We start from the raw sequence: 144,179 nt of genomic DNA on the forward strand, positions 1-144,179 counted from the left end.
GTGCCAACTTATAACTAAATCTGAGGGGGGTGCGATGGGGAGGTTCCCTTGTTAGGATAATTTAGGTTAAGTAGTGTGTAAGCTTAGGTTCGAATGGCTCTGAGCACTATGGGACTTAACTTCTGAGGTCATCAGTCCCCTAACTAACCTAAGGACATCACACACATCCATGCCCGAGGCAGAATTCGAACCTGCGACCGTAGCGGTAGCGCGGTTCCAGACTGTAGCGCCTAGAACCTCTCGGCCACCACGGCCCGCTGTAAGCTTAGGGACTGATGGCCTTAGCAGTTAAGTCGCATAAGATTTCACACACTTTTTTTTTTTTTTTTTTGTAATTCGTGCCACAGAGACAAACTGTTTATCGATTGTGCTATCCGGACGTCTTGCGACGCCTGCGAGATAATGTGAGAGGAAAACGGCCTGAAATGAGGCGAGACAGTTCATGGCTCTTGCATCACGATGACGCACCCGCGTATACATCGCTGTTGGTGCGTGATTATTGCACAAAAAAAGCGAAATCACTGTGCTGCCTCATCCTCTGTAGTCTCAAACACGATCCTGCGGTCTCTTCTTATTTCCAAAGTTCAAAATCCCGTTGAATAGACGAAGATTTGCAACGACAGACGAGATAAAAGAAAATTCTCGGACGGCGCTTTATACGATCCGGCAGGAGGCGTACCAAGACTGCTTCCGCAAGTGGAAACGGTGTTGGGAGTGACGTGTCAGTTGTTTAGGAGAGTATTTAGGAGGAGACCATGCACATTAGCTAAAAGGTAATGGTAGAAAAGCGTTGTGGAATTTTCTGAACAGACCTCGTATAGTTACGTTGTTGAAGTGGTTTCCGGAGCAAACCACATGCTATTAAAATTGAGCCCTTACTTGTATAACATACTGTTACTAAACTTCTGCACTTTTCTCTTGCGCAATATTATCTTCGTTAGTCACCAAATTTGATTGCCAGTGGAAAAACAGCATTTTTCTTTGTTTAACAAGACTGCAGATTGCAGCACTACATTGACACCGTTTCTGCAGAAGACCTATCAATGCGACCATTGCTGTCACATGAAAAATCCAGTAAAGAAGGTGGAAGTGATAATGGGTCAATGATAATATTAACCCGGAAACGGTAGTCCTGGAATTACAAAAGAAGTTACATTCATCACATTTATTTAGGTTAGACGTAGATGTTACCTGTTTTAACCTTCACAGCTCATTTTTATACAGCAGTAACCTTTCATCATGTGCGTGCGATAATTATACGGTTTTCGTTTCTTATCGCTTCACAGTTACCACATTTTCCTTTCAAGTTCATTTCGTTGTTGCATTGCTCTTGTGGTCATCGCATAGTGGTGACCTCAGTTCCAACTTGTTGCTGATTGTTCGTGCCCTCTCTATCGCATTTACGCCAACCAAATTATAAAATAAAACAAAAGATAGTTCCATATTTATCACTGCTGTCGGAAGTGTAGTTTAAGAAACTCATCCGTATTAACATAGATACGTAAACTGTCTGCATACAATACATAGAAACTTGTAATACCGGCTGAACAGCAGCTCTGGCGGTTTTTCCCCGATCCATTAAGGGACACTGTAAAATGAAAACGAAACACTTCCGCTTCGATACGACTTGTGCATCATGCATGTATATGACGGATAGCCACCAGTCGAGCTCCTATTGAAACGTTATTTCAGAGCAATGGAACTGACAATTAAATATGAGCAGATTGTGAGGGTACTGGTGTGTAGTATCTGTAAGTGGTTGTTCTTTGGAGGGCGACAATGCCCAGTGGCGCAGAGAGTCGCAAGTAGAGGCAGTTGTTGAGAGGCTGTGGAAGGTGTGGGCTGCGTGAGCCAAAGGCGGTTGCGTAGCGAAGGCTTTATCTCAATGTTTAATAGTAGTGTCACACAGTTTGAATAATTGTGTGTTTGTGTTTGTGCAGTGTAATAAAGGAAATAAATTAAATTTTACCAGTTCTTAATGCGTCTCCATCAGTTAGTACCACACCATTGCATTTAACAATGAACGAAGTCTCGATATACACGGTCAACTACAAAATCATTAATTAACCCATATAATCTCCAAGACGAAGGGAGCTTATAAGATGTTGACACGGCTATCAAGATTAGAGAAACGTATGCATCCTGGAACATATGTAACTCACATTCATGATGTACATAACCTGAAGGGAAAATTTCATTTTGTCACCACTGCGATGGCTTAAACGTCAGAACTTCAAAACTGATGTGACGCAGTACATCGCTCACCTTCCGCATTCTACACACTGTCAACGTGCTCACTGATACTAAATGCGCCGGCCGTGTGTCTGACTAGCAGTCATTCCTAGCCACGTGATGCTGCTGTCTCCTCGACCGGTTTATATCGATAGTAGGTCGGTGGTCATAATATTCTGGCTGATCAGTGTATATTGATAACTAATAATACAATGTAACCAATAAAAAAGTTTGCAGCTTCTCACCAGTTTAACACAACATTGTGTACATCCCACTTCTGAAGATGAATTTCGAAGTTGACTGTACACCGTGTAGAAAAATGTTCAAATGTGTGTGAAATCTTATGGGACTTAACCGCCAAGGTCATCAGTCCCTAAGCTTACACTCTACTTAACCTAAATCATCCTAAGGACAAACACACACACCCCCATGCCCGAGGGAGACCTCGAACCTCCGCCGGGACCAGCAGCACAGTCCATGACTGCAGCGCCCCAGACTGCTCGGCTAATCCCGCGCGGCATACACCGTGTAGTTCTGCGTCGATAATGACGACGTTGTTGAATCAACGGCTGTTCATTTCTAGAGGGTAACATAGCAGAATATTTACGTGCATCACGCAAATGGCGGTGACTTCATCTTAACCAAAAGTAACAGAGCGGGACTATTGTAATAGGACGCGTTGTCGATGTCTCTTCACGTAACAGCGGAGTTTAGGAGTGTGATGGTAGTTCTAGTCCTCCTCGAGTATGAGCATCTTTTACACCACTCGCACAGTGTTAGCGACGGATACATTTCTACCTAGGCTCATCACATTCTTTCTTCCACACTCGCCTGGCCGACTCTTGAAATACCAGTAGCAATTCTGCAGCTGGGATTCCGCAGTTAGTAACTTCTTCATCGAGGGTGAACTTTTTAGTCGAAACATTTACCATATATTTCTTTAAAGCCACAAAATTTCTTCGTTCAGCAGAAACTTGACCTGTTGATGGCTGTTCAATTATTGGAGTAGTTTCCATACGTTATTACTGAAGTAAGTTTCTGCGTAAATCAATTTATGGCGGTGCAAGAACATGGCGTTGCACTCCTAATTGCGATGGGGTGTAGACAACTGTTCAGCCAACTTTTTATAGTAAAACATGTCAGTTAGGTCTCAAAAACTATTCGATGAGATCCATTTTATTGTAAACTGCGCTCCTTTAGCAAGAAATTAGTCCTGAGATACTGACTGGATTCGTTCAGATTAACCGTGTTGCGGGCACAGTGGCACCAAGTAAACTCAGAGTTCTTGTGAATGCGGCGTAATTCTGAATTTGGAGCCAAAGCAAAGAGCAGGCAGGCGGTAGCAGTAGGTGACTACGAAAGCGCGCTATAACACTAATCCGACCACCTAGTCTCCTACACAGTTAACTCCCTTCTCCTCATTTCCGACAGTCAAACAAATTACGTGCGACGAATGCCCAAACGTACTTCAGACTATTTATGTCATGTTTTTCAGTGCATACCGTTCACCTATGCGTATTGTACTCACTAACTGTGTCCAAGAACTAGACGTAAAAATTTAACATAATTTGGAAAGTAGTGGCCGGCCGCTGTGGCCGAGCCGTTATAGGCGCTTCAGACCGGAACCACGCGGCTGCTACGGTCGCAGGTTCGAATCCTGCCTCGAGCATGGATGTATGTGATCTCCTTAGGTTAGTTAGGTTTACGTAGTTCTAAGTCTAGGGGACTAGTTTCCTCAGATGTTAAGTCCCATTGTGCTTAGAGCCATTTGAAGCCATTTTGGAAAATAGTGGAATGGAAAATTATGAATAAAGGCCAAAATTAACCCGTACACGAGAAATTATATACACTGAAATGAGCACTGCTCGCTTCGAATGAGGACATGACTAAAAGATACTGTAGTAGAATAGACGCATACGGGAGTAATATACTCCCAAAAAGACACCATTCTTCAGTTGTCTCCTAAACTTCTTGGTTCAAACTATTTCAGTTGCCTATGAGATGTGGATGAGCTTCAAGCACCTCACCGTAATCATGACTCGTCACTGTCACGCATTTGTAACACCTGTGGTAATATGGTTCATTTCCCATTAATTGTTTTTGAGTGGTGGTGTTGTTTCTCAAATGAGTAACTCCGATTTCAACGTATTTTCTGATTACGTGTGATGGATACAGTTTATACAAAACGTGACTAAGCATTAGTTTCTTCAATAGAAATTAAGACTGTTTAGGAAATATTCTCACATTCTTAAGTAGCCGTGGCGCTAGATCGATTGCATAGAACTTGATTGATCAAGTGCTTAAAACCACTGGAAACGTTTTTAGATTAGAAAAGCCGTTGCAAATTCCTCCCATTATTAATATCCAATGGGGCGCCAAAGAAATTGTTACAAGTATGCGCATTCAAATACAGATGTATGTAAACAGGCAGAACAAGGCACTGCGATCGGCAAAGCCTATATATGACAACAAGTGTCTGGCGCAGTTTTTAGACCGGTGACTGCAGCAACAATGGCAGGTTATCAAGATTTAAGTGAATCTGAACGTGGTGTTACAGTCGGCGCACGAGCAATAGGAACTTCCAAGGTAGCGATGAAGTGGGATTTTCGCGTACGACCATTTCACGAATGTACCGTGAATACCATGAATCCGATAAAACATCAAATCTCTGACCTCGCTGCAGCCGGAAAAAGATCCTGCAAGAACGGGACCAATGACGACTGAAGAGAAGCGTTCAACGTGACAGGACTGCAACCCTTCCACAAACTGCTGCAGATTTCAATGCTGGGCCATCAACAAGTGCCAAGGTGCGAACCATTCAAGGTGTGAACCATTCAACATTGAACTGTTGATAACTGGAAATATGTTGCCTGGTCTCGTTTCAAATTGTATCGAGCGGATGGATGTGTACGGGTATGGAGACAACCTCTTGAATCCATGGACCCTGCATGTCAACAGGGAACCGTTCGAACTGGTGGAGGCTCTGTAATCGTGTGGAGCGTGTGTAGTTGGAGTGATATGGGACCTCTGATATGTGTAGACAGGAATCTGACAGGTGACACGTACGTAAGCACCCTGTCTGATCACCTGCAACCATTCATGTCCGTTGTGCATTCCGACGGACTTGGGCAATTTCAGCAGCACAACGCTACATCCCACGCGTCCATAATTCCTACAGCGTAAATCCAGGAACACTCTCGTCAGTTTAAAAACTTCCGCTGGCCACTAAACCCCCCGGACATGAATATTATTGAACGTATTTGGGATGCCTTGCAAGGTGCTGTTCAGAAATATCCAGCCCTCACACTGCCACGGATCTATGGACAGCGTTGCAGGATTCATTGTGTCAATTCCCTCCAGCACTACTTCAGACATTAGTCGAGTCCATGCCATGTCGTGTTGCGGCACTTCTGCGTGCTCACGGGGGCCCTATATGATATTAGGCAGGTGTACCAGTTTCTTTGGCTCTTCAGTGGATTATGAAGGATATGAAATACTACTGGCTGCAGCTCACTAAGATGTCCGTTCCTACAATGAATCATGCCTGTAGAAAATCCATTATCGTATTAATATACTTTCGTTCAGCTTTTTCGCGTACTTCACTATCGTCCGAAATAATGTAATTCGTCGTGTCTCAAACGATGGCTGTTGTAGCTATTCTGCGTCAATAAATTCAGGATGAACGAATAACCGGAATTTATTTCCCTGCCAAAACAGCATGTTCGAACATGTTTAAGTGCATTACACAACCATACACTAAACAAAATGAATAATTTGCGGACCGAAAAGGTGATCTTTGTCGACTCTCAATGAGATTTTTCTGTTGTCTGTCAATAGTAAATGCAAATACAATGGAGAGTTGTTTGGAGTTAAAATGTAATACTTTCTCCTGAAACGATTAGAGTAGGGCGCCGTAAGTAGGCTGTTTAGGTTTTTATGTTGGTAACGTCATGTAGCTCTCTGTATGATAATCACTGACTGTGCTTTTGTGCAGTCTGTGGCTGGTTTGCATTGTTGGAATTTGCTATTGTAGTGTTGGGCAGTTGGATGTGAACAGCGCGTAGCGTTGCGCAGTTGGAGGTGAGCCGCCAACAGTGGTGGATGTGGGGAGTGAGATAGCGGAGTTTTGAGAGCGGATGTCTGGACGTGTGTCCATCAGAAAGAGTAAATTTGTAAGACTGGATGTCATGAACTGGTGTATATATTATGACTTTTGAACATTATTAAGGTAAATACATTGTTTGTTCTCTATCAAAATCTTTCATTTGCTAACTATGCCCATCAGTAGTTGGTGCCTTCAGTAGTTAGAATCTTTTATTTAGCTGGCAGTTTTGGCGCTCGCTGTATTGCAGTAGTTTCGAGTAACGAAGATTTATGTAAGTGATTCATGAAAGTTATAGGTTATTGTTAGTCAGGGCCATTCTTTTGTAGGGATTGTTGAAAGTCAGATTGCGTTGCGCTAAAAATATTGTGTGCCAGTTTAGTGTTGATCAGAATAAGTAAAGAGAGAAATGTCTGAGTACGTTCAGTTCTGTTCAGCTGTTTGAAAATCAAATAACGTAAGGGGTTTATCAGCACAGTCATTCACTAATTTTTCTAAGGGGACGTTTCAGTTCTAATACGTCAGCTGTTGTCTCAAAAGTTCAACGGTTTTGACTGTAGTTTTTATTTTATTTGTGATTAAGAAATATTTTCCCCTATGTTCATACATGGGATTCTACACTTTGTATTTACCATGTAACGTAGCGCTTGAAATATTAATCTCATCGGCAAAACAATAATATGTAAAATCACAGATTTGTTGAAAAACCAACTGTCGTGAAGATAAACTTCGGAAGGAAATCAGATAAACTACTTAGTCGGACCATTGGAAGTGATATTGCATACGAAGGTGCTTCTCAATTTAGAAATATTTTGCAATAATGACAAATGAAGTAATTGCTGCTAAAAAAAGTCCCACTAACTATGGGTGCAGGTAAATTTTACTACACAGTAATTTACTAATATCTGTTATTTCCTACGCTAGCTTTCTTTAATCTGTAATACTATACAAATGCAACTCATTGTTTAACGTTGCTACAGAAAATCTCGAAAAGCATATGATTGATTTACATGTAGATTGAAGGTGGATGGGGGAAAAAGGGTAGGAAAGGAAAGAAGCTATTGACGTCAGCTGCATCGAGACTTAACGCTAAACCAGTGGCGAAGAGTGAAAATGTTTGGCGTATTGGGACGCGAACCCAGCGTATCCTGCTTATCAGGCGATTGACTTAAGAACTGCGCCACTCGTACATAGTATTTATTGTAACTCCGCGGAATATATCACATGGCTTCTCGACTTACACACGTTCCAACCCATTGCACCGAGTGAGGTGGCGCAGTGGTTAGCACACTGGACTCGCATTCGGGAGGACGACGGTTCAATCCCGTCTCCGACCATCCTGATTTAGGTTTTCCGTTATTTCTCTAAATCGTTTCAGGCGAATGCCGAGATGGTTCCTTTGAAAGGGCACGGCCGATTTCCTTCCCAATCCTTCCCTAACCCGAGCTTGCGCTCCGTCTCTAATGACCTCGTTGTCGACGGGACGTTAAACACTAACCACCACCACCACCAACCCATTGCAGTGCATGGCCTCCAAGTTCGCTACTGTGAGATTCCCGCAATAGATCACACATAATTGTGGATCTGCACTGAGAAAGTGAATTCGGTGCCTAACAAGGCGAATCAGTTATACAAATGTGTGGCAGCTGTTCTTTCGGGCATGCCCGAAAGAACGATCACCACGTGGAATCCGCACGTGTGATACACTACTGGGCATTAAAATTGCTACACCAAGAAAAAATGCAGCTGATAAACGGGTATTCATTGGACAAATATATTATACTACAACTGACATGTGATTACATTTTCACGCAATTTGGGTGCATAGATCCTGAGAAATCAGTACCCAGAACAACCACCTCTGGCCGTAATAACGCCCTTGATACGCCTGGGCATTGAGTCAAACAGAGCTTGGATGGCGTGTACAGGTACAGCTGCCCATGCAGCGTCAACACGATACCACAGTTCACCACGAGTAGTGACTGGCGTATTGTGACGAGCCAGTTGCTCAGCCACCATTGACCAGACGTTTTCAATTGGTGAGAGATCTGGAGAATGTACTGGCCAGGGCAGCAGTCGAACATTATCTGTATCCAGAAAGGCCCGTACAGGACCTGCAACATGCGGTCGTGCATTATCCTTCTGAAATGTGGGGTTTCGAATGATCGAATGAAGAGTAGAGCCACGGGTCGTAAAACATCTGAAATGTAACGTCCACTGTTCAAAGTGCTGTCAATGCGAACAAGAGGTGACTGAGACGTGTAACCAATGGCACCCCATACCATCACGCCGGGTGATACGCCAATATGGCGATGACGAATACACGCTTCCAATGTGCCTTCACCACAATGTCGCCAAACACGGATGCGACCATCATGATGCTGTAAACAGAACCTGGATTCATCCAAAAAAATGACGTTTTGCCATTCGTGCACCCAGGTTCGTCGTTGAGTACACCATCGCAGGCGCTCCTGTCTGTGATGCAGCGTCAAGGGTAACCGCAGCCATGGTCTCCGATGCTGCTGCAAACGTCGTCGAACTGTTCGTGCAGATGGTTGTTGTCTTGCAAAAGTCCCCATCTGTTGACAGATGGATCGAGACGTGGCTGCACGATCCGTTACAACCATGCGGATAAGATGACTGTCATCTCGACTGCTAGTAATACGACGCCGTTGGGATCTAGCACGGCGTTCCGTATTACCCTCCTGAACCCACCGATTCCATATTCTGCTAATAGTCATTGGATCTCGACCAACGAGAGAAGCGATGTCGCGATACAATTAACCCCAATCGCGATAGGCTACAATCCGACCTTTACCAAATTCGAAACAATGTTGATACGCATTTCTTCTCCTTACACGAGGCATCACAACAACGTTTCGCCAGGGAACGCCTGTCAACTGCTGTTTGTGTATGAGAAATCGGTTGGAAACTTTCCTCATGTCAGCATGTTGTAGGTGTCGCCACCGGAGCCAACCTTGTGTGAATGCTCTGAAAAGTTAATCATTTTCATATGACAGCATCTGTTTCCTGTCGGTTAAATTTCGCTTCTGTAGCACGTCATCTTCGTGGGGTAGCAATTTTAATGGCCAGTAGTGTACATCATGCCGACCGGGGTGGCCTAGCGGTTCTAGGCGCTACAGTCTGGAACCGCGCGACCGCCACTGTCGCAGATTCGAATCCTGCCTCGGGCATGGATGTGTGTGATGTTCTTAGGTTAGTTAGGTTTAAGTAGTTCTAACTTCTAGGGGACTGATGACATCGGAAGTTAAGTCTCATAGTGCTCAGAGCCATTTGAACCATTTGATACATCATGTGTAAATTGAAGGTGGAGGGGGAGGAATGAAAGGAAAGGGAAGGAACTATTGATGTCAGCTGAATGGCGACATCACGCGAAACCAGTGGTGACCAGCAAAACTGTGTGTCGGACTGGGATTCGAATATGTTCCATAGTACAGACACCACTTTTTCATGTAACTGATTCGCCTCGATGTGCAACGAATCCACGTTGTTCAGTGCAGATGCAAAATTATGTGTGACCTCCAGCGGGAATCTCACAGTAGCGAGCATGAAGGACGTGGACCAGGCCTGAAGATAGGTGTCGCTTGGTGGGACTGTGGATAGATCGAGAGGCGTGCCGACACAGCCGGCGCAGTTGCGATAAATACTGTGTCCGGGTGGCGCAGTGTTTAACGCAAAGCAGATCTCGGGTTCGAATCCACGTACGGCACACATTTTCACCCGTCACCGCTGGTGCCGCGTGAAGTCCCGATGCAGCAGACATCAATAATCCTTTACCTTTCCTTTCCTTTCCTTTCTGCCCCTCTATCTTCAGTTTACAGGTGCTGTATCACAGCTGCGGATACCACGTGGTGTCTGTGCTGTCGGACATGTTCGGAAGAACAGCTCCACGCATTATATAACTGATTGACTTACTTTACTTTTTGTACATGATGCTCTAATAGCAATTCAGACATAGGCTACATATTCTTTGAATGTATTCAATATGTAAGTACACATATAATATATAAAGAGGAAACGTTTGTTGTTGGCAAAATTCTAGGATAGTTCTTGACGGATTTGCTTCAAATTTTTACACGACACTGGTTCGAAATGGCTCAAATGGCTCTGAGCACTATGGGACTTAACATCTGAGGTCTTCAGTCCCCTACAACTTAGAACTACTTAAACCTAACCTAACCTAAGGACATCACACACATCCATGCCCGAGGCAGGATTCGAACCTGCGACCGTAGCGTACACGACACTCTAATAAACATTTGGACAGAAATAGGCTACATATTATAGAGGAGGGATACGTTGCTAGTGACAGTCTCGAAAACTATGTGATCGAACTGCTTCAAATTGTTACACGATACCCTAATACGCAGTCAGACAGACATAGGATATATAAGTATAATGCACAGGTTTTTCATGAAAACCTACTGCGAGACAATAAAATGCTGTGCTGTGGAATTGTATGGTTTGGTTATCTTTCACGCAGTCAGTTTTAACCACTGTAACAGGCATTTAAACCGTTAGACAAATTGTTACGCTCAGATACATCCTTCATCCTTACATATAATTTCAAACAAAAAACGTATACACAACAATATGATGATTTTCTTTCTTCCTCGCCAACGGTTTTACACAAAACAGGGAAGCAGTACTTATGGCTTATCGGCTTTGTATTAGAATACTTCCACGGAATTTTAATCGTCTGAAACTTTGTAATCGTACCCATTCGCAGTTTTACACTAAGTAAAATTATATCATTGAAACTACTATCCTCACAGATCTAGCAGCTGGAGAAGTCTCTGTCTCATTGTGTACCAATGACCCCAGCCGATTTACCTATTCATTTTAAGCAACTTCAATTCGCAATTAAGGTTTCGTCTGCAATAACAATAAACACGTCTCAATGTCAGAGAGAGAGAGGAAGAGAGTGGAGAAGAAGAGACGGACAGAGAGGGAGTGAAGAAATGGGCATAGAGAGGGAGAGGAAGGAAATGGACAGAGAAATGGGGAAGAGGAGATGGAGAGAGAAAGGAGGAGAAGGAGATGGACAGAGATAGGGGTAAGGAGGTGATGCACAGAGAGGATGAGGAGATGGACAAAGAAAGGGGGAGAAGAGGGAAGGAGTTTAGGGTGTATATCCAATTCCCATACATATTTAGCAATTGCAAAGCATTGCCTGGTTCCGTAGTATGATATTAATTACAGTTTATGCTCAGGAACAAGAACATACTGAAAATACATACACTCGCTAGAATGAAATTTCACTGTACAGTGGGGTGTGTGCTGATCTCAAACTCCCTGGCACATTAAAACTGTATCCAGGACAGGGCTCGAATCTGAGATCTTTGCCTTTCACTAGCGCGTTTTGCCAACTAAGCTACCCAACAACGACTAATGATCTGCCATCACAGCTCACGTTAGGAAGTAGGAAATGAGATACTGGCGACGCTAAAGATGTGTGGGAGGGTCATGAGTCGTGCTCAGTCGGTAGGGCACTCGCCCGTGAAAGACAAAGGTCAGAGGTTGGAGTCCCAGTCCGGCATACAGTTTTAATCTGCCAGGAAGATTCAAATTACATTTACGTTTGTATCAGGACGTTCGTACTACAGAAACATTTAACAAAGAAATACAGTATTTAATAAGATAATCAAATGCTGCTCAACATTGCACCAAGTCTCAATTATTACTGCACTTGAAATGCGTTACGCAGTGCGGAACACTTATTACACTGCGCCTGTGAAGTGTAATTATAGTAATCAGTCATTACTATATGCAAATTTTATAATGTGCAATTAATGATCTTTCATATAACATGGTACAACTGGACTGATCCGATAAAACCGAAAATCTGCATACGAAATGACAAAGATTATGACCAAATACGTTTTTATTCACAATCTGTCAAAGACATTTAATTTTTAATTTAATCTGATTCACTCATTCCGAGGGACCATGAACGTTAGCGAAAACTGCTTGGTTATGGTACGTGTCACTACATAATACCCAGGAATATGACAGCAAACCTAAAAAAAATTAGAAAGGGGGGCAATAATTTTTTTTAGAAAGGATAAATATATTTACAGTTGAACACACAACAAATAATTTGTTGAAGTTTAAGGTTACTGTACAAGTAAAAGGAGTGTGCCACAGATAAGCCTTTCAACCTAGAGTTGGAAATCTTGGGTTTCTCACTCAAGTTTCTGTTCTGAGATCTGCCAGAAACGTTGAAAATGAAGCCAACTGAATAGTGCATACGTTTCTATACTATGATCTAAGAAGTGTTTTCCGAGTGCAAATCTTTTCTCTACCCAGCGTTCACTGTGAGAATGTGCTGTTTAAATGAATTCAATTTTTTTTTTTTTTTTTTTTTTTTTTTTTTTTTTTTTTTTTGTAAACTTGTAACGAATATATACGCGGAAACGTTTGGTGTTAATAACGTTGCTCGCTGGAGAACTGAATTGTAAATATTGACACATTAATTGTGCTGGATGTTGCTGATGAAACTGTTTCTTTGTGTGTGAGGAACGTTCCCTAGAAAGTTTGACCGTACCTTTTTGTAACACCCTGTATAGTGTCGCCAGTATCTACTGAGATAGCCTCTGAAGAAAACTATTTCATTAAAGACCTGGCTAAAGTATCCTGCTTCATCCTGACAAGGAACGTTGCAGTGGGGTGTATGGTAGAGGATGTTGCTGCAATAATTTAATCATCAAGACCTGCTCTGTTGCACCTCTACTCCTCTGAACTCTCTATGTCACCTGATTAACGTTCGTCCTAACAAAAGATTTGCATTCAGGTGTCTCCAGATGTTATGTCTCCGTTATAATGAGTGTTAAATACTGTATTCCACATTTTGAATGTGGTAGTATGGACCAAATAATACAAAAAGATCAAGTAAAGTTACCTTAAGAGCTATGAACACTTGTTCATCAAATTATTTTGCATTATACGAGGTGTAACGAAAAGGACTTCAAACCTCTGAAAATTGGGCAGACTGATTCATATGACGAAATAGTCAGTTGCACAGAAGAAATTTACTTTCTTAATAGTTTTCCGGCACTTCATGCCCCTCTTGAGAAGGCGAGAAGAGGCACTAAGTGCCTAAAACCGGTTAAGAAATTAAATTCCTTTCATGCAACTGTTTGCTGATTATTTCGATATATACAACTACAGTTGCTGAAGATGATTTACGGGCTTAGGCTCAGTGTCGTTGTGAGGGAAGATAAACCAACTTTTGACTCACGTGGTACGCTAGTACAGAATCGCACCACCAAAAGCGCTACTAGCAGTTGCAACAACGATGGCTGCCTTTACCTATCCCGAGTGTGGTCGCTGTGTGTTTTGGTTTTATGAGTCAAATTCTGCGACACCGTGAGACATAATTTTCATACAGAGTGTGATAAATGTTCTCGACCTACTATCTATGAGCGGCATGAGTGTTTTATTGAAACTGGATGTTTGGTAAGACAATAAATCCTCAGGTCATCACCGTGCATCTGATGACATTGTAGAGCAAGTGAGACAATGTTTTGTAAAAAGTCCTGTAAAATATATCAGTGTTCTTCTCGAGAGATTGGCATTCCGTAAATGACTGGTATATGTTAAGCAAACGGTTGCATCTCAAACTATAGAAGTTTACAATGGTGCAAGAACTGTAAGAGTCTGTAGGATTGCTCATAAGGACTTTTGTGTGGAAATGTTATGTCAGTTGGATTGAAGTAAAAATTTCATTGAAAATATTAGCTATAAAGGTGAGTTGACTTTTCAGTTAAATAGTAAAATTAGTAAGTACAACTGTAAGATCTGGGCCAATGAAAATCCACGGAGCTCCCAAGAATATGTGACAGCCCAAAACTGAATGTGTTTTGTTCATTCAACAAGAGCGAAGATTACAGATCTTTATTTTTTCAAGAGAAAAATATCAACGGAATAGTGTATGTATACGCTTGAAAACTTTTTAATACTCCAGATTGAAGTTGATGACGAATGACACAGTGTACATGTCACACAAGATTGCATACTGCCACAGTACCTCTTTGATATCTGGGATTTCCTAAATGTCCGCCCTCCAGGAAAATGGATGGGCCGAGGTGCGCCAATAACATGGTTCCCACGTTCATCGGACATGATTCTTCAGACGTTTTCTTTTGGGGATTCATCAAGGATATCATATTTGTTCCACCCTTACCGGCTTCTCGACCAGAGCTCAGAGCTATAGTCTACTTCGAAATTTGACAAGTCATCCCTCACACGATGCAGTATGTTTGACAAAGAAACGACTCCAGATGGGATATGTGCCACATAATCAGTGGAAATGACACTGATCCTGCTTAAGTATAAGGTAAAAGACTTGATGTATTTTTATAAAAATTGACACCAAAACCAGGTCTGTAAGTCAAATGAATAAATCAGTAAGCGTTCTCAAATTTGTAACGTTCAAAAATGGTTCAAATGGCTCTGAGCACTATGGGACTTACCTACTGTGGTCATCAGTCCCCTAGAACTTAGAACTACTTAAACCTAACTAACCGAAGGACATCACACACATCCATGCCCGAGGCAGGATTCGAACCTGCGACCGTAGCAGTCGCGCGGTTCCGGACTGCGCGCCTAGAACCGCTAGACCACCGCGGCCGGCATTTGTAACGTCCTTTTTGGTCCATACGATAGTTTTCCTTTCGCAGTTAACAGCATAATGGGAACTTTCTATTGCATACAGGTTGCAATAGAACTATTGCATGCAGGCTCTGAGCTATCAAGAGCCACCTTAACAGGGCTCTTCTGTGGGTCCTCAATTTGGGGAAAAATGGCTCCACTGGGGTCAACTGCCAAGCAACAACTTGTTGATGATAGAGGTCATCGTCTATTGTAATGAGTTGTAACAGCGGATAAATGGGCCACAGTGGAGCAGTGGTACCATCCAGAATCACCTCCACATGAAGATTTACAAAAGTCACTGCCCTACTCGTGCGTCAACGTTCACAGCATGGGCAGGGCACAGATGCTCACAAAGTTGCAGGCACTGCTGCGGAGAGTTTTGGAATTTAATCGAGGACTTCGATGCGAATTCTGGTAATAAGGAATTCCCCACCACCACCTCTCCTCCAGTTCTCAGGCAGATATTGGTGGTACAAATTTCCTCCGCCAGCAGAATTTCAAACAGCTTATCTTCCAATTGCATATCACTGCCCCGATGTGCATGAGTGACCCCAACTATGGAGGCCAGTTATTAAACTTATGATTCGGTAATACAAAATCCTTTTGGAAAAAGCGATGCTCCGTCGAAGGAGACCAGCTATCGACGTATTACGAGCTTTTGTTTCAAACACAATCGCAGTCCATTTACATTTGTATCTACAATTCGCAATTAAAAGTTCGACAGGAGCTGTTAGAACCAGTTTCAGACTATTCCTGTACCGTTTCACTTTCGAATAGCAAGTGGGAAAAATGAGCACCTAAATCTTTCTGTACAGGCTCTAATCTCTTATTTTAGTGCAACGGTTATTTCTTTCTTTGGAGATGGCACTCAATAAAGCATTTTCGTATTCGGTGGCTCGGAATAGAAATTTTGGGACTGAAATTTCGTGGAAAGATCTCGCTGCAACGAAAAACGCGTATCTTATCCGTGACACCTTCTCCTCTATTTCTCGATAGTACGAACTTGACATTATCGATGTACTTAGTGAGTCCTACCTGGTGATGCGATCCCACACTGCGCAGCAATACTCCAGGAGATGACGGAACGAGAGTAGTGTACGCAGTCTCTTTAGTAGATTTGTTGCATCTTCTTTCTGTCAATACAACTAAGTCTTTGGTTCGCATTTTCTGTTTAATGGTTCCAGATTAAGTTGTTTGTAATTGTAATCCCAATGTGTTCAGTTGATTCGAGAACATTTAAAGTTGTGTGATTTATAGAGTAACCGAAATCTAACTGATTCTTTTAGTACTCATGTGGATGACCTTACGCTTTTTATTGCTAAGTGTGAAGTGTCGCTTTTCACACCACGAATCTGGCTTGTCTACGTAATTTGAATTCGTCTTTATTTGCTGATGCCTTTACTAGATGATAAGCGACAGTATCATATGCAGACAATCTGACAGGATTGCGCAGATTGTCTCCAAAATGGTTTACATAGATTAAGAACACCAGAGGGCCTGTCACATTTCCGTGGGAAACATCATATATCACTTGCGTTTCACTAAATGACCTTTCATCTATTACTACGAAATGTGACTTTTCTGACAAGAAATCACGAATCCAGTCGCACAATTGAATCGATACACCATAAGTACCCACTTTGATTAGAAACAACTTGTTAGGACGGTGTTAGAAGACTCTTGGAAATCTACAAATATGGAATCAACTTGAACTCCTCTCTCGGTAGCATTCATTATTTCATGTGAATGAAGAGCCAGTTCTGTTTCACAAGAGCGATATTTGCTGAATAGACGATGGTTATGTGTCAAAAGATCGTTTCCTTCAATTACACAACACAATCATCATTAGTTTCGGACTGGATCAGCCATCATCCAAATGACATTGGTCATGCACAGCATCTGGTGAACAGATCGTTCATGACATGCGTTACCATAGTAAACGCATCTAATGAACGTTTGCTTCACCAAATGATCAAGAATGAGTCAGTTTACAGCCTGTGCACGCAATACGTATTTTTACGTACCACTAGATGCTGATAATTTCTAGTAACTTTATCACGGAACTCTTCCATTTGGTCCGTGTTTGCACAGAAAAATAACAATACGGGAAGTGTGAGTCCGCCTTTATTCAGAACACTTTGTTATTTGCTTACTTATTTATCCCCCAAACTAGTTTCGGCGACAAATATCTCTATCATCAGTGCAGAAAGTAGCATAGTTATACAAACACAGTAACACATTGTTACATTTTTACTATTCTATTTTTGAAGTGTAGTTTTGTGTGGATACTTTCATATACCTTATTTATTGTATGTTATGGCATATTTTCAAGAATTGTTATATCAAGGCGGAGTCACAAGTCCCGTATTGTTGATAACTTCTAGATTAATAAATATCTCAAATGATAAAAGTTAGTGACGTAAGTGAATATCCTTCACTCGCTCTAGAGATACGTAGTCTTCGCTGTTCTGACGGCACTCTGACACACCTCCGCTGCCAGCCTCTCGCGACCGGCTCGTTACGGCACAGGTAGGCTACCTCGCCTGACTAGCGTTAGAGGGCGCTCCTAATGGCGAGACGGACCCACAGTGAGTAAGATGCGCTGACGTCACTTCTCGGGACTCTTCCGGTTTCCTGCCGCACTGGGAGATTCCACGATTTAAAACACCACTAATCTTAGAGTCATACGCTTAGCCCCTGAAAGGTCAGCTAAAAGCGTTTTAAAAAATACCGAAGCATAGTATTGAAATGCGAACGGTTCCAATGTACACTAATGGCCATTAAAATTGCTACAGCAAGAAAAAATGCAGATGATAAACGGGTATTCATTGGACAAATATATTTTACTAGAACTGACATGTCATTACATTTTCACGCAGTTTGGGTGGATAGATCCTGAGAAATCAGTAGCCAGAACAACCACCTCTGGCCGTAATAACAGCCTTGATACGCCTGGGCATTGAATCAAACATAGCTTGGCTGGGCTGTACAGGTACAGCTGCCCATGCAGCTTCAACACGATACCACAGTTCATCAAGAGTAGTGACTGGCGTATTGTGACGAGCCAGTTGCTCAGCCATCATTGACCAGACGTTTTCAATTTGTAAGAGATCTGGGGAATGTGCTGGCAAGGGTAGCAGTCGAAGATTTTCTGTATCCAGAAAGGCCCGTACAGGACCTGCAACATGCGGTCGTGCATTATCCTGGTGAAATGTAGCGTTTCGGAGGGATCGAATGAAGGGTTGAGCCACGGGTTGTAATACATCTGAAATGTAACGTCCACTGTTCAAAGTGCCGTCAGTGCGAATGAGAGGTGACCGAGACGTGTAACGAATGGCACCCCATACCATCACGCCGGGTGATACGCCAGTACGGCGATGACGAATATACGCTTCCGATGTGCGTTCACTGCGATTTCGCCAAACACGGATGCGACCATCATGGTGCTGTAAACAGAACCTGGATTCATCCGAAAAAAATGACGTTTTGCCATTCGTGCACCCAGGTTCGTCGTTGAGTACACCATCGCAGGCGCTCCTGTCTGTGATGCAGTTTCAAGGGTAACCGCAGCCATGGTCTCCGAGCTGATAGTCCATGCTGCTCCAAACGTAGTCGAACTGTTCGTGCAGATGGTTGTTGTCCTGCAAACGTCCCCATCTGTTGACTCAGGGATCGAGACGTGGCTGTACGATCCGTTACAGCCATGCGGATAAGATGCCTGTCATCTCGACCGCTAGTGATACGAGGCCATTGGGATCCAGCACGGCGTTCCGTACTACCCTCCTGAACCCACCGATTCCATATTCTGCTAACAGTCACTGCATCTCGACCAACGCGAGCAGCAATGTCGCGATACGATAAACCGCAATCTCGATAGGATACAATCCGACCTTTATCAAAGTCGGAAACGTGATGGTACGCATTTCTCCTCCTTACACGACGCGTCACAACAACATTTCACCAGGCAACACCGGTCAACTGCTGTTTGTGTATGAGAAAAATGGTTCAAATGGCTCTGAGCACTATGGGACTTAACATCTGTGGTCATCAGTCCCCTAGAACTTAGAACTACTTAAACCTAACTAACCTAAGGACATCACACACATCCATGCCCGAGGCAGGATTCGAACCTGCGACCGTAGCAGCCGCGCGGTTCCGGACTGCGCGCCTAGAACCGCTAGACCACCGCGGCCGGCTTGTGTATGAGATATCGGTTGGAATCTTTCCTCATGTCAGCACGTTGTATGTGTCACCACCGGCGCCAACCTTGTGTGAATGCTCTGAAAAGCTAATCATTTGCATATCACAGCATCTTCTTCCCGTCGGTTAAATTTCGTGTCTGTAGCACGTGATCTTCGTGGTGTAGCAATTTTAATGGCCAGTAGTGTAACAACAGTTTAAGTAACTTGAGCTGATTTCTTGCAACAGAACGTTCGTGACAGCTCGTATCATAGACTATTCGGTGTCAACTGGTTACTTTATAAATACCCATGCCTAACGTTTGAGTCATATTTTCGTGACTTCCTCTAGTAAGTTGCTTTTTGTTTCGCCAAGCATTTTAAACCTGGGCAAACCCAAAGGGAGATTAACCCTTTTCTCATACGACAGTATCTAATATTTTCTAAAACGTAGTACTGAGCAATCAGTAGTTACGACAAATACTTAGAAACAAAGTGTCATTTACGGAGGGTCATCAACTGCTTGATGAACAGCGTGACATAGTATTTTTTGCACAAATCTAGCCTATATATACATTTTACTAGACTATTAGAAGGGAACACGGTAACAGGTTAACGCCAGCCATGACGGCAGTGTTGGCTGCCTTTGCACACGACGTCTTGTAGTTATCCTAACAGCGCAGCCAGATACCTGTTAGCTCCGTGACAGCTGTAGATATTTATGTCATTTGGTTGGCGTCTCATTCACATAATATCTGAAAATACGAAGCATTACAAGAAAATAAGTTATGTCTCCGGACTGGAGACATCTAGACGCCAGGGATGCAGAGTCCTGCCATCGCACATTAGTTTGCTCGCTGACATCCAACTCGGGGAGCAAGACGGCTTCAGTATCTTTTGAACCTATACACTGACTGGATGGAAACATCTGTTACTCGCAAATGCCATTTTATGTTCTGAGACAATAAAAAGTCATCTTCTTGTGAGCATTACAATAGCGCTAACGTTATTTCTTTACTCTTGATATAACTGGTAATGGAAATTTATGTTAGAGTTTGTTACTTCTTATTGGTTTCCCTGAATAGACTAGCCACACGCAAACGAAAAACCCTAATTGCAGTACGCTATCTCTTTCTAAGTAAATAGTAACGATTACCAACAGGATTACAATAACTTTGATTCTGTGTTTTATTTTGTTAATAATAAAGCTTCACTTTTCGAACTCATTGCGCATTCTGGTAATAGCCCGTCAATCCACAAGTTTTCGAGGACGGATTAAGAAAAAACAGAGAAAAGTTAACATATTGGTTTTAATGCTTCAGTTCTCCTACATAGTCTAACCCCTCGTAATAGCCTAATAGCCCCCTCACTTAGTACAACGCACAGAACGTCCAAACAACTGTGTGAAACCGTCAGAAAAGTCATTCTTTGAGACGTTGTTCGACTCGTGCGTCACATTGTCTTGAATGCCGGTTACGTTTACAAGACGTCGACCCTTGATGTGAATTTCTGTGCTTTGTTGTTTTGACGTATGTTTCCACTGATAACACCTAGTCGCATCACCGGTGATGATTTTCTCCAGGAACGTGTTGTCCGCATTTTGCACTCCGACCAACTAGAGGCAGGCGTCCACGCGTTGTTATTCTTGTTCTGGAGTTAAGGTGTACGGGACAAACTTTGCACACTCTTTTCTCTTCTTCAAAACGTTAAGGAGGATGTCTTGAACACTTGATTTAAAGATGTGACACATCGTCGACACACCACTGCAGCGTGTCCAGTACTCAACACAGCCTGGTCACAGGTGACTGGTCGAATGCACATCTTATGCCGCTTACAGCCCTGGAATATACTCAATCTCAGAACTTTTCGAATGAACTGTGTAATGTCTAAATGAAAGAATAGAATGTGTTTAGTTTTATTCTTTTCCCTCATTTCCTCTAATGTGATAATTTTTCCATCTCTACACAGCTACCACACAGGGCATTCTCTACAAGGTGCAGAATGTATTCTCTGCAAAGAGTGTGGTACTTTGAGACATCTAGACATTACAAGTGCCTGCCGGACAGGGTAGCAGTGTTTCTCTGGGTTGCGTTTTCAGCTGCACATCGTCCTTAGGACAATGTCCAGATTAACCTGAACGACTGTTTCACTCCGTACCGAAATTTTAGCCTGCCCGAAAGTTGTACCTACTTCGAGAGTGAAAGTGCTTTGTGGAAACAGTCCCCTTAACTAATGCTAAGCCATTTCTGCGTGTTATCCTTTATTCCAGGAGTGGTAGCCCAATAAATTACGCTGGAGAATTTCTGTGAAGTTTGCCACAGTAGTAGGGAGCTATTGGCAAATGTGAGGCGGTGAGGGTGTGTCATGCCTGTATAGCTCAATTGATGGGAGCATTGCATGCGAAAGACAAGGTTCTGGATTCGAGTCCCTGTAAGGCACTGTGCTATACTCTCCCAGCACAGTAGGAGCACATGTGTGGTACACGGTTAGTCGACACCATCTTTATCTCACTCCTCTAATAAGTGCTGTTGACGTTTTGTGGATTCACATTAAAATCGCTTCGAGTGAGATTCCTCAGGAAAATACCCGTCCTCTCTTTATTCTATGCCACATTATTCAGAGAATCCGATTGCAACTTAGAGGGCACGGAGGTTGCCAGTCGCACTGAATTTTTCAAGTAAGATATAATTTCCAGAATGAGATTTTCACTCTGCAGCGGAGTGTGCGCTGATATGAAACTTCCTGGCAGATTAAAACTGTGTGCCGGACCGAGACTCGAACTCGGGACCTTTGTCTTTCGAGGGCAAGTGCTCTACCAACTGAGCTACCCAAGCACGACTCACGCCCCGTCCTCACAGCTTTACTTCTGCCAGTACCTCTTCTCCTACCTCCCAAACTTTACAGGTATTGGCAGAAGCAGAGCTGTGAGGGCGGGGCGTGAGTCGTGCTTGGGTAGCTCAGTTGGTAGAGCACTTGCCCGCGAAAGGCAAAGGTCCCGAGTTCGAGTCTCGGTCCGGCACACAGTTTTAATCTGCCAGGAAGTTTCAAGATATAATTTACTGTTCTGCAATCCTAATCATTTGTACATTGCCACGTGCGACGTGCCTAATCTGTAACACTGCAGTCAGATGTATCCTTCTTGGTGTTGCGTCAGTGTTACTTCGCCTGGAATTATTCCCGATACTAGCGCAATGGATAAATATTTTTCCGATTCCACGTGTAAATAAATGCACTGGTGCGTGGTTGAAGATATCGTCAGGTTAAGTGGGAAAAGCATATTTATTATAGAACTTCGCTGGAGAGAGAACTCGAATATCAAAGTCCTCAGAGAATGTCGCAGATGAAGAATCCACTTCTAAGCAAACATCTTGAAATCTACTTTCGTAATATTAGTGGCTCTAAGCACTGTGGGACTTAACATCTGAGGTCCTCAGTCCCCTAGACTTAGAACTACTTAAACCAAACTAACCTACGGACATCACACAGATCCATACCCGAGGCAGGATTCGAACCTGCGACCGTAGAAGCAGCGCAGTTCCGGACGGAAGCGCCTAGAACCGCTCTAATATTAGTGTCACGCAGATCTATCACCTGCTTCATCTACCACTGAGTGTCTACGTGATTACACCGTTTCATAACCATGCAAACTGTTACACCCAACCGTCCGAGGTGGCCGAGCTGTTCTAGGCGCTACAGTCTGGAACCGCGCGACCGCTACGGTCACAGGTTCGAGTCCTACCTCGGGCATGGATGTGTTTGACGTCCTTAGTTTAGTTAGGTTAAAGCAGTTCTAAGTTCTAGGGGACTGACGACGCCAGATGTTAGTCCCATAGTGCTCAGAGCCATTTGAACCATTTTTTGCATATTCCCGTACAGGGAAGTCATTTTAATTGAAGGGCGCTTGGCCGGTGTCGGCGTATAAATACGATATTGCAAAGCTTGTGCTGTTCAGAATTACGACGCGATGTTCTAAAAAAATGTTCAAATGTGTGTGAAATGTTATAGAACTTAACTGCTAAGGTCATCAGTCCCTAAGCCTACACACTACTTAACCTAAATTATCTTAAGGACAAACACACCCACCCATGCCCGAGGGTGGACTCGAACCTTCGCTGGGATCAGCCGCTCAGTCCATGACTGCAGCGCCTCGGACCGCTCGGCTAATCCCGCGCCGCGCGTGATGTTCTTTCGAACATGCCTGCATATCCGAAGGAACATTGCGACTTGATTCTGAAGAACGCAGACATTGCAATATCGCATCGCATCGCAACTGTGAGTACTGTCTAAATCGTACTGCGTTTCCTTACGACAAGACCGTAAATATCATCGTCAGCGAGTAGGTTTGAAGGTGCTGTTAACCGCATCTGATACACCTTTAGCGTATATCTCGAACACTACGCTTCGTCATGTCACACTTGTTACTTCTTTCGTTTCTGTCGGACTTTAGTAACCTATATCTATCTTATCTACCTGACACTTCGTCCGGAAAATACTGCTATGCCGATGACCTGGCTTTAGCCGTAAAACACCAGAAAATGAAGACAACAGAAGAGATTCTAGCCAAAGACCTGTCTGCATTAAATAATTACTTCAAAATCTGGAGACTACAACCCAGTGTGAGTGAAACAGAAGTGTGTTGCCTCCATCTAAATAACCGGTTGGCGAACATAAAACTGGATGTAAGTTTCAGAGGCAGACGTCTTCGTCATAATTGGAACCCAAAATATCTTGGTGTCATCCTTGATCGTACACTATGCTTCAAACAACACCTTCTTAACTTTGCTCAAAAGTTGAGGACTCGAAACAACATCCTCCATAAGCTATGCGGAACTAGCTGGGGATCTTGAGCAACCACCCCGCGATCTTCAGCTCTGGGCTTGGTGTACTCGAGTGCTGAGTATTGTGCACCATTTTGGACGAACAGTCATCGTACAAGGCTTGTTGATACCCAGCTGAATACGACAATGCGCATAATATCTGGCGCAATCAGATCTACTCCAGTTTATTGGCTTCCACTGTTAACCGGTTTAATGCCTCCTGATCTACGCAGATGTGCTGCCCTTATGAGAGAATTCCACAAGATCTCCAGGAATTCTAACCTACCCGTGCATAACGACCTGCCACTTGTAAATCGTAAGAGACTGAAATCACGCCATCCAACTCTGTGCGATGCTGCTGACATGGTTGTTAATGATTTCAAACCTCTCGAAGCATGGAAAGGTCGGTGGGAAGCAGTGACAGATGTGCACCTGCATAACATCTTCTCAGGTGCTAAACTTCCAAGTGGATTCGACCTACCACGCAAGACCTGGACTACCCTCAACAGAATCCGTACCGGCAATGGCCGATGCAGGGATGCTCTAAGTGAAAGAAGCTGCCTAATCCAGCCTGTGACTGCGGGGGTCCACACCAGACTGTCCACCACATTGTCAGTGAATGCAGGATTCGAGCCTGACACGGCGCCAAAGAGGACTTCCTGCTAGCAATTCCAGATGCAGTGCGCTGGATTGAAGGACTGGATATTCAGTTGTAAAGACAAACTTAAGTTTCTTGTGTCAATATGTACATATGTATATGTAATTTAATTTCATGATACGAGGGCTATCCGCAAAGTACATTACGTTTTGGAATTAAAAATAAATAAAGTATTGACATTTTTTTTATCATATACAGATGAAAGCCACACTTAAATACTACTTTTCTTCATAGTTGGCATTTAAATTAAGGCACTTATCGTAGCGATGGACGAGCTTGGAAATTCCTTCGTCGTAAAAATCGACCGCCTGCGCCTTCAACCACGTGGTTACCTCTTCTTGAAGCTGTGCGTCGTCATCAAAACGCTGCATAGCCAACCACTTCTTCATTGCTGGGAATAAGTGGAAGTCGCTCGGTGCCAGGTCGGGACTGTAGGGCGGATGAGGAAACAACTCCCACTTAAAAGATTCGAGAACTTCACGAGTGGCATTTGCCGTGTGGGCCCGGGCGTTGTCGTGAATCAGCAAGATCTTTGAGCCCAACTTTCCCCTGCGCTTGTTTTGTATTGCTCTTCTGAGGTTGTGCAGAGTTTGGCAATACCTTTGAGAGTTTATTGTAGTGCCTCTTTCCAGGAAATCCACAAAACACACACCTTTTGTGTCCCAAAAGACAGTCATTACGTGGTTGAAGGCGCAGGGGGCCGAATTTTACAACGAAGGAATTTCCAAGCTCGTCCATCGCTACGATAAGTGCCTTGATTTAAATGGCAACTATGTAGAAAATTAGTATTTAAGTGTGGCTTTCACCTGTATATAATAGAAAAAATTTCCAATACTTTACTTATTTTTGATTCCAAAACGTAATGTACTTTGTGGATAGTCCTCGTATGTCTGTATTAGCCATACGCTATTAGCCATACGATAAAAAAAAAAAAAAAAATGTTGGACTTCTTCTGGTGTGACATTGCCGGGTACTATCGGTGTGTGTCTCATAAGTCAAACATTTCCGAATGAAGATAACGCCGCACTGACGTCTCGTCTATTGCTCTTAGTCTTGAGTCACCCACGTACGCGTTTTGGAAGTCCCTGACTCGATCGGTACCTCCCATTCATAGATTGCACTCAGTGCGACCGGTCACGTTGCGGGTTCGGGATTCCCCTAGACCACAGACACTCCGGCAGCCGAACGGCCGTATGGGGGCGGAAGGGCACGAGCAGCGGAGTGGGGGGAGAAGCTTTGATATGCGGGATGGGGGCTGATCTCGCCGGCGTGCGTCACTGCGGTTTCGCGGGAGCTCGGCGTGCCCGTGCTGTGCTGTGGGCTGGCCTTGCAGGCAGGCAGAGTGACGTCGCGCGGCTGACTGGTGGTGGGGGGTCCGTGACGAGCTGGCCCGCCCCCCGGGCTCTTCTCGGCGGCAACGCGGGACAACACAGTCGCAGCCAGGGACAGTATAATACGGGACGCCGACCGACAGCGGCCGCAGTCTAGCTACACAGACGGGTGCGATTCCACTGGGTTCTGCACCTTCCCTGTCGACAGAAGGCCGCTGCACTTGCTGACCATTCTGCGCTTGCTGGTTGCTTTTGCACAGAAACAGGTAACGCCAGTTTTCGTTTTGAGGAATATTTCTTTATTACTCCACCATTTCTAAACTTTGACTCCCTCTGGGTTGGCACTAGACGCTCGCTAAATTTGAAGTGCGACATCTACATACATACTCCTCAATCCACCATAAGGTGCGTGGAGGAGGGTATCTCGTACCACAACTAGCAACTTCTCTTCCTGTTCCACTCCCAAACACAACGAGGGAAAAAATGACTGCGTATATGCCTCTGTACGAGCCCTAATCTCTCTTATCTTTGTGGTCTTTCCGCGAAATATAACTTGGCGGCAGTAAATTTGTACTGCAGTCACCCTCAAATGCTGGTTCTCTAAATTTCCTCCGTAGCGAGTAACGAAAAGAACGCCTCCTATCCTCCAGAGACTCCCACCCGAGTTCCTGAAGCATTTCCGTAACACTCGCGTGATGATCAAACCTACCAGTAACAAATCTAGCTTCCCGCCTCTGAATTGCTTCTATGTCCTCCCTCAATCCGACCTGATAGGGATCCCAAACGCTCGAGCAGTACTCAAGAATAGGACGTATTAGTGTTTTATAAGCGGTCTCCTTTGCAGATGAACCACATCTTCTCAAAATTCTACCAATGAACCGAAGACGACTATCCGCCTTCCCCACAACTGCCATTACATGCTTGTCCCACTTCATATCGCTCTGCAATGTTACGCCCAAATATTTAATCGACGTGAACTGTGTCAAGCGCTACACTACTGATGGAGTATTCAAACATTACAGGATTCTTCTTCCTATTCATCTGCATTATTTTACATTTATCTATATTTAGAGTTAGCTGCCATTCTTTACACCAATCACAAATCCTGTCCAAGTCATCTTGTATCCTGCTACAGTCAGTCAACGACGACACCTTCCTGTACGCCACAGCATCATCAGCAAACAGCCGCTCATTGCTATCCACCCTATCCAAAAGATTATGTAGATAGAAAACAACAGCTGACTTATCACACTTCCCTGGGGCACTCCAGATGATACCCTCACCTCCGATGAACACTCGCCATCGAGTACAACGTACTGGGTTCTATTACTTAACACGTCTTCGAGCCATTCGCATATTTGCGAACCAATCCCATATGCTCGTACCTTCGTTAAGAGTCTGCAGTGGGGCACATGGCCAAACGCTTTCCGGAAGGCAAGGAATATGGCATCCTTCATCCACGATTCGCAAGATATCGTGTGAAAAAAGGGTGAGTTGCGTTTCGCAGAAGCGATGCTTTCTAAAGTTGTGCTGATGCATGCACAGCATCTACTCTGTCTCAAGGAAATTCATTATATTCGAACTGAGAATATGTTCGAGAATCCTGAAACAAAAATGTTAAGGATATTGGTCTGTAATTTTGAGGATCCGTCCTTCTACACTTCTTATATACAGGCGTCATCTGTGCTTTTTTCCAGTCGCTCGGGACTTCACGTTGGGCAAGAGATTCGCGATAAACGCAAGCTAAGTAAGGAGCCATTACAGTAGAGTACTCTCTGTAAAATCGAACTGGAATCCCATTGATTCCATCATGTTATTAGTTTACATAATTTTTTTTATTAAGCCCTAACAGCTAGTTCTGAGGGAATGGTCATTCTCGCACTTCATCCTCCTAAACTATATCGTGGCTGTTTAGGTGGGGAGTGTTTTGATCTAAGGATGCTTAAGATACCGGTAGAGTTCAGGCCTGAACTACCACTACCAACCGCAGCAAACAATTGCGCTGTAACCACTACCAAATGTTTTGTTCTCTAATTTGCTTTGCGTTTTGGGTTCTTTATTCCGTTTCTCTCTCTCTCTCTCTGATTTTGAATTGAGTGAAGAGACTAATCCTGGTGCGTAAAGGGATTCGAATGAGACTTTCAACGCATAATAAATCAGTGAGCTTTTTGACCGTTATGTCACTTTTGCTTTCGTGGAAGCACAGAACGCGACCTAGGATGGCAGCCCTTCGACAGGAAGGCGGTGCTGATTCCCCCGCACCTCTCCACTCCCCTCGGGTAACCAAAGTTCTGGTTTGTTTACGGTCGCGGTCGACTGCCACTATATACTGTCCGCATAACAACTCGGACATCACATAGTACGCGTGGCATGGTCGTCAATGGGAACGATCTTCGAACAAGTATGCACAAAGCACGAGTACATTGTTTTGGCTCAACAGTTAACTTGTTTACGTGTTTTGCAGGTACTTGCTCAGAGATCGTGGTCATTTCTGTTTTACACAAGATGATGATCACATTCACTTGCACACTTGAGAATGGCCACTCCCTTGAAACTACAAAGCAGAGTTTTATTAAAGTAATCTGTGTTACTGTATTGCTAATCTGGTTCATAGCACCCGCTCTCAGTTGCAGGGTGACTAGCTAACGTCGCCCAGGAGCAACAAAAACTTAAATTTCATTGTCAAACTATCGACCGAATATAAAAATTAAAAGCGCTGTCGAAATCTACTCGTGGGTTTAATTTTACGTAAAAAGTTTAATACAGTAAGACATACGTTTACAACCTGTTTACAAGTCCCGAGACACTTACGGCGCTTAGAAAATACCCAGACTATATTCATTCAATATTTGAAAATGAAAGCGTTCAGCGACCTTCAGCAACCTTGTAGGTAGCGCAGCCACAGCTATGAAGTAATCTTCGGTATTAATTTTCAGCAATATTTTGCCCTTTATTATTGGATCGCTACTGGTTTCATGACACTAAAAGTCATATCTTCTGGTGAACATCTCTCTAACGATAAATCCAGAAGGAATAAAGTTTCCTGAGGGATACACTTGTAACGTAAATTATTTTAAGATTTAAAAAAATATTAAACTGTGGCATGAGGGCATCAAAATGCTAGAACTCGTATAACTAAAACATTAGAGCGGAAAATGTCGGAACCTTTTTACCCAACATTCTCTGTCCGTCAGAACAAAACACCGCTAAAAGGCGGTATGTCATAGAATAAAACAGCCAGATTCCAATATAGTGGATCGCCCTAAACAATAATACCATAGTGATCCCTTGGTAAGGAGAAAATAAATGAAAACTATTAAGACCTAATTTTGCGCCAGAATGAAAAAAAGTGGTTGCGACAAAAAAGGAGGGATGCTCTACCTGGACCAGATGCGTCAAGTAAATAGCTGTTCGCGATTCCGTATAGATCGGAGAAGCGGTACGTGCGGTTTTCAGGTTCTGCTTTTCCCGTCGATAGCTATTTACCTGATGGATTTGGTCCAGGTAGAAAATCCCTCCATTTTGTGGCAACAACTTCTTGGCTTTTCATTCTGGCTCAAAATTACGGCTTAATAGTTTTCATTTATTTTCTCCTTACTGATGGATCCCTATGGTATGACGTGTTTGACCCATCCACTATCCTGGAGTCCGGCTGTTTTATTCTATGACATACTGCCTTTTATGGGTTTTATTCTGACGGACGACGAATGTTGGGTAAAAAAGGTTCCGAACTTTCTCGCTAATGTTTGTGTCATGTCACCACTAAAATTTTGATACTCCTGTAAAAGTTTTTAATATTTTTTAAATTCTTTTTAAAATCTTAATTTACCATACCAGCGTATGTCTCAGGGTTGTTACTCCGTCTATATTGTTATACAGTTGGTCACGTGAAGATGTGCCTTTTAGTCCCACGGAACTAGTAGTGATCCAATAATAAAGTACTAATTACAGCTGAAGCGGTTTAGTAACACCCAAGGTAATTTAAAACCTTTTCTAATTTTTTTTTTCTCGGTTACATGCTACACATCAAATATTTAATACAATAGCTCATCTGTAATATAATCACAGCTGTCTTGTTCACGGTAGTTAGATTCCTTAAAGAATGGGACGTGGGTGGTTTATTGGTCTAAACTGACAGCGTGCTACAAATGTCACTCCTTAATGTGCCTAAACTTACTTTCTTCTAGTTTCGACCACTGCGAAATTCAGAAGGGACATTTATCATCAGATGCCACATGAAAGTATAGCTTCAATAAAATTTGTTATACTTTAGTATAAGTCACTGTTCTGCACAGTTCAACGAAGTCACAGTTAATAGAATAGTTGAAATGTTGTGTACTAGTTCTGCAGCGTAGCCGAAGATAGATTGCAAGGTGATAATTTTACAACATGGTGAAGTCCACGGATGACAATGAAATGTAGCATTACACGAGGTTGTAATATATGATGCAGCTGGTTACCAGAGTCGTGGCATTTTTTGTTTGCCTTGAGCACTGTTACAATTACTTACCCGCTAAAAACCCATATTGTCCCAATGTAGTCTGATATGTTCACTTTTAATAATTTTTAAGGCGTAGCTGTTGCGTTTCAAAATCTTCTTTCCATGCCTCATTATTTTGAAAGTTAGAATACGCGTCTTTACATGATGTCTTATTCGCCATACTAGTTACCTAGTTCTTGCCTTGCTCATGGTATCACGTGTAAAAGCTGATCGCTTTCATCGTTTTCAGTATTTCCCTTTCCTTCTCTAATTATGGATTACCATATTCAATACGTATATAAATTTTGTAGGTAGGTGTAGGACTGTCGCAATTGAGGCAGCCAGTGGAGAAACAGAAGCATGCATTAGCACACTGTGTAAAAGACAACCAAGTATCTTCTCTAATTCAGACTAGCGACACGAAGCTTCTCAAAGAACAGCTAACAAAGAACCAGTACTGGAAAGCTGCATTCCAGTGCTGAACCAACAGCTCGAGGAATAAAGCATTTCATGAACCACTTTATGGACAAGATAAACGCAAAATAGGAAAGGAAAAGATCGGGTGTTAACTAACAAAGCCATAAATCAGGAAATTAGACTGGTTTCCGCTGCGCAGGAACGAACAATCAAGAGTAACGCCATGGTAGCCAGAATCGAGAACTCAAGACTATCCAAAATCCACTCTCTGAAAAGAAGGTTGGAAAAAGATCGCTACTGATCACCGGTGTGGGAGCCGTAACAGATAGGGTTAATAGAAGAGATAGAGAAAATCCAAAGGAGAGCAGCGCGCTTAGTTAAAAGATCATTTAGTAATCGCGAAAGCGTTACGGAGATGATAAACTCCAGTGGAAGACTCTCCAAGAGAGACTCTCAGTAGCTCGGCACGGGCTTTTGTTGAAGTTTCGAGAACATACATTCACCGAGGAGTCAAGCAGTATATTGCTCCCTCCTACGTATATCTCGCGAAGAGACCATGAGGATAAAATCAGAGAGATTAGAGGCCACACAGAGGCATACTGACAATCTTTCTTTCCACGAACAGTACGAGACTAGAATAGAAGGGAGAACCGATAGAGGTACTCAAGGTACCCTCCGCTACACACCGTCAGGTGGCTTGCGGAGTATGGATGTAGATTGTAAGCAGAGGCACAGACCTGTGAAATAAATGACCCGCTGGAATTTGTCGAAATTGTCATCCGCCAGTGGCAAATAACTGATGGGATCACAAGCCAACAAAAGCTGTAGCAAACGAACATGCCAAGTTACTGTGGGACTTGAGACTTCAGACGCATCGAATGCTGGGACACCAAAAGAGTGGAGGAAAAGGAAGTGCAGCTCATTAACATTCTCATCCCAGGTCCTAGCAGAATCGACGAGACACCTCGAGAAACTTAAGATGCGAGGACTTGAAAAGCGAACTACAGTGAGACTGGCGTAAACCATTCAAAGTGGTCGCAGTGGTTCTCGGTACACTGGGAGCAGTGCAAAATCAACTTGCTGGTCAGCTGGATTAGCCCAGTGGTGCTCAAACCAGCCTTAGCGTTGAGGATCGCTTTACCTTACTGCCCAACGGTGACAGCCTAGCCACGTTCTCTTTTTTTACAGTATCTCAAAGCTGACTACTCCTTCGCGACATTGTGTTAATGAAACTTTCATGGCACAGTAGTTCATTTATGGTTCGACGGTTCTCTTCAGTTGATGGAACTAGCAAATACCCCCATTATATCTCAAACAGGAAATAAAGAAATGACGAAAAAGATTTAGAACATGTGAGGAGCCCAAATCTTGTCCCAGGCTCTTATGTCAGCAGGTTTATTTTTCGCTTTAGTAACTCCAGAGTTCATAAATGTAACAAATATTGCCAGGAAAGTCTAAGCATTTGAAAGGTGTATTAAATTGTAAGGTTCTTTCTACTTGCAAAACGTAAATGAAACTGAAATGTATCAAGTAACTTTCGTGTGTGATACTGCATACGCAAAGCTGATATTCAGAGAGGAACAGCTTTACCATCCACCAATCCAAACACCGTACCCGTTTGTGCTTCCTGTGAATCACGACATTCACGCCAAAAATAAATTTATAAACTGCCTGGCATGTCCCCTGAACTGTACACGTCTTTGGCAGATGAGGAATTTCGAAAGCAATTTCATTAAGTTCAAAAACTTAGCATAGTAATAAAGTCGCCCACAATACCAGCGAAATCAATCGAGAGGTTTTCATGGCTGTTCGCGTGTTCGGCGTGATAGATCGACAAGGGAAAAACTGGTGTCGATGAATAAATTGTCATTGCTGGCTTGTGTTCATTATTCTCCTACGCTGTCTAAGCACTGCATAACTAACTCCCTAGATTTATAATTTGCTGCTGAAATGCCTTCTTACAGGTATTTACTTTTCTGATGCAGGGTCCATTTTTTGAAAAGTCGAGGTTTTTGTATTAACCTTTTCGCACTTTGAGTCATATATATCAACGTCCATACCTTTCGTACGCTTTGGTAAATTCCCTGATTTTTCTATATGACATTTCAGATTTGCCTAAATTTGCGTATATCTGTGTACCTTCCACGTTTGTCATGACGTTTTACACGAATTTCCTGGACCATTTCAGCTTGCTATCAAATCTAAAGAGTAGATATTTATTCTTAGAGGCTGTACGACGCAATATATTAATATTCAGCAACAACTGTCATGCAAATGAACAACATTTCTGCGACTTTGTCTGGGAGATTCGAATTCGTTTCCATAAAACAGTTTGCTTCGTATTAAGTTTCATTGTTCGCCGCTCAGACTGCGCGTTTGTTTGTAATGATCCTATTACTCCGATAAAAAAGTGGGAACAGTGAATGAAACAGTGAAACTATTTGTTGTGGCTCTGCTGAGAAAGTCACGGATACTGTATTTGTGTGGAACAGGAGTTCGCAGCTCCGTTAAATTTCGCGCTGTGGCATGTTGTAAAAGAACTTCTGTGCAATAACCGCCGCTGAAAATCAGTCTGGCAGCTTATTACGGGACATCACACATTTATGGTTTTCTTATCTCTCGCATTGTACGGCACCAGTGATATAGACTGACCAATATTTATTATTTACAGGATACGGCTGTGTGCAAGTGTGTAAATTTGCGCTTTGCCGAACACGTTTCGTCCCTGTGTTCTATGAAGCATCTTCAGCGTCAGTCTGTTACCTTGGACTGCATTTTTGCTTCCTCCATTTCTGTTGCTGCTCTACTTGCAGTGCTGTAAACATTTATCAGCACAGCAAACCGCGTGTGTAAACTTCCCCACGCGTTATAGCCTTCAGTTTTTTGCCGTGTTGCCAGATGAAAAACAAATTTGGTGACTACTGGTACGAGTACTGTTACTTACTACTTCTGTGCGTCAGTACCCTAATAAGTTAATTTAACGTGCAGCACTACTTTATGAAGTTTACATGAAGTAATGCACCAGATAACAGCTGAATGATTTGGAATTAAACGTAAGAAATAAGTAAATTCAATCTTGATAATGGTAACTTGTCGAACTGGCCGCCAAGTTGATAGTTAGAATTTAAATTATTCACGCACTCACTGTCGATGAAAACATCCAAAGAGTTCTTTATATTAAACTTTCGGATTTCCCCAGTAATAGTCCTTCGACAGTAACAGTATTACCTCGCTTATCGGCACACATTGTTACTGATGTTAGTCCTAAAACGTCTCACTGTACTCTAAAGTGAAATTGCATTTAGCCTGTTCAGTTAACGCAGGATCTAAATCGGATATTATTAAAATTATAAAATTGTTTGCTTAAACTGCACAGAAGCTTCAACTACGGCCAAATATTCTTCAGAGGCATATGACCACATAACTCCCGAACTTATTTCATTTCTCGCAAAAAGGAATGAAGCGAACGTTGTCATTCGAGTCTTTTTAAAAACTTGAGTTTCCACTATTGAGAGCGATAAATCGTCCATTTACAGGAAGTTAACATCGCAATAGTGTGTGTACAGCTTCAGTTCTTTTTATAAAATACGGCTAGCAAAATCTGACTTCAGTCTTAGAGGGTTTTTTTCTTTGGACTGCGCTAACAGATATGACCTAAAAACTTTCAGCAATGTACTTCATAATGGCATGGTACAGAAAGTAATACAGTCGAATAGCGGTTTCATCTTTAAAAAAAGATTTTAATGAGTTCTAAAAGCAGTTAGCGCAGTAAAACGTTGAAGATTTGAGTCTCTGTTGAGTGCTTGCCTCGATTCAAGCTTTGGGAAATATTTTTCATCTTTTAGTAACGCTTTTTAAAAAATGGTTTTCGTTCAGGAACCTGCTCCAAGGCGCTTTTCAACTTTTAGCTGTTTATTCAATATTTAAGTGCTAGTAATTATTGTGAAATAAGTTCAAAATGTACAGTCCTAAAAACTGGTTGGCGATTTAAGTGCGACCTTCGTGCAGTGCGTCAGCGTCAGCAGAGAGAAAATAAGACAGTAGATCCGGGAAGACAGTAGATTACACTTTCTCGATCACATTTGCAGATGAGGAAAGAGTAATGTGCAGAGGAACATTTGCGGTTTTAGTTCGCGGTTGGCCTGCTACAAACAACTTTTTATTCCGAAAGTACAGCGGTTTATATTTTCCCGAACATAGTTTCCCTTGCTTGTGAGACAAATGCCGGAAGTGGTAATCCCCTACTCTTGAGGGAAAGGTGGCGCGGGCGGGAAGAGGGGGGTACTTGCCACTCCCCTTTGGAATCTGGGTACGGGGTTTTTATTCACATGCTGAGTGGGTGACCATTAATTGTTTGGAATCTGCTTTGTAGTCATCTGCAGAATTTCTTATGGCATGGCAATATCGAAATTTAACGAACTCATTTAACCTACACAAAAACGATTATTTTAGGGTATTAACCCCCATCCTCCTAGAAGGAACTTCCGCAGACGCTGATGGACACCCCCCCCCCCCCCCCCGCGTCACCATTAACTCCCACTCGGGAGCTGCGCTATGCCTTTGTTAGTTCGCTTGATAACTGCCTGCAAAGAAACGCGACAGCTAGATCACAAATAGCCTGCTCTATTCCTTGTAACGGAATAAAAATGAAAACAAGCACGTAGAACAGATAAACCATGATTTTGTACTAGTCTGGCTGATGGGTATCTTCATAAACAATCTTTCCGGAACGCAGAACTCATTTATTACATCACATTCCAGATGCTAGCAACTCGACGTGAAAGTTCACTGCATTTACGTCAGCAAAGCCGGTTATTATTTCCTTCGTAGGAAGAACGGCGTCTCCTGATTACAAACTGACGGGTTGTTTTATTGTATGGACTGTATATTTACAGATTTACAGTAATGTGACGGCTAACGTCGTGCAGCATAACGTATCTCTTGAACAAGGGTAATACCACACAGCAGTAACACCCACGGTATTTCTATGTAGCTTCGATTAAGGTAACAAATAAGGTGGTTGTACTGACATCTCCTTAAGTTACGTCAAAAGTAAATGATTTGTGCAACCGTAGCTGTCATTGTTTTCTTTGTAGGCAACTAGTTTAAATGGGCGTGTTTTGTCAGACAGTTACTTGGTATCTTGAAAACTTGGCTTTCCAAGAAATGTAAGTATGGAGTATAATTTGTAATAAATCATACATAACAAAACTTACTAGCTTCTTAATAGTGAGAGGGCACAAGCTTTAGCTCTGAACGAGAAACATTTGCAAAAGGGGTTTTATTCTTGCCATTTTTTTCACTGTGGGAAAGGTATTCACAGAAAGAAATTAATGCCTTCTGGCTGCATTTCTTCGTTCTTAATGCGTCAGCTGGCTTAAAATTGATGAAATGGCGCCGAAGGTTTTAAACCTAAAATTTCGTTAGAAGTAATTTCAGCGTGCAATGTCGCAGGCAAGCTCTCATTTTGCATAACTGCGTTGTCATAGTCCCGCACGAGGAAGATCGTACGAGTACTGTTCCGAGCAGGCTGATGAAACATGCATGCATTTCCGTGGACCAGCTCACGGGAACAGGTCGCACCTGTTGAAAAATGCATTCAACAGCCAACCCAACCTAACAAATGAACAGTTTAGACGGTTGGTGGAAGCAGATGGCATTGCCGTCTCTCTGGATAGTAGTAGACAGGTGTGTTTGTGTGTTTGTGTGTTTGTGTGTGTGTGTGTGTGTGTGTGTGTGTGTGTGTGTGTGTGTGTGTGTGTGTGTGTGTGTGTGTGTGTGTGTTTTTTGCGTGCTTTCTGTATGAATACCAACAAATAAAACTCATAGCAAAGACTGAATACAGAACTTCGTCTAATTGAACTCGGTGGGCAAAAGGTTAGGTTCTAATAAAATTTCTGTTTCTGTAATTTCGCTCTTAGTCCTTGTCCAGTACTTTGCACATAGTGTGAAATTTCCGGTCCGACAAAATCTCTTCGAACTGGACCTTTCACGAGCCGTTATTAGCGTCATGTTCACGGAACTGATTGCTGGAACTGAAGCTGAGTTGGTTAACAATACGAATATCAACGTAACATCCTAACTCACGACTTCGTTTCAAGCAGGTGTGTCTAACCCACGGGTCGCTTGTGGCCCAAAGAGAGTATCGATGCGGCCGAAGAAGTGAGAATGTGTCACACGATAAGAAAAAAGTCCATTATATTTCGTTCACGTAAAGTTATATTGAAACAGTCCTAAATATGGGATGGAATACACATCCATACTTATAGATTTGATGCAAGTATTTGAAAGTCGATTTCAGGATTTTCGAAAAATAATGAAAATTTCTGTATTTATGAGACAAGATTTACAAATGATATAGATAAGTTACCAGAATATTTTCAGTTGGAAAGCATCTAGTAGCAAGCTAACATCCAAGTAGAATCAAAATTTGACCATGTCTCTTCATTGGAATTCACGAATCATACCGGCCCAGATACAAATAGCTGTTGTTGTATAGTCATCTGTTACATATGTTATCTTTCTTTGGAAGTGCACACGTTTGTGAACAGTTATTTCCAAGAGTAAAGCACACAAAGCACAAAAAATCTAACATCTCGAATAAATAAATAAATAAAGCTGCGAACATTAAATTTTGTTTTGGTATTACTCCTTCTCTGCACATTTACACTTAAATGACACACATTTCTACCAAGAATGGAAGACTTCACGTAGACTTTGGTTGTAAAAGTCAGTCTTCTGCTTGTTCAGGAAACGTTGCACCTCTAAAATCATGCCGTCGTCATTCTGGAAACGTCTGTCACGCAATGGTTTCTTCATCGGACAAACGAGGGACAAGTCGCCTGGCGCATGTCAAAAGCGTACGGGAGAATAGGCAAAATTTCGTAGCCCACAGAAACATAATTTGTGACTGTTCCTTGAGGAATAAGTGGGGTCGTTGCCGTGAAGAGAAAACACCCCCTTATACAGCTTCCTCTCGTCGTATTTCCGTAATACGCTTATGTTATAGTTTGTCTCCCCCCCCCCCCACACACCCTTCAGAGTATAACCATTAAGCACAATAATATAGCTCCAAAAGATAATCTGCATCACTTTGCCCGATGATGGTCGGTTTTCGCCTTTTTCGGCGAAGGTGAATCCACTTGTTTCCTCTACTTGCTTTGCTCCTTGTCTCGGAGGTCAGGATCATAACGCCTATCATTCGCCCACGGTGATTAGGAGGTTAAAAGTCGTCCTCTGGATTGGCGAGACAGCTGCCGACACCGTTCGTCGGCCTTTTTGAAAGGGTGAGAGCAGTGTAGGAACCCAGCAGACGGCGACCTCCCTGACGTTCCAAACGTCGTGCATGTTTTGGAAAAGTGACTAAAATTTATTTTCCAGTTGCGCTTGGTTGTGATACATCTTTAAAGGCCTAGGGCCTCCGATTTCTAATCATGGTACTTCAGAGATGATCAACAGTTCCGTTCTTAGACACTGACACTGCAAGCATCTGCCCAACCTAACCACTGTGCCGTGCCGGTGTATTGTTGCTCTGCAATTTCAAGAATTCAACAGGATTGTTGCATCTTCCTCCTCAAATGAAGAAAGTTAATTACCGCACGATAATCAACTTTCTCAGCGGGCCCCGCCATATGTTTTGGTGCCTCTAATGGCCTGCTACGTGGGGACTTCAAAGTCTAACAAAACTTCGAAAGTGAATCTGGTGTAGAACTTGTATTACGAAGTCATAGTACTTTGGCTACCTTTGTAAGAATCAATACGACTAGCACCAGTTTCATGGAAAACCAGCTCCCTCCTTTCTTCTGAGATCCAGAAGGAAGTACATTTAGGAACCCAAGCGGCCATGAATACCTTCAAAGTCGACTTGTCTTACACATGGTTGCACTGGTTGTCTGTCTGCAAAGCCAAAACCAAACGCATTCTCACAAATGAATCTGGGACTCAGCGTTCTTAACCCTTTCAATACAAGTGGTTTATTAATTTTTGAAGTACCAGTGCCTTTCTCGCGAAATCACCGATGCTATTGCAAAACAGACATATAGTGATACACTGAGGAACATATACAAATATAGAATGAGATTTTCACTCTGCAGCGGAGTGTGCGCTGATATGAAACTTCCTGGCAGATTAAAACTGTGTGCCCGACCGAGACTCGAACTCGGGACCTTTGCCTTTCGCGGGCAAGTGCTCTACCATCTGAGCTACCGAAGCACGACTCACGCCCGGTACTCACAGCTTTACTCCTGCAAGGTTCGCAGGAGAGCTTCTGTAAAGTTTGGAAGGTAGGAGACGAGTTACTGGCAGCAGTGAAGCTGTGAGTACCGGGCGTGAGTCGTGCTTCGGTAGCTCAGATGGTAGAGCACTTGCCCGCGAAAGGCAAAGGTCCCGAGTTCGAGTCTCGGTCGGGCACACAGTTTTAATCTGCCAGGAAGTTTCATATACAAATATAGTTCATTGTAGCAGCCATTTATAGGGCCCAAACCAACAGTCGGCACAGAGACTGTGCTACATGATTGTAAGACAGACATTCACATTTTATGCTGATCATTTTGACATAATTAGCAATGAACGTTAAGTGTATCTAAAGTTATCGGAGCGTAAATTTCAGTTTGTACTGCTGCTTTTATGAGTAGTTTCTAAATGAAAGTACTGGAGCAGTATTTTTCTTATATAAATTCGTTAAAATTCAGGTATATTTTTGCTTGTTATTTAGCACTATAACTTGTAGGCATTAAAGAGCTCGTGCAAGTTTAAAGCTGTGGGATTGTGTCTAGAAAAAATGCGAATCTGTCAGATATCTCTCATGAAATGATAGTTGTTGAAAAGTGTAGGTCTCATTGGTTCCAAAGTCAAACCACTACTTTCAAACAACTGATTTTTTGCCAATTTCTTCTCCTATTCGTTATTATAATACGAAGGGCAATTTTGTGAAAAATTTTGATTAAAATTTTTAGATTGTAATGATTCATAGGGTTAAGGAAAGTATAATACTGTTACTATTCTAGAAGTTTATAAACCTAACATTTGTAGCTCTGAGGCTTTTCAGTTATATATCGTGAGGTCAAATAATTAGCAAAATTTTGACACTGAAGGAAGGTCTGTAGGCGAACAGTGCTTGTCGGAGACTGGTAGGGGGCCCTAAGAGAAAATACTGTGGAGTGTGCTGGCCCACTCGTAACTGGAATCAGTTCAGTCAAAAATCAGTAAGCAGTGATGTAAGGTTGATGTACCATGTTACATGGCAGGCAGACGGTAGACTTAAACAGAATAACTCAGAGAACGTAATTCCTTTACTTCGATCTTTCCGCTGAACCGATACTTATCAATTGTAGCTGGGCGTTTACCAGCAACAACTTGGATTAGTCGAAAGCACAGAACAAAGATGAGCTGCGCCATTGATAAGTGTTGTTCAGTCAGGGTGAGAGTGTAGCAGAAATGCTGACGAAACTGCAGTGGGAGACACTGAGAGTACATAGAAAGTGTATGTGCATTGCTAAGTCTCACTCAAAACTCGGAAGAAGAGAACTACTGCTTTCTCGTATTTCATGACAGGACCTAGCTGGTAAGTTTCAAACAACGAAGGGATGAATGGTTTCAATATACCATGCAGCCTTTGGCTCACAAACAGCGATGGTTGAAGATGTTAATGGTCTGAAAGCAAACAGATGTTTACTAGCACAACCTCCATCCTAACAAGAAAAAGGGAGAAATAATCTGCAGCCTTAGTAAGGAAGCTATCGAAAGTTACCATTTTCCTAAAGAATGGATAAAACAAGGACCGATTTTGCAGACTGTAATATAAATTCGCTACTTCCTTTCATCGTTCTTGCCTTCCCCCACTGACTGCTTACAAAAAAGCGAGATCTAACTTGTCCACTTGATATACTGTGTGGAAGTACGGTGTTTCCACTACGTGTTGCCGTCTCGCCATTAGGAGTCACCTTTGAAAACGAGCTGACTAATGGCGGTGCCATTAGATGACGCCAGCCACTCGACCGTGCCGTTCAGCGCGCCTTCCTGAACGTGGAAACTCTACATCCGGAGGCTATATGACACCACACTCACTTAAAAATGATGCCGCTGTGGTTTCCTAGCACATAAAAACAAGGTATTAAAGTTTAAAGTAACTGAAGAAAAATGTTGAGTCACGTTACAACTCACATTGAAATGTGACGTACAGAGGTTTAATTAATGCCTTGCTCCTCAAGAGCCATTACAGCTGAATAGTAAGCGCGCTTGTATTACCTTAGCAACAATAATGGTGCGATTGCGAAGTGTGGGGCACTGCACTTAAACATAATTAGCACAGTGAAAAACGTAACATTTGTCAGAAATAACGTAAAACGCACAACGAACGTGAAAAGTACACACATATGAAACGATTGTCGTCTGCCAGTTAAGAGATTCGTCAGACTTTCTCCTGTGAAGTTGCTAGCTTTAAATGTTAATGTCAGCACACAGAGTACAATATTTGAATTTCATTTTGTTGAACACAAGCTAACGTTCAGAGCTATATAACGTTTACAACACCCATTTTTTGATTGTGGTATCGCGAAAACAAGGCAAATCAAGCCGACTAAGTCTCTTTAATATATCATTGCATAAAGTCAAAAAGCAGGATTGTCAAACTACTTTCAGTAGAGTACGGTACATCAGTCGATGATTCCACTGGTACTTAGAGCAGATAAAACAAGCTCACTGCATCATTAGTTATTCATTGTAATGGCTTGTTCCGGCCGAAATAGGCCATCTCCATATCTAAGATATTGAAGGTAGTAGCTATTACCAGCATGGAGCTTGTGAAGATCGCCAAAACTCGACTACTACATTTTAGATGTGTAGATTAATTCGGCCGAAAACGAGAATTACAATAGAGGTGACCTATTGTGTGCTTCGTTCATAAAATGTCATATTTGTTAGCAATATTAGTATAAATTAAACATAATTCAATGTCTTAAATGCTGTATCACTTAGTAATTATATGGTTTACCAAGCGTGGTACTGCACCGATTACGAATCTGGACTGTCATTCTGAAGGAGAATCTTAGCTGCTCGTCTGGAAATTCAAATTAAGATTAGCCACGTTTCCTCTGAACCATCTGAGGCCGATGCCAGGTTGGTGGGTTTGAGAACGACGTGGCCGATTTACTTTAGTTTCAGTCCAATTAAAACTTGCGTCCGCCTCTAATGACATCGTCGACGATGGGACAGTAAACCCTGATCATACAATTTTCTATGTCATTGACGAAACAATGCGATCGTATTTAACACTTAAAAAAGCAGTTAAAATCGCAATAAATAATTTTAAATTCTGGCAATCGGTTTCGCTCTGTACTACCATCTTCAGGCCGAAGGCTCCACATGAAGTGAGCCGCCTCTTATCACGGAGCTGCTGTGTAGTACCGACTGGTACCACGAACAGATACTGCCAATGCGTTGGCACTACGCAGCATGAATGGCTCCACACCTGATCTGTTGTCTTCGGCCTGAAGCCCGAGGTAAAGACCAAACCTTTTACCAGGATTAAAAATAACTTATTACGATCTGCACTGTTTATTGTTGAAAGACCCTAATCTTTGCTCTTTTCCTAGGTAATTACAGTCTTCCATTTCAAATCACCAACACCAGTAATAAAAGAAATTAGACGTAAATCACATTAGTGAAATATTTGCATAAGCGTATCGAATTTCTGACTACTTGCATTCTCTCTGTTGCCACGGATAAAAGATTTCCCAGAGTTTGAAAGAAATGATCATCAGACTTTTGAGCCGAAGGTCTGATACAGCAACGTTCGTGAAATGTTGTCTTGACTCTGGTGGCGGAAATCCATTGTGAATGGATTGGTGGTGCAATCGTAAATAACCTGCTGTAAACTGTGAATCCTACCGCGCCATTTGTCATAGGTGAACTTATACTGAACAGTGACTTAAGACCAAATGACATACTACAGTGGAAGAGCTCACACCCCAAATAAAGAAAAGAAAGGGAAATGAAAGCTTAGAGTGTGTGACAGACAATTACGGCGCTAGGCTATCCCCTTAAGTTCTGAAGTCAGTTGGACAACACGTATCGTAGAGACCTATCAGCAAGTTACATTTAAAGTTTCTCCTGCTGCGGTGTGTACTGCAAGCAGAGCCTATTCAGGGCACTACCATATAGCAGTAATGTGACCCGGTTGCGCATAATGTCATCCTAATTCCAACTCTTGTGTAAAGATGATGGAATGATGAACTAATGGGAACGTGTACTTTTACGAAAAGTGAAACATCCTAATAAAAGGAGCTATTCCTGAAGATGGGCGTTAGGCCTTGGTCCAACGAATAATTATGTCTAACGTCTCACCTTAGATTGCTGTAGAAATCATGAGAAACGTGATCTATTCAGGAAGCAGTCTCAAACAAGCTCATCAATTCGAATTACGTATCCACTCAGTGGTTGGTTCGAGACGTCATTAGACCGTCGTCTAAGATCGCGGAGTCAAGCCGACGTGTTATGGAGCTTGTAGTGGGGAAGAATTCTTGTTTTATTTAGAAGTAACGCCAACAAATTCTATAATTTAAATTGTTCTTCTTTTCTGTGAAAATTGTTTTTGTGATTTATAATTTCTGTGGTTTCTCTGTACAATTCAGCGTAGTGAGCAGATTTTGCCAAGACTGCAGTGTCACAAAAACGAATTTCGTGTTTGCCTGGTCCCGGTGATTTACCTGTCTTGCCCAGGCGACACTTACTCGTGTGCTCCCATTACGAGAGCGTTAATGCTTCTCCATGTAGTTACTATGCATGGGATTTTGTACACTCATACTGGGGCAAGCGATGGGCATAAGTCCTTTGCAGTGTTCGAAAATTCACACACCTTTCATGTTGTTCTGAATACTGTATTAATGCCGTGTTTTCCATATGTGTGAAATTTTATAGATGAAAACTTTCCCTTTAGTTGGTTGTTTCTCATTTGTCGCTCTAGACCTTAAAGGGTGTACTGCATTTCCTATGTTTTTTAAGTTTTGAACATGGTAGTGTCGAAACCTAGGTCAGAAGTCTTCTTTTTTGCGACGGAGGGCTGCTATTGCTTTAATTTCACTTCCTATGTCAGTTTGGATTCCGCAGAAATGTTGGAACACTTGAGGCAATACTGACCCTAAGACTTATCTTAGAAGAAAGATTAAGGCAAGGCAAACATACATTTCTACCATTTGTAGCCTTACAGAAAGCTTTTGACAATGTTGACTGGAATACTCTTTCAAATTCTGAAGGTGGCAGAGGTAAACTACAGGGAGCGAAAGGCTATTTACAATTTGTACAGAAACCAGATGGCAGTTATAAGAGTCGAGGGACATGAAAGGGAAGCCAGTGGTTGCGAAGGGAGTGAGACAGGGTGGTAGCCTCTCCCCGATGATATTCAATCTGTATATTGAGCAAGCAGTAAAGGAAACGAAAGAAAAATTCGGAGAAGGTATTAAAATCCATGGAGAATAAATAAAAACTTTGAGGCTCGCCGATGACATTGTAATTCTGTCAGAGACAGCAAAGGACTTGGAAGAGCAGTTGAACGGAATGGACGGTGTCTTGAATGGAGGATATAAGATGAACATCAACAAAAGTAAAATGAGGATAATGGAATGTAGTCGAATTAAGTGGGGTGATGCTGAGGGAATTAGATTAAGAAATAAGCACTTAAAGTAGTAAATGAGTTTTGCTATTTGGGGAGCAAAATAACTGATGGTGGTCGAAGTAGAGAGGATATAAAATGTAGACTGGCAATGGCAAGGAAAGCGTTTCTAAAGAAGAGAAATTTGTTAACATCGAGTACAGATTCAAGTGTCAGGAAGTCGTTTCTGATAGTATTTGTATGGAGTGTAGCTATTTATGGAAGTGAAACATGGACAATAAATAGTTTGGACAAGAAGAGAATAGAAGCTTTCGAAATGTGGTGCTACAGAAGAATGCTGATGATTAGATGGGTAGATCACATAACTAATGAGGTATTGAATAGAATTGAAGAGTAGAGGAGTTTGTGGCCCAACTTGACCAGAAGAAGGGATCGGTTGGTAGGACATGTTCAGAGGCACCAAGGGATCACCAATTTAGTATTGGAGGGCAGCGTGGAGGGTAAAAATCGTAGAGGGAGACAGAGATGAATACACTAAGCAGATTCAGAATGATGTAGGCGGCAGTAGGCACTGGGAGATGAAGCAGCTTGCACAGGATAGAGTAGCATGGAGACCTGCATCAAACCAGTCCCAGGGCTGAAGACCGCAACAACGTCTTTGTCAGACTAGCCGTTTCTTATGAAGGCAGTTAATGTTAACGATCGTCCTCAAAGTACTGTGGTTTATTCTTTCAGCATTAAGGAACCCAGAGTAGTTGTCGCCTTTGCAAGTCGGATCAATCAGCAGCAGCGATAGCAGTATATTAAGCACTGTGACCAGGGATTAACAAACTGTTTTCTGTGACTCTGTGGTTTTCGCAAGATGTAATCATTACCACACTACGATGTAAAAAAGGGCCACAGATATTCAGAAGCACAAACTACTTTAAGAGGTACGAAGAAGAATTGAAATTATAAAAGTTATTGGCATTAGTGCTAAGTAAAAGTGTCAACTCTTTCTCACTACGGGTCCCATAACAGAAGTCGATGCGGCTCGGAGATATTACAGTGGTCTGATGTCACAAACCGACGGTTGCCTGACAACATACAGGGTGAAAAGAATTTAAACCGACAAACTCTGGGAGGTTGTAGGCGACATCAAAACAAATATTTTTCCCTAATGTCATTTTTTCCTATGAGGATTATTTAAACAGGTAGAGGAAGATTTCTCTGGCGGCAAATTAATTAAACCAACACTTTTCCATTTTTTATGACCAAGAGACAACACATTAACACAACCCAATTTCAATTACAGTAGATTTTAAAAAATGCCTCCATTGACACGTAAACAAAGGTTACACCGTCGGATCATGTTCTGTCTGACACGGGCAAAAACCCCAGGAGTGTTCTGAATTGTTCCTGCTGCTGCTACTATCCGGGCAACCAGTTCCTCTTCTGATGCAACAGGAGTTGCGTAAACAAGGTTGCGCATCTCTCCCCACACAAAAAAGTCCAGAGGGGACGTATCTGGGGATCGAGCAGGCCACGGTACAGGACCACCTCTGCCAATCCTCGTTTCTGGGAACAGTCGGTCCAGGAATCGACGCACACGACGACTGAAATGTGCCGGCGCCCCGTCATGTTGGAACCACGTGCTTTCTCTTGTAGGGATCGGGACGTCTTCCAGCAATTCTGGCAATGCTCTGGCTAGAAAATTGTAATAGTGCCTGCCATTTAATGGCCAAGCTAGCAGATACGGCCCAATTAAACAGTCCCCAACAATACCGACCCACACATTAAAGAAGAACCGCACTTGATGAGCGCTAGTAACTGTGGCATGTGGGTTATACTTACTCCAAACACGCGAATTGTGCATGTTGAAGACTCCATCACGCCTGAACGTTGCTTCATCGGTAAACAACACAGAGGATGGAAATGTAGGATGCATTTCACACTGTTCCAGGTACCACTGCGAAAACTGTGCTCTGGGTGGATAAACAACTGGTTCCAGGTTGTGGACACGCTGTAAGTGAAATGGACGTAATAATTGCTCTCGAAGGACTGTTCCTACATTCGTCTGATTCGTCCCCATGTTACATGCAATTGCCCAAGTGCTGATTGAAGGATCATGTTCCACATGCTGCAAGGCAGCTTCCTCAAATTGCAGCGTTCTTACCGTGCGACGGCGTCCCTGTCAAGGTAATCTGCTAAATGACCAGGTCTCACGCAGACGTTGAAACACAGCAGCAAATGTCGTAGGATGAGGGATACGGCGATTAGGATATTGTTGTTGACAAACCCGCTGTGCAGCTCGTCCGTTCTGATGTGCTACATAGAACGCACCAACCGTATCATTGTACTCACTCCAGGTGTATCGATCCATTAGTAAACTGAGACAATGCATACTACACTGGTGGAGAGCAATTGCCTACAACTGGAGATCGTAATACGCCCTCTAACAACTGGAGAGGGTAATATGCCCTCCACTGCTTTAAATAATCCTCATAGGAAAAAATGACATTAGGGAAAATATTTGTTTTGATGTCCCCTACAACCTCCCAGAGTTTGTCGGTTCAAATACTTTTCACCCTGTATAAAAAGTTCGGCTTGTTCAGTTTGTCTGAGATTGTAACTGCTATAAGTCGTTGATGCCTCTGATGTCCCCGGGATTCAAAGACGACGCATAAGGCACCACGGCATAACGTCCTTCCGAATAAATTCTGCCAATTTGCCAGTGCGAAGTGTACTCTACAGCAAAATAACCCGCCGTTTGTCCCTAGACGCTTAGCTCCACTTGCAGACTATTACCTTGTCTGGCGTAGCACTGTTAACATCCTGCAGTTTGCCTCGTCGGCTTCCACAGCCGCCTTTAGCTGCCGACCTGTGCCCGCACGTACGTGCATCATTATTATGGAGGAGGAAAGAGAGCTAGCTCTGATTCAGCCCAGCTATGAGGGAGCGGTGTTTCTCCGACGTCACAGTAGCTTTCTCCTGCCGCCTGCCTGTTTACCCGCCATATGCCAACGCCAGTGCGCGCTGCGCAGCTTCCAGTTCCCGTACTCGCTTTGGCTCGTCGTCCCAGCTGACCTTTAGCCTTACGGTAGACGGTGCATTGCTACACGCACACAAGCGTACCGTAGGCCGTGGGATTTTCCACAGGTGAGTCCCCATACTTACAGCGTTAACTTCAAGCATTTCCACTAGCGCAGTTCACACTAATTAACCAACGCCTGTCAGTAGGCAAGTTACTGTGCTTCTGTCAGTTCTTGTCAATAGTTGCGAATGTCAGGTTCCTTACTCAGCTCTTCACCAGCATATGGTAGTACATTACCGTACCGAAATAGCGTTTCGTAACTGTAGTAGTTGACTCTTCTTCATAGGAAGATACATTGACACCTGCGTGGTGTCATTAGTCACTTCTGTTCACACATCAGTGTTTAAGTGCAACGTACCTACTTAGTTGAGGTGCAAAGTACCTGGTTGTTTACAGAGTTGCTGATTTCCTGTATAACTGAGCATTTGTTGTGATCGTGTACAAGAAGAGTTCTCTAGCGCTAAATATAGACTGCGTATTACGAATATCCTGTCTGAGGCATTCTGCACTCTGTCTTTGCCCTTTGTCGGGTTAGTGGAGGCTCAAATGATGAGCGAGACACACCTCGTCTGTTCCCACCTACGTACCGACCCGACTCATAATTTTATCGCTCAAATTTTTTCTCAGTTCTGACATCCATATTGCTTTCAGTGCCTCGATTTTTCGATCCCTCCAATAATAATCAGATAAAATTTCTGACGCCACTAACTGCGGATGTAGTACCTTTTGACCGAGGAACTGACCACCTTTTTAGTCCCTTATCCTGCACCCAACCAACTCCACAGTTCTGTAAAAAAGTTATTGTATTTTGTTCACAAATCAAATGAAAAAAAAATATATCTACTAATTGGCGTTGCACCAGTCTCACACTGCGGCTTCCTTCTCATATCATGCAGAGCCTCTGAATTTATCTGATGAAAATATTCAGACCTCCAATGTCAACTGTTCTGAGAGTTCAAGCGCCCCTATAAATTTAGTTAAGTTTCGTCAGAAAAAGGAGCGTCTGAGGGTAAATGTCTCCATCGTGAGGATACCATTTGCACTGCTTGAATTCTACAGTATCTGAATTGGTCAATGGATACTTAATAACGCTTCTGATTCTCGTTTGCGCACAGCCCAGTGAGCTGACGTTACTAACTCACCAGTCAGAATTACCAAATGAAACAGTTTTCTTAGACCTCTCCAAGACAGCTCCTGCTCCTTGAGCCAAAATCGATGCTGCACTTGGCATGTCAGTGATGCGTGAACCTATTGTGCCTTCACTTTCTTAGCGAAACATAATGTGCTTACGTAAAGATGGAAAGACGATCACAGTGTGCGGAGAAGACAGAACACAGCAATAGTCAAGACGAAATAGTTAAGACTGGATAGTAATCTACATATGTCAGTGATCTGATAACCGCATTTAACAAATGTACTATGTGTTTTTGCATTGTGTTCATTGTCTAGGCAGCAGAAGAAAATTTTCTTGAAGCAGACTGGGCTGACAGTAAATTTCAAGAGAAGCGTAGCTATACAGGGTGTCCAGAAACAGTCAGACAAGCTTGTAATGGTGTCTAAGAGTAGGTCGTGTTGAGAAATCATTAAGAAAAATGTCGTTACGTTGCGCCGTTCCCTAGTTAATTACAATTGACATTAGACAGTCACGCAGTTGAGGGCGCAAATTCTAGAGGCCCGCCAGAAACGATATCGACAAACGTGTTCTTTGATGTAACAAGAGATACGGAAATTGGACATGAGACAGTAGTAAGGATGTAACCCGAGCAGTCTCCTGCGCTGTCATTTATGCTAAGAGACGAACTGACACTAACTGTATCTGGTCAGCCGCTTCTAGGCGTCTTCTGTCTTCTTTCCCTGCTGGCCAAGTTTCACAACGTCATAGGCCCACACTCAAAATTGACATTTCCATGATCCGGTTCCTTATTTGCTGACGTTCTTGCTGGTAAGTTGTTTTCAAAATTAAATAAAATGTTGGCCTGCTGTATTCACAATTACTATGCATCAACCATCCCTTGTGACCATTCTTGAGAAATAGGTAAATGACTCTGTCGTTTCTAATTCCTCCCTTAGAATTATTATTCTTAAGGGGTTTATATTCTCTTTCGGTATTGGATGCCATTAGTTCAGTCTTTGGCTTGTTCTGTCTCATTCCATACCGGTTCCAGATTGCGCAGTAGCCGTTACAAAGTGCTTTGTTTGTCCCGCTTTGCTCTGGGTTGTGCGTTACTCGTTTCTTATTTTGAAGTGAGTTAAGATATTAATTCTGGTCCATCCAGGGGTTAGAGAAAGACTGTCATTAGAAGGGATCGGCGCCCGGTGTGACGATGTCAGCTCTGCTTTCGCAGAAGCACACGACAGGTGTGTAGGGTCAGTCCAGCGCGAAAGAGAGAGAGAGAGAGAGAGAGAGAGAGAGAGAGAGAGAGAGAGAGAGAGAGAGAGAGAGGGGGGGGGGGGGGGGGGGAAGGGGGGGGGCTCGATGCCCCGAACCGCTCCTCACTCCTTTACCTGTAAAATTTCTTGTTTCTTTATGTTCGCGTACAACTCCCATGTTGTAGCGTTCGCACTGTAAAATGCGGGAAAACATATAATTCTTAGTAACCCAGGGTTCGTATATAATGAAATTAATTCACAAGTCTGGGTTAGACTTCTGTTGTAGTGCTAAATTTGTTTCAGCTACTTAAAGGTAATGTGTTTGCCTGTATTGGTTGTCTCGCTTAACTTTCTTACAACCAGTCAGTAAATCTGTGCATCACCTATCTGTAATCATACTGATCTGGATTTGTCGGCTGTTAAGTAACGGGCGTTCTCAAATGCACTGCTTGTCTAGTCGCTGCCGACCTTATCCTTGAGGACTTCAAATGGTTCAAATGGCTCTGAGCCCTATGGGACTTAACATCTGTGGTCATCAGTCCCCTAGAACTTAGAACTACTTAAACCTAACTAACCTAAGGACATCACGCACATCCATGCCCGAGGCAGGATTCGAACCTGCGACCGTAGCGGTCACGCGGTTCTAGACTGAAGCGCTAGAACCGCACGGCCACACCGGCCGGCCCTTGAGGACTCCGTGATTACCTTAACATTAGCACAGAATCGAATTTTTGTTCGAGAACTTCTTAGACCATACTTTAAGTATGGCCTAAGAAACTTTAGATCAAAAATTCAGATGTCAGTGCCAGTAGAGAAATTTAATCATTTTTGGTAAACGTAAGCAATTTTTTTGAGGTGTTTGCTTGTGAGACCACTATGGGGGAGGGGAGCTGGGAGTGTGGAAGTGAGAGATGAGATAGATTGTTCGAAATGACTTTGTACCACTGTAACAAATCATAAACCACAAACCTCATTGCAGAAAAAAACAAATATACACTCTGACAGTTGCCGTTACTATCGCTTGCCAATAGAATTGTCAAAAAGCCCTATAAAACTCTATGAAGCCCTGACACATTTCCGCATTTGTTCGTAGTATTAAATTTTAGGTATTTTAATGTAGCATTTCGGGATCTAGATGAAACGGTGACTGTCTAAAGTAAGGTATTGTTAGGAACCATGTCTGAATATTAAGGTTTGAGGATATTTTTCTGCGTCTACAACGATAAGCATCTTTAATGTCATCATATAGTGAAGCCCAGGGTTGCTTTCATTTCCATGGGCTCCAGGCCGTTTGTGACGGAAGGCGCAAGTTGGTCCAGTCACTGATATGGTTGTGGGGTTGTGGAGTTCCTTAGTGTATTCCTGTAATACAGCGAAAAGTAATTGGTAGAAAGCCCTGCATTCGAAAAGTCGGTTGTAAGTATTCTGCATGGACGATGTTCAGGGCGAGAGTAAGTTTCCTACACAGTTGGGCAATTGTCATTGTGAAATTTATGCTAAATCACAGGTTTTTGGAAAAATAATACGTATTATCCCGTCATCATTATCAGCGACGTGTTTTAATAAACTATTTATTGAACGCCACGAATAGAACTGTTCTTAGAGGTGAAAATGAGAGGTGAGGTTGTGTAAGGTGGCAACAAGCACTCATCCACATACTTTGCCGTGATCTACAAACACAATTTGATATCATGTGATACGTTGTACATCGTGTAGTGTCGGCAGACTTGCCAACACTACGCACACAAATTGAAAGAGGCGGCCACGATGCACGCGCTAACTCACGCAGGCGGGCGTTAGGTCTGAAACAGGATACGTAATGAATGCTATAAAGAAAAGTACGTAGCTGCTGGAATACTTAACTTTAATCCATCATTTGTATACAGCGTTCTTGATGATACAAGTGAGACTCTCTCTAGATAAATGCAATATAATGCTAATGGCGCCTTGCTAGGTCGTAGCCATGGACTTTGCTGAAGGCTATTCTATCTATCTCTCGGCAAATGAGAGAAAGGCTTCGTCAGTGTAGTCGCTAGCGAAGTCGTCCGTACAACTGGGGCGAGTGCTTGTCCGTATCTCGAGACCTGCCTTGTGGTGGCGCTCGGTCTGCGATCACTGACAGTGCCGACACGAGGGTCCGACATGTACTAATGGACCGCGGCCGATTTAAAGCTACCACCTAGCAAGTGTGGTGTCTGGCGGTGACACCACACATCGTATATATGTATATATAAAGGAGACTGACATTGTCACGTACGCCTTGTAAATAAAGTGCCAAGATGGACAGTCTGGGCACCTGAGCGCGACGACACAAGACAGGGGTGGCCGGCCGCTATTGTAGTAGGGCCAGAAGGATAACCGGGTAATACTCTCTAACTCTGCAAATATTGGACGCAGGTGAGAGGAACGAAGCAGCAGCACCTCGGGAACCACGCAGGCTGGTTTATTTCCAAGGATTTTTACTCAGAAGCGTACCATTGTAAGAGTATAGGGTCTTCCTCGCAAACGTTCCGCACTGGACGACAAAAGACTATAATATGGTTGGTCGGCGTTCGGAAGAATCTGTAGAGGGAGAATACTCCGTGGTTTCGGGAATATGATTCGGTTTTGGAATGAAGAGGATGGGGAGCCGAGCCTTGCTGGGAAGCCAACAGTGGAGAGACGAAGTCTTCCGTTGTGAGCGCCCGTGTGTGACGGCCGTTCAGTATCAACTTTGTTGGTACAAACAGTCTTGCTGTCTTTGCTCTCAGGAGAGTTTGCAGTTAGAACAGTTAGGCACTGTACTGTTGCGAAAATATAAGATTCAGGACTTCACCTCAGGGTTGGAAGTCGTCGTTGAGTACGTAGCGTCAAGTAATTGAGAGCACTACTTCTGCCTATACTTACGTTGAGACGTTATCTGAACTCCCTTCTTGTGGCTGGGAGTTCGTGTTTCTGGTCTGTAGAACACAGAGAGGAGAAGACAGTATTAGAGTATAGTAGTCAGAGGTCCGCCTTCTGCCGTCCTAGTGTTTGAAAGAGTTTGTGGCTGGAATTCTTCCATCGTCGCAGACGTACGAGAACCATCACTTCGACGCACTGGACGCAGTACATTTGCTGATATCGCAGATTGCTTCGGCTTATTGAGGTTGTAAAAGCTAAACATCTGTGACAAAGTTAATTTCCACTGAGGTTCCACACGATTGTAGATAATCTTGAAACAAGTGTCTTCTAGTGTTTGGTACGTAGATGTCAGTCATTCTGCGTTATTGATATTAGTTCGCGCAGTCATAAGGGGCAGAGCTGGACAATTGATTACTAATTTTAGTTAGGAAATAAAGACAATTGTACTCAAAAGGTCGATTTTAATCCATAAAATTTATATTGAATAGCAGCGTTTATCATGTAGTAGTATTAGTTGCCTTCATCATTCATGTATGTTTAAAATGTAATTTAAATGTTAAAAAAGAGCGTTAAGAGATCCTAAGATCTGCTTCAGGGGGATAGTCAGACAGGGCCATCGTTTTAGCGTTCGTTATTTTCCGTTGCGCACACTCATTTTACACCCGCCTGGAGTAGCGTCTTGAAGTTGGGATGGGGGTGATGCGGGCTAGAAATTTACATCATGCTTCGGTGAATAGGGAAAGGTCATTCACCTAGCACATGGCAACGAAAAAAAAAACGAAGATATCTGCTTAAAGCAAAAGTCTGAGAAATGGGTCGCTCGATACAGCTTTAATCATTAGAGTGGAGAATGAAAGGTAAAAAAGGAAAAATACTTCTTCCGCCAGTACGACGAGGGCCAAGATAAAAAATAGAACTGGGACGTTTAGAGTATGTGGTAATTAACTCTCCTTTGTTTTACGCACCAGACGTTACTTGTTCACTTAAATGTCGGATGCTGAGCAAGCGGATCTAAGGAGCTTCTGGTTTCTTATGTCCACAGACATGATGCTCGCTGCTTCCCTTGTGTTTCTGTTGGCGGCGGCGTCGTGCCAGGGGTACGTGGTTGGCTACGCCCACTTCAGGTCGTCCGTCGCCGTCCAGGGACGATCGGGGGTCGCGCCAGTCGCTGCTCCCACAGTTCCACCGCCAAAGGCGCCGTGGACGCCATTTTCTTCGCGGAACAGCATCGGCAGTAATAAAGCAGCGACGACAACTGGGACTGCAACTACCACCACCACGACCGCTCCTTTAAATACTATTATCGCCAGTGCTGTTACTACACCCCGAGTCTCCACTACAACGTCAGCCAAGGCAGTGACAATGAAGGCCCCACGCGCCACCGGCGAGGTGGACTCCGGGGTCGCCACGGTAGCGGCGACGCTCCGGAGGCACCTTCCAGCCAATGAGAACGCTGTGCTGTCGCCCCTGAGCATCGCGTCAGTGTTGGCAGCCCTGCAGATGGGCGCGCGTGGGAACACCGCAAGACAAATAGCTTCGTTCCTTGCCCAGGGCACGTCCTCCGACTGGATATACTGGAACAAGATGGGCGAGGCTCTCCGTGCCATCAACGCATCCAAGGTGAGTGAACTATGCCTTTAAATCCTGTCCACCCCACTGAAGAAATTCTCCCTGCCTGCTTCCCGAACCTTAAGACACGTTTGAGTCTTCAGTGTCTTGTTTCTGTTTAGTTTATAAAAGCTGTGTATCCTGGTAGAGTTAACCCCAAGCAGCCAGCTTTAGTCCACAGGGTCATTTCAAGGGGCTTCAACTGGCTGTGATGTAAACGGCCATGCTAGGACGGGTACAAAGTTTTCGGTCAGATCACCTAGGTTAAGCAGCGTTGGGCGTGGACACTACTTGGACTGATAAGGGTGACTCTCCGGGCATGCCACGTGCTGTCGACAATTTTTCCCTTTGCCTTTAGAAGGGGATACCCTTCCTGAGAAAGTTAAGATTATGGTCTATCGCTGTGATGTGAAGCCGTACATCCCACCTCCTATGCGGTGTTTTAAGTGCTTGCGTTTTGGCCACATGTCTTCTCGCTGTTCCCAGGACCCTCTCTGTGGTGACTGTGGACGTCCACTCCATGAGGGGAGTCCCCGTGTTCCCCCTCCTGTATGTGTAAATTGTCATGGTAGTCATTCTCCACGTTCACCAGATTGCCCAGTCTATAAGAAAGAAAAAAAGATACAGGAGTATAAGTCCCTTCATCGTTTAAGCTACACAGAGGCCCGTAAGAAATACGCACGATTGCACCCTGTGTCCATGACATCTAGTTACGCCTTGGTTACATCTTCATCCCTTCCTCCCCCTTCCTTACCCCCATCCCGGACCCCTCTCCTTCCCCCCTCCCCTGCGGCTCCCACACCTTCTCCTCTGGGCGCTGCTCCCCCTCCCCAGCCGGAGAAGTGTCCCACTCCTTCGGCGTCTGCCGGTCAAGGGCGCCTCTCCCGGGATGCCCCTTCCCGGCACCTTCCAGGTCAAAGGTCTGCTGCAGCGCGGCGACCGCGAGAGCCGCGGTCTATCGGCCCCCAGGTCGCCCGGTCTCTTTCTGTTCCTGATCTTGCTGCAGCTGGCTCCATTATGCCACACAGCCCTCCTCGATCTCAGCCTGAAAAGAAGAAGAAACATAAGTCCCGGGACAAAGAGCCTCTGGTGTCACCGGAGGTCCCTTCCCCGACTTCACAACCGGATTCTGACCTGTCGTTTATGGATGTCGCCCCCTCCTTGTCGGTGACGGGTGGGGACCCGGCGGTATGACTGGATTTAGCGTGTTCAGCCCTCATTTAAACCATCGTTCTGTGGTTCTCCAATGGAATTGTAATGGCTACTATCGTCACCTTCCGGAATTGAAATCCCTTCTTTCGTCCTACTCAGCAGCTTGTGTGGTTCTCCAGGAATCTCAGTTTACTGATGCTCACTCACCGACCCTCCGTGGGTTCCGTGTTTTCTGTCGAAATCGGGTCGGACCCTTGCGGGCTTCTGGTGGCGTTTGTACGTTGGTCCGTACAGACATTGCTAGCACGTGGATTCCTCTCCAAACTACATTGGAAGCGGTTGCTGTTAGGGTCCACTTAGACTCTGCAGTCACAGTATGCAATCTTTATCTCCCTCCTGACAGGACTCTTACACCTGCTGCCTTAACCACCCTTCTTCAGCAACTTCCTCCTCCCTTCCTCCTCCTTGGGGATTTTAATGCTCATCATCCTTTGTGGGGCAGTGCCTTTCCATCTAGACGAGGTCTTCTTATAGACCAATTTATTGCAGACCACGACCTGTGCCTTCTTAATGATGGCTCCCCTACTCATTTCAGTGCTGGTCATGGTACCTTTTCTGCCATTGATCTTTCTCTTTCTTCTCCCTCTCTCCTCCCTTCATTACACTGGTCGCCACACGACGACCTTTGTGATAGTGACCATTTCCCGTTGATTATCACGCTCCCTTCCCGCTCCCCGATGGACAGGTTACCTCGTTGGTCTTTCCACCGCGCCGATTGGCCTCTATATACTGCACAGGTCGAGTTTTCTCCCTCTTTGTCGGGTTGTATTGATGACGTCCTCCGTGACGTGTCTGACGCGATTGTTCGCGCTGCTAACCTTGCTGTCCCGCGCTCATCTGGACAATTTCGTCGTCGGCAAGTCCCGTGGTGGAGTACGGCCATTGCCATTGCCATCCGTGATCGCCGTCGAGCTTTGCAACACTTTAAGAGGCACCCATCTGTAGCCAGCCTTTCTACCTTTAAGCGCCTTCGCGCTAAAGCCCGTTATTTAATCAAACAGAGCAAGCGGATATGTTGGGAACGATTCGTTTCTTCCCTTGGTTCCACTGTCCCTCTGTCACGGGTATGGGCTACACTTCGCTCTCTCCAAGGTTGCCATCGGCAGTCCACCCTCCCAGGCCTTCACCTCCCAGATGGCATTTGTGCGGACCCATTAGTTCTCGCAGAACATCTTGCGACCCATTTTGCAGTGGCATCAGCGTCGGCCTCCTATCCAGCTGCTTTCCTTCATCAAAAACAGCAGGCTGAAGCTGTCACCTTATGTTTCACCACTTGTGAGTCAGAATCTTACAACGAACCTTTCACTGAATGGGAATTTCTTTCTGCTCTATCTTCTTCTCACGATACGGCCCCTGGCCCTGATTCCATTCATAACCAGCTGCTTCAACATCTCAGTGCTCCACAACGGCACCATCTTCTTCGAGTGTTTAACCGTATCTGGCTCCAGGGTGACTTCCGTTCTCAGTGGAGGGATAGCATTGTGGTTCCTGTCCTTAAGCCTGGTCAGAACTCCCTATCTGTTGACAGCTATCGGCCAATTAGTTTGACCAATGTTGGTTGTAAGTTACTTGAACGGCTGGTAGCCCGTCGGCTCACTTGGGTCCTCGAATATCGGGATCTATTGTCCCCTTACCAGTGTGGCTTTCGAGAGGGACGATCTCCAATCGATCATTTACTTCGCTTGGAATCCGCAGTTCGGCAGGCTTTTTCCCAGCGCCGCCATTTGGTTGCAGTGTTTTTTGACCTTCGCAAGGCCTATGACACGGCCTGGCGCCATCACATCTTACTAACCCTTCATCAGTGGGGTCTTCGGGACCCACTCCCGATTTTTATCCGCCAGTTCCTGATCCATCGGTCATTCAGAGTTCGAGTTGGTACTGCTTTTAGTTCTCCACGGACCCAGGAGACGGGCATCCCACAGGGTTCTGTCTTGAGTGTCCTTCTTTTCCTCATTGCTATCGATGGACTTGTGGCCTCTGTCGGTCCCTTGGTCGCCCCTGCCCTGTATGTGGATGATTTCTGCATTTGGGTTAGTTCCTCCTCGATGACATCTGCAGAACGGCAGCTCCAGGTGGCTATACGGCGTGCCTCTGCATGGACCCTCTCACACGGGTTTCAATTCTCTCCTTTAAAATCGCGGGTGGTCCACTTCTGTCGCCGTACTACGGTCCACCCTGATTCAGAGCTCTATCTCGCTGCACAAAGATTGCCTGTGGTTCCACAGTTTCGTTTCCTAGGTCTTCTTTTCGACAACAAGCTCACTTGGCTGCCCCATATCAGACTCCTGAAGGTAGGATGTTTCCGTAAACTCAATGTCCTTCGCTTCCTTGCCCACTCCTCTTGGGGTGCGGACCGTTCCCTCCTCCTCCGCCTTTATCGTGCTCTAGTTCTGTCACGTTTGGACTACGGTTGTCAAGTTTATGGTTCAGCTGCTCCTTCCACGCTGCACGTGCTGGATCCGGTCCACCATCGTGGTATCCGTTTGGCCACTGGTGCCTTCCCTACTAGCCCTGTTGATAGTCTCCTGGTTGAAGCTGGGATCCCCCCCCTTTCTGTTCGGCGGTCCCAGCTTCTGGTGTCTTATGCCCTTACTATCCGTTCTTCTCCCGCTCATCCTTCCTATTCTATCCTATTCCCAGACCATGGACGTCGCCCGCCTGACTCCCGCCCTCGGGCGGGTTTACCGGTTGGACTGCGCCTTGCGTCTCTTAACCGTGATTTTCGGCTTCCTTCTTTGTCCTGTCTTCCTCGCTCCCTCCCCTCCACCCCTCCTTGGTTAGTTCCTCGGCCTCGAATTCGGATGGATCTCCGCCGCGGTCCGAAAGATTCCATCCCCCCGGTGGTGTTCCGTTCCTTTTTCCGCCAAATTTTATGGGAGTTTCGGGATGCTGTTGTTTCTTACACTGATGGCTCTAAATCTGCTGATCATGTTGGGTATGCCTTCACGTCCTTTGTTGGAACGGAAAATCATCTACTGCCACCCTCATGTGGGGTGTTTACTGCGGAATTGATGGCAATTTCCCGGGCCCTTACCTTTATTAAACAATCCCAACACAACCGCGTTTTGTTATGTACGGACTCGATGAGTGGCCTTCTTGCTATTGACCGGTGTTTTTCGCGCCATCCCTTGGTCTCTGCCATCCATGACCATCTCGCTGATCTTCACCGTGCTGCTTGTTCCATTGACTTCCTATGGGTCCCGGGCCATGTGGATATCCCGGGTAATGAGCTCGCTGATCGTTTGGCTGGGGGAGCAGTTACTTACCCCCCGTTTTCTGTAACCCCTCCTGCAGCGGATTTACGGCTTCACATCAAATCCCACTTTGCACAGTCATGGGCCAATTCTTGGGAGGCTACTCCACTGTCTAATAAACTTCGTGTCATTAAGGTGAATCCAGGCCCATGGCGTTCTTCCTTTCGCCTCTCCCGCAAGGACTCGACCACACTGTGTCGTCTCCGCATTGGCCATACCAGGCTGACCCATGGATTCCTTTTGCGTGATGAGCCACCCCCGCTATGTGGTTGTGGAGCCTTCCAGTCAGTGGCCCACATTTTGGTTGAATGCCCCCTTCTTTTGGCTCTGCGTGCTAAGTACAGACTCCCCCACACTTTACCTTTGATGTTGGCTGACGATTCCCGGATGGTCTCTCTGGTTCTAGGTTTCCTCCGGGAGAGTGGTCTTTATTCTCAGTTTTAAAGTTTTTAATCTCCCTCTGGTGTTGGGGCAGGGCGGTGTGTGTTTGGATGTCTCCCACTGTAGGCAATGTTCAGAGATTCCCGATTCACCTCCCTGACCGGAATCCTCTTTTCTTTCCCTTTTACTCTGTTTTTACCCCTTCTTTTTAAGGCTTGGTTAGTTTTTCTATTCCCATCCGTACTTTCTGCATTATAGCAGTTGTACCTTTTAAGTCACAGGTGGTCTTGCCTATGCTGCTTCAGCATAGTGTTGGGTTCGTTCTCTTGCCAACTTCCCTCATTTGTTTTTACTATTGACAACGTGACTGCCCTTTTACGTTTCCCCTTTTATTGTTCTGACTTTTCTGAGATGTCCCGTTAGCAGAATGGAGTCGATTTGAAACAAGGGACTGATGACCTTGCTGTTTGGTCCCTTTACGGCAGAAGGGACAAGAGTGTATTATTGAGTGAGGGCACCCCCCACAGTGTTGATGATGATTGGTCTGTCCGGAATGTGACGTTAACCTCTGCGGAGGACAGAACTGTAAGCTATGGGCAGGCGCCAAGATTCACTCTGTTCCCTATCTCCGCCACACACCATTGCGGTCGTCCGCACTTAATATGCACAATTACCCGTACAACTATCATCTATCATACTTCACTAAGGAAACGTTTTTTTTTTTCAGTGAATGTATTGATAGCCAGGAAAATAACATAATGGTGGTGGACGTTTCATTGCAGCAAGTCACCGCGTAACCGGAAGGTCGCAAATTGTGACATGTCAGTGACCATGATCCTAGTCTAGGTCAGGCTTACCAACTTTTGACAGCAAAGAACACTCAATGTTCAAGCTATAGTGATAGAAAATGCTGTATAACGCTGGGTGGCACTGCAGCAACTATAAATATTAGTCACGGCTGACAACACCGCACTGTACGTCATATGGCACAAATTCACACTCCTGCATACCGTCATACTCCGATCACATTTCTGACAAAAGTCACTAATTCCAGATGAACTAAGCCTTGACCGAGGGTGTGATTCGCTGCTCAGTCCTTTAGTACCCGAACAACCAGTTCCTGTGCAGGATGGACGCACAAGTACGTGACCCCAAAATTGTAACAAGGTCGTTTTGGTCTACGTAAACAGCTTAATCTGCGCGTTCAGAAAGCCAGCACCATTCTGAGTACATCAGTCACAAAAGATGGGTGATCAATGGAATCATTCTCATTACGCAAGCTAAAGAAATTTTGAACAGTCAATAGGAAGGTTATGCAGACCCTCTTTCGGGGCGAAATAAGCATTGTCTCGGAGCACTTACTTCACTTCAGAAGAGACTTCTCCACAAGGGCGTTATCGTTAGAGCTCCGAAAAATTTCTTGCGCGGTATAGTGAATAAGTAGTTACACGTTCTCTCAAATGCGGATTTTCAGTGTTCTATCCGGGTACTATTGTTAAGAGATAAACAATGAAGGGTTTCGCTTAGCCCTTGTCCTGGGGACCATACGTATACAGATCTGGAGTACGCGCATACTGAAGCTACCCTACAGTATAGGGTCAAAATGTAAACATTACACGTTTCCTCCAGGGTGGTTCTTCAGCGTTAGGTGTGGTCTTGGGTGGATCTTACACGGTTTGTAAAATCACGTTATTCGTGAGCGGTTCCTGAGCAAACCGTGAAAAACACCGATCTTTAGGTATGTAGTTCTTGTTGTGGTCTTCAGTCCTGAGACTGGTTTGATGCAGCTCTCCATGCTACTCTATCCTGTGCAAGCTTCATCTCCCAGTACCTACTGCAGCCTACATTCTTCTGAATCTGCTTAGTGTATTCATATCTTGGTCTCCGTTTACGATTTTTACCCTCCACCCTGCCCTCCAATACTAAATTGGTGATCCCTTGATGCCTCAGAACATGTCCTACCAACCGAACCCTTCTTCTAGTCAAGTTGTGCCACATACTTCTCTTCTCCCCAATTCTATTCAATACCACCTAATTAGTTATATGATCTACCCATCTAATCTTCAGCATTCTTCTGTAGCACCACATTTCGAAAGCTTCTATTCTCTTCTTGTCCAAACTATTTATCGCCCATGTTTCACTTCCATACATGGCTACACTCCATACAAATACTTCCAGGAACGACTTCCTGACACTTAAATCAATACTCGATGTTAACAAATTTTTCTTCAGAAACGCTTTCCTTGCCATTGCCAGTCTACATTTTATATCCTCTCTACTTCGACCATCATCAGTTACTTTGCTCCCCAAATAGCAAAACTCCTTTACTACTTTAAGTGTCTCATTTCCTAATCTGATTCCCTCAGCATCACCCGACTTAATTCGACTACATTCCATTATCGTCGTTTTGCTTTTGTTGATGTTCATCTTATATCCTCCTTTCAAGACACTGTCCATTCCGTTCAAATGCTCTTCCAAGTCCTTTGCTGTCTCTGACAAAATTACAATGCCATTGGCGAACCTAAAAGTTTTTATTTCTTCTCCATGGATTTTAATACCTACTCCGAACTTTTCTTTTGTTTCCTTTACTGCTTGGTCAATATACAGATCGAATAACATCGGGGAGAGGCTACAACCCTGTCTCACTCCCTTCCCAACCACTGCTTCCCTTTCATGCCCCTCGACTCTTATAACTGCCATCTGGTTTCTGTACAAATTGTAAATAGCCTTTCGCTCCCTGTATTTTACCCCTGCCACCTTCAGAATTTGAAAGAGAGTATTCCAGTTAACGTTGTCAGAAGCTTTCTCTAAGTCTACAAATGCTAGAAACGTAGGTTTGCCTTTCCTTAATCTTTCTTCTAAGATAAGTCGTAGGGTCAGTATTGCGTAACGTGTTCCAACATTTCTACGGAATCCCAACTGATCTTCCCCGAGGTCGGCTTCTGCCAGTTTTTCCATTCGTCTGTAAAGAATTCGCGTTAGTATTTTGCAGCTGTGGCTTACTAAACTGATAGTCCTGTAATTTTCACATCTGTCATCACCTACTATCTTTGGTATTGGAATTATTATATTCTTCTTAAAGTCTGAGGGAATTTCGCCTGTCTCGTATATCTTGCTCACCAGATGCCAGAGTTTTGTCAAGACTGGCTCTGCCAAGCCTATCAGTAGTTCTAATGGAATGTTGTCTACTCCCGGGGCCTTGTTTCCACTTAGATCTTTCAGTGCTCTGTCAAACTCTTCACGCAGTATCATATCTCCCATTTCATCTTTATCTACCTTCTCTTCCATTTCCATAATATTGTCCTCAAGAACATCGCCTCTGTATAGGCCCTCTATATACTCCTTCCACCTTTCTGCTTTCCCTTCTTTGCTTACATCTAGGTTTCCATCTGAGCTCTTGATATTCATACAAGTGGTTCTATTTTCTCCAAAGGTCTCTTTAATTTTCCTGTAGGCAGTATCTGTCTTACCCCTAGTGAGATAAGCCTCTACATCCTTACATTTGTCCTCTATCCATCCCTGCTTAGCCATTTTCCCGTTCCTGTTGATCTCATTTCTGAGACGTTTGTATTCCTTTTTGCCTGCTTCATTTACTGCATTTTTGTATTTTCTCCTTTCATCAATTAAATTCAATATTTCTTCTGTTACCCATGGATTTCTACTAGCGCTCGCCTTGTTACCTACTTGATTGTCTGCTGCCTTCACTATTTCATCCCTGAAAGCTACCCATTCGTCTTCTACTGTATTTCGTTCCCCCATTCCTGTCAATTGTTCCCTTATGCTCTCCCTGAAACTCTGTACAGCCTCTGTTTCTTTCAGTTTATCCAGGTACCATCTCCTTAAATTCCCACCTTTTAGGTATGAGAAGTATGGCAGATCGTTGAAATGGTTACCATATGTACTTAAGATGATACTGTCGAGGTACTTCGAAAGTTGTTTAGATATAATTTTTACGGATATAGAGGCTCAATTTTACCGTACTTCTGCACTTAATTCCCGGTCTGAAGCATAAATGTAATTTTCACTGTCGTAGTGAACACGTGCAATGGTTATGGGGTCATCCCAAACGTTCTACGATCACCAAACTGTTTTTAGTCAGCATTTTTTTTTTCACCAATAAAACTTAAAATGCGCTCTGTCTGTGAATGGGCACCTCACGCCTATACAAATGTCCCAATGTGGCACTGCTGTGACAAAACGAGCTAAAAGTGGTCTTAACATGCCCGAAAACTTAAAACGACTGCCAAAAATTATGTACAAACGGAAGGACTGCAAATTCAGTAAAGTATTTCTAATAACGTTTTCACTCAATTGAGGGAGGTAGAACGTCAAACGGGCTGACTTGGAGCAGGAGAGGCACCACAGGACATTTTAATTTCCACTGTCTATAGTTTCACAAATTCATAAAACTTTGTCAGCATGACCAGGAATGATTCAGGAATCACACCAACAGCAGTGGACACTCGTAGCAGTAAAAGTTCAAAAACATAACAAAATATTTTTTTTGCACTTGGTATTGGCTGCATGTGTTGCTACAGGTACACTTTCCATCAGTAAGAGAGGTTCTTCGATGAAGTTTCCACAGCATACAAACCATACTTACAGGTGTATGAAACTCTAGAATTTATGGAAAAAATGATCTGTTAGATTTTTAGCTTCATGTTTAGAAAAACTCAAATTTTATAGTTAATTACCTCAATAGAACTAATGAGGAGGTATTGAATAGAATTGGGGAGAAGAGAAGTTTGTGGCACAACTTGAGTAGAAGAAGGGATCGGTTGGTAGGACATGTTCTGAGGCATCAAGGGATCACCAATTTAGTATTGGAGGGTAGCGTGGAGGGTAGAAATCGTAGAGGGAGGCCACGAGATGAATACACTAAACAGATTCAGAAGGATGTAGGTTGCAGTAGGTACTGGGAGATGAAGCAGCTTGCACAGGATAGAGTAGCATGGAGAGCTGCATCAAACCAGTCTCAGGACTGAAGACCGCAACACCACCACCTCAATTTTACCACAGTTTTTAATAGATTTGGAAAATTCTGTTTGTTTGAACTTCCACAGTTGTAAGTGTGAATCCTGAATCCTTCTAGGTCATGCTGACAGTTTTGTGAATTTATTTGTAAAAGTAGACAGTGGAAATTAAAATGTCCTGTGGTGCCTCTCCTGCTCAAAGTCGGCTCCTTTGACGTCATAATTCCCTCAAGACAAATCGTAAGCCGGTTGTTTCCATGAAAATCGATCAATAGGCAGAAGCATCCAGAAAAAATATGATGCTAACGATTTTGTGTCAAACTTGTGTGTTCTTATTTGTTGTTTGTGTCAGTGTACCTAAATGCTTCTAACTATATAATCTGTAAAAACTTTACTGATCTGTAAAATTAGCTTTACTGAAGCAGCGTAGCCTGCTACAGCACATAAAAGAAGGAAACTAGCGGAAAATGCTCCAGTCGCAGCACAAAAAGTTTTTCTTGAACGTGGAATGAGGTTTGGGGCAGCTGGTTCCTCACTTTCGCCAGTCTTTGTAACAGTATTATATTTGTCTTTTTCGTGGTACGATAGAATCATTTTTCCGCTGATTATTTGCTTCAGTAATCCAGGCTTCATTAGATGTCGACGCACACAGCGCGAGAAAGTTTTGTCTAGAACATATAGCTCTAAACCACATATGTCCAATAAGTATTTTTAGAAGCATTTTTTAATTTAATGTGACTGGTATAACGGATCTTTTACGTTGGGATAAATTTATTTTATTTTTTGTTAGATGTTTTCGTTAAATAGCTGAATAAATTATAATTAGGAATAATTTAATTAAGCAGAGTAGAAAAGATAAAATCGAAGAGATGTTCATTGGGCAGACATTGTCGTAATGTAACGTTATTGCGTTGTTCGGTTGTTAAAACAAGTCGCTTGTGTTCCGTTCTGCTGTTCGGTCGTGCGCGTATCTGAAAGGAATTAATTCGGGGACTAGAATGAACTTTCACATAATAGTTACGATTCGATGTTCCGAAAAAAGGGGTTAACGTCAGTGTTAAATTGAATTGTGGGCGACAGGATTAGTTTTGACAGATACGTGAAAACGGACGTAACGAAAGTTGTTCGCATATCATCCTTGATCGTGACTTTTTATTTAATTAACGATTGCGGGCTCATTAAAAGCTATTATCTCATGATTAGGATCAATCCCTCTTTCCTCCTAGATACTAATCATTCATTAACATTTACGTCATAAGAAAAAGGATTATTAATAAGTGATGTTAAATGACAATTACGTGTTATTCCGTTAGTGTGGAACCGAGGTAATATCTCTAAAATGACACTGATATATAATTCGTGTTAGATACTGATCTGAGATAGGAAGTAAATTGAAATTAGTGAACATTTGATACTGAGACTATAGAAGCATAAGCGCTTAACGTCTCTTCTCTAGAATGGCAAAATAGGTACGAACTTTAACTCAATAATCGACAATATGTATTGCAAAGACATTAGCATTTCATATTTATTTTGACGACGCGCTGTTAAACACAAGAACGTTGAGAGTCTGTACGAGTAATGACATTAAATCTAAAAACATAATTAATAACGGCGAACTCCGCTTTAACAGACTGTATTGCGTGTCGTCATCGGGCAATAACTGCTCAACCCTGGAGACTTGTGGTGGTGAAATTAGAAGTCGGGCATATAAAACAAACTTAAAATCCATTCTAGCTACAGTGGAGTCGGCACAGCACGACGTGGGCAGTTATACTGGTCTTCTTTCCATCGGTCCACCGATTTAAATAGTAAACATGAGCTCTGGCATAATTACAAACTGTTCAGTACCAGAACGTTCTCGGTTTCTCTAAAGCAAATTGTTGGTCTCCCTGCAGGCGGTGACGGCAAGCTTGGCGAACGCTGTCGTGCTGGACAAGGGGGTCTCTCTCAGTCCCATCTACGAGCAGACCGTGAGGAACGTCCTGAATTCGGAAGTGCTCGCCGTGGACTTCGCCGGCCACCCGACAGAGGCGACCACCTCCATCAACCAGTGGGTGTCGGACAAGACGCGCTCCAAGATCCCCAGGATGCTGGAGCAGCCCCTGGGTGCGGACACTGTGCTGGCCGTGGCCAGCGCCCTCTACTTCAACGGCGCCTGGAACGAGCAGTTCAAGGTCAACGCCACGCGCAGAGCGCGCTTCACAGTCAGCGAGACGGAGGCGTTCGAGGTCGACATGATGTTCCAGGAGTCATCCGCCCTCTTTGCCTATGACGAAGTAATCGGATGCCAGGTACGTTTCGACAAGCAATTGGATCTGGAAATAATCCTGTCCAGCACAACTCTGGTCAATCACATTAAACGCTGCTGTTTTACAATGCTTTCCTACGTTAGTTTACACTAAAACGTCATATTTTGGTCTTTACCGGAACAAGTATTGGCTTAGCTGGAGAAGTATCACATCTAGCAACATAGCTTTTCCCTGTGCGGTGGTATTTCACCACAGAGCGACGGAAATATAAAAATCTCACTGACAAGGTAACCTCCCCATCGCACCCCCCTCAGATTTAGTTATAAGTTGGCCTAGTGGATAGGCCTTGAAAAATTGAATACAGATCACTCGAGAAAACAGGAAGAAGTTGTGTGGAACTATGAAAAAATAAGCAAAATATACAAACTGAGTAGTCCATGTGCAAGATAGGCAACACAAGGATAGTGTGAGCTCAGGAGCGCCGTGGTCCCGTGGCTAGCGTGAGCAACTGCGGGACGAGAGGTCCTTGGTTCAAGTCTTCCCTGAAGTGAAAAATATTAATTTATTTTCAGACAATTATTTTGCGAAGCTGCACAGGTAAACAGAACAGTGTTGTTTACCTGATCGTGTGTAAATTATCAAAGTTCAGGCACTCACACATAATCAACATCGCTCTCCAAAATTCCAGGACATGTTCAGATATGCTTGGACATATGCAAGATTTGACGGTCTACACACGAAAAAATTGAAAACGTTAAATGTTTTGACAGACCACAGGGAAAACTGTGCGACTGTGAAACTGTTGCATTCATAGGTTGCAGTTTGACACTCTTACGTTTTCATCACTTTTTTGGGAGTGATTATCACATCCATAAGAAAACCTAAATCGGGCAAGGTAGAAGAATCTTTTTACCCCTTCGCCAGGTCTAAAAGTTAGGTGGGTCGGCAACATATTCCTGTCATGTGACACACCTGTTGTCACCAATGTCGTATAGAATACATCAGACGTGTTTTCCTGTGGAGGAATCGGTTGACCTATGATCTTGCGATCAAATGTTTTCGGTTCCCATTGGAGAGGCACGTCCTTTCGTCTACTAATCGCACTGTTTTGCGGTGCGGTGCGGTCGCAAAACGGACACTAAACTTATTACAGTGAACAGAGACGTCAACGAACGAACGGACAGATCATAACTTTGCGAAAATAAAAAAAGTAAGCTTTTCACTCGAGGGAAGACTTGAATCGAGGACCTCTCGTTCCGCAGCTGCTCATGCTAACCACGGGACCACGACGCTCCTGAGCTCACACTAACCTTGATGTTGCGTATCTTGCACATGGACTACTCAGTTTGTATATTTTGCTTATTTTTTTCATAGTTACACACAACTTCTTCCTGTTTTCTCGATTGATCTGTTTCAGTTTTTAAAGGCCTATCCACTGTGCCAGCTTATAACTAAATCTGAGGGGGGTGCGATGGGGAGGTTCCCTTGTGAGTCTTCTAACAGCAATACTCAACATGACTGGCTCAAGCTGTTATTGGTAGCTAGAAATCAGGTGCTAATTTCTCTACAAACAGCAAATCACTATAAACTTCAAAACAGTATTTACATTCCATCGCACTGTTCGTTGAGGGTATACCTATCTATAAATGAATCAAGAACTGGAATGATGAGTTGAGTGTTCTGTGGAAACATGGATTAATTCAATCCTCCCAGTTACCAATTCGTGACAAACTTGGAAAAACATGTAGCGTTAGTTATCCGCATTGCAATTGTTGATTGGTTTTAAACATTCGGCAGCAGGAATTGTAATCGTGTCGTCTTGCTAGTTACGCAGTAGTTCGTAACTACTGTTCCAGGTCTGTGAGAAATCCTCCACATGCTGGAAATGTCAGTACCAGAGCAGCAGCTTCGACTCACAGTGAGACCACGTGGTCATGGTGTGTTGAACGGCTGATAACACCGTAGCAACTCGCATTCTGCCTCCCTAAAACTTCAGATCTGTTCATATCCCGTGTCATACTATCTCCAGTCTTCAGTGCTGGATATAGCGACAGGAACGCTAAAGATAAAACTTAGGGTAGTATTGCAAATGAAATGTCATAGCTACATTATTATTCCAATTATTGTGCAGGGCGACATTTCACTCGTAGTTCTATCTAAACTGCATCTTCAGTTACCGTGTTGCTGTATTCAGCGGTACTGTGACCGTAAGAAGAGGGATATTTCTCAACAAGACCAACAAGTTAAATGTCGGACTAACGATCGTTTGCTGGGTACACACAAACGTACAACCAAAGCAGAAACTTAGGCAAACAGTCGGTATCACTAGAACGAAATAGAAACACGTAAGGTGGTTTACCACGAACCTTGTCAGCAAACCATGTTATTGATCGACTGGATATGAGGCAATATCAGATCCTTTCGAATTGTAGTTAATAAGTATACTTCGTTCTGTAAAGACAGTGCAGTGAGAAAGAAATTGCAGAGCCGATTTCTCAACTTCATGGCTCCATTAGCCTTGAGAAAGAAATTATAGAACCTATTTAACTTAACGGCATTCTTTGTAGGTCGCCACCGGTTCTCTGGCTTCCGATAAGAGTTCTCCATAACGTAATCTGCATTGTGCTGCAGAAAAGGAATTGCTACACGCCATCATATAACCGCGTAAAGTTTGAAACAGCTTGAAGTATCAAATTGACATTTTTCATGACACAATTCGTTGAAGTATCAACAGAAACAAAACAAGGATAATGGAATGCAGTCGAATTTTATCAGGTGATGCTGAGGAATTGGATTAGGAAATGAGACACTTAAAGTAGTAAATGAGCTTTGCTGTTTTGGAGACCAAAATAACTGATTATGGTTGAAGTAGAGGAGACATAAAATGTAGACTGGCAATGGCAAGGAAAGTGCTTCTGAAAAAGAGAAATTTGTTAACATCGAGTATAGAATTGTCAGGATGTCTTTTCAGAAAGAATTTGTACGGTGTGTAGCCATGTATGGAAGTGAAACATGGACGATAAATAGTTTGAGCAAGAAGAGAATAGAAGCTTTCGAAATGTGGTGCTACAGAAGAATGCTGAAGATGAGGTGGGTAGATCACATAACTAATGAGGAAGTACTGAACAGAATTGGGAGAAGAGGAATTTGTGGCACAACTTGACTAAAAGAAGGGATCGGTCAGTAGGACATGTTCTGAGGCATGAAGGGCTCGCCAGTTCAGTACTGGAGGGAAGCGTGGAGGGTAAAAATCGTAGAGGGAGACCAAGAGATGAATACACTGATTCAGAAGGACGTGGGTTGCAGTAGTTTCTCGGAGATGAAGCAGCTTGCACAGGATAGAGTATCATGAGCTGCAGCAAACTAGTCTCCAGACTGAAAACTACTACTACTGATGCCATACTGAAACCAAATTTCACAATAATTCTCCCAGCGCCACCGTGGACATGTCAAACGGTGGGAAGTTTGTCAGACCGCCTCTTACGCACGTCGCACCCCTTCTCTTGATGTCTCTGTCATGGAGATAAGATCCACGATGACCAGCGTTGAGATCACACGGGTTTATCAAGAGTGGTGGAGAAAAACTTTTCAGACACACCGGCGCTTAGAATCGACAGGAAGAGGCCTCAGGATATGTAAAGAGAGTTACAAAACGACTCCTTTCCTTGGGGCGTTAATTCTTACAAATTTAGCGGTAGGACAACTCGCAGCGCGTTTTTGAGGACGTTTTAGGCCTTCGTTAAAGACATTGTACGGCTGCATCCCCCGTTGAGCGTAATCGCACCCATTTGGAGTGCAGTTAGACTGCAGTTTTTGCTTTCGTTTACAGGTTCGAAATACTAGGGATCGTCCAATACCATTTGACGAAGTTCGAACTTGATACGAAGCAGCAAATGGTGTTCATGAATTTCAGCCCGCATCTCCACAACCTCCCGTGGCGTAATCATTGAGTGTGCAACATGACACATCTGTAAATAAAACGACAAAGGGGCCCCTAAGACAGCCACTAAGGCACAACCCTCTGTGGCGCCTACAAGTCTTCACTGTGTGTTTTAGAAATAAACCTTCACGGAGACAACCTGAGAAGTAGACTTTGGCACCTGCAAGCTGGCAACCCCTTGACACCCCTATTCCATATTCCAACATGAGGGCGCCTAGGACTGCTTCACAGGTAGTCTGTGTAAAGGCATACTTTTTAAAATTCTCAGTAGAGGTTTGTGGGTGCCACCGAGGCTTTTGCCGCACTGGGTTTCTTACAGGGACCCTTGTCGTTTTATTCATGCATGTGTTAATATCGTATCGTCGGTGATCACGTCACAGCAGGATGCGAAACAAGTGGGCTGAAAATGCACGAGTACACTTTGCTGCTCTGTATCACGTTCGAATTTCGTCGAATATTTTTCAACGATCCCTAATGTATCTAACGTGTACATGAAACCAAAAATTGCCGTCATGCTGCATTCCAAACCGATGTTATCACGCTCAATGTGTTTGGGGCCCTACAATTGCCTTAGCGAAGGTTTATAAGGGTCAAGAGGTGTCAGCAGTGTCAAAGGCTGTCAACAGTCTCGTTTCCCCCTGCGGGTCTGGAGGTTAGAATAGGCCTGAGGTATTCCTGCCTGTCGTGAGAGGCGACTAAAAGGAGTCGCTCACGTTTCAGCCTTCATGTGACGGTCCCCTGTAAGGTTTGAACTCCCGTTTTTCAAAATCTTTGGGAAGGGCGCCTTACATGGTGCATAGAGTCCATCATGCACTGAGACCTCTCGCATCCTTCGTCGATGTGGATCTACACTTCCGCTCACTCTCCAGCTGTTGGGCGAGGTCACCCACCCCACAACACATGGTCAGCCAGCCATGGTAATCTGCTCTCTTGTTTTGATCTCTTGATGTTTCTTGCGTGTCTCTGTGGTTTACTTGTCGGATTTTGTCCATTTTAATGTTTGTTGCCCTTCTGTCATTCTTTTTTTAGTTCTTGATTATTTTACTCCCAACCTTGTGGAATTATTTTAATCGGAACAAGGGACCGATGACCGAAGCAGTTTGGTCCCTCCCCCATCTTATAAACCAGCCAACCAACCGAAGTCTTGTTGCTCATCGCGGTGACAAATGTTTTCGGCCGCGAAATGTTAGAGAATAAACGCCCCAATGAAACGGTGGGTTTAGTTGACGCTCTTTGCGTAATCTCATGAGGGCTTGTCGTGGCGATTCTGAAAGTTGGGTGTTTTCTCAGCCACCCATAACCACACTGTGATTTCTACGGAGCTTGTGGCGTTTCTGACGTCTACCGCAGAGGCGTCAAGAGGACCGAAATGTGGGTAAGGAGTAGCCTGGCGACCTTCCCATTGTGCGACTGGTCGACGGTGGCACTAGGATGAGTCGTGCTGAAATTTGGTGCCAGGTTGACGTCATGAACCCTCCCCACTACTCGCATGAAGTTGAGGTGTGGCTTTATTTTCCGCTTATGTCGACATCTTTGTCTGAAGAGCCACCAAGCTAGGGTTCCACGTCAGACAGCGCCACGCTTTCGCATCATCACAGGAAGAGGTTGTAAGTACCTTTCTGCCGCGTCAACTGCTTTGGTGTAAATGCGCTGTCTCATCTTACCGAGACAAATGTAATTTCTGCCCAGTTCTCTTAGTGTTTGAACACTGCTACTTCTCGTGTGTAAGGGAGACGTAGTAACCATACGGCCAGTAATCTCAGTTCAAGAGTTGTATTCGACCTGTTGAAGAAGAAAATGTTATTGAGCGTGACATCATGCGTGTCTGTTTCATATTTTGTCAGAAATGTGTTCAAAATCGCTAAGACAGTTGCGTACAGAACTACTAAGACTAAGTCAGTCGAGTTACGTTTTCAATATATTTGAGTCATCAGTCTTCTACGTGGTTCGAGGCGACCCGACAAGAATTCTTCCCTTCTACCCATCTCTCCATCTTCAAGTAGCACTTGCAACCTACGTCCTCAATTACATGTTGGCTGTAAACGTGCACTCTCACAAATTTCTTTCTCAAGATCGATAGTTAATACTAGTAGACTTGCATTGGCCAGGAGCGCTCTGTCTGCCAGTGATGGCCTGATTTTTATGTCCCCGTCACTTCGTGGGTCATCAGATGTTATTTTGCTTCAATGGTAGCAGATTTCTTTAACCTAGGTTACTCCGTGGTCTCCTACCCTGATGATACTTCTGACGCTGATCTGATCTCATTACTGTAGATACTCAGTCAGTACACTTTGCGACCATTGTGCTGGAGTATTTTCATGATGAAGGAACGAAACTATCAAATCCAGAGTCCTGAGGGATGGTTAGAAGAGCTTCAACACCTTAAGGCGGCCATTGTGGGCCTTTAATTTCGCGTTTTGTATTTCCTGGTAGGTCAGCCTCAATTCATAAAAAAATCCCATATTTTGAAAACAATGTTTTCTTTAGCTAGTTTTCTTACTGCAACATGGAGTGCGTAAGTAGCGAGTTTACGTTAGCAGAGAGCAATCTGAAATTAGCCTCCAGAAACTACGTGAATCGTCTAAATATCGCGGAATGATTATCGTAGTTTTGGTATACTGTCGTCGAAGTCAGAGTGAAAAATGTTTTGACATGCGTTTCTGTTCAGTTTTCTTCATAGCTGTTTCTCAACAGGAGTGGATAAGCAGATATTTTCGTTGTAATATAGGCGTAATTAACAGATTGACTGTCCTACGTGAACAGCGCTTCGCAGACTTACTGTGAACTGAAAAGTGCTCTTAACTTTCGTGAGCCGTGGGAAACATGCTTCCCGCTACAATGAACTCGCTCCTAGTCCCGTGGGATTCACAGTTGCCACCTCTGTACGGTGCTACCACCTAGCGAACAGTATAGGGTACAACTTCCAATCGGAAGTTCCCGCCGTTTTTGCTGTACCTTCGCGCTGAGGCATTGTACAGCTGAGTGTTGCTCTGTATAGGAGCCTATCAATGCTGTTTGCGTGACATTTTGTGATTTTTTTTTTTTTTTTTTTCCTCAAAGCTATAGTATAATGTAAATACTTTTGATTTACCTAAAATTATGGAGGAAAACATAAAATTGGAACGAGGAGAATTCCAGTTTGAAGCAAAAGGAGCCATTTCTGCAGTAAAATGGATGGATAACCGTCCAGTCATTTTCCTGTCCTCAATTCATGACCCATGAGAAACAGCCAAAGTGAAAAGGAAAAACAAGGATGGTACTAGTACAGAGATTTCTTGTCCTGAATTTGTGGCAGAATACAACAAAATAATGGGTGGTGTCGTTTAGTTTGATCAATTACGAGAAAGGTATGCTATTCGCGTATGTTCTGTAAAATGGTGGCACAGAATATTTTATTACCTGGTAGACGTTGCTGCAGTGAACAGTTTTATCTTGTGGAAAATAAGTACAAGAGAAAGTGGACAGCATGATCAGCTGACATACAGGATCCATCTAGCCAGACAATTGATCGCTGGCTTCTCATCCCAAAAAAGGCGTGGACAAAAACCCGTCTTTCTGGCAAAAAGGGGTAAAGTATCTGAAGATTTTCGTCATGTGTCTGTAGGGGAGCATCAACCCATTTTAGGGGAAACCTACTGGACGTGCCGTCATTGTAGTACCAAAGCTGCGGAAAAGAGCACTCGCTGTGTTCGTACATATTGTCAAATACCACTTTGCATAGACCCATGTTTCAGAAAATTTCATGGCAAGTAATTGTGAACAATCATTGTAATAAGAGAAGTAAATCCATCAAATAAATATGACGTATATTGAAAAAGTTGTTTTTGTCATTTAACTCCAAGGAAGGGCAGTGGGAAGAATACTTCCCACATTGTTGTGTGAATTCACTTTCACAGTTGGAGCGAATTTAATATTCCGTATGATAAATATACCTATCTGTTAACTACTATCTGCTCTCAATTCATTAAAAAAACTGCTCAATAACTTTGCCCACGAAAGGGTTAAACCACTCATTGAGAATTAGCTTAGGAAATGATGTAAATACATTTTCAGGAAATGTTATAGTTACGCCTTCTCTGCTTCACCCCCCTTAAAATGCCTGATGACTACGAGCTTTCTTTTGCGTCTGCGTGACCACTGTGAGCAGCTCGTCTGAGGATAGCTCCAGGTGGCCTCGGACGAGCGTACCGGCGCGTGCGGCTGCGTCACGGCGAGCGCAGTCCCTCGTGACCGTGACCTTTGTCCCGCAGGTGCTGGGTCTGCCGTACAAGGACGAGGACTTCGCGCTGTTCCTGGTGCTCCCCGACAAGCCGGGTGTGTCCGGCCTCTCGCGGCTGGAGCAACAGCTGTCTCCAGCGGCGCTGATCCAGCTGCTGGACTCGGCAGACTGGAGCGAACTGCCCTTCTACGTCCCTCGCATGAAACTCGAAGCTTCCTTCAACCTCAACGATGCCCTTGTCGCCGCCGGAGTCACGGACATGTTCGACGCTTCCAAAGCAGATCTGTCTGGCATCCTCAGCCCCAATAGGTGAGCAAAGACCCATTTTCCAACTGTGTTGGCATTGCTCATTTCTGTGTACGAAATATGAAACCATCTCTGTATACGTCCAACACCAAACTGCCACAATCTGTTGTATACTGCCTGGTCATTACCTCCACTATTAAGTCTGCTGTCTTTCGTGGTTATTAAGATAGAAAGTAAAAATCTTCAAGGGTGTTACGGTGCGCCATGCCTCTTTCAATTTTGTCTTGCATAATTAACGCTCGGAACACTACTGGGCCTTTTTCAGAGTCTTCTAGAGCCTTCGGTTATCTAAACACTGCACAATGTTGAGCTAACCCGTAGCACCAGAAGATCAGTGCAGATAGGTCGAAACGCCGAATATGAAAGAAGAAATTGAACACGATGCAGCCTAACACCCTAGAAGATTTAACCATCATCTGCATTCCCTTCTATCCTGTACCGAATCTCTCTCATTGATTATCAAATGAAGAGGACAAATATAGCTCGGCACATTTTCTGCCAACCTCTCGCTTCCTGTGAACCCAAATACTATACACACATTGTACTTCGTAAAAATTTCGTGTCTTTGTATATAGTCATAACTGTTAAGGGCGTGGTCCATATCTTTCGTTGGTTCTCTCGTAAATATTATTGTAAGCTCTTGCTCGGACTTGAAAAGCTGTAATTTTGACAGTGCACTTGGGAATTGTGCGTCCTCATACATCTACGGGATCTTTTAAAGACTGTTCAAGCTCTTAATGTGTCTTGTAATCAACTGTTGATAAAATACCTGAATGCGCTGAATAGGTTAATTGGAGCACATCATTTGTATTGAGAGATAAATAGAAAGACTTGCTGGTCATAAGGACTGGTTGCAAGTATATTTATTACCAGATGTTCCTCTGCATGATGAATGTAGGAGACCTTTGCTATAACATTTTTAGAATTTCCAAACACTGTGACTAAAACTGGACTAGTCTACATCCACACGATTACTCCGCAGTTCGCACTTACATTCCTGCCAGAAGGTTCATCGATCCACTTTAACACTACTTCCCTACCTTACCACTTTCGAACAGAGTACAGGATAAAAGAACACTTCAATATTGCTTTTATTTCCGCCAATGATCACAAAAAGTTTGGTCCCCAGACTACAGGTATCGGTCAACAATGACCATCTTCAGGTCTGTTTTATACGTTGTACTAATAGAATAAACCCGTAGTGGCATCGTCACCAAATACACACAAAATCAGCTTATTATCGTCGCATGGATTTAAAATATGGTGTGAAGCAGGTCACAGTTCAGGCAGTCATAATGTGCCTACTGTTAAGAGTAACAGCTCGAACTGTAACCTAGTTTACACCACATATGCGACGATAAGAAGCTGATTTTGTGTGTGTGTGTTGTGGCGATGCCGCTATAGCTTTATTACATTAAGACACGTTACAAAACGGCTATCTAATCCTGTCACTGGCCGAAACCGGTACTCTAAGGACCAAAAGTTTTGTAATCATTGGCGGAAATAAAAAGAATTCATTATACGCTTCTTGGATCACTGTTTCAATCCACGACCATGTGGCGACTTGTGAAATTTAAATATTTCCATGAGAGCGCTGACGACACTCTTACTTTATTGCGATGATCATTTGTCTTTAGGTAGGTTAGTCAGCAGAAATGGCGGCCCAGACCAGTACTTTTTGAGGATGCAGGGACGATGGGACTGCAACATGGGGCTTTTCGGTTCCCCATATGCGCCAGTTCTGTTTATTGACGAAGCCGTCCAGGTAAAAATAAGCTTTGTCAGTAAACCAAATGCTGCCCACATGCATATCGCCGTCATCAATCCTGTGCACTATATCGTTAGCGAATGTCTCTCGTGCAGCAATGGTAGCGGCGCTGAGGGGTTGCCGCGTTTGAATTTTGTGTGGATAGAGGTGTAAACTCTGGCGCATGAGACGATACGTGGACGTTGGCGTCATTTGGACCGCAGCTGCAACACGGCGAACGGAAACCCGAGGCCGCTGTCGGATCACCTGCTGCACTAGCTGCGCGTTTCCCTCTGTGGTTGCCGTACGCGGTCGCCCTACCTTTCCAGCACGTTCATCTGTCACGTTCCCAGTCCATTGAAATTTTTGAAACAGATCCTTTATTGTATCGCTTTTCGGTCCTTTGGTTACATTAAACCTCCGTTGAAAACTTCGTCTTGTTGCACCAACACTGTGTTCTAGGCGGTGGAATTCCAACACCAGAAAAATCCTCTGTTCTAAGGAATAAACCATGTTGTCTACAGCACACTTGCACGTTGTGAACAGCACACGCTTACAGCAGAAAGACGACGTACAGAATGGCGCACCCACAGACTGCGTTGTCTTCTATATCTTTCACATCACTTGCAGCGCCATCTGTTGTTGAAAATTGTAACTACTGTAATTTCGAAAGTTTGTCCGCATGAAAATGTACTGTTGTCCCAAGCATATTGCAACAAACGGTGTATTTCTATCGCTGCTCGTTTAGTTTTTATTGCCGTTTCAAATATACCGGTCATTTTTGAAACACCCTGTATCTTCCACTTGCCCGTCACTTGAAACTTCCTTGCAGATTAAAACTGTGTGCCGGACCGAGACTCGAACTCGGGACCTCTGCCTTTCGCGGGCAAGCGCTGTACCAACTGAGCTACCCAGGCAGGACTCACGCCCCGTCCTCACAGCTTTACTTCTGCCAGTACCTCGTCTCCTACCTTCCAAACTTTACAGAAGCTCTCCTGCCCTGCGAACCTTGCAGAACTAGCGCTCCCGAAAGAAAGGATATTGCGGAGACATGGCTTTGCCACAGCCTAGGGATTGTTTCCAGAAAGGCAGAAGTCCCGAGTTCGAGTCTCGGTCCGGCACACAGTTTTAATCTGCGAGGAAGTTTCATATCAAATGGTTCAAATGGCTCTGAGCACTATGGGACTTACCTTCTGAGGTCACCAGAACTACTTAAATCTAACTAACCTAAGGACATCACACACATCCATGCCCGAGGCAGGATTCGAACCTACGACCGTAGCGGTCGCGCGCTTCCAGACTGTAGCGCCTAGAACCGCTCGGCCACCCCGACCGGCATTTCATATCAGCGCACACTCCGCTGCAGAGTGAAAATCTCATTGTGCCTGTCACTTGTTTGCTTTCTCTTCTCTGCCTACCGCTTTCAACGCTCCTCCTCGCCTTTCCCCTTGCTTGACCCTTCTCATACTCCCTCTATTCCTTCCTCTCGCCTCGACTCCTCTGACCTGCTTGTGCCGCTTTACGGTAATGTGGCAGCCTCCTCCTTCACTGTGTAACCTTCTTGCAGGACGGTGCCCCTGTACGTGAGCGACGTGGTCCACCGCGTGGTGATGGACATCACCGAGTCCGGCACGGAGGCGGCGGCCGCGACGGTGGCGACGGCGTCGCGCTCCGGCAGCAGCTACAAGTTCGTCGTGGACCGGCCCTTCCTCTTCGTGCTGCAGCACCGGCGCTCCGGCGTGCCGCTCTTCTGGGGCAGCGTCGTGCGGCCCACTCCGCGCTACCCCCTCTCCGGCACCCTCTGAGGCAGCGGCGCGCCTCACACCGACAGATCTAGGAGCGATAACCTGGCCGCGGGCGGGTCACTCAGATCCCCAGCCGCTTTCTCCGCGGCCGCCCCTCTGTTGACACGCGGCCTTCACCTAGCAACATGTACGTGAATGGTGCGAGGCCTCCGTCCTGTCAGATCTCTGCACTTATCTCAGGAGCTGTCCGCCGTAATTTGGCTGCAGATAGCTAACTCAAAATTATACTGTCTAGCTGCGAAATAAGGCGAATAACTTGACGATATAAATCTCTATAGTGTTCAAGTTCCTAATTGCATCGGTGAACAAAAACCTGAATCTAACTACTATTTTACTAGTAATCTAACCATTCTTTCCGCCTTGCAAGCATGTCACTCATCCCCTCCCCTTATCCCAGATGTCACATCATATGACTACTTCTGCTAATAAGAACAGCGAGAAAAACAACTGACCGGGGAGTGCTACACGTTATCACTCCTCACAAAAATCTTCTATTTGAACAATCCTTTGACAGCTGAACTGTCACGTCACTCTTAATCTCCAGTACAAAACATGGCTCTTGCCACGGTAGTGACAGTACTTGAGTGTAGGTCACGCATACCTTTACGTTACGCTATTTTTTTTTTTCAATTTGAAGTGATGGAACTCTTCCATTTTCCACCTGTCCATTATCAGAAAGCAACCACTTCATGTGTTCCTCATCATCGGAAGCTCAATAGTGTATTAATTTAAAAGAAATACTTACGCTCTGCAATGGAAGGTACCTGTAATGTTACCACTAGATAAAAATTTATGCTGGAATGGCAATCATACAGGAGCCCAGCCATCCCTGTAGTCTGCATTAATCTTACCGATTGAGTTATCAAAGCACCGACCCACATTCCTACTCCATACTTTCGGCGTTTTCTGTCGCCAGCAACAAGTTTTACTCTGTCACTGTATTATCGCTTATTTGCAAAGTAGTTGTGAGCAGTGCTTTTGGTACTGCAAAGCCAAAGATTTAATGTATGAATAATTTTAATGGAGTGTAAATAAATACTGACACTTCCAAATATTTATTGACTCATAATAAAACTTCATGATAAATTCTTATTTTCATTGGAGAATACATAATTATATTAATAAAATACCTTACTGCACTGAAAATAGTAACCCTTCAAACAACAAAGTACATCAAGACACCAATCAACAAAATAAAACGATTCTAAACCATGGAAGTGTTTGAAAAGGGCACAAAGCCGCCGCTTCCAAATTCGGCACAAATTAGAGACTGAATGTGCATAACAAGACGACGCAAAGCACTTCAACATTTCCAAATGGTTCAGATCGCTATCGTGTAATAAAACACACACACACACACACACACACACACACACACACACACACACACACACACACACACACACACAAAGCGATCATTTCAGCCTAATATGAACAGTTACATGTGATGTACACTGAAGAGCCAAAGAAACTGGTCCACCTACCAAATATTGTGTAGAGTCCACGTAAGCACGCAGAAGTGCCGCAACACGACGTGGCATGAACTCAGACTAATGTCTGATGTAGTGCTAAAGGGAATTTACGCCATGAATCCTGCAGGACAACCCATAAATTCATAAGAGTACGAGGGGGTGAAGATCTCTTCTGAATAGCACGTAGCAAGGCATCTAACTAATGAACATGTCTGCGGAGTTTGGTGGCCAGCGGAAGTGTTTGAACTCAGAACGTCCCTGGAGCCGCTCTGTAGCACTTCAGGACGTGTGGGGTGTCGCATTGTCCACCTGCAATTGCCCAAGTCCGTCGGAATGCACAATGAACACGAATGGATGGACGTGATCAGACAGGATGCTTACGTACGTGTCATCTGCCAGTCGTATCTAGACATATCAGAGGTCCCATATCACTCCAATTGCGTAAGCCCCACACAGTTAGAGCCTCTAGTCTCTTGCTGATCTGCAGAGTCCTTGGAGTCATTAGGTCCTCTCCATATCCGTAGACGTCTATCCGCTTGTTACAATTTGAAGCGAGACTAATCCGACCAGGCAACATGTATCCAGTCATCAACAGTCCTATATCAATGTTGACGGGCCGAGGTGAAGCGTAAAGCTTTGTGTCGTACAGTCAAATCCTTGCCTGTTAGACATGTTCGCCGCGAGATAGTCGCATGTGCGTCAGACTTCACTATGGAGGCCGGGAAAGAGAACAGAGAAAGGTAGTGCGGTTCTTGATTGCGGAAAGAGTGTCAACAAGTGAAATTCATGCCTGAATATCTGCTGTGTAAGGACGACTTTGCCTTCCGCTCCGAAAGTCCATATCGACTACATTCCGTTGAATGGTTCGCACGTTGACACTTGTTGATCGTCCAGTATTGAAATCTGCAGCAATTTGCGGAAGTGTTGGTCTTTTGTCACGTTGAACGATTCTCTTCAGTCGTCGTTGGTCCCGTTCTTACAGGGTCTTCTTCTGGCCACAGCGATGTCGGAGATTTGTTTTATCGTATTCCTGGTACTCACGGTACACTCGTGAAATGGTCGTCCTGGAAAATTCCCACTTCATCGCTAACTCGGAGAAGCAGTCCGATAGCTCGTGCGCTCACTAGAACACTAGGTTCGAACTCACTTAAATCTTGATATTCTGCTGCGGCGGCGGGGTTCTTTCCGTCCCTTTACGACGGACCTGCACCTACCTGTGAACATTGTCTCAGCAGATAATCAGTAGGAAAGCCGAGTGAAACCTACTGTACTTCGACGTGAACCAGGCTGCAATTAAAGTCGCTAATCTACGTTTCGAGAGAGAGTTTTCACACAAATAAAAGTTTGGAAATTTTGTCCTCAATTAGCATATTTTGAAACTTAGGTGAACAAGTATCACTGCCAAGCCCGTGCTAGTTTTAAGTCACTCTCAATCCCTTTCACTCACGTTAGCAAGTTTATGGTGTTGCATTTCCCGAAAAAGTAATAGCTACAAAAATACTCATCGTTTTTGATTGAGAATGCTGGCCAAATACTAAGTATGTCGGTACCAAATGCAGTCAGTTTTTAGCCAGCGACCTGCTCAATACGCCACTCAGGAATACAAGTCTTTTCTCGTCACAAAATTGACTTAAAAATTCCGAAATTTCTACACGCCCATCGGAATAATTATGCCGTCACTTTACCACACTTTTGATGTATTAAACACTGCTAGATCGGGCAACTTATCGTTTCCATCGGAACTACTACTACTACACACGTCCGAACTGTTTCATAGCAAGGCTCCGACTCTTCCCTAGAATACTATGTGATGTGTTGGCAGAAGAGCCAACACCGTGTTGCTAGAGGAGGCCGAAATACACGCGTTTAAGCTCACGCAGGCTGGCGTGAGGTCTGGAACAGTTAAGGGAATTTTTAGTAGCAAATAAAGTACGTAGTTGATGTAATACTTAACGTTAATCCACAATTGGTGTGCATCGCCCTTGACGGTACATTAATAATAAGCTCAATATAACTGGTAATGGCGCCTTGCTAGGTCGCAGCAAATGACGTAGCTGAAGGCTATGCTAACTATCGTCTCGGCAAATGAGCGTATTTGTCAGCGAACCTTTCCTAGCAAAGTCGACTGTACAACTGGGGCGAGTGCTAGGACGTCTCTCTAGACCTGCCGTGTGGCGGCGCTCGGTCTGCAATCACAGTGGCGACACGCGGGTCCGACGTATACTAACGGACCGCGGCCGATTTAAAGGCTACCACCTAGCATGTGTGGTGTCTGGCGGTGACACCACACTGTCTTCTCTACCAGCAGAGAAAGGCGTGCGAAGAATACTGCTGTACCATTGGTCAGTTTACTCAACAGCCAATAGCAAAACAACATTCTCCCGCGTCAGTCCGTGCTTTCCATCAATAACCAATCGCAAAATAGTAAACCTAACGACTACACTTTGCTGTCGTAATTATCTAATATGCTGAGGTTTTTGTTTATGCATGAAGTTATTTACTATTGTTATTTATACCTGAATTAACTTTCCCTTTACCATAAACTTACTTCACAAATCTATTCTACCAAAATCTCCTTTGTCCATATCCATACTACTTCGAAATGTTCCCAAACTAAATTCTACTACATAACTCTTTAAACAATTATCTTCATATTATCCTTAAACCACACTCACGCATCATTCATACTGCTAAAACACATTTATAACATTTTACATACACAAGACATAACACTTTATGAAAATACTAGAACAATTTATGAAAGACATTCTATTACTTTAGTGCACTGTAGTGGGCACAATCGAAACTAAATCAGTCTCCTATCCAGTATTGTCCTCTATCGGCTGATACATAAACTACGTGTGCATCCAGTCTGGCGTCACCATCTGACACTATCCAGCTCTGAGACACATCTCCCACTTAACCGCCTCCAGGGCAAGATCGTTATAAGGCGCTACGACTCACCGCCACTGTAGCAGCAGTAACTGATCCAACAACTGCACCAGACACTGTATTATATAGACGTTGCTGACCGCAGCGCCGTTTTCTGCCTTTTTACCTATCTCTGCATCTGAATACGTGTGCGTATACCAGTTCCTCTGGCGCTTCAGTGTAATTGATTTGAGCAAACTTCACTGCCAAGTATACAGGATCTTCCAGAAACTCTGCGAGAAGTTTTAAGGGATCGTAGATCAGAGTATTATGTTTGGAATGTTCTGTCAGTAATTTGCACGAACAGTTAAATATGCCCAATGCGTCAATACATACTTGTACACCTTCTCGTGCAACTCCGGAGAGCATGCGAGGATACTGTCAGATTTGGTGGAATGAATCAGTGATTCGAGGATCAGCTTAGGTCTAGTAACAAACAGTACTCTTCATATGTCCGCAAATAAAGCAATCAAGGGGCAGTCGAGTCAGAAGAACGCTTTGTGACGCAATAGGTTCTCGTAGTCCCATAATTTCTCCCCAAAACGGACAAGTAGCTGTTATCGCACATGGGCACTGTAGTGTGCAGGGGACTCACCATGTTGGAACAAGAGGCCTCTGTGCACAGTAAGCGGTAGATTGTCCAGCAGTTCCGGAAGTGTTTCCGCCCACACGTTAACGGTGAACCATTGTTCTTGCGATCTAACAGCAGCCGCACGCGGGTCGCTGTTGACCCAGACGTCGCTGCTCCTGCTTTTCAAATACCCATCATACGTAAAGGCAGCCACATAAGTAGGTATATAGGACAGTGAAATGAGACACTGTGAAAAGTATTTAAACCGACAAACTCTGGGGGGTTGTAGGGGACATAAAAACAAATATTTTTCCCTAATGTCATTTTTTCCTATAAGGAGTATTTAAACCGGTAGAGGAAGATCTCTCTGGTGGCAAATTAATTAAACCAACAAACACTTTTCCATTTTTTTTATGACCAAGAGACAACACATTAACACGACCCAATTTCAATTACTGTAGATTTTCAAAAATGCCTCCAGTGACACGTAAAGAAAGGTTACACCGTCAGATCATGTTCTGTCTGACACGGGCAAAAACCCCAGGAGTATCCTGAATTGTTCCTGCTGCTGCTACTATCTGGGCAACCAGATCCTCTTCTGATGCAACAGGTGTTGCGTAAACAAGGTTGCGCATCTCTCCCCACACAAAAAAGTCAAGAGGGGACATCTGGGGATCGGGCAGGCCATGATACAGGACCACCTCTGCCAATCCACGTTTCTGAGAACCGTCGGTCCATGAATCGACGCACACTACGACTGAAATGTGCCGGCGCCCCGTCATGCTGGAACCACATGAGTTGTCTTGTAGGGAGCGGGACGTCTTTCAGCAATTCTGGCAATGCTTTGGCGAGAAAATTGTAATAGTGCCTGCCATTTAATGGCCTAGCTAGCAGATACGGCCCAGTTAAACAGTCCCCAACAACACCGACCCACGCATTAACGAAGAACCGCACTTGATGAGCGCTAGTAACTGTGGCATGTGGGTTATCCTCACTCCAAAGATGCGAATTGTGCATGTTGAAGACTCCATCACGCCCGAACGTTGCTTCATCGGTAAACAAACACAGAGGGTGGAAGTGTAGGATGCATTTCACGCTATTCCAGGTACCACTGCGAAAACTGTGCTCTGGGTGGATAAACAACTGGTTCCAGGTTGTGGACACGCAGTAAGTGAAATAGACGTAATAATTGCTTTCGAAGGACTGTTCTTACATTCGTCTGATTCGTCCCCATGTTACGTGCAATTGCACGAGTGCTGATTGAAGGATCCCGCTCCACATGCTGCAAGACAGCTTCCTCAAATTGCAGCGTTCTTACCGTGCGTCGGCGTCCCTGTCCAGGTAATCTGCTAAATGGCCCGGTCTCACGCAGACGTTGGTACACCACAGCAAAGATCGTATGATGCGGGATACGGCGATTACGATACTGTTGTTGATAAACCCGCTGTGCAGCTCGTCCGTTGTGGTGCGCTACGTACTATGCACCAACCATATCAGTGTACTCACTCCAGGTGTATCGCTCCATTAGTAAACAGAGACTATGCACTACCACACTGGTGGACAGCAGTTGCCTACAATTGAACAGTGTAATACCCCTTCTAACAACTGAAGAGCGTAATACGGCCTCCACCGGTTTAAATAATGCTCATAGGAAAAAATGACATTAAGGAAAAATATGTTTTGATGTCCCCTACAACCTCTGAGTTCGTCGGTGTAAATCCTTTTCACCCTGTATAACGAGCGCGGTGTGGACGTTGGTTACACAGTGAGGTGTGAGTATAAAAGTGCCTTCTTTTGGAAATCTGGAAGGAACAGTGAGAAAGTTCACCGCTGCGTCCTTTGCCTCTTAGACGTGTTCGCCGTGAGATAGTCGCATGTTTGTCAGACTTCAATATGGAGGCTGAAAAAGAGAACAGAGAGAGGTAGTGCGGTTCTTGACCGCTGAAGCAGTGTCAACAAGTGTTCATGCCCGAATTCTGCTGTGTAGGGCAGACACAGTATGCTACGTGCGCAAGTGTTTTGCTTGGAATAAACGATTTCGAGAAGTACGATGCTGCTGTGCCTGTATTATTTCGAATTATGACGCAATGTTCCTTCGGACATTAAATGTATTCGAAATTGCGGATGTGGATAACTATCAGCTGTAAAATAGAATGTCAATGAAAATTTGTGCCTGATGGATGGGCAGTGATTCTTAAGTCGGAATAACACAGGCACTGCAATATCGCATTTATCCGCAGACAACGGTCAAGTGACCTTGAAATAGTCTCTCTCCCTGTACGGGAATATATTTACAGGGTGATTAGGAGGGAAGCTACGTGTTTTGACGGGTGATAGTATTACTGATTCCGAAGAAAAAACTTGATGTGGACACAAGCCATATTCCGAATGGTTTCCGAGATAGAACACTTTTAATGTACATTTCTATTTATTTTCCGTATTATTCATTGTCATTGTTTACAACGTACCGCAGTAATACAGGGGAAGTTGAGACGAACATTTTGATATGGGACGCTTCTGGTCTATCAAGTCGGAAAACTACCTCAAACTGGCCTACAGAAAGTACCTAAGCTATAGCGCACGCTCGTCGCGAGAGGTTTTCAATATTCTCGCCATCTCTCCGCACAAACTGTTAGTCCTAAACGAAAAATAAATAAGATCTTTTTTTGTAGCAAAGTTAATTTGCTTTGTGTACTGAGACACGTTCTTGTTGGGGTGCGCGGTTTTAGAGTTATTAAAGAAAAACATACAAATGTGATATTAAACGTGTTCTATCTCGGAAACAATTCGCAATAGGGCATATGTCCATATGAAGTTTTTGGGTTGAGAATCGCTAATACTATCGCATCTAAAAGCATGTACACTCAACAGCAAAAAAAGTGGGTCCCGCCTGAATTCCAACGTGTAGGCTGCACCTGAATGTGTGCAACCAACATAGCATATCTGTGTTGCACATCGTCGCAACTGTCCACAGTACAGTCGTTGTAAAATACACAATGGGTACCGCTAGAGACTACTAGAGAACACCGGTCTTTATGACAGTCCGTCCAGATGTAAAGTAGCACCACGATAGTACAGAAGAGATCAGACAGCCCTTAACATTTGTAAACTAAACTTAATTGCAATAAGTGACATTTCAAACGTTATGGGACAACTAATTGTGTCATATAAATCGTTCAGTAATCCTTAGGCACAATTAAATATTTGAGACAGTATATGGATTTACAAAGTTGTATGGCAATTGGGAACAAGTTCTTTGCTGTCTAAAAGGTTTACCCAACACATGCTGAACGTCGTTCAACGGGGAGTGGTTTCACATCTACTTTATGTAATACTAAGCAGATAAAAGAAAAAAACGTGATTAACGGCGGCAAGCACTCTACGGAAATCTCAACACTAACAGCGAATCACAAGTAATGTCATTGTTCAAATTACTCATCAACAGTTACTTGTACACACAGTTGTACTTTAAATGACATGACCAACGTCTTCGTTCTGGATCCAGATGCAAACCCCGAACGTAAAGCCATTGTTAACCAAGCAAAGCTTTGTGCCTTATCAATACTCGATCACTAGGCAGAAAGAGATGTCAAATATTGACGTTTGCACCAGTATCAGTTACCAATTCTCAATTTGAACGTAAGTAACGATAATGTTTGTACGAAACCAAGAACCCTAACATGACAATTACCTTCTTGGTAATTAACCTCGAAAGGCGTTGTATGTTGTTGCATTGTCAAGGAACAAAGGATGCACATGTTTAAAATTGAAATGCCATCATGTAATGCTGGTGACAAGGATGCGAACCCAGCACCTAATCGGATTGTTGGATAAGTACGTAAAATCAGAATGTAGATATCACAGTTTGTCAGCAGTAGTGAGGTTGGAACCATAAATGACTGAAGTTGTATTGCCTGACCGGTATTCGAACCCGGCGCCTACCGCCGTCGTTGTCTAACCAGGACAGAAGAGAAATGCCCAATGTTGGTTCACAATTAGCGAGATGTGCGCGCGTTTAACTAGAAATAAGGCGACGAAAACGTCTATGCTGACTGAGAGTCGAACGCCGCACACGTGGTTATGAACACACGTTAATAATCAGTCATATTCAGTAGTAGCTAGGAGTAGCATGTTTAGTTGCAAACCTTAAGGCCTTTCTCATCCCTAGTAACGTGTTTCCTAATATCTGCGATATCATGGTGTTAATACTTATAAACTAATCAACGTAGATGGACTCTGTCACAGTAGTTTTTGTTATTTCAAATACATCTCTCTCTTCCCCTCCATCCATGAATACACCCTCCGTTCTCCACACAATACGCAAACGATTTCATATTATATTTACTCGTTGTTAATATCTCCTTCTGTTCCATTCCCCCAAAACTTTATAAACAAATCTAGCGGTTCCCATTGAAACTACATGTTCCCTTTTAATTGCTGCTGTCTTTACTTTCTATCATTCCTCTCAAACCTACGAAACCGTATTCTTTGATCTCCCCTTCCCTATAACCCATTCCTCGTTCTGAAAACAGTCCTTCCGTATCTCTCGGTCCTAAGATAAAACGAACTGCGGCACACATCTAAGTAAGCAATACTTTGCAAGCATTTCACGCTTATATTTTGCACGTCTGCACTTCTATCTATTCCCAGATCCGTCCCTCCCTCCTTCCTGTTACCCGTCCCTTGACGTCTGCGTCTACATCTAAATGAATACTCTGCAATTCATAATTATGTGCTTGGCAGGGGGTTCTGTGGTCTGGCGGATTAATCTTGTATTGATTTGTAAAACGTTTAGGTTCACATCTCACGTCAGGAGTGGATTTTTAACACACACAAGTAACTCTCCTTCACCCCTAGTAACTCCAAGTGCAATACGCCAGTAAGTTCCGTAGTTCAATATCCGCAATAAAGATAACATCCCTTCGCTGCCGACTGCCGCAGAGCGGCATTCGTTAGAGCTGTGACAGAAGGAGAAACCCCGGGAGGCAGAGACTGTCACCAGCAAGCCGTCGTAAACTAGAAAACGTATTTCATTTAATGAACCAATGGCCATGTAAGTTCACAAGGCTCTTCCTTTATTTGAAACTGAGACGTTGAAAATTGTGGTGCTGGACTGGGATTCGAATTCGATTTCACTGTGTTCCCCAAGACTGCAAACTCTTCTAGGCCTCCTCGAAAGGCACCTATCTGGTTTCGAATCCTGATCAGCACAAAATATTCATTATTTCATTCAAAGCCCTAGTATGTGCACTCCGAACTACTAGTGAAAAGTAGTTGCATTTTCAACGTCTCTTCGTGCGTTGTCAGCTGTAACGTGTTCGTTTCAACTCACAGCCACATGATGAGCTTTTTATCACAACATTACCAGATCAAACGTTTCCTTACATCTTTTCAAGTTCAAACATTCCTCTCCATCCTACTGGCGAAAACGGATTTGGGTTTGACGGTGTGTTCGTTGTGATCACTAACGACGATATGTTGTGGATTCAACTTCTAGCCAGCAGAGTATTTTCCATCACATCATTGAAAGTACAAACGTGCCACTCCTAGCTATTATTGGAAAAGAATTTGATAGTTAAAGTGTCTTCATGACCACGTGTGCGGGGTCTGAATTCCATTCAGCACAGAACTTTTCGTCGCCTAATGTCTAGCTAAACGTGCGCACATCTCGCTACGGGTGAACCAACAATAGCTATTTATCGTCTGTTCCTGGCTAGAAAACGACGGATCTAGATGCTGGGTTCGAATCCCAGTCGGGCAAAAACAATTCTATCGTCATTTAAGGTTCCAGCATCTCGCTATTGGTGAAAACATTTGATATTTAACTTCCGATTTTACGTTCTTCGTTAACAATCCGATTAGGTGCTGCGTTCGCATCCCTGTCACAAGCTTTACATGATGGCATTTCAATTTTAAACATGAGCATACCTTGTTCCTTGTTAATGACACCATATTAAACGTCATTGTGGATAGTTCCCAGGAAGGTAACTATTATGACAGGATTCCCAGTCCAGTACAAACATTTTCGTCATTTATTTTCAGGATCTGAATTGATAACTGATACTGGTGCAAACGTCTATACTTCACGTCTCTTTATGCCTAGTGATCGGGTCTCAATAAGGCACAAACAAAGCTTAGCTTAGTTAGCAATGGCTGTAGGTGCCGGGTTTGAATCCAGGTCCAGAACGACGACGTCGGTCATGTCATTTAAAGTTTAAATTTGTGTGCACGTAGCTGTTGATGTGTTACGAGAACAATTATATTACTGGTGATTCGCTGTTAATGTTGAGATTTCCGTAGAGTGCTTGTTGCCGTTAATCGCCTTTTTTTACTGGTTCGTCCAATATCCAGTTTCCAGAGCCACTCGCCGTTGAGCGACGTTCAGCACGTGGATGGAAAACCTTTTCGAGAGCGAAAAACTTTTTTCCAATTGTCGTACTGCATTGTAACTCCATATATTGTCTCAAGCATTTAATTTTGACTGAGGATTACTGTACGATATATCTAAAATAATCCGTTTTCTCAGAACTTTTGGAATGTCACTTGTTGTAATTAAGGTTACTTTATGAGTGTTCTGGGGTGTCTCATCGCTAAGAACGTGTTTTTTCATATGTTTTGTACGACGATATTAGTTGACAGACTGACTGCCATAAAGGCCTTTGGTTTCTACTAGTCTCTTGCGGTAACCATTGTGTGTAGTCAAACGACTGTGCCCCACGGGGTTTTGGTGTTTAGAGGACCTGCAACACAGCTACGTTATGTTGGTTGTATTCGGCAGTGACCCACTTGTTTTGCTGTCAAGTGTACCTTTCCTCCTGACTCACCCTGTATAATTGATGTGAAAGACGTAGACATATCGTTGACGACATATGGAAGTTTGGGTCTGCCCGTGGGTCTTGCTCGGATAGCCAAACAGCAAGCCGACCGCTCGCGGTAAGTGGGAAATCCGGGTTCGTGTCCCAGTACAAATTTTCATTGACATTCCATTACACAGCTGATGTTATCCATCTTCGCAAGTGCTAATACATTTAATGAATTTTGAGAAGGTAGTGTCATTGAGAGACAGTAGTCTACCAGGATAGACTCATCGTGTTATTAGCGTGCTGTACTGGATGCTGCGGTCGAAAATGACAGACGGCGGATGGTGGAAGTCATTCGGCCCGTGGTCACGGTACTGTTCGCGCTATCACGACTGAGCAGCTGAAGTTCCGGCCAAATTGTGCGCAGTAGGTTTACTACCGTCTGATAGAGGAGCAGAAGTTACTAGAATAGAATGTCAACACTTCATGTTAAAGTATAGCTCTACAATTACCGCACAGTGATACGTGGAGATTCTGAAAAATTAAAAACGCGACTTTGAAGTTCAAACGGCCAGCAATGACGACATATGGCATAATTATGTTACGGGATCATGACCGTCCACATGATCACAAAGTTGTTCCGACTACGCTGCAAAAGGTTCTCTGGGAATCCCCTTAAATATAGTCCCGAAATCTTCCCCCATGCAATTTACGTATTTTTTAGCCCTGAAGAAACACATTCGAGGCCGTAGATTCGCTTTGCACGAAGAGATGCACATCTGGGTTCAATCGCATTTCCGTAGACAACAGCAAACATTTTTCAATGAAGGCATTGAGTCTACTCTCACGGTGGGACAAATTATGTGTTAAGTTATGATGATTACTTTCAAATAATAAACAGGTTACTTACTTTCCCATTCGCCTCGTTTTAATTTCACTGTCTCGTATACATGGCGTTGGAAGCCATCATTCACTCTTCAGTGTACTAATCGCTGCCCAAATGACATACAATATTGGTAATGAGCTGGTTTTAATAACTGCACTCTCTGAAGATGGTACATCTGTAAGCTGCACTCCTGCACTCCTGCAATACTCTCCAGGTACGTGACCTGGTACCATAGCACAGGCTGTAGCATCTGTACTCCTAGAAGATTCATTGGTAAATTTACGGATCACTTCACCCTAAACATCTGGTGTTCTCATGCCACGCATTCCATCAACGACATGCTGAGGACGCAAACGCCATTCTTTATAAGCATCCACGGTGTGCAGAAAAGGTGCAGCTGTGTGGTTGTGTTCTACTAGGGAACACGAAGAGCCGAGCTTCCTTTTGCCATCGCTTTGCTGTAACACGCAACCTGTAACACCTACACCTACGGGCCATCTCCACTGGCCCAGCGCGCCCTATCCTCTTCTTACCAAAGCTTTCATCTAAATGCATTCGCACTACAAGTGTGAAGTGGGTAGTTGCACCATTGTGTTGGTACCATATTGACTATCGCATGTTGAGTGGAACATATTCCAACAACTCTGACAAAATTTCTCGAAAAAGATTAGGTAATTGTTTGCGCTCAATCGCTGCGGGAAACATGAATGGACCTATAACATCCCCCTGCTTCCCGGGATTTGCGAAATTACAAGTTAACAATGACCGTGAATTACGAATTTTGACCCGTGTCGGGATACGGCATCGGAAACCTAAGTAAATAATGATTATTTCGCGGGAAACAGGAGGCGTTATAACTTGATCGTTACTGAATGAGTAATTTCATTCAATAACGAACGGTAAATGAAATAATGGAAATGATTTGGAAATAAATTTTTCCAGTGGAAATTTTGCCGAAAGAAATTATTAAGTTGTAAAAGCAATTAAAAAATCGGTCGCCAGCTCAACTGATGAGCGATAGTACTGTTAAATACGTGAATCATTGTGTTGAAAATAAAGTTTACCTGTTTGTAGCGCAGCACGTGGAACGGGGACTTTTACGTAAGTGCTGTGTCAGGCTCAGTAGTCTCATAAAATAATGTCATAACAATCTAACTACACTTAAACATTAATGGTTAACTTTCAATAAGCATTTTGATAATTATTTTGTTCATAATTTGTCAGCTAAGTGCAATGCTGACAACACAGATAATTATCTATCGAGATTTTGAATAATGGACTGTCATTCTGTCTTTAAAATTACGTACTTTGCACAGTTTAATCTACTGATAATGAAATATATTGCCAATAATTGATTAACTATGTTTTGCATGATAATAATTCATTAATTGAGCGATTATCAGGTGGAATAAGCTTTATAGTTTCATGAAATATCCTCGAATTAACTTCAGCTGAATATGCACTGAAATAAATCTTAATAATCAAATTTATTACTTCAGTCTGTTATTAAGTTACTACGGCTGGCGTAAGCGTATTAAGTGAAACAATTAACTACGATAACCAATCGTTCAAAACAGTCTGAAATTTACTCTTCACCGTCTATGCAAATAATTTGATAATTAACATATTTTCTCTTGATAATGGCGTGACACACTCGGTTCAATAATGTAAGGATCGGAAGGAACCTACTTGGTGTTATTGTCGGGTGGAATGTAACTACAACACTTCGATTATAAAGTGCTTGTTATTAATTGTTCAACTTCAGAGAAAAGCACAGTCACTGGCAAGCCTTCTCCAATTTTATCCTACGAAAATTACTTAGACCCTACTTCCCTCGTTGTCGGTAGATCGACGGAAGTCCACGGCGGCGACACAATGTGGCAGCGGGCTTTTACTGTTGCGACTTGGGCCCACAGTGCACTTCACATTTAAGCCCTCGTTTCTTCAGCACTATGCCCATTAATCCATAATAACTTGCCCGGCCATGCTTCCAGATATGCCGACCATTACTTTCCCGTCGTACTTAGATCCACACACTAGCCGTCAGATGTAACACAGCTAGGACTAGCAGCACTCGACTGCACGTCTTACTCCTAGCACGGCGTCACTGCTACTACTAGCCGCTGGCGCGCTCCCGCGCCCAGCGGCACGACAAAACAATCTCTCTGACTTAAACGTTAACTAAATATGCCCTGACTTGCCAGTGTTAAATATTACACAATTTAAAGATAGTATTTACAATACATATTTACACTAGATAATACATCGTATACAAACAGTTTCATGTGTTAAGTAAGCGAAAAAATTCATAGCACGGACTGCGTTGTAGCGTCACAGACCGACCAAATTATCGAAGCCAGCGCAAATGTTGACAGCGAAATGATCTTGGTGGCCATGAACGAAAGTGGACTGCAGATTTTCCCGTGCCCACACGTACTGATTGCGGCGGTTGAACATATGCTCTCATGTAAAGGCTGTCTCATTCGTAAAAACTAGGTGTGTTCGGAAATTCCGGTTGAATGGCATACCTTTGCAAAAACAACTAGCAGAATCGGATTCCACGTGAAAAATCGTCTCGCTTAAGAGCAATCTTCTGTAGGCGGAAGGAGTGCAAATCATCTTCATGCCACACACGCGAAGTTGTGGAATGGCTTAAAGCATTTCTCCTGCAACACGCCGCGAGGTTTTTGAGGGTGCGTTTTCCAGCAGTGCTAACGACGCCTCTTGAAGCCCTGGTGTACGCACTGTGCGTTGATAGCCGCTTACGTCAGGCCCTCGCAGCTGCAACAGAAAATGAACGCACCGGGTTTCGAAGTAGCCCTTAAATGCGCATGTGCCATTACGAGAATGTTCCTGTGGAAAACTTACCTCAAATGAACCTCTCTCTCTCTCTCTCTCTCTCTCTCTCTCTCTCGTAGGGACCTGTGGACTGCAGTAAATGTGCGTGGATCTGGCACCACACGATTCGGAAACCGCTGAACGTACAAGCGTTGATCAGCGTGAGGATTTCCATCCGCCGTCCCGTAAGCACAGTGCATGCCCGCTCTTTCCTTCAAAGAATAGCGCCCCATTACCTGTCCGAGCTGCACAGTAACAAATATAAGAATGTCCCTGTTTGATGAAAAAGAGGCAGACAGACAAACAAAAGACAAGAACAAGACGCTTCATGCAATGTGTTAAACGTATTCCTCAGAAAGACGGGACCACCCCGCCGCCCCCCACCTCCCGGAACAGCAGCGAAATTCCGGAATGGACCTACTGCACAGTCATCTATGTATATGCAGTCGCAATCTAGTATATGGTGCACGGAAAGTAGGGGAGGAGTGATTTAGCTAGGATGCGGAAATTGGGAAGCATTCTGCCATGTCGTTGGCGGGCGTTGAAGTTTTAGAGCGACTGCTAAAATTTCTAAAATTGATCACGCTATCAACTGCGGTGCGTATTACAGTACATCTTCCCATATCAATGGTGTCTTTCCCATCCTGTCCATCCGCTGTTGATTACCACATGATGATTGACTGATACCACTTGGTTGAGATGGAGAGAGCCCTGGGAGATCACTGGATATCTGTTACTTGCCACCGTGGAGCATGGGATGAAATGTAGAGATCACCGCCTCCAGTGAGTTGTCTGGAAGTGCTCTTTCTTTTTCAATAAGATAACAATAGCTCTTTTTATTTCTACTATCTCGGGAGTATTGTGAACACCACCTTCCCACAGTGGTGAACACCAGGACATTAATCATGTGATCATGATGAAGTCCTATACTCCTTGACAGATCGTAGGGGAACGATACGGGAGACCCCCACCGCCGTATTAGGCAAGGTCCTAGTGGAGGTGGTTTGCCATTGCCTTCCTCCGACCGTAATGGGGATGAATGATGATGATGAAGACGACACAACAATACAGTCATCTAGTGGAAGCTGAAAATACCTGACCCCGCCTGGAATCGAACCCTTGACCCTGTGCTTGGGAAGAGAGAACGTGACCGTGAGACCACGAGCTGCGGGCAGTAATCATGTACATGACTGCAAAATGAGGAAAGAATGCTCTTCGAAAGGAACTGCAAGGCATCCTCTACGCCATCCCTATGGCAGATTAGATTAACTGTAAAGGTTACCACCTTCGGATACGTGTTGGAAACGTTCTACAAAGCCACAAAGTCTTTCAGTTACCATATGTTGTTAAGTCTTCCAGATATTTGTCAATGAGAAACTCCGCCTCCGTGCTTTGTTTCTACCAACCTGTGTGTTGTGGGAGTTGCATAGTTTACACAATGCGGTGTTCAGCTTTCTGTGAGCGTCAATGGACCGAAAAATGTTAATGGCAGTTTAGCACCTGACACAGACGTTGAAGTCGTTGTCGAAAAACAAAGTTTATGCAATGTATTACACTGCTTATGATCGAACAAAACAGGAACCCTCTCTTGTGATAGTCTGTTGGATATAGTTTTCCTCCGGTACAATCGACTAAACTTTGTGCAGATCTGTGCTAGCGACTTTGAGCACTGCCCTCCAGCTACAATGGAACAATATGTATATATGTAATATGGTCAATGTCAATAAGCAGCTGGTATTTGTTTCTGTTACAAGGAGTGGTGTAACTAGTTAAAGGTTGGATGCATATTGTTCTGTCAAAACTACACCGACTTTTTCTCAAATCTAACAGAAATTGGCTGTATCTGTTCTCATGGAATCATGACTGTTTTTATTATTATTCTCATCATCACAAATGTGTTTCTAAACATAGGTGTTACCGAAACTCGTACATTTTGTCACACTTCATAACCTCTCATTATAAAGTAGACACCACTTGCATTATAGCTCATTGTGGAACCTTGAAATGGTAGTGTTTTTCCCGACGTGTGTGTAGATTTCATGAAACAGACTATGATCATCAAATTACTTACAAAACTGGAATTTAAGAATCTGCTGCTTTCGAAATGTTGGAAGAGCGAGATGTCGTAATATCTTATAGGAGGTGCTATTAGAAGACAGGCTCTCATGATTTGTTTCGCAAAATCCAGTGTGATACAGCAACATACATATAAAACGAGACCTGGCATAACGTACAAAACAGCAATGTCCTTTTGAATTATAGATTGTTGTTGTCGAACGTAAAATGATTGTGCATTTTTTTCCAACCTGTGAGCAAATGGCGTGAAAGGCTGCATTCTATAATGTTATTTCACATGTCTGAAATTTTTGTAATACACACGTCCACAACAGTTTATTTACAGACACTGATTTGAATGCGAGAGACGCTCTCAGGCCATGTACTTTGTCCATCAAGCAGAAAGAATTGCTTTACATAGATTTCTTTCTCCAGAGTTCAAATTCTCGCTTTTTCTTTTTTTCCCCCTCCAATGACGATTTCCAAATAATCAGGACATTCTGCGGAAAATCGGTAGTTTTAGCAGCAAAATAATGGAAGTTTTTTCCTGATTTTATGCAGGGTGGACTTGTTCCTACGGTCTGGTCATCTACATCTACATCTACATTTATACTCCGCAAGCCACCAAACGGTGTGTGGCGGAGGGCAATTCACGTGCCACTGTCATTACCTCCCTTTCCTGTTCCAGTCGCGTATGGTTCGCGGGAAGAACGACTGTCTGAAAGCCTCCGTGCGCGCTCTAATCTCTCTAATTTTACATTCGTGATCTCCTCGGGAGCTATAAGTAGGGGGAAGCAATATATTCGATACCTCATCCAGAAACGCACCCTCTCGAAACCTGGCGAGCAAGCTACACCGCGATGCAGAGCGCCTCTCTTGCAAGTCTGCCACTTGAGTTTGTTAAACATTTCCGTAACGCTATCACGGTTACCAAATAACCCTGTGACGAAACGCGCCGCTCTTCTTTGGATCTTCTCTATCTCCTCCGTCAACCCGATCTGGTACGGATCCCACACTGACGAGCAATACTCAAGTATAGATCGAACGAGTGTTTTGTAAGCCACCTCCTTTGTTGATGGACTACATTTTCTAAGGACTCTCCCAATGAATCTCAACCTGGTACCCGCCTTACCAACAATTAATTTTATATGATCATTCCACTTCAAATCGTTCCGCACGCATACTCCCAGATATTTTACAGAAGTAACTGCTACCAGTGTTTGTTCTGCTATCATATAATCATACAATAAAGGATCCATCTTTCTATGTATTCGCAATACATTACATTTGTCTATGTTGAGGGTCAGTTGCCACTCCCTGCACCAAGTACCTATCCGCTGCAGATCTTCCTGCATTTCACTACAATTTTCTAATGCTGCAACTGTATACTACAGCACCTGTATACTACAGCATCATCCGTGAAAAGCCGCATGGAACTTCCGACACTATCTACTAGGTCATTTATATATATTGTGAAAAGCAATGGCCCCATAACACTCCCCTGTGGCACGCCAGAGGTTACTTTAACGTCTGTAGAAGTCTCTCCACTGATAACAACATGCTGTGTTCTGTTTGCTAAAAACTCTTCAATCCAGCCACACAGCTGGTCTGATATTCCGTAGGCTCTTACTTTGTTTATCAGGCGACAGTGCGGAACTGTATTGAACGCCTTCCGGAAGTCAAGAAAAATAGCATCTACCTGGGAGCCTGTATGTAATATTATCTGGGTCTCATGAACAAATAAAGCGAGTTGGGTCTCACACGATCGCTGTTTCCGGAATCCATGTTGATTCCTACATGGTAGATTCTGGGTTTCCAAAAACGACATGATACTCGAGCAAAAAACATGTTCTAAAATTCTACAACAGATCGACCTCAGAGATATAGGTCTATAGTTTTGCGCATCTGCTCGACGACCCTTCTTGAAGACTGGGACTACCTGTGCTCTTTTCCAATCATTTGGAACCTTCCGTTCCTCTAGAGACTTGCGGTACACGGCTGTTACAATGGGGGCAAGTTCTTTCGCGTACTCTGTGTAGAATCGAATTGGTATCCCGTCAGGTCCAGTGGACTTTCCTCTGTTGAGTGATTCCAGTTGCTTTTCTATTCCTTGGACACTTATTTCGATGTCAGCCATTTTTTCGTTTGTGCGAGGATTTAGAGAAGGAACTGCAGTGCGGTCTTCCTCTGTGAAACAGCTTTGGAAAAAGGTGTTTAGTATTTCAGCTTTACGCGTGTCATCCTCTGTTTCAATGTCATCATCATCCCGGAGTGTCTGGATATGCTATTTCGAGCCACTTACTGATTTAACGTAAGACCAGAACTTCCGAGGATTTTCTGTCAAGTCGGTACATAGAATTTTACTTTCGAATTCACTGAACGCTTCACGCATAGCCCTCCTTACGCTAACTTTGACATCGTTTAGCTCCTGTTTGTCTGAGAGGTTTTGGCTGCGTTTAAACTTGGAGTGAAGCTCTCTTTGCTTTCGCAGTAGTTTCCGAACTTTGTTGTACCACGGTGGGTTTCTCCCGTCCCTCACAGTTTTACTCGGCACGCACCTGTCTAAAACGCATTTTACGATTGCCTTGAACTTTTTCTATGAACACTCAACGTTGTCAGTGTCGGAACAGAAATTTTCGTTTTGATCTGTTAGGTAGTCTGAAATCTGCCTTCTATTACTCTTGCTAATCAGATAAACCTTCCTCCCTTTTTTATATTCCTATTAACTTCCATATTTAGGGATGCTGCAACGGCCTTATGATCACAGATTCCCTGTTCTGCACGTACAGAGTCGAAAAGCTCTGTATTGGGCGGCGGTGCAATCTGTATTGGGCGGCGGTGCACTTTGTTGGATGTCACAAAATAATGAAATGCGAATTGCATCCTGCAGTCGAAAGTAAAAACTATGCCGATTTTGCTCACAAAACTAAAAGAAAATGGCCTGCACCTATTGTCGTGGAAAGAGGACATTTATTATCATTGCTATTGTGTTTTCTTTTTTATTAGATGCTTGATTATAAGAGATGCTTTGACGTTAAGTAAATTGTCACAGGGCAGTATTTTCCCCTCAGAGCGGGGCTACTACAGGCGTGGTGAGCGAGTTCCATAGGATGTCGCAGCTGCCCTCTGAGACAAACAGCCCGCTATCAGCATTGCCTTCTTTTATCTTTTTGTTTTGTTCTGAAGGATGCCGGCGTCGCGCACTTTGTATGTATAGCTTTTGTCGGCGTCAATAACGCTTAACACCCAAGTGCTTGTCGGGGATGCATTGTGCTGAAGACTCTGCAACCATCGGTTGGAGGCTGATCCGGTCCTTTGGTCGCTTTAGGCAGAGGTCTTCCTCTTTTCAAAGCGGAGGACGTTTGAAAAAGCGATCTTGAGAGTTCTCCAGAATTTCATTGTTGTTTCAGGGGACGAGGGGTTCCTATCTTACCGAGAAATACGTTTAACTCATTGCATGAAGCGTCTTGTTCTTGTCTTTTGCCTATCTGTGATTTCCACAGACTGGAGACAGTAGGTCAATACCACCAGAAGGATCTCTTTGTGGGCCATCAGCGACAAGACTGGACAGGCCTTTATCCCTACATACGGTGAGAAGAGAGAGGGAAGAGAGTTGGTAGAGCGGAAGTTAGACTGCCTCCGTCAGTTCATGACAGCCCATCGAGGAGAACACGGCTGCTGTTGTTGTTCCTCTGCAATCTTCTGGGGACAGTTTTTGCGGTAGTTGTGTTATTATGATGATTTTTTTCCAGTTCCCAGTACACGTGTTGGATTGTGACCCACTGATTACAAGTGCCGTTTTTTTCACACAGTTTTGGTGGGTAATTAGAGCAGTGAAACGTTTTACATCAGTTGTGGTAGTGTGTACTGACTTCGATTTTCTACACTGCAAGGTGATTGTCGAGCAGGTGTCTGTAGCGAACTCTGGCGTCAAACAGCGATAGATACAGTCTTCAGATGTATGCTTACAGGTAATACACTTACTAAATTCCTCTCTGTCCAACACCAGCAACTCATCAGTTGAACATATATCCCACAAAAAATAAAATAAAAATAATATCTTACACCCCCAGCCTTTTTCCTGCCACCTTGTAGGTGAAGGGTAGAATTTGAGTACATCTACCACTAGTTCAGAGTCGTATTGTGAAATTTTTTCTTGGCAGGATAACACTAGTTGCATGGCATAGTCAATTTTTGAGCTGTATTGCGATTTTAGGCAGATTTTGGGTAGCGCAATGCGTATAGTTGTGTAATGATCCTCAACCTTTATGAATAATTACGTAATTAGGACCGTCTCTACTTCGTTTTCCAACCACAATAAATTAAGTACGCTACCCTAACCTCCCTCTCCTGCCCTGGATAGTTTCCATGTCTGTGAGCGTGTGTATGTGGAGAGGGGGGGGGGGGGGTGGAGCGGTGCACTTGGGCTTTTCATCCAGAAGGACCAGGGGTCGAGTCCCTGAAAAGGTAACGCCACTTTAATTCCTCACCAGTTCGTGGGTGTGTGGTGGATTGGGACAACAGCACACCCCTCAGACAAAGAAATTTCCACCATAGTTCGAAATTCCCGCCAAAATTCAAAATTCTCACCAAAAATCGAAATTCCAGCCTGCAGTGTTGGTGTTGGAGGGGGAGGGGTGGAGGAGGAGGTGGGGACCCACATGCCAGCTGAGCAAAACATATGACAGTATCTGGGGGTGCGACTTAGCTTCGGAGGTCATCTGTCGCCTAGAACTTAGAGCTACGTAAACCTAACTAACCTAAGGACATCACACACATTCATGCCCGAGGCAGGATTCGAACCTGCGACTGTAGCGGTCTCTCGGTTCCAGACTGTAGCGCCTAGAACCGCATGGCCACTCCGGCCGGCGGGATTGGGGGTTGGCGTCATTAGGGATTAGGGGAATTAATTGGTCAGTTTAATTAATTTGCATATCAGTTTGATATAAAAATGTGCTCGTGCCCCCATCTCTTTACTACTCTCGAAATATCGGTAAGTTATTGCAACAGTGGCGTAGCAGTCTTGTTCTAGAATGTTTAGAGTTCCGCTCGCCTTTTCACGTTAATACGGCACTCCTGTGCTCCATACATTCTTTCTGTCATCTTCTTGTGCTTCTCTACTTTCCACTGATACTGAACTATTTTGACGTTCTCAAAATAACTAATTTTTCTACTAATTAACTTCGTGATCATGCCCATTTGGCCACACACATATCATACTCATGTCTGAGACTGACTGTAATTCATTTATGACTTCTGCTGTTACAATTTTTTTCATAAATAAAACGGTACCAACCAGACCAAAACTACAGAACACGCAGAGGCTAAATACAATTCCATTGACAGAATTATATTACCAAGATGAGTCGACAATTAAGTTACAAACTGTGACAGAGACATCAAAGCTGCATTTACCAGCCTGAAATTCATTTTACTTTTCAACATATTCCCCATACATTCTTAATCATAAATCCCGTCGCTCGGCATAGCGTTAAAAGCGTGCAGCATAGAATTATTGTGGCAGCGTTTGCAACTAACGAGTATATATGTATGAATATAGTAAAGTATATTAAAGAGACTAGCAACACACAGATTTATAATACATTCCTGCTACAGACTGAACTGGTTAAAGGCTGTAGTGTACACACAGGAAGATTTGAAAATATGCCTGTTATAGAACAAATAAGTAAGAGCGCTATCGCACATTAAGCTTAAATGCTCTAGCATCAAAGTTACTGACAGTAGCAATATATAGAAAAATGAAAATGAAATTCGAGAACGTGTAGATGATCAATTTGGTGTTAGAAAAAGTAAAGGCACCAGAGAAGCAGAGCTGACTTTGATCTTCATAATGGAAGCAAGACACTAAAAATCAGGAGACATTAATGGGACTTCTCATTCTAGAAAAAAAGTTCGACCGTATAAAATAGAGCAAAATGTCCGAAATTTGCAGGAAAATGGATGTAAGCGACAAGGAAAGTGGGGAGGGGGTAAAGCACAATATGTACGAGAACCAAGAGGGAAAGTAACAACGAAATGCTCAGATTAAAAGGACATTAGAAGAGGTGTCGTCTTTCTCTCCAGTCTTCTGTCAACACTTCAAAGAAGCAATGATAGATATATGAGAAATGTTCAGGAGCGGGATTAAAACTCAGGATGAAAAGATATCAGTGGCAAGAACTGCTAATGACATTGCAGTACTCAGTGAAACTAAGGAAGAATTCCAGACCCTGTTAAATGAATGAGCACAAATTGTCGAATGACAGTAAAACCGGCCACTGAGTGAGTCTTATTTCAGTCGATGCCACACAGGGCAACTTGCGTGCCGGTGATGAGGATGAAATGATGACGGGGACAACACAACACCCAGTCCAAGAGCGGAAATAATCTCCAACCCGGCCGGCAATCGAACCCGGGCTCGCGGAATGGGAAGCAAGCAGGTTACCACTCAGCTAAGCAGGCAGACTCCAATTTCAATGAAACGTGTGTAAATAAATTCCATTATGATGTCTTTTAATCATATTCCTCCAATTGAGGCACCTAATTCACCATTTCTACTGATTACAATCGCTGCAGTTAAGTGCATTACGTTACTTATTCAGTGTGATTATAACTTGCCACTCGTAAGTGTACTGGTTACAATTAAGAAGTGTTGTTGAAGTAAATTTGACTAGATGAATCTGTAAGTAAGTGCAAGGCTGTAAGTTCTACGACTTCTTTTGTTAGTTATCAGACCTTTTTCTAATTACTTGTTAATGCAAAAAATACCACAACTAACTGTAGGTATCTCGTATAACTGGCTGGGTAAGTCACTTTAAAGGTTTCTGGAAGGCAGGGGTGTGAAACTTCCTGGCAGATTAAAACTGTATGGCGGGCCGAGACTCGAACTTGGGTCCTTTGCCTTTCGCGGGCAAGTGCTCTACCAACTGAGCTACCAAAGCACGACTCACGCCCCGTCCTCACACCTTTACTTGCGCCAGTACCTCGGTCCAGCACACAGTTTTAATCTGCCAGGAAGTTTCATATCAGCGCACACTCCGCTGCAGAGTGAAAACCTCATTCTGGAAAGCAAGGATGTGTCGCCTACCTACAATGCCTAGTAAAACACTGCATTGTTGAAAAAATTACCCGGCTGAGGACAGCTTCACCCTTCACTTTTAATTACTGTAAATTAGCTCAGTCAAGTGTAGAGTTTAATGAATATATCAAACCACAAAGTAGCTTCCCAATACGGGGCTAACAAGTTTTTCTTCACACGCTCTTGAGAAACTATACTAAGAGCTTCATTCATGACTCTATATCAGTTGCATGAAGCCGACCTCTCAGCGGCAGCTATTGTCTTCATTTGGCTCGCAAATCACACAGTTTCCTTACGAAAACGGATGAGCGCAAAATAACTGCGTTAGGTCTGTTAGCGACCGTCGAAGAAGAGCGGAGAAAATCGCGAAAAAGATTCTGGACTCGTCGATGGCTTGAACAGCGGATAGTTGGTAGGGGAAGACTTCATGGTGCACAACGGTCTGAGATACAAACTAGTAGAAGTTATTCATCGATTCAGTTGAATTTTTAACCCATTTTCGGTTTAAATTGAATATACTTGTAGTTAAGGTATAGTGTCTAATGCCAGTTTGTGCGTGCGTAATATCTATATTTTCTGTGCTGCATTGACTACCAGCAGAATAACGCACTTCATCACACAGAATTCACGATCAGGATTCGTTTTGTAATTTCATTCGAACGAAAGAGGACATCACTTCGAAGCTGTTCACCATCACTGAAAAGGATGTTTACGCCAAGATGGAAACACGAGCCAGCCCATAAATCCAGAGACAGGTATATACAGCTCACAGAAAGTTTCATAATAGCGAAAACATCCAGGTGTGTAACTTGTTTTTACTTTAGGACACAGAGTGACCGTTACGTTAGGATTTCTGGCCACTGGGGAAACATTCCTGTCGTTGTCCTTTGCAGAAACAGTTGCTGCAAGTACGATATTTATGATAATTAAAAAAAACAGTCTTTATAGAAAATTTCATTTGATTATTTAATTGTTTATAATCAATAACATCGTCTTTTGAGATGAAACATCTACTAAATAAATAAGAAAGACCCAGGATCATTTAGAAAACAAAAGGTGGAAAAAAATTGGAAGGATACAGTCTGGAATCTGCTACCCTTGTCTCAAGAACTCAGGAGCTTCTCGGGCTATCAACAGTGATACAGTTTCGACATGGCAACAGCGACACCAAATATGGCACAAACTGTCTAAAGATTGTATCTGCAAATGTCGTTACTTGGTAAATAATATGCAAATTGTACCAGAAAGAGATGCTTTTGGTAGATCATAATTGTGGCGCAGCACTGAAGCAGCATAGCCGCGGGGTTTGAGGCGCTGTGTCACGGATTGCACGGTCCTCCCGCCGGGGGTTCGAGTCCTCCCTCGGGCATGGGCGTGTGTGTTGTTTTTAGTATAAGGAAGTTTAACTAGTGTGTAAAAAAAATGGCTCTGACCGCTATGGGATTTAACTGCCGAGGTCATCAGTCCCCTAGAACTTAGAACTACTTAAACCTAACTAACCTAAGGACATCACACACATCCATGCCCGAGGCAGGATTCGAACCTGGGGCCGTAGCGACCGCTTGGTTCCAGACTGTAGCGCCTGTAGTATGTAAGTCTAGAGACCGATGACCTCAGAAGTTTGGTCCCTTAGGTATTCTCACACATTTGAACATTTTTTTTGAAACAGCATACTTCCGTAGCACGCATGTTACAACACCAAAAGCATCAACTACAGGAAAAGCCTTTACCTACCAATATGTAGGTTCCTGTCATTTTTTTATAACAAATCTTAGCTAAAACGATGCGTTTTAGAGAGCTCCTCAGATTGTTGATGCTTTAAAACAGTTTGTATTTATACCATGTACTCAATGAGAAAGAAAACGCACCAAATACGACATTTAACGTGTATACTATGGCGGCTCCTATGTTCTGTTTGTAATGTAAAAGGAGGTTGCATTTTACTAGCCACGTTTCTACCCACGAAGCAGTAATCTGACATGCCAGGATCTATATTTAATTCTCTGCAGTGTAGTGGAACGTGGAACTCCACGCTCTGACGTCACCAGCTTCTCGTCTACGTGCGTTTTCACGTCTCGTGAGAGGATGGCTTAAGAATGAAGAGAGAAACGCGCAGCTACATTGGAACGAACCTTCTTAGCAATGACCTGAAGGGATTAAAAGAAAGAATGGGTTCCTAAATCACGATGAACTCTCATCCTCCACAGTTTCAGTCCAGTTTATCAACCAATGGGCTGCCTGACATATCTCCTGTGAACACTGAGTTATAACTTATTCTGCATACAATCGTTAAGAAATTCGATGAATAATTTGTACAGCTCTGAAAACTTCGTTAAACAGTGAACAAATACTTAGCACTGCGAAGAGCAACCACGTGTGGTGGCACTAATGGGTCAGGAAGTTTTAGCTGTTGTGTCGTGGCACCTGGGGAGGGACAGGCTTGGTGGCTGTCGTACAGCTGGCGAAAGTCTCCAGCAGGGGCCATCCTGCTGCAGGCGTCTCACAGTTGGAGCGGTGACACGCAGTGGAGTGCGCCGAGTGAAACACGCCAAGCGCGACAAACCGGATTTTCGTTACATTGGCCTCATAGCCACCGAAACTTGGAAATCAAGTTAGAAGCCCTCCCTTCCGCTTTTGTCAGATTCTGTCTTCCGCCTTTGAAAGAAAACAAGTGGGAAAACACTTCGCTACTCCGGTTCGGATTATCGAAGGTTGTTTTGAGATATCATCGAAGTGGAGCTACCTGTTTAATATGGCAAACGCGTTAAGTTATACAGTAATATCACAAACTGAATCCGCCTTGATGCAAAACACCGTGTTATTTGTTTATTTATTATCCCGAACTAGTTTCGGCGACAAATATCACCATCATCAGCGTTTTTTTTTTTTTTTTTTTTTTAAATCTAGAACATGCAGCACACACAGACAACACAACAGACCACACCACTTCAGAAAAAAGAGAGAGATGGTACACACTAACATATAATAACAAAATATCACATAGAATAAGAAACATCTTAAAAAAGCAAGGGATCCCAATAACATTCACAACAAACAATACAGTTCAGAAAAGAATAAGACCAGTCAGAAAAACCTCAGATAAATTCAGCAACGCTGGAATATATCAACTCACTTGCAACTCTTGTCAGGCCCACTACGTAGGACAAAGAAGCAGAAATTTCCGAACAAGGTACACAGAGCACATGAGAGCTCTAAGAAGTGACAGCACACATTCAACCTTTGCAGAACATCTAATGACCCAAAAACCATAACCCCACTAATATCGAAAACGATCCACGCATTCTGAGAAACAGCAACAGTCTATACCGACAACTAACAACAGAAGAAAATTACCACCTACAAACGGCTATAGTCGAAGGGAAAAATGTAATAAATGAAAACACAACACTCTGCAACAATACACTCTTTACCGCTCTGAGAGAACTGACCAAGGACGCAGAACAGAAAGCACGCACTCGCAAAAGAACCACTTGCCCATCACACACAGAGACATAAATAACGAACAGAAGTCGTCGTAATTCGCGCTACAGCTTTTCATAACCTTTCTCGCCACTTGCGATACGCCTCTCGTGAGATGGCGTAATATTCTGGATCAGAAACAAAGTGCAAATGTTTCATTTTTCTGTGTAAAAAGCAGCCACTCACCATCCAACGAACGCGAGTACACGAATAGCTAAACAACAGCTAAATACACACCAAAATAACTGGTTTCCACAAACACTACCACAACCCCAAATACATACTGCTGACATACGAAGTTCACCTTTGAGTATTTGTTTACTAACAACCGCTCACATGGTTGCAGATGACATGATGTTCGCTAAGTAAAAAGACGGCAACAGAAAAAAGAGCATAGAAAATATGTCACAAACAGCGCCAATAATAGCTTAAAACATGCCGTAGCATATAATAAATAAGGTAGTATGAAAGTATTAATATAAAACTATATTTCAAAAGCCGATTTGTAAAAATGTAATAATGTTTTACTGTGTTTGTACAACCATACGATTTTATGCGTGTTTTAGATTTTTATGAAAAAACACCGATGATTGTGATATTTGTCGCCGAAACTAGTTTGGGATAATAAATAAACAAATAACACGGTGTTTTGCATCAATGCGGACTCAGTTTGTGATATTACTGTTTTTCTATGCAAACACAGACAAAATGGAAGAGTTCCAAGATAATATTATTGCGCTAAGTTATGTTTCGTAGTCACGAATACCAACATTTGTAGTGCTAAACGACTAGTAGTCCACTTAAGTGTCAATGTGTAGCGCTACTGCTACGTATGGAGGATATTCGGCTTGGAAACCTGGAGAAAGTGGTGGATTTACCCAGCCAACAGTAAAATAAATCGCAATAACATTTATTGCCTAAACATTGGTTCACTGACTTCTTCACCGAGCGAGGTGGCGCAGTGGTTAGACACTGGACTCGCATTCGGGAGGACGACGGTTCAATCCCGCGTCCGGCCATCCTGATTTAGGTTTTCCGTGATTTCCCTAAATCTCTCCAGGCAAATGCCGGGATGGTTCCTCTGAAAGGGCACGGCCGACTTCCTTCCCCATCCTTCCCTAATCCGATGAGACCGATGACCTCGCTGTCTGGTCTGCTTCCCCAAACAACCAACCAACCAACCAACTGACTTCTTCCGGGTGAACCCGAGTCACCTACAGATTTTCGAAGGTTGCTCAGTGCTATTTTAATGTAAAGCCGTCTGCACACGGACCGTGGATTCGAACGTTTAGCATTAAGCATGCCAAGTTTCTAACGTCGAAGCATGAAAAAAGCACGTTCGGCAGTGTATCCGAAAGTGCAGAGCAGTATCTAGCACGACATATATTCTGAACGTTGACAAATGAGATGGAAGAACGCCGTCTACGTCATACGCTTCCCATATCTCTTCATTATAGAGTCGCGAGAGACCATATTGAATTTGCGTTTCTCATATGTATACATCCAGTTTCTAAGCATCGGCAAATTGAGAATCTCTCGAAAACCCGTCGTTAAGTGTATGATTTGTTGTAATATTATGACGGGAAACATCATATTGGTGATTAAAGAATTATTGTAACTTGCATTATGGAAGCACGCCGTTTCAAGGCAACAGCATACGTAGGTTCCAAAAGAAATGCAATGTTCTTGCTACAATTCGCCATAATTAAATGTCAGTTAATAAAATATCTACTGTTAAAGCTTTCAGGAGACGGTAAGATGCAAAGCATGGTCGTATAACGATCATGTTCGGCGTAGTTCAATAAGTAAAGTCGTTGAATTGTAAAGCAAGTTGGTGTTGATGTGTTGCTGCTTTACGTCTCACTGTATCCAAAAAGTCTTTTAGTAGACTTCGCTTTCCCTAATAGATTCTGATTCTTTCTTAATAGTTTGATAAAAGCAAATTCTATAATATTCTGTGTTATGTAAATATAAGTGCGCTCTTTCTGAGGAGTGAGTGTGTTCGATTGGCTTAATCTACAAGACAGCTTGCAATACTTGGAGTAAGATATTTTGCATTTTCTTAAGTTTTGTAACTCACATTCTGTAAATATTCTGCTGCTGAAAGGGACCAGTGATCAATATTTTACTGAAAAGTGAAAATGATGAAACAATTATTATCTTATGTGGAGAACTATTGTAAATTTGCATCGCAGTACTTGTTTTGTAAATAAAACTGCCTTTTCCTGCTGCTGAAAAATGAAATGAGCGTACAGCATTGTGGGCCAGGAGTCACCCATTCGGGGAATTTCTGCCGCCGATGGCAAGTACTTATTGCATTCGACGCCACATTGGACGACTTGCGTGTCGGAGATGGGGATAAAATAATGTTGAGGACAACACAAAACCCGGTCCCTGAGCGGAGAAAAATCTCCTGTCCCAGTCTGAAATCGAACCCTGGCCCCTTGGCGCGGCATTCCGCCGCGCTGACTATTCAGCTACCGGGGGGCCGGCTTCGTGCTGTTACTTAATTTATTTATCTCACACGTGTTTCGCCTTATCTTCTTATAAGGCATCATTAGTGGATCCATAAAGATACAGTTTTGTTAGTTCTAGATTATTAAACAGTTCACGTCTCGATTTTTTTTTATAAAAAAGTAATTACTTACGACTCGTGTTTCCTCACATCTGGTCTGGAGGTCGCACTACCACTTTTATTACTGCCATATAAGCACAACTTTGCGTCATGACCTTCTTCATACTGTTCACCATGTTTCTCACTCTTTTTTGTGGTGTTCTATTGTTTTTTTACCACACGATATAATTATTTCGCCGGACATTGCCTTTCACAACGTAAATATTGCGACTCCTTTACATTTTTCTCCTCTTTGATGAATTTACCTATTTGAAGCCAACCTGACGAAGTATGAAGTATATGTTCAAGACTAACTTCTATTCATAATGTTTATATCATGTGTATGTATGCGAGAGAGAGAGAGAGAGAGAGGGAGAGTCGACGAATATTTTTTATTTTTTTTAAGTTGGTAGTTAGAATTGCATGGTGTTGTACTAGCTGTTAGCGAGTGGTTGAAAACTTTGGAGACAGCTGATTTGACTTTTCGTTTCAATATTCTGTGGAGGGGTTCATGGATAAGTGAGTATAAAGATGTTGGGTGGTATTATTATTGTATTGGACAGTAATATTATATTAAACATCTTTGGGAGCGTTATTCTATTATTTTATGTCTTAGTGTAAATAATGAATTGCTTACCATGTATACATGGTCATTCAACAGGGTTTTCCTTTCTGCTTTGGTCTTCTGTATGTGGTAAATTTCTTGCGGGGTTGGGAGGTATTTTTTATTGTTGATTCTAATTATTGTCATGTCATCTTCTCTAGTGGTTGGTTTGTGAAAATTTTCTCTTAGGTGTTCTGCAAATGTGGAGTGGTTTGTCCCATATTTCCAGGCTCTCATGTCTTCTTTGTATCTGACATCAAATGTTCTACCTGTTTCTCCTATGTATCTGCCTTCATATGTGTTACACTGTAATTGATATATACCTGCTTTCTGGTATATGTCTCTGTATTTTTGTATAGAATTGTCTGTTGTGTACGCTATGTTTATTCCCTGGCTTCTGAAAATGTTGGTGATTTTATGCGAGAGTTTGTGCTTGTATGTCATTGTGTACCATCTTGAGCTTTCTTTCATCTTTTTCTGATTATCCTGTGTAGTTGTTATAGTACTGCATGTTTGTGTTTGGTTCTGTTGTGTTGTTGTCTGTGGTTTGGAGCTTTCTGCTTTTATTTTATTTTTAATTTTATTGCTTAGCTTCGTGACTGTGTTATTATTGTAACCATTATTTTGTGCTACATGCATTCTTATATGCAGTTTTTTTTGGTCGCTTTCTTTGGTGAGTGGTACTGTGTTGACTCTATAGAGCATGTGTCGAAGTGCTGCTTGCTTTTGTGAGTGTGGGTGGTTCGAGGATTGGGGAATGATAATGTCCGTTGCTGTGTGTTTACAGTAAATTTCAAACATATGCTTTTTTTATTGTTATATCCGGAAAGTCAATTTGGTTGTTCTGTTCTCTTTCAATTGTGAATTTTATATTTTTATGTATCTTGTTGATGTCAGTATGTAGTTTTGTTTTGGTTGTTAAGCATAGGATGTCATCCATATACCTGAACCAATATAATATGTTGTATTCTTTTGCTAGTATTTTGCGAAAACGATCTGTTCAATGTTGTTTACAAAAATATTTGCTAAGGTTCGTGAAACTGGGGACCCCATTGGCAATAAATTTCATTATTGAAATGGAAGTAATTTTGTGCTGTTATGAACTTTATTAATGTGCATATTTCCTTAATATGTTCCTTGGGGAGTTGACTATAAGTTTCTAGGTTCACATCTATGATTTCTGTTATTTCAGGTACTGGTATGTAGGAACACATGCTTTTTATATCAAATGAGAGGAGTATTGCTGTGTCTGGGATTTTTATATCTTTTATTTGTTGTACTAGCTGTGTAGTGTTTTTAATGGTTCTCTCTTGTTATACTTTCAAATTTTCAGACAGTAATTTTAACGTGTATCCTCCCAACTTGTAAGTGGGGTATTTTCTGAAATCCGGTATTGGCCTCACAGGAAGATTCGGTTTGTGGATTTTTGGTTGGCTTTGGAGGACCGATGCAGTGGGAATGATTTGTGTCAACTTTCTTTTGTCTGTGTTATCCAGTATGATGTCAATATTTTTCAGAATGTTTTTTACTTTTGTCTGGAATCTGTTTGTTGGGTCTGATTTTAATTTTGTAATGTTATTTTGTGAGATGAATTCTTGTGTTTTTTTAATGTATTATTCTTCGTCTATCAATACTACAGTGTTCCCCTTGTCTGCTTTTGAAATGATAACATTTTCGTTTTGAAGTTTTCTCCTAAGTTTTCTGAATGTTGCAGATTCTGTGTTTCTGTTGTTTTTGTGTTTTTCAGTTTTTATACTGGTTATTATATTCTGGATTTCTTTTTATACTAGTTCTCTAGTTAGTCCAATGTTGACACAGCTTTTTTCATTCCTATCTTCCCTTGTCAAAACACTTTCTGCTTCTATAATTAGATTTTCTAAGAAATCTTCATCTATTTCTGAATTTACATTGTATTTTAATGCTTTCTCCAGTAGCTGTCTTTCTTTACTGTTTGACTATGTGTCAGTTAGGTTCACTAATCTTGGGTAGAATTTCTATGTGTGTTTCTCTTGGCTGTGTGTAAAGGTATTATGTTGTGACTGGAGTTTTTTGAGTTGGTTGATCTTTCTCGTACGAACTGTTTCCAGTCTTTGTACAGCAGTTTTTGTGTGCTTTTCGACCTTGTTAACCAGATGGGAGAAAACTGCCATATTATTAATGGTGTGTGCGAGTTGTAAATGTGTCTTATACAACTCGTAGCACCAGGAAAAGGCAGTTTTGTTTACAATACAAGTATTTATATGCTTGCTGTATCACAGTATTTGTAATAGAACTTTTATAAGCCGATGTCCTTATGATTGGATTGCGTAGTTTCCTTTTTGGCTTGTAACATGTCCAAGTTTATTGAAGATTTTTTAATGTGTACTACAGACAGAACATAACTAGCGTAAGATCAAGGGAGCAAGTGTGTATTTTATTTGAGCTAATGTAGGAGCTTTATGCCCATTCATTTCGCATACGGTGTGATTTGCGAGCCAGATATAGCCGATAACTGCCGCTAGGGCCCGCTGCTGTCTCATAATACCAACACTGAGAAGACATACCGAATGCACAAGTTGCATCGTTGGTGAGCGTTCAGCAACTCATTGAACTCGGCGCGCTCAACGTGATGTCCAAAAGCACAGTTGGTGTCGCGACAGACTTAAGGGACTCCCGTGGTCTCCATCGGCTCGTTCCAGAGTAGTTATGAAATTACATATTCGGTTTTTTCCTCCATTTTCCTCGTATCCGCGAAAACATCTTCACGACAGTCAGACAGTCTGTAATATGCAGTCTTCAAAATGATCGATATAAATCAGAGTAATGCAACAACCCTCAAATGCCAACGTAATGTGATAATGCTGGCGTCGCTGCGAGAACAATTCGGCATAGCGTCATTGTTCCGATTTGCTACCAATTCGGTTAACCCATACACGAGATGCGTATCGAACAACGTTACGTCTGTAAACCTACCAACGGTTTTTGTATCACTGTTAAAGTACAACTATGAGTAACACTGCGGGAAAAACAAACCCGAGACAGAACCGAACAATACCGAATGCAATCTGTTTTAGAACAGTACTGAGTTTACCACTGTTGTCAACCGCAAGTACTGTTGGTGAATGGAACAGATTTGTTACCAAATAAGACACACAACACATACCGTAGACATATATACTTTTGTGCAGATATTTCCTTTCCAATAAAGATACAGAGCAAACGCGGCCCCCTTAGAACGGCAGTCCGTCACACTGACCTTTCAGCTATCGGGGCAGACTCTGCAAAGAGTCACCAAATACCACGAATCCCTTGTACCAGAATACTCAGAAAATGTTCCTAAGAAAAACACCAATTTCACCATGAATATTTGAAGCACGTTTCTTGGTTACGGAACCACAAATGATAGAAATAAGGCAAATAGTTTCTATTCGTGTTCTCTATGTCAGATGTTATGCTGCACTAATCGTATTAATGGTTAAATAAAATCCTTAAACAACACCAAAAACGGGGGGGGGGAAGCTTAAAATTCCAGTCGTTTCCACAATTACACACAAATATAACAACTTGCAATGTAATGGAACATCGTTAATCCGGTCTTTACTAACCCGAACGTCCGCTTCATCCAGATCAATTCTTTATAGTACTGTTTCCCGGTAGTAACAGCGGTAACAATCGATGGAGACAATCATTAGCTTTAAAATTCAGCCAAACCTCATACACAGATCGATAAACGGTGTCATTCAAAAAGTCAGCATTGAGTTTTGCAGTACTGTTTCTTCTACAGTATTGTGTTTCACCTCTTTATTGCGAGTGTAAAATTTCAAAGAGAAATAACGGTGCGATATCCATAGACAAAAAGTTTGATGGATAAACGAGAATTCTTGCTGGCGTTGGTGTTGAAGCTTAAACGGTGCCAGACAAAGGCGCCCGTATCATGGTTTGTTTGAGGGCGGGGGAGGGCCAGATCTGGGATATGGAATATTTTTAATATTTTGGAAGACGACTGGTGATGTACTTAGCCATAAAACGTTCCATTTCCGACCCTGTTAGAAACTTGCATAATGCTGGCTTTGAAATCATTTTCTTGCAAGATGAATGCTTGACTATATTCTTTTTTTTTCCTGGAAGCTACGGGAGGGCCTCCCCCCCCCCCCCCCCCCCCCCCCCGCCACACCGCCACACCGCCCTTGTTACCTGGTACGGATTCCCTTGAAAACAGATTGGAAGAGTAACCGATAAGAAACTGAAGGCTTTTGTTTCAAAATTATGACAGAAGGCAGTTTAGAGAGTATCAGGAAAACCAAAAAGGCTAAGAGTGGATCTCTTGATGACGAAGTTTTCGCGTGGATTAATCCAGAGAGAGAGAGAGGGGGTTAGGGGAGGGACGATGGTTTTCTGTTGACGAAATTTTCGTCGTCTCCTCGCATGAACACAATGGTGATAGTGATGAAGGATTACCTCATGAAGCTGTCCTTCAATTTAAAGACATCATGAATACAACAACGTAAAAGAAACGGTTAATTTGGAACGATAGACGGAAACAACATTTGGGAAAACTAATGCTAGTGAAACGCCTGGTTGAGCGTGCTGCACATAAATGACATGCGAATGCCGCTCAAAAGAAACGTACTGAATAATTTATTGTATCAAACTTGACTACGCCTTTTCATTTCAATATCAGGCCAGAAATTTTGTCATAATAATGTACCATTTGCAAATTTACGTGAAAATAATTAAAAGTGTTGAAACGTCTCAAATTCCCTTCTATGACTGAATTTAATTCGATTTAGCATTTTAGAAACTAACCGGAATGATACCTGACTTATTTGTAAATCAGTTTATACGCAGATAAAATAAAATGTAAAACCCTAACATGCAACTAATATAGTACAAACTGTCAGAGACATTGAGCCGAGGACTAACATGGGTTCCCGCCTGACGGGCCACACACACCTACCTTCGGATGCTACGCACTCGTAGTTTAGACTCACATGCTCGGTTCGTTAACCTGACGTGCCCTTACCAGTTTTGCGGTTCTTCATACGTTGGAATCCCGTATGTGAAATCTGATTCCACTTCAACATAAAAACACTACGCGTAACATATTGTTGAGGCCCTGCGTAACAGTGGCGGTTCATCTACATCTACATGGATGCTCTGCAAATCACATTTAAGTGTCTGGTAGAGGGTTCATCGAACCACCTTCACAATTCTCTATTATTCAAATCTCGTATCGCTGAAACAATCGGTTCTCTGTTATGCAGGTTGTTTTTTCATCTCCAAATTTATCCGACTATTAAAACCCCTCAAATAACTGGTTCCTAAAACAACCAATTTTCTGTTTTTAATTGTTATTATTTCCATTAATAGCAGTAGACACGGAACAATTGGTGAAAAATTGTAAGACCCCACAGATTTTTGCATTTTACGTTTCTAGATACCTCGAATCAAACATCAAACGAAATAGGTAAATAAAAGAAATGTTAGTTCATACACTGTTCGTTGATTTTCTCGAAAAGTAAAGAGGAATTGATCACTATACTAAATCACCAATGTTCTCCTATGATTCAAATTTTTCGAAACTCTTCTCAAAAATTATCTTGTAATTGAGGATAAACTACTGTTTCGGCATTACGAATAGTCAGCGTTAAAGGATGCAAACGGGGGTGAGAGAAATCTATCTTTCGTGATAAATTGTCAATTTCCAAGGGTCATAAATATACACTCCTGGAAGTGGAAAAAAGAACACATTGACACCGGTGTGTCAGACCCACCATACTTGCTCCGGACACTGCGAGAGGGCTGTACAAGCAATGATCACACGCACGGCACAGCGGACACACCAGGAACCGCGGTGTTGGCCGTCGAATGGCGCTAGCTGCGCAGCATTTGTGCACCGCCGCCGTCAGTGTCAGCCAGTTTGCCGTGGCATACGGAGCTCCATCGCAGTCTTTAACACTGGTAGCATGCCGCGACAGCGTGAACGTGAACCGTACGTGCAGTTGACGGACTTTGAGCGAGGGCGTATAGTGGGCATGCGGGGGGCCGGGTGGACGTACCGCCGAATTGCTCAACACGTGGGGCGTGAGGTCTCCACAGTACATCGATGTTGTCGCCAGTGGTCGGCGGAAGGTGCACGTGCCCGTCGACCTGGGACCGGACCGCAGCGACGCACGGATGCACGCCAAGACCGTAGGATCCTACGCAGTGCCGTAGGGGACCGCACCGCCACTTCCCAGCAAATTAGGGACACTGTTGCTCCTGGGGTATCGGCGAGGACCATTCGCAACCGTCTCCATGAAGCTGGGCTACGGTCCCGCACACCGTTAGGCCGTCTTCCGCTCGCCCCAACATCGTGCAGCCCGCCTCCAGTGGTGTCGCGACAGGCGTGAATGGAGGGACGAATGGAGACGTGTCGTCTTCAGCGATGAGAGTCGCTTCTGCCTTGGTGCCAATGATGGTCGTATGCGTGTTTGGCGCCGTGCAGGTGAGCGCCACAATCAGGACTGCATACGACCGAGGCACACAGGGCCAACACCCGGCATCATGGTGTGGGGAGCGATCTCCTACACTGGCCGTACACCACTGGTGATCGTCGAGGGGACACTGAATAGTGCACGGTACATCCAAACAGTCATCGAACCCATCGTTCTACCATTCCTAGACCGGCAAGGGAACTTGCTGTTCCAACAGGACAATGCACGTCCGCATGTATCCCGTGCCACCCAACGTGCTCTAGAAGGTGTAAGTCAACTACCCTGGCCAGCAAGATCTCCGGATCTGTCCCCCATTGAGCATGTTTGGGACTGGATGAAGCGTCGTCTCACGCGGTCTGCACGTCCAGCACGAACGCTGGTCCAACTGAGGCGCCAGGTGGAAATGGCATGGCAAGCCGTTCCACAGGACTACATCCAGCAGCTCTACGATCGTCTCCATGGGAGAATAGCAGCCTGCATTGCTGCGAAAGGTGGATATACACTGTACTAGTGCCGACATTGTGCATGCTCTGTTGCCTGTGTCTATGTGCCTGTGGTTCTGTCAGTGTGATCATGTGATGTATCTGACCCCAGGAATGTGTCAATAAAGTTTCCCCTTCCTGGGACAATGAATTCACGGTGTTCTTATTTCAATTTCCAGGAGTGTATAAACGTAGCGGATCAGTCCCTTTCTTTTTTATAGTGAACACTGAATTAATTATTAAGTTTGTAATTTATTACTGCTATCTTAATTTTCTTTCCCTTTTGTTATTTCATAGAAATGGCAGACAAATAAGAAGCTTTTGTGTAAACTTTGTAGTGTTATTTTTCTTTAATTATTTCGAACGAAAAACCTGTTTTATTGTCAAATATATTTATTTATCTTTAATAGTAATTGGAATGCAGCTGATTTTTTATGAAAAAACAAAAAACCTCTTTCAAAAATTCAAATAAACAATTTAGACAGTAATCAAAATAGAACGTGTGCCAGGAACTATTACTTGGCAACAGTCAAAATTTCAGTAACATTTATTGTCCAATATGTTCGTAAATACTCGTTCTGTTATGCGTTGATCTGTAATTTAACTCCTTTTACCAGAAACAATATCAATCGAAGACGATACCAATCCTTCAAAAGTCACAGAACTTCATATTAACGATACAAATTTTTCGGCTAAGAAGGACAAACCTCACCTACACGTTTTATTCTGCTCCCAAAAACCAAAGGATCCTTGCTTCTGGTTAGTAAAGGGCAACGGTACATTACTGACTCAGCACTGCTGAACCGTTTCTTATGTCTTGTATTTGTTCCGGTTTTTAGTCGGCGTCGTTATTAAAATAGCTTTGATTGCTTTTCCCAGCATTTCAAAGCAGTGCTTATTTTACGAATAAACATTACTCTTTTTTAAAACAGTTTCGTCTAAAAATCTTCGTACCACTGTTATGACAAATTAATATTCCAGTTTTTGACATGGATGTTAGTACAAAATAAAAATGTTTTTTTTAACCCAGACGAAACAAATAATGAAAAATGCTGGCTATTCAGAAGTGAAATACCGGTATTGATTTTAACCAGTCGGTTTTTCGCATCCCTACACTGCGTCCTCTAATTTAGTTGGCGTACACGTGCGCGAAAGTTATGCAAATTCACAAGTGCTCTTATCATAATTCATGGAAATTGCGCTACCGAAAACTGGTTCCCATTGCAAAGATCGTTCCCACCTCCAATGAAATAGTTGGTCGTATATAAAACACGGTGGCAGCACAGGCTGCAATAAATTTCTGCTATCTGTAACACAATTTATGCTCACTGCCACGTAGGACTTAGAAACGAAATGCGAAGATAGATTTGTATCTGCTGGTAGTAAGTTATACATTTTCTCAAAGGCACAAAATAGTGTAAAACCACATTCCCGACCAGAAGGCTATCAGCAACAATCTTTTTACAACGCTAAGATAGTATACAACTAGATAATCATCATCATCGAAGTTTCGACAGTAGTTTGAGTGATAGCTCAGTATGTGACATAAGGTTGTACATTACCTTCGTCCAAGTCTGCAAAATATTATCAAACTATACTTTATCAACACCAGATAAGCAGTTCCTATGTGACTGTACACAATATATATTGTCAACTTGGAGAAAGATAAACCTTATTACTCAGGCATGTTGAAGCTGCCATTTGACTCACCTCCTGCTGAAACGTCCCCTTTGAACAATTTTACATGACTGTGCTTAAACTGACACACAATATTTTGTTAGCGCAACGCAATCTGACTTTCAAAATTCCCTACACAAGAATGGCCCTGACTAACATTAAACTATACCTTTCACAAATCACTAAATCACTTACCTCACAATAATCTTCGTTTCTCCCACTACTGCAATACAGCAAGCACCACTACTGCCAGCTAAATAAAAGATTCAAACTATGGAAGGCACTAACTACTGATAGGGATAGTTGGCAAATGAAAGATGTTAATAGAGAACAAACAATGTATTTACCTTGATATCATCATATATAAATATAGCAGTTCATGACAAATTACAAAACTCCGCCATCTCTCTCCCCACATCCACCACTGCTGGCGGCTCACCTCCAACTGCGCAACGCTACGCGCTGTTCACATCCAGCTGCCGCTGCCCAACACTACAATGGCAGACAACAATGCAAACTAGCCACAGACTGCACACAGCACAGCCAGTGATTTTCATACAGAGGTGGCGTTACCAAAAAAAAAACCTAAACAGCCTACTTACATAGAGAAAACATAAACAGCCTACTTACATAGAGAAAACATAAACAGCCTACTTACATAGCCCCCATGCTCCCCACAAAAAATTTTTACAAATGGTGTTGGGCACTGGCCAATACAGATTTGACAAAAATTTTTCACAATTACAGTAACAAAGATATCAAATGCACACACTTATTGAAACAATGTTGGTCAAAAGCTAAAATTTTTTCACAGTCCATAAAGATAGTCCTGATCATTACACTTTCTCATTAGTAAAAGAAATTGCACATAGAAGTAGTGGATTTCCATACAGTCTTGAAGAAGTAGTGTTGTCCTTCCAACGGAAAGACAATGCTGACTCTTGACATGCAGACAAGTATTGGGTCACAACAGAGCAAACCCACTGCAGAGTCAGTCGAAGTTTTGATGAATATTGGTAGGTCATCACAGAGCAGACCCACTGTAGTCCTGGTAGAGATTACGATATTGGTGGGCCACCAGAGGCGCAGACCCACTGCAGTCCTTGTAGAAATAATGGTATTGGTGGGCCACCAGAGGTGCAGACCCACTGTAGTCCTTGTAGAGATGACCAGCAGCCATCTGTTGCGATTGTGCAGGTGCACATTCACCATCGAAGAGTCTTGCGGAGAATATAGCAAGTCCATAAACCACCACTTGTGCACTCACAAAGTTTTTGGAATTGTCCTTAGAACCAGCAATGCTGTTATCCAGTCCCTTGCTGAATGATTAACACACATGCAAACACTATCAGTCCCTACTTCTCACATATTGTCCATATACTATGACCAACAGAAACGTGTGCAGTGAAATGTAACTTACAAGTTACTTAATTTGATGAAGTGGTCTCAATTACAATATTATAATATGAGAATACAATAACAAAGGTACAAAACACATCATTAAAAACATAACAATACAGATAACATTTGTAGTAAAACAGGCGTTACAAAAGAATAGAAATAGACATATACGTCAGTGTTACAGGAATTATGACATGAGTACATACATAAAAGATCACAATAACTTTCGAAACATCAACTTCACACATGAGCATTAAACAGAACAGAATTAATAATATCTAACATCTTTACAAAGTAAATAACATATTATTAATGCCAATTATATTCGAGGATAACAGTATTCCTCATCATAGTGAATGTAGCTTAATATTAAAAGAGGAAAAAATTCTATGAAACTGTACACAGAGACAGGAAGAAAACTAATACACAAGGGTACACAAATATATAGTGGGATAACACCAATAGGAAAGGACAGGGTTCGTTTTCAGTGTAACATGTGGTACTGCAGTCCAACCTAAAACTTCATATATCTTTCCTCTTACTTCATCCTTTGTTTCCACCAAAAAAAATTCTATCTAAGCATGCTTTCTGTATTTATATGTTCACACATTTCTTACCTCAACATTTATTTCCAAGAAAATCCTACCTAAACCTGTTTTCTCAATGCATTTCTTCCAATTCATCGCAACTCATTCTCTTAGAGGCTACCCCCTCTTAAGCTAATTTAAATCTACTGAGCTCAGATGCTAAACTAAGGGACGAGGCAATGCAGCATCACATAACAAATCAACACAAACAGCAATGCAAAAAATGCAAATTGGCAAAGCTAGCAGCATAAATGAGCAAAAGTCAAATTCAATAACACTATGCCTGGCAAACAGCAGCAACTTATACCTAAACATGACATAGCGCAAGCAGAAAAAATATTACAGTAAAGACAACAATGCAGATAAGGGAAATGTATAATCAAATCTTAATGTCTATGTAATTAAAGTGGTGCACCACAAGAAGTTGTTCTACCAAAAAGTTACCAATTACTTGAAAAGAAAATTATGAATGCAGTTACTAGTTCCTTCTTATTGTTCTTTCCTTTCCAAGTGCTCCTTTTTTAAAGAATGTGGATCATAAAATAATTATTTAATAGATCTGTTGACAGAAAGTGTTCACATTAGCAAATGCATTTTATTTTATAAAAGCAATGCTGCAACACAGCTGGAAAACAGATGTCAAATGAAATAAGCAACTATGCAAACCAAAGCATAAAAATATCATTCAATAGTCATGTGACATTTCATAAGTTAGTAGAAATTCTCTCAACTCTCGTAGAAAGACGCTTGTCATAATCAGGTGTGCAGATGTAAAAATATTTCCGAGGATAATGGCCTCCCCTTTTTTTTTTGTTCTACCTGTGCCGCTGACAAGGGCTGGCAATAATGGCTTTTTCTCCAGGCGTCTGACACAGCTGGGTCCCCGCGACGCATTACGTGCAGGTGGTCACTTAACTTTCGTACGGAAATATTTACGACAGCAGTTTCTGCTACCGTGTCAGTCTCATATAAAAATATTTCACAGGTCAAGAATTAGCGTTGCAAATCTGTAGAAACAAAATCCTATAAATATAAGTGTCCAAAAAAAATATTGGTCAGCATTGTGATACAGTCACACATTTCATAACTCTTAAAGTACGTTTCTTGGTTTCCAACATCCTTTTCATAAATCAGAGTCCCTAAACACTACTCATTATTCCTTACCTCATTATACATATACATATTCGTCGACACTTCTTCAATATTTCATCGTGAGAAATACGTAGCATAATAAACATTCCTCAACAACATAATACACATCGTCGTCGTAATAATAACATCATAACACTTCAGTCAAATCTCAAAATCGTCGTAACTTTCTCCAATAATTTCTAAGCCTAAAAAAATTCTCTGCTCATTTCAATAGTGTCATCTACCTCAAACGTACTTTAAAATCATGCTCCCTTACGAAATACGTCATTCAAAGCTCTCATAGTATCACAATGATTCCGAAAAATATGAGCGTTTCTCAAAGTGCAGACAAAATACAGTTTCATAAGTGTGAAGTTACCCAACTGTGTATTGCGTAAACATGTGTCACTGATGTAGTAAAAAGAATGTTTGTTTCTCTGTCAAATAATCAGATAGCTGTGTAATTCTGTGTTAGAGAAATATGGTACCGATGTGTAAAGTTGTATAAGCAAATACCATATTAGCTAGGGTTCCTTGTGGTTGCCACACACATGGTACACAGAGTAAGCGTGTACCCCCCTGAGGATTAATGTAATTATACCCTCAGGTGTTACAGATTACAGCAATGGAATGAAATGTATCACGGAAAACTTTCTTTGTAATTCAAAAATCTTTAAAAATAAATGTTTTAAGTATAAAATTGATCACTCAAATACGTGTACTGTAGCGCTAAACTGTGCGTCTTGTAACATAATCTCTGTGGAAGTGTCGTAGTTATCGTCCTCCGAAAGCTAAGTTCTGCAGAAGTCAATGTACTTACCTCATGATAAACAAAAGTGAAATGCTTTGCGTATAGATATCATAGTTATTATGCTTATTGGCGTGATGAAGAAAGTACTGTACAGTAACGTAATGTTGTGCCACGAAAAAGGCTGTCTCATTGTTGCTATACCACAAACGTTACTACTAAAACCTGTTTTACTTTCCAGAAGAATTCAGAAAAACTGTGCAGATATAAAACAGATACACCGCAAAAGCAACATTGTAAATTGTCACTCATTAGTAGCGTCGTGATAAAATCGTGTAGCTGTCACATAAACTAATCACTCTGTCGTCTGGTATCTCACAGAAAGTACTTTAAACCCAGAATGTATTTTCAAGTAAACCAAAATGTTGCATTAAAATCTCATTAGCAGTACCAGTATGTGTCCTAAGTATGTAAGCCTTATAGTCGTTCCATAATCGTGCAACAAACAAGCAAGAATGTAAAATACAGCACTGTGTCTCCTGTTCACAATAACAATGCATTCATAATTTCTGTTTAAATAAGTTCTCTTGGTTCTTGACTGGATATTTAACTTCAAACATTGTTGCATGTTAACAGTTTCTAAGTGTGACAAATTGTACAAGTAGCGTGAAGTGAAAATTGCAAAGACTAAGTTAAAAAGCAGATTATCTGTCAATAAATGGTTTTACATGAGAAATGTGGTGTAAACGCAGAGTTTCAACTTCAACGCAATTATCATGCGGTATTCGTCGGTAAAGAATACTGGAATTTTGCTCAAGGTTAGCGTCTATGTTATTTTTCCCTGAGCCAGCCGGCGCACGCGGGTGCCTGCGGTGCGAGTCATTGTCTGCTACCTCTTTGTTGGCGCGCGCCGTTATTGGGATTTGGAGACCTAACTTCTACAAATTCACCGTGACGAGAGGGCCCTGCTCTGTTTGAATCCCGCCAGTTCTGATGCAATTCAGGTCTGTCGTTACGATCATATCGTCTGTCGTCATGTCGGTAGATTCCATAGTTTCTTTCTTGTCGGTCACATGGTGGAGAATTTCTCCTTGAATCGTAACTGCGCGCTGATCCGTTGCGTCTAAAGTTATTCTGTCTCCCTTGATAGTATTTATTTTGGTTCCCATATTGTCTGTTTCTCTTATTGTCTCTGTGATAGTCATTACCACGGAGAGGTGATCTTTCCCTGTAAGTATTATTACTCTGCCAGCGGTTGTCATATGGGTGGTGTCTGTTTTGGTCACGATTTGTGTTGTGAGAATAGCCTTGTCGTGTCAAGTTATTACTTCTTTCATCGCGGAATTGCGACGGATGTGACCTGTAATTGTTGTGTTCCTGGTTTCGCGTTCCGCGATTGTCAGTGTCAATTTCTATTTCTTGTAAAAGTCCCTGAAAAGCTTCAATGTCGTCTTTGCAACGTCCTGCTAAAATAATATGTCGTAAATGTTCAGGCAATTTGAGTAAGCAAATGCGGATGAGTTCTGAGGGGCTGTATGGGTTTGAAAGATATTGATTCTTGTGCAACATGTCTTCAAAATATTTCACAAGACTGGAGAATTCAGATTGTTCGAAATGTTTCATCATTACGATACCATGTTTTATTCGGTCTTGTGTGGCTTGAGACCAATATGCTGAGAGGAAGGCATGGTAAAATTCTCCTTCACTGTGGCAATCGTGAATGACCGATCGCATTCTTACAGCTGGTTCATTCTCTAAGTAGCCACACATAAATTCTAATCTGTGTTCTAACGACCAGTTGGGAGGAAAACAATGAGAGAATTGATGGAGCCATGCTTGTGGATGAATGTCGTTGCCAGAATTCTTAAATGTTTTGAATTTACGTGTAGTAACGAACAGCTTATAGTCAAAATCGTCATGTCGGCGAGTCGCATGTCGGTCATTGTTACTTCGTTTCGGCGGTTCCAACTCAAAATTCGGTGCACATTGCCGATTTCTTTCATAACTTCCGAAATGCCCTATGTTATTATTTTGTGGCTGTTCCGTATTTCTATGTCCCTCTTCCCTTATTGGGGCGCGAGTGTCCTCTGAAATACGTAATTCTTGTATTACCTGTGTTAGCTGATCTTGTACTTCCCGGATTTCTCTTTGGTGTTGCGTATCAATTTGATTCAGATTTTGTTTCAGTTTCCTAATTTGTTCGCTCTCTTCTGTGTTATTAAAGACTACCGGTTTTGTGTCATTCAGATTATCATCTACCTTCGTAGATAAATTATTTAGCTGATCCGAAAGTTCAACTACTTTCTCTGATAATGAACTAATTTCCTCCATGTGTCTTTCTACTGTGTCCTTTAAGTTTTCCTGAGTTTTTGCAAGTTGCATAACCGAATCGGTAGATGCAACTGAGTCAATTTTAGCTTGCAAGGTCTCATGATTTTCATGAACAATAATTTGCAGTTCTTTTATGGCTGCTTCGTGATTCTGTAATGCATTTTCATGCCGCGAAAAAATAGGTTGAAAATGCTCACAAATTTGTGTTTTTACGTCGTTACAGACTTTTTGACATTTCGATTCGATTTTATGTAACTCAGTAGTTAAATCTTCATGTGTTTGTTCAAGTGTGGTGTCTAACTTTTGAAGATTTTGTTCCATTGTGTCTAACTTTTTAAGATTTTGTTCCACTGTGTCTAACTTTTTAAGATTTTGTCCCATTTGTTTCTGATTTTGTTCAAGTGTTGTGTCTAACTTTTGTAACTTTTGTCCCATTTGTTGCATTAACTGTAATAACAATGCACTGGTGTCTGAAACATGTTCCTCAGTGCTTATCGGCAGTGAATTTGCACCGGCAACATTGACATTTTGACATGCAGAAAATGTGTCTTGACTTATTTGAGAAAACGGCGAGAACCCAAAACCTGAGTCTACAGTATTCGCAAAATTGTGTCCTGTCATTCCCGATTCCTGAGGCAAGCTGTTGCCGACCGATCGATCGATAATGCGTCCCTCTTCACTAATTGTTTCACTGTCCACGCCATTGTTTGCCGCCTGCTCCATTTCCCTATGAACAGTTACCAAATTACTACTTTGAATGTCTGTTAATTCATTACTCTGCGGCGCCATCACACTGCTTTCGTCTTCACTGTCATTTCTCAGTTTACTTTGGAGCCTAGTATTACGTTTGTCACACGCCATTATTGTCACAATATTTCACACGACAACGCAGAAAAGCACAATTTGAAGAGCAAAAATAAGAGAACACATTAACATAGCACTGAAAATAATATTTAGTTAATTGCAAGCGCAGCTGCGAAAAACTTGCTGCAAATCTACATGCATGCCACAACTGTTTTACTGTACAACAATGAAAGACTGCAACTACAAAGGAAATTCTCTCTATAATTACGCGCTAGCAATAAACAAAATCTACACTAATTACACAAACTACAAGAAAAAATCAGAAGATTCCAGTGAGGTATCCTCGGCTAAGGGTCGACATATGAAACGTCCCCTTTGAACAATTTTACATGACTGTGCTTAAACTGACACACAATATTTTGTTAGCGCAACGCAATCTGACTTTCAAAATTCCCTACACAAGAATGGCCCTGACTAACATTAAACTATACCTTTCACAAATCACTAAATCACTTACCTCACAATAATCTTCGTTTCTCCCACTACTGCAATACAGCAAGCACCACTACTGCCAGCTAAATAAAAGATTCAAACTATGGAAGGCACTAACTACTGATAGGGATAGTTGGCAAATGAAAGATGTTAATAGAGAACAAACAATGTATTTACCTTGATATCATCATATATAAATATAGCAGTTCATGACAAATTACAAAACTCCGCCATCTCTCTCCCCACATCCACCACTGCTGGCGGCTCACCTCCAACTGCGCAACGCTACGCGCTGTTCACATCCAGCTGCCGCTGCCCAACACTACAATGGCAGACAACAATGCAAACTAGCCACAGACTGCACACAGCACAGCCAGTGATTTTCATACAGAGGTGGCGTTACCAATAAAAAAAACCTAAACAGCCTACTTACATAGAGAAAACATAAACAGCCTACTTACATAGAGAAAACATAAACAGCCTACTTACACTGCCTCGACCAACACTCGACGCAGTCTCTTTCAAATAGTGATTCGTCATATAACTTACCCCCCACGAAGCTTGCATAAGTGAAATGCAAAATATTTAGAACTGCCTCCGGTAATACTATAGGAGGAGAAGTTATATTCTCTAACATGGTAAAATATTGATGTTTGTGAATGTAGACTTTCCCAGCGTGTTCAGTTGATGAAAAGCTCTAGCTTTTCCATCCGGGTGGCGGTACTATATATCTTCGCCAGAAGATGGTGAGTATGTCACTCGTCGAAACGTCGGGGTTTTATAATACTTCTACCCGGCTGAAAACCTTAAACTGTTATTCTGTATGATTTTTGCCTTTGTAAGTAATGGAAAAGAAAATAACTCTGTCATTTAAATAAAGCTTTCTTTTAACAAATAAATTATGATAAATGGAATTTTATATGGATTAAATCTGTTATTCCTTTAAGTTACGTTCAAATCCAGGTAACTGAAATAGCATCTACACTGTGTAGTTGTATGAAGACCGCTTTGAAATACGTGAAACTTCCCCTTTGTATGTAAAGAATGCCAGTGCTGGAAAACTCTTACGTTATTTGATTTTCAAACAGCTGAACAACACTGAACGTAATCAGACAGTTCTCTCTTTAATTATTCTGATCAGCACCAAACTGACACACGATATTTTTAGCGGAACGTAATCTGACTTTCAATAATCCCTACACAAGAATGGCCGTGACTAACAATAACCTGTACCTTTCATGAATCACTTACTTCACAAAAATCTTCGTTACTCGAACTACTGCAATACAGCGAGCGCCAATACAGCCAGCTAAATAAAAGATTCTAACTACTGAAAGCACTAACTACTGATAGGCATAGTTATATATCAGTTCATGACATCCAGTCTTATAAATTTCCTTTTTCTGACGGACACACGCCCAGATCGTCCGTTCATAGTTACCTCTCAAAACTCTGGCATCTCTCTCCCCACATCCACCACTGCTGGCGGCTCTCCTCCAACTGCCCAAAGCTATGTGCTGTTCACATCCAACTGCCCAACGCTTCACTAACGAATATTCCAACAAAGAGTCCAACCAGCCACAGACTGCACACAGCGCAGTCAGCGATTTTCGTACACAGCACTACGTGGCGTTACCAACATAAAAGCCTAAACAGCCTACTTACATACGTAAATAAATTTTGCAATGTGTCGCCTTTATAAAACACTGAAATTCGTATATTATTAATGAATCAAGCAGGTTATTGTTTGCAGATACTGAAATGGCGATCGGTCGAGGAAACCGACCGAGCTTCCACACTTACATAGCAGCGGTCAGCTTTTACAATTACTGAGCCCACCTCTATTTATAAAAATAACTTCAGTTTAAAGAAAGAAGCGATTCAGGGTACTCAGACAACTTGAATGAAAGTCAAGACTGATTTTACTCTGGTTTTATTAAGATAAAACAGCTCACACTTACGTCAAGGTGCGACATGAAGTAGAGCGAGAATCAAAACTGGATAGAGAATTATGAATCATCATCTTATATCCATTATATTGAAAACGATCTAGGCACGATTATGAACATTAAATAATAGTTTATTTGAGTTATTGTTACTCTTTGATGAATTATAAGGTTATCTTTGGCACTTTTCTGATACTGTAAACACTTTATATCCTTTAGTTCAAATACATAACTTCCAAAATACTGCTTAAAATAGCAAATTAGATAACGAAGCTTAAATGAGCGCCACAGCCACCAACACTTTATTCTTGGGTTACAGTAACGTCAGCCAGTCAACTTTACTAATTTGTTAACCTGGCAGTAGTGTGGCATGGAATTATTTCTCAAGTGGTGTGTGGGGTGTAGTACACTCCATGTAGTTTTTTATATATTTTCAATATTTTAACGTTGAAATTAGTTGTTTATTCAACTGTAAATTATCACTATGGTTTAAAGTTATAGTATGGTTTCAATATAGAGTGACAGCAATAAAATGAAATTTTGTTTATTAATTATCAGTTACATAACAGAAATATTGTTGTACAATATTGAAATTTAGTGCCCAAAGCTACTGTATTGAAAAAACTGAGGTTGCAATCAACAAAATATGTTTTATGGATAGACAGTGCCACAACACTCTCATTATGCAAAAAACATTTTAGTGATTCATCATCTAACTTCGCCTGACACAATTCTTTTCTCCTTTTAATAGTTACGTTTTTTTCTCAGATAATAAATAGCGATGACCTCATTTTCATCTCTTTCTTGCTCTGATATGTTGTGATAACTGACAATAGCAGTATCATCATCATCATCTGCGCCGTCAGAATCAATTGGCCCTTCATCGAATGAATCATTCGTCAAAAATGTTCAAATGTGTGTGAAATCTTATGGGACTTAACTGCTAAGGTCATCAGTCCCTAAGCTTGCACACTACTTAACCTAAATTATCCTAAGAACAAACACACACACCCATGTTCGAGAGAGGACTCGAACCTCCGTCGGGGCCAGCCGCACCGAAAGAAGCCCGTTAGCACTGATGTAATAGCGGCGCCTTGATTTGTGAAGTATGCAACCCGCAACATTTTATCCGTTGTCGCTCCGTTTCCGATCTCTATCGAACACTCGAGGTCTGGCTGCGATCAAATGCGCTGGTATCTTGCATCTTGCGCACTCGAACGCCACGCTCTCCGAGGACACTCTCGTATTGTACGTTTTCCGGCAGCTACCAACTTTTTCTAATAGGCAAACCGTTTAATGCGTGCAGCAAGTCGTTTTGAAACTCAGTTACCCGAAACATATCAACGATTATCGATTCATGGTACCATTTCAGATTTTGTTGGGGAAGCCAGCCTAAACACACCACTTTCAGCTGTAGCTAACGTTGGCAGCAACAGTAAACAACCAATACTGATCCACGGATTTGATTTCTGTCGAATAAGCTACTCGCATCAGCCGCCACACCTGGAGACGCTAATAGCTCACCCGGCAGAAGTGGTCTTTCTCTCTCTATCTCTCCCTCTAACACGGCAGTTACTCTAGCTCATAGCTAGGAATATTATTACAAGGGATACAGGGCAACCAAGAGTACAGGATGACGGCATCACCATCAAAGCGAATGGAAACTTGACAAACAACAAGCCGGAAGTCGAAAACATTTTGAATAATAATTTTTTAAATGTTGTAGAGAAAATAGGATCTAAATGTTCATTAGAAGAAGCAAGGCAGTTAATGGAAGAGGCCTTACCCACACCATCTGATAGAATTGAAATTCCACCCACCTCTCTTTCTGAAATTAGAAAGATAATAAACTCTCTCAAGAATAAAAGCTCACATGGAATTGATGGCATTTGCAGCAGGATAATAAAGCTTGTTCCCAAGAAATAAGTGGGATTCTTAGCCACATATGTAATAGCTCTCTGAAGTAGGGTATGTTCCCATATAGACTGAAGTATGCCATTGTTAAACCACTGCATAAAAAAGAGGATACGTCTGATCTCAACAACTACCGCCCAATCTCTCTTCTGACTGCCTTTTCCAAAATTCTTGAAAAAGTACTGTGGTATGAATGGGACAGTGCTCAAATGGTTTAAATCATACATAACTGGAAGAGCGCAGAAAGCTGAAATAAGCAGTTCACATAATATGCAAGAAACTGGTGATTTCCCCAACTGGGGAACAATCAAGAATGGGGTGCCGCAAGGTTCGGTCTTGGGTTCTCTGCTGTTCTTAATATATATTAATGACTTGCCATTCTATATTCACGAAGATGCAAAGCTGGTACTTTTTGCCGATGATACAAGTATAGCTATCACACCCAACAGACAAGAATTAACTGGTGAAACTGTAAACCATGTTTTTCAGAAAATCATGAAGTGTTTCTCTGCAAATGGGCTCTCATTAAACTTTGAAATAACACAGTATATACAGTTCCAGACAGTAAATGGAATGACACCACTAATAAAGATAGACTTCGATCAGAAATCGGTAGCTAAGGTAGAATATTTTTAAATTTCTAGGTGTATGCATTGATGAGGGGTTGAACTGGAAAAAACACACTGAGGATCTGCTGAAACGTTTGAGTTCAGCTACTTATGCTATTAGGGTCATTGCAAATTTTGCCTGTATACATCTGAGTAAATTAGCTTACCACGCCTATTTTCATTCTCTGCTTTCGTATGGCATCATGTTCTGGGGTAACTCATCATTGAGTATAAGAGTGTTCATTGCACAAAAGTGTGTAATCAGAATAATTGCTGGAGCTCATCCAAGATCATCCTGCAGACACTTATTTAAAGAGCTAGAGATCTTCACTGTAGCCTCACAATATATATATATATATATATATATATATATATATATATATACACTTATGAAATTTGTTATTAACAATCCGAACGAATTCAAAAGTAATAGCTGTGTACATGGCTACAACACTACGAGAAAGGATGATCTTCACTACTCAAGGTTAAATCTAACTTTGGCTCAGAAGGGGGTAAATTCTGCTGCCACAAAAGTCTCTGGTCACTCACCTAATAGCATCAAAAGTCTGACAGATAGCCATATAGCATTTAAAAGGAAATGAAAAGAATTTCTTAATGGCAACTCCTTCTACTCATTAGATGAATTTTTGGATATAGTAAGTGGGTAATTTCACCAACACTCTCCCCCCCCCCCCCCCCCCAAAAAAAAATTAAGTGTCATGTAATATTTTGTTTAATGTAATGTCTTGTATAGACACCTTTTATTAACCTGACACGTTCCACATCACTACGAAGTATCGAATTCATGATCGATGGAACAAGTACTAATCTAGTCTAATCATCAAAAGTATCCGAACACAGCTATGTAATGCGCAGTTGACTACTAGATCTCAAGATCATTGACTAGTGCATGTCACGAGAGGCGGGTGCGCCCTTACAAAAGGAAGCGGCAGCATTGTCTTGCCAGTAGAAAAGCAGTGAGGGCAGAATGGGCCAGCCAGAAGAGCGCAGTGATTTCGAACATATGTAGAAACGACCCTGGATGTCACTTGAGTAAGAGATCCGCCAGGGGCACTTCAACTCTTCTGCAGCTACTGGAAACGCGGAGGAAAACCCATAGCTAAACCAAGGCCATGTACTGACGGTCAATGACTGTCGAACATTGCGGAGGGTGGTTGTCAAAAATCGCGTGGAACCATCGGAAGGAAATGGAATGAAATGATGGTATGGCATTGCTGGTTCGGGAGCCCCCATCCGGGGAAGTTCGGCTGCCGGGTAGTAAGTAGTATTTCAGGTGACGCCACAGTGGGCGGCTTGCGCGACGGTGATGAAATGATGGTGATGACAGCACAACACCCAGTCCACGAGCGAAGAAAATCTTCAACCCGACCGGGAATCGAATCCGGGCCGCTGCCCGGTAGGCAACCACGGAACCACTCAGCTAAGCAGGCCTCATGAATTCCGAAGTACTACTTAACAGTCCAGCTAGCAGCTTGCAAACCGCCTCAGTCTTTGTCGCCTGGCCACCAAGAGCTCTTGCATAATGATTTGATTCACGGATCCAGTTATATGGCTCCTTCCGTGTATAGGGATTTTACGACTATGACGTGTGGGGCCTGAAGATGGCGTCAATGTAATGCCGAAACTGGTAGCACATAAGAAGTTCATAAAATAAATTTCTACAATACATAAGGCTGTTGATTAATTATTACGTCAACAAATACATGCCAGCCGTTGTCCCACGGTCCATAATGGATCAACGAAGATTACATTACACTTGTCCGTCCTCCGCTGGAATATTGCTGCGCGGTGTGGCATGGTTATCAGGTAGGATTGACGGAGAACATCGAGAAAGTGCAAAGAAGCGCAGGCCGTTTCGTGTTATCGCGCAATAGGGGTGAGAGTGTCACTGATATGATACGCGAATGGGGGTGGCAGTCACTGAAACAAAGGCGGTTTTCTTTGCGGCGAGATCTATTTACGAAATTTAAATCACCAACTTTCTCTTCCGAATGCGAAAATATTCTGTTGACACCAACCTATGCAGGGAGAAATATCATCATAATAAAATAAGAGAAATCAGAGCTCAAACGGAAAGATTTAGGTGTTCCTTTTTCCCACGCGCCATTCGAGAGTGGAATGGTAGAGAAGTAGTATGAAAATGGTTCGACGAACCCTCTGCCAGGCACTTAAGTGTGAATTACAGAGTAACCATGTAGATGTAGACTGCATTCATTAGATGTTCTTGGTACCGGGAATGTATTACCTTCGAATGTTTGTATGACAAGTATTATCCAGTCAGTTGTTCTAAGGCAATGAAGAATATCGTAGGTGAAAGCCATTGAAGTTTTAATTCTATATTTATTCAAGTCGTCTGAGAAATTTCTTTGCCCACCTTGTTATTCCACTTTATTGGTTTACTTTCTGTACCCTCGTATTCCTGCCAATTCGAAACGGAAAAAAATTCTAGCAAACTACCAACGAAAAGAAAAAGGCAGTATGCATTTGTGGATGTAACACAAGTTTCTTTGCTGTTACTGCAGCAGTACTTTCGTCAAACAGCGTTTATCTGATGGCTACATAAACGGCAATCGTAAAAGTTCCTTTCCAAAATTTCTAGGAAAATATGCGTTTTCGGCTCCCACATATGATGATGAAAAGTGATCAGATTTGAGTTACCTATCCATCCCGTCAATTTTGAGTCGATTGTGCATCATGAACTTCAGGAGTGGCTTTCTCTAAAACGGGGGATTGTTGAGCCAAAATACATTTCATTTTATAGTGTACGCAAGCGAACTGTGTAATAAGAGCCGAATCGGTTGGCCGTATCTAACAACGCCTTCCCTCTGTCAGTCTCCTAGCTGAATCTGGCTCTGTACCACACAAGTCTCTGTGGTATGGTTTCAGCGACAAACGAAGTGTGGTAACCCGTGATCTGAACCCACCTATCAGTAATCAGTTCCCAAAGGTTCGTTCTGACACTCTGCGTGTAATGTCTGCACGGGTTCCAACTGTTGTCATCTGCCTATTCGCCAGTCAGTTGAACACCCCTATGATCTTCTCGTGATGTAGTCATTAAGGAAGAACCAGTAACGGTGTTTATGTCAGACTATAGTTTTTAGTCCGTCTCGCCACCAGTTGTGGCAGGATTCTCAGGTCCTTATTCCATTAATTCGACCTTTCTCAGCATCCGAAGCCTGACGTAGAACTGCACGTGTGTTTCCCTCGGCATGCTGTGTTGCCATATCCATCTTAAAAGTTCCAATAATTTTAGACTCAGCCAACAGCCATCGCGCCTTCACGCCGTTCTTCATCCGTACAAATAGTTTTTCTTTTCTTTATTCGAAATAATCTCGCTTAAAGGTCGTGTCACGAGGGGCGATTTTCGTCGCTGCTGCCACTCGCGGCGAGCAGTTGCTACTTCACGTAGCCGCTACTTGCTAGTCGCACAGAGCTGTTGATTTACACGCGTAGGCAGTAGATGGCTGAGGGTCGTACAAACTTCATCCCTCGTTCATAGTATCGAACAAATCTATTCTTAAAGTTTTGAGACCATTGATTCGTTTGGCTTGTGGTGGGTTAGGTAAAGTTTTGTGAAGTGAAATGCAAAGACACAAACGAATTACAGACACTGGGTGCGAGTGGGCACTGATTTAAATCAATGAGGAAAGCTGAACATTTGTGCCAAGCCAGTATTCGAATCCGGCGTCCTGTTGACAAGGTAAATGCTGTGACCACTAAGCCATCCGGACACAGTGGTGATCGCAACCGCACGGACTATCCTAGCACGGCTCCCGTCAGACACAGATTCCCAACTTATCCACACTCTACGAATGTAGTGGCCCTTGCGAATTATCCCCATTACTCGCGGCGTTTCACTGATTCCCGTAAGGTCATTATCTGTCTTCGTCTGAACTGTATACAGGGTGTCACAAAAAGGTACGGCCAAACTTTCAGGAAACATTCCTCACAGACAAAGAAAAAAAATATGTTATGTGGACATGTGTCCGGAAATGCTTAATTTCCATGTTAGAGCTCATTTTATTACTTCTCTTCAAATCACATTAATCATGGAATGGAAACACACAGAAACAGAACATACCAGCGTGCCTTCAAACACTTTGTTACAGGAAATGTTCAAAATGTCATCCGTTAGCGAGGATACATGCATCCACCCTCCGTCGCATGGAATCCCTGATGCGCTGACGCAGCCCTGGAGAATGGCGTATTGTATCACAGCCGTCCACAATACGAGCACGAAGAGTCTCTACATTTCGTACCGAGGTTGCGTAGACAAGAGCTTTCAAATGCCCCCAGGAGAGCGTGGAGGCCATGGAACTGGTCCGCCTCTACCAATCCATCGGTCACCGAATCTGTTGTTGAGAAGCGTACGAACACTTCGACTCAAATGTGCAGGAGCTCCATCGTGCATGAACCACATGTTGTGTCGTACTTGTAAAGGCACATGTTCTAGCAGCACAGGTAGAGTATCCCGTATGAAATCATGACAACGTGCTCCATTGAGCGTAGGTGGAAGAACACGGGGCCCAATCAAGACATCACCAACAATGCCTGCACGAACGTTCACAGAAAATCTGTGTTGTGACGTGATTGCACAATTGCGTGTTAATTCTCGTCAGCCCACACATCTTGATTGTGAAAATTTACAATTTGATCACGTTGGAATGAAGCCTCATCCGTAAAGAGAACATTTGCACTGAAATGAGGATCGACACGTTGTTGGATGAACCATTCGCAGAAGTGTACCCGTGGAGGCCAATCAGCTGCTGACAGTGCCTGCACACGCTCTACATGGTACGGAAACAACTGGTTCTCCCGTAGCACTCTCCATACAGTGACGTGGTCAACGTTACCTTGTACAGCAGCAACTTCTCTGACGCTGTTGTTAGGGTTATCGTCAACTGCACGAAGAATTGCCTCGTCCATTTCAGGTGTCCTCGTCGTTCTAGGTCTTCCCCAGTCACGAGTCATGGGCTGGAATGTTCCGTGCTCCCTAAGACGCCGATCAATTGCTTCGAACGTCTTCCTGTCGGGACACCTTCGTTCTGGAAATCTGTCTCGATACAAACGTACCGCGCCACGGCTATTGCCCCTTGCTAATCCATACATCAAATGGGCATCTGCCAACTCCGCATTTGTAAACATTGCACTGACTGCAAAACCACGTTCGTGATGAACACTAACCTGTTGATGCTACGTCCTGATGTGATTGATGCTAGTACTGTAGAGCAATGAGTCGCATGTCAACACAAGCACCGAAGTCAACATTACCTTCCTTCAATTTGGCCAACTGGCGGTGAATCGAGGAAGTACAGTACGTACTGACGAAACTAAAATGAGCTCTAACATGGAAATTAAGCGTTTCCGGACACATGTCCACATAACATCTTTTCTTTATTTGTGTGTGAGGAATGTTTTCTGAAAGTTTGGCCGTACCTTTTTGTAACACCCTGTATATGTAGTATCTGCCCGAAAGAACAGACAACACATATATACGATATATGAAGACTTCGAAAAAAGGGAAAATGGGTTGGTGACTGGATGAGTCTAAAACAAAAAGTTCGTCTTTCTGCGTTGCTTTTGAGAGAACTAGCAGCGGAGGACCCACTTGCCTATATAAATATTCTATGGATAACTGAAGAGACGTTTGACTAATTACGAATTTTGAATAAAGATATACTGATGAGAAGTGCGATTCCATATAAAACCAAGCTTGCCAAGTGGTGATAGCCTGAAACCTTCTGCAGTGTTTATTCAGACTTCCTTCTCCACCGGGCACATGTGACCCGCTTAAGTCCGACACGCCCTGTATCTCGTAACAATAACGTCAGCAACACCGGGTTGTCGTTGACCTTCGAACTGGTTAACAAATCGCCACAGCACGCAAGGCTAGTGTTAAACATGAGCCGATCGGTCTGTGGGCTCTGTCCACCAACTAAAAGTAAGGCGCCTATAATATATATGTAGTTGTTTAATGTAAACTTACCATATTTGACCTTCATTAACGAACACTCATAACTTTCCTCAAGAAAGGATCCACCTCGCTGGACTAAAATAACGTGTCTCTGTATGTCCATCTTTTTAGAGATGATTGTGGGACTCGGCTGGTCGATAGAGTATGTCAAATTAAACACCTTCCAGCCATCAAATTTCCAGCCTTTATTTATTTGGCAACCAGTTTCAGCTTTTTTACTACGCCATCGTCAGGCCCGTGGTCGAAGTGTAGGAAGAATCTACCTTGGTTGTGACCAAAGCAGGGGCCAGCAATACTGGTATTAGTAGCTTTTTGCTATAGTGATCGCTTCAACCATCACCTGCCGACCTATATCACTATAGTAAATATCTACTAATACCAGTATTGATGGCCCCAGTTTTGGTCACAGCCAAGGTAGATTCTTCCTACACTTCGACCACGGGCCTGATGATGGCGTAGTAAAAAGCTGAAGCTGGTTGCCAAATAAATAAGGCTGGAAATTTTATGTCTGGAAGGTGTTTAATTTCACATCCTCAAAAATAACTTGGGTTTATAGATTTCTTTAGCTCCCTTGTTACTTTCCAAAGATTTCTTCGCTTCGTTTAATTCATTTCTGTATGCATCCTTAATGTTCTTAATTTTTTTCTGAGATGTTTCTCAGAGGGAATTTTCAGTTCAAATTTGTTCAGTTCTACAAGTAACGGTCTATAATTACCTTGTCGTGCATTCTTATTCAAGCAGTTATCATTATTTGCTTCCCATAGTCCTCCATATTTCCGATAAACGTCCAGAAATTTCATCACGTCCTTACCCGAGCACTTCCACGCATTTCCTTCGCGGTTTGTCATCTTGACGACAAAGAAATATAAACAAAGCAAAACCAATGAATAAACCAAAAAGTTGAACACAACGTCTGATAAAAGAGAGTGACAAGCGACTAGACCTGCTGGACTTGGCAGAAAATCCGGAGAGATTCTGGGCGTATGTGAAGTATGTTAGCGGCAAGAAACAATCAATGCCTTCTCTGCAAGATAACAATGGAGATATTATCGAAGACAGTGCTGCCAAAGCAGAGTTACTAAACACATCCTTCCGAAGTAAATATTCCAGAATTCGAATCGAGATCAGCTCCCAACATGAGTAACGTGGAAATAAATATCCTCGGAGTAGTGAAGCAAGTTAAATCACTTAATAAAAGTAAGTCTTCTGGTCCAGACTGTATACCAATTAGGTTCCTTTTGGAGCATGCTGATGCATTAGCTCCATACTTAACAATCATACCGTTTGCTCGACGAAAGATCCGTACCCAAAGACTGGAAAGTTGCACAGGTCACACCAATATTCAAGAAAGGTAGTAGGAGTAATCCACTAAATTACAGGACAATATCGTTAACGTCTATATGCAGCAAGAATTTAGAACATATATTGTATTCGAACATTATGAATTACCTCGAAGAAAACGGTCTATTGACACACAGTCGACATGGGTTTAGCAAAAATCGTTCCTGTGAAACACAACTAGCTCTTTATTCACATGAAGTGTTGAGTGCTATTGACAAAGCATTTCAGATCGATTCTGTATTTCTGGATTTCAGAAGGCTTTTGACACTGTACCACACAAGCGGCTCGTAGTGAAATTGTGTGCTTATGGAATATCGTCTCAGTTATGTGACTGGATTTGTGATTTCCTATCAGAGAGGTCACAGTTCGTAGTAATTGACGGAAAGTCATCGAGTGAAACAGAAGTGATTTTTGGCGTTCCCCAAGATGGTGTTATAGGCCCTTTTCTCTTCCTTATCTATATCAACGACTTGGGAGACAATCTGAGCAGCCGTCTTCGGTTCTTTGCAGATGACACTGTCGTTTATGGACTAATAAAGTCATCAGAAGGTCAAAACAAATTGCAAAACGATTTATAAGAAATATCTAAATGGTGCGAAAAGTGGCAGTTGACCTTAAATAACGAAATGTGTGAGGTCATCCACATGAGTGCTAAAAGGAACTCGTTAAACTTCATTTACACGATAAATCAATCTAATCTAAAAGCCGTAAATTCAACTAAATACCTAGGTATTACAATTACGAACAACTTAAATTGGAAGGAACACATAGAAAATGTTGTGGGGAAGGCTAACCAAAGACTGCGTTTTATTGGCAGGACACTTAGAAAATGTAACAGACCTACTAAGGAGACTGCCTACACTGCGCTTGACCGTCCTCTTTTCGAATACTGCTGCGCGGTGTGGGATCCTTACCAGATAGGACTGACTGAGTACATCGAAAAAGTTCAAAGGAAGGCAGCACGTTTTGTATCATCGCGAAATATGGGAGAGAGAGTCACCGAAATGATACAAGATTTGGGATGGACCTCATTAAAAGAAAGGCGTTTTTCGTTGCGACAGAACCTTCTCCGGAAATTCCAAACACCAACTTTCTCCTCCGAATGCGAAAATATTTTCTTGACACCGACTTACATAGGGACGAATGATCACCGAGATAAAACAAGGGAAATCATAGCTCTTACGGAAACCTATAGGTGTTCATTCTTCCTGCGCGCAATACGAGATTGGAATAACAGAGAATTGTGAAGGTGGTTCGATGAACCCTCTGCCAGGCACTTAAATGTGATTTGCAGAGTAGCCATGTAGTTGTAGACGTAGATGAAGACGAGGCGAGGATAGGCGCTTCGTAGCGGAGACTGCGCCACACGACCGCCGCACTCGGCTGCCTCAAATGAACATGCTCAAATCCAGTCGCCGTTACTTTTTAATAGCTGCCAGGCAGTAGGAGTCAGTATTTTGTCACATGAAGCAATCACTCACTGCTGTTTAAGTAACAGTGACAAAAAAGTCTCCATGCGAGACACGGCCGTAAGGATGTAAAAAAAGTACTCCGTTTCGGTCGGCGCAGTTATTAACGCGAAACATATGCATCGTAAAACTGTAATTCGCACTTTGATGTGTTTGTATACAGCAGAACGGCGTGCTCACGACACTGCTTTGCTTACAAAAATGCGCAACAGGTACATGATCCTCACCTCTGCGAACCGGACGCTGTTCTGATGTTTGTTGAACCTGACGTAGTATCGGTTTCGGCTTCAGTGAATCTCGCTTCCGCGAACCATAAGCCGTTGTGCCGCAACGAACAAGAAGTCACGACTGACGGCAGGGAACGTTCAGATCGTATCATAAAGCGAGACCAGAAAAGCTCTCGGCGGGGAAGTCCGCCAGCTAACTCTGTATCCGCTCTCACCTGACCCGTAACGATCTCACGGCCCCCTAGTGCTGGGCCGTCTGGCCATCTGTGGGCTACACAGAACACACTGACGTCCGCAGTCTCCACGTAAGGCTGTCTGACGTCGGGCGCCGGTCAGTGTGATAAATTTTATGTTACAATGTGATAGACGTCACAGCAACCACTATTTGAGTTTTTTTTTCATTTGGACTTTGTATATTTGCTGCTTATCTAGCATCTAAAACAAGTTATATCGAGATTATTTGCATTCCAAAGAAGGGAGGAGTTGGCAGGTGTAATTACCGAGTCAATTAGTGCTTCATATCTGAAATTTTTTAGGTGTCGGAACGCACCTGTTCAACCATACCACAATCTCTTCCTCCTCCCCCGCCCCCTCCCACTCCCCTGCCCCCATCACCCCCCACCACTCCAACCATAAAAATCACGAGCGTCAGTTTTTTAATTTTTCTTTTTTGGAGGGGGGGGGGGGGTTCTTCGTACTGGATCGAGACTATACAGTGAACAAAAGTAATACAATTTAAGTAAATTTATGTAAACTCTCGGCGCTTGTGCATGGCATTTTCGTTAAAGGTCCGTTCATGTATTTTTAACAGTTTTCTTCTCTGTGTGATTTTTCCAATATCGGACTTCGTGGAAAGACAGCACCCGAAGACGACGGTGGTTCGAGCTGGACGACGTTTTGCTCAAAAGTAGGGAACCTTTTGCCATGCCAAGTCACCCAACAATCTTACAATAACTAAAGACGCAAAATAAAACATACATAGGTTAGTAATGACTACATTCTGAAACGAAAACACAATTAAAAGTAGGCCTACACATACATTATGTGATTGCGAGTACCGTTTGGTTGCAACTCGTGAGTAAAATAATGAAATATTTGTAGTATTAATGGCGGTGCGCCACATACGTTCGATCTGGAAAAGACCTAGAAAACAAAAGGTCACTCTTCCTCCTTCGCCAGTAATATGACGATCAAAAATCTTCAAATGTTTCCAGCGGCTGTATACAATATTTATACAGCCGTGGACTACATCTATGGCTCAACTTATTTATTTCATTACTTATAATTACATATATACTAAGATGGTATCTGTTCTTTCGGACACACTGTAGTGTTGCCTTATCCTCGGGGTTCTGCCGTGAAAAATATAAAATAGAAAATCTGATTGATGTCTTGAATTTTGATGGTTTCAGTTACGGATAAGGCGGACTTCGTATTATTGATTGAGATCTTGCTGTAATTTGACCGTGCATGGCAGACCGGGTCGGCAACACTACAAAAAGGGACTGTACGGAAATAGCATCAGAAACTATTTGAAATTTACCTTATAATCGTGTTAGATACGCAGTATTAATTACAATATAGTCTTCATGGCTGTCCTCCTAATTTCTCTTGTAGGACGACCCGTCTTTCACTTTTCTCCGTCTGTTGAAAACTTCTTCAAGTTGTCACTGTCATGATAAATTTACAAATTTGATGATAACCACCTCGAATCACTATTGAAACAACCTCGCTTTGTAATATAATTTTAATTTCCACCCAAAAGCACATTCAACACATCGCCGAAAAATACACGTCTTTCGTATGAAGACAAGAGAGAGAGTGTGATCAATTAGTTGTTAAAAACAAAAACGTACGCAAAGGTAAAAAGACGAACAAAATTATTTATAAAAATCGGTCGCTGGCGCAGCGCTCTTCTGCGTGCGCGATCGTAAATTATATCTTTGTATTGGCGGAGGCGTGGAAGTCAAAGTACCATTACAATGCCTCCTCTACTGACATGCTCCTCAAGCGAGCGTGGCAGTATAGAAAATTTACATAGATACATATATATGAGAAAATAAGAAATTTACATATTACAAAAAATATTTCTGAGCACAATGCTCTTTGCATATCAGTCTTTGTATACAGTCTTTTTGGTATGTATCTTCTTTAGGAGTCGTAACATTAATGCCTTTGAATTGCAGCGTATTATCGTTGCTTAGCACAGCGTTTGAATTCAGTTCACATGATTCGTGTTTACAATGGAATTAATTCGAACAATAAATGTTTCTATTATATATATATGGTTCACATTGCTTTCTAGACTTACCTGCATTCATTAGATTGTAAGTATGTGTATAACTTAAATGTAGGCTCATCATAACTGTATATCATATTAATTATCTTCTTCTCATTAGCTAACATTTTACTGTATGTGTTTTTTCAAATGTCTGTGTGGATGTAGACCTCTGGGTTTATGTCTTAATGGATATCCTAATGAATAATAGCCAGGGTGTGGAATATTTGCAATTCGGTATGGTCCAGAGTATAAGATCTGCCATTTCCTGTTTAAATGTTTCAGTTTTGTGGGTTTAGGATGTGTTCTTAGTAAAACTAACTCAGCAACTTGAAATGTTTGTGCTTTCCTGACACCTCTGTCATATTTCTGCTTTCTTTCCTTAGCTTTGTCACATAATGTTGTGTAAGCTTGTCTCACCTTTTCTTCTAAACTAACATGATTTGTTGTTGCTGTAAATTTAGGTAGAGGGTCTGTCCATTCATTTCTTTCTGTTTTATCCATAATTAATTCAGTTGGTGTGTATCCAGTAGAAGTGTGAGTTAAATTGTTCACTATTTGTTCAAATGATGCTAGGTATTCTACCCATTTTGTGTGCTTCTCTGGTGTGTGTGTTCTCATAAATTGTCCAAATTCTCGAAATGTTTTTTCTACTGGGTTTCCTGCCGTGTGAAATCTTGAAATTAAAATATGTTTAACATTCTGTTCTTCAATAAAAGTCTTCCATTTTAAACTGGTAAAATATGCTGCATTATCCATGATCATAACTTCAGGTTTTCCTATTCTTACAAAATAATCTGTTGATAGACATCTGGTAATAGCAGTGGTAGAAACTGAACGTAAAGCATATAATTTTAAATACTTTGTGAAAACATCTAACACAGCAAGAATGTATTTCATTCCTCCACGTGCTTGTGGATAGGGTCCTGCAATATCTAAAGAAATTAGCTGTAATGGCCTCTTAGGTATGATTGGGTGCAATTCATTCATGCTTGTGCGATTAGAATAGTTGGCTTTCTGACATATGATGCGTTTCCTAAAATTACTCAATACTCTTCGCCTTAAATTTGGAAAATAGCAATATTGTATAATCTTATCTGTACATTTGGTTACACCATAGTGTCCCCAAGTTCTGTGTGTAAATAAAATAAAATCATCAACAGGTAAGCAAACACACCAATGCTGTGATTCAGGGTTTCGTCGGTGAAATAATACTTCTTTGTGTAATGTGTAATATTTTTCAAGATGTGGGTTTGTTCCTGCACGTAATTTATTCTTTATCTGGATCCACCTGGGATCATTGTCCTGCAATATGGCTAACTTCCTGCACATGTTTTTGTAGTAAGGTGCAAATGTACCATCATACATGAGTAAAATTTTGAAATCTGATGTTTGTTCTGTCACATCTGAAAATTCTTGTAGGCCTTGTGGCAAACGAGATACAGCATCGGCTATAATGTTGGATTCTCCTTTTATATATATGATATCAAAATCATATTCTTGTAGTGATGCACACCAGCGTGCAAGACGTGAATGTAACAACTTGCATGATAGCAGGAAAGAAAGAGCTTGATGATCAGTATAGAGCTTAGTACGTTATCCCCATAGAAAGTAGCGAAAACTGCGAAATGCCCATACTATGGCAAGTGTTTCGCGCTCGGTCACTGAATATGACTTTTCGCATTCAGTGAGCGTGCGGCTAGCAAAACTTATAGGTTTGATGACTGTTTGTTCATTTTGTACATGAATTTGGAATAAAAATGCTCCGAGCCCATAGGAACTTGCATCTGTTACTAGGCAAAAGTCTGACGTCATGTCAGGATGACATAACAACGGTGCATTAACCAAAGCATTCTTAATCGCTTCAAAATCTGTCTGAAAGAACTCTGTCCATTTCCAAATATTATTTCTTTTGAGAAAGGATAGAAGATGTGGACTGTTAAGGAGGTGGTAGGGTACAAATTTCCTAAAGAATGAAGATAGACCAAGAAAGGCTTTGAGTTGTTTACGATTCTGTGGGGATGGAAAATTCTTTATTGCATCAATTTTTCTTGAATCTGGATAAATGCCTTCAGTTGATATGATGTGACCAAGGAATTTGATTTCTGTCCTCCCCAATTTCGTCTTTAATAAATTGATAGTGATACCTGCGTCAGAAAATTTAGTCAGAAGTTGCTTCAAAAGATTAACATGTTCTTCCCAAGTAGTGGTGGCAATGACAATGTCGTCAACATAAACTGTGATTTGCGATAACAGTTGTGGTCCAAGAACAGCATCTAAGGCTTCAATAAATACTCCAGCACTCACTCGTAGACCAAAGGGTAGAACACAAAATTGATAACTACGTCCCTCACATAGAAATTCAGTGTATTTACGACTGTTTTTATGGAGGTTCACCTGCCAAAACGATGAGCGGAGGTCGATATTGGTTAAATACTGTGCAT

At 42.7% G+C, this 144,179-nt stretch overlaps 1 protein-coding gene and 1 non-coding gene across 3 annotated transcripts; one reads left to right on the forward strand and one right to left on the reverse strand.

Annotated features, from left to right (window-relative positions):
* Positions 1-21,948: 21,948 nt before the first annotated feature.
* Positions 21,949-22,023, reverse strand: Trnas-cga. The gene has a single exon. It is a non-coding gene; the product is annotated as a tRNA-Ser (tRNA).
* A 4,029-nt stretch (positions 22,024-26,052) lies between these two features.
* LOC124776588 (leukocyte elastase inhibitor-like) lies at positions 26,053-79,574 on the forward strand. Of its 2 annotated transcripts, none has more exons than XM_047251648.1 (5): positions 26,053-26,163; positions 53,866-54,443; positions 66,150-66,545; positions 74,694-74,971; positions 78,283-79,574. In XM_047251648.1, the coding sequence occupies exons 2-5, from the start codon at positions 53,868-53,870 to the stop codon at positions 78,518-78,520; spliced, it is 1,488 nt and encodes a 495-aa protein (XP_047107604.1). In that variant the 5' UTR covers positions 26,053-26,163; positions 53,866-53,867; the 3' UTR covers positions 78,521-79,574. The 2 variants fall into 2 exon arrangements, with proteins under 2 accessions (XP_047107604.1, XP_047107603.1); XM_047251647.1 differs by having other exon boundaries at positions 26,113-26,260.
* Positions 79,575-144,179: the final 64,605 nt, after the last annotated feature.

This window comes from Schistocerca piceifrons, chromosome 2, assembly GCF_021461385.2.
Source record: "Schistocerca piceifrons isolate TAMUIC-IGC-003096 chromosome 2, iqSchPice1.1, whole genome shotgun sequence".
Lineage (NCBI taxonomy): Eukaryota > Metazoa > Arthropoda > Insecta > Orthoptera > Acrididae > Schistocerca > Schistocerca piceifrons.

Bases quoted from the DNA above. Each gene is read 5' to 3' on its own strand.
- LOC124776588 (XM_047251648.1), top strand. From the start codon at position 53,868: ATGATGCTCGCTGCTTCCCTTGTGTTTCTGTTGGCGGCGGCGTCGTGC. The intron at 54,444-66,149 runs GTGAGTGAACTA...GTCTCCCTGCAG, and splicing joins GTGCCATCAACGCATCCAAG to GCGGTGACGGCAAGCTTGGC. The intron at 66,546-74,693 runs GTACGTTTCGAC...TTTGTCCCGCAG, and splicing joins ACGAAGTAATCGGATGCCAG to GTGCTGGGTCTGCCGTACAA.